General features: G+C 35.6%; 4 protein-coding genes across 8 annotated transcripts in view; 2 read left to right on the top strand and 2 right to left on the bottom strand.

Moving 5' to 3' along the window:
• The window catches only part of LOC128234862 (palmitoyltransferase ZDHHC3-like), a 23,844-nt gene extending 21,369 nt beyond the window's left edge, over positions 1-2,475 (bottom strand). For both annotated transcript variants that reach the window (XR_008261057.1, XM_052949421.1), the window contains exon 1: positions 2,348-2,475. Coding sequence is in view for 1 of the 2 variants with exons in the window: in XM_052949421.1 (XP_052805381.1) it covers positions 2,348-2,466 (119 nt within the window). In the remaining variant the exon portion in view is untranslated. The remainder of the gene's footprint in view (positions 1-2,347) is intronic.
• Positions 2,476-3,740: 1,265 nt separating this feature from the next.
• On the top strand, positions 3,741-73,749 carry LOC128235689 (putative RNA exonuclease pqe-1). The gene is made up of 18 exons (XM_052950491.1): positions 3,741-4,111; positions 13,714-13,765; positions 15,843-15,922; positions 16,316-16,490; positions 23,512-23,681; positions 24,199-24,289; positions 33,337-33,539; positions 35,034-35,134; positions 38,797-38,842; positions 53,902-54,244; positions 56,406-56,492; positions 60,151-60,198; positions 64,812-64,879; positions 67,331-67,417; positions 68,036-68,206; positions 68,835-69,041; positions 69,990-70,127; positions 70,504-73,749. Exons 1-18 carry the CDS (start codon positions 4,043-4,045, stop codon positions 70,660-70,662), a joined length of 2,295 nt encoding a protein of 764 aa, XP_052806451.1. The 5' UTR covers positions 3,741-4,042; the 3' UTR covers positions 70,663-73,749.
• A 4,282-nt stretch (positions 73,750-78,031) lies between these two features.
• On the bottom strand, positions 78,032-98,981 carry LOC128236119 (bifunctional purine biosynthesis protein ATIC-like). 2 transcript variants are annotated; one of them, XM_052950976.1, is made up of 18 exons: positions 98,908-98,981; positions 97,365-97,491; positions 96,905-96,981; positions 96,114-96,180; positions 95,503-95,591; positions 93,517-93,595; positions 93,200-93,272; positions 92,619-92,775; positions 91,689-91,814; positions 91,052-91,159; positions 89,032-89,207; positions 85,062-85,190; positions 82,994-83,086; positions 82,665-82,738; positions 79,924-80,032; positions 79,343-79,402; positions 78,976-79,071; positions 78,032-78,704 (listed from the first exon to the last, which is right to left on the bottom strand). In XM_052950976.1, exons 1-18 carry the CDS (start codon positions 98,927-98,929, stop codon positions 78,585-78,587), a joined length of 1,782 nt encoding a protein of 593 aa, XP_052806936.1. In that variant the 5' UTR covers positions 98,930-98,981; the 3' UTR covers positions 78,032-78,584. The 2 variants fall into 2 exon arrangements, with proteins under 2 accessions (XP_052806936.1, XP_052806937.1); XM_052950977.1 differs by lacking the exons at positions 96,114-96,180; positions 96,905-96,981; positions 97,365-97,491; positions 98,908-98,981 and adding an exon at positions 95,876-95,903.
• A 10,606-nt stretch (positions 98,982-109,587) lies between these two features.
• On the top strand, positions 109,588-124,105 carry LOC128233549 (uncharacterized). Of its 3 annotated transcripts, none has more exons than XM_052947268.1 (9): positions 109,588-109,699; positions 113,606-115,178; positions 115,550-115,703; positions 116,053-116,205; positions 116,812-116,904; positions 117,126-117,174; positions 117,636-117,774; positions 119,299-119,388; positions 122,276-124,105. In XM_052947268.1, exons 2-9 carry the CDS (start codon positions 113,619-113,621, stop codon positions 122,312-122,314), a joined length of 2,277 nt encoding a protein of 758 aa, XP_052803228.1. In that variant the 5' UTR covers positions 109,588-109,699; positions 113,606-113,618; the 3' UTR covers positions 122,315-124,105. The 3 variants fall into 3 exon arrangements, with proteins under 3 accessions (XP_052803228.1, XP_052803229.1, XP_052803230.1); XM_052947269.1 differs by having other exon boundaries at positions 122,315-124,105; XM_052947270.1 differs by having other exon boundaries at positions 115,550-115,697.
• The last annotated feature ends 12,089 nt before the right edge of the window (positions 124,106-136,194 follow it).

A 136,194-nucleotide genomic window follows, 5' to 3' on the forward strand; every position in this document is an offset into this window, starting at 1 on the left:
TGTTGAAGCGTATGGATCTTCCCCATTATGCCACTTTACAGACAGTATATGAGCTGACGCCGGTAGAAGATCTAGAGAAGGTGACAGTTCAAGGCTGTTGTACTTGCTATTGCGATCCGGAAACTTGGCCAACCAATCGGGAGATTAGCGATCTTCCCGAAGAAATGCCAGTTGCTGTAGATTTTCATCCAAGCCATGCAAGGTCCACAATGACTATTATAAAGACTCGCACAAACTACGGTGGCTGAAACATATGGTATCGTTAGATAGAGTTGTTGCGGTAGGTGAGATTGGTATCGATCACAACGTACCAGAAGATCGGTGGCATTTTCAATTGGAGATTTTGCGTTCTAATCTTCCTATTGTACTTGACCGTCACATAGTCATTTTTCATTGTCGAGGAATGGAAGGTGATAACGCTACAGAAGCGTACATGTTGCTTTTACACATGGCTAAGCAATACCTGCCAAAAGACCAACAAGTGTACCTACAGTACACTCAACGAGTTAGACCCACTCTCCTTGCTCACTCCGAGGGATAAAGTCGATGATCGCGGGTTTCCTCTGAGGGTAAAACTGTTGCCCTCGCTAAAATCCCCCCGAGTTCCTCCGAGTGGCTGGCTTACCGCCGAGTTTAATATGAACGATAGCGTTGAGAATCGTCTGATTTTATGATCCTGTGGCGAAACTCCGAGTCTAATCAAATAAGCAAGAAATCATTCTTGTTTAGAAGTTATTTATTTTTACGCTTATGCTCATTGTTAAGCATAAAAGATTCTTACATGTACCAACGTTTAATTTGTATTTATGTCCGTAAACGCCAATTGAATATTGTCTTGAATTATAAACATTGAATCATTAAAGTATATCCACTAAGTTATTGCATCATAAAGCAGCTGACTATTTACCCGATTCTGAACCATGACCTCTGACGTCAAGCGCGTGATCAATACAATGTAGAATATACTATTTATTATTGGTCGTTAAAAATATCTATGACGTTTCATGGAATTTTCCACAGAAAATGAGGCAAGAAGGTCTTCAAAACCATGCGCTGTGAACTTTGAACGCGTGTTTGACCTCCAGATTTTCTGAAAATGTGTAACCTAGAATTTCTTGGAAGAAATGTGTTTTGCTCTAAGAGGACATAGTTGGTCTGCCCCGAACACCATTTATGGGATAGCGGAATGGGTGGCACACCACGGAGGAGTGGAAACTGTGAAAATGTTATTCATAACTTGAGAAAATACTTGCAAATTGTATTTTTAGGTGGGGGATAATGGAGAGAGACGCGAGGTGTATATACTGGGATTTTTACCGTTTATCGTATAAGGATACTTTGGATGAGTTATGAGACTGAGAAACGGCATTTTGTTTGTGAAGACGTTAAAGCGGCATTTTATTATAAAGGGTTTTATGCCTTTACAGGGAGTCTTCAAGTAACAGATAGCTTATGCTATATTTTGCAGGCAGCATATATAAAGACAACTTATGCTGTGTCAGCAAAGGTGTATAAAGTGGCATTTTGTGTTGCCTGTACAGAGATAATAAGTAACAGATTACTTATTTTGTGTTTTATTTTGTTGTGTTATAGGACAACCTCAAAAGACAGCTTATGCTGTATTCGACTTTAAGACAGTTTATGCTGTAATTTTAAAATACAGCTTATGCTGTATTCGTTTTAAAGACAGTTTATGTTGTATTTGTTGCTTATGCTGTACATATTCGTAGGAAGACAGCTTACGCTGTATTCGTTTAAAGACAGCTTACGCTGTATTCTTTCCAAAGATGGCATATTGTGAAGTCTTCTTGAAGAAACTAATCGAGAAAATGTAAGTTTATCATCAAGGTGATTTTTCCAACTTCACCAAAAGCTTATTAAATAATGTTGGGAAAAGTGTTGTGTCGTGAGATACAAAAACAGTTGTCTGCTACTTTCCGTGCGTGCGGGACGTTTTACGGCAAGACAAGGACAGCCATCTTGGAAGAAAGTTTGGGACTGACAGATTAAAACTGTTGAGAGATATTTGCTATTCTGATAGAAGTGCTTGAGTTATATGAGTGTGCTATCAATTGAGTAACATTCATTGTTAATATTGAAACACATTAAGGCGGTGTTCCTATGCACTTGACTCACTTTTCCAACAAATGTTAATAATCAATAATTTACTGTTCGGTATTATATCGTAATCTCCAATATTAATATTTTAAGTTCCGTAGGAACCAACCTGAAGAGAAATTAAACCCCTAATTATTATTTTTGTCCGAAAACTACCTATCCGAAATACAGAAAGTTTGGATTGTCAAGTCATTTTAAGGGTTTTAGTGGCACTAAAATCTGAACTTACGAGTCGGACATGGCAGGTATTATAAGGTGCCGCACGACGACATAGTCTGCGTACAACACCGCCCCGTACGTGATGATAATACAGCAAATTCCACAGGGATCGCTACGGAAAACGACCATTTTGACAGGTGCGCGCTTAACAAGACCGAATTAAAACGTCGTTATAAAATACCACTTTCTCCGTGCTTTCCTGCGTACATGTATAGGATGCAGACAGTAGATGATAAGTTTTGAACTGAGAATTTTTAAATTTCATCTGAATGTTGAATAGTATGTACAGATCATGTTGGGGGAAATGTCCTTAATAACAAGGAGCGATTGGACTAGTGTCTGAGTGTGTAGTCTGCTTTGCACAGTCGATACTGACAAGATAATCTCTCTTTAAATATCTGGGAGCGATTCTATCACCCCAGACATTCTGGTTCTTTGGAGACCGTTCAGAGCACAGCACAGCACGTATTTTATAAATAAATATGCTATTGCTTGAATAGTGATATAATTAATTTTGTAAATCAATATTTAAAAGCGACATGAGGTAGTTTAATTCAAACTAACGTATTTTGGATCAATTGTGAAGAAATATGAAAGCTAATGTAAATCACCATTTTTTCAGTTTCCTGGGTAAAAACTAATACTTTTTGAGAGGCCATGAGCGAACACCCCTGGTGGAGATCGAACGCACAAAATCTTGGGTGATAGGCGGCCACTAGCCCTGAGTTTAGTTAACGCTTAATGTTGCTCACGACAGCTAACATGTGTGATATTTGGTTTCCCGCACTATGATATAAAGGGTAACAAAACATAGCAATTTGCTATAAACGCGGATGACAGTTAGTCTCAACTGGACACAAGGGAGGGCGGGGTTGCTAACCTGTTTTACTTTATTTTATTACAATATAAGGCGCAACTTTGTCTGCATGATAATCAAACGTGGAATATGCTTTTCGTGTTTCTTTTATTTTAAACACAGGTACTTATGTCATGTATAAGGAACTCAAGTATGAATCTGTTTAGCGGTATATTCTCTAGACCGACGGATTAAGGTTGAATTCATTCCGTTGGTGAAATCTTTAAATCCCCAGTCTATCAAATTGTTTTTAAAATAGTTTTTTTTTGTATTCATTTATTCAGCTAGAGCCAAGAGATCATTGTATTTGTTATGCTAATTTGATTTCAATCTGTTTAAATCTTGAGATTTTTTTATGTAAATTCGCGAAATACCAGCGGTTGGTGTATATTTGTAGTGTCCTTAATTGAAAATATTTACGCCTGTAAGTGACATGTTAAATTCGATTGTATTTTCAAAAAAACTAATCGATTCTAAGTGTTTGAAGAAATCAAATTAGTCTTCATCTTCACCGAATACATGATAATGAAATGCAATAAATATGTACAGTTCAAGAATTTAAATAGATTTCAATGATTATTGATTCGTAAACACCTAATACCGTGAACGGTCTATATCAAGTTAATACCTACTGAATTCACCACAAGTTGTCAATAAAGGTTCTTCAATCATCGCTATGGCCTAAGAAATTGTGAAACCGCGTATTTTCATTGTGGTGTATAAGATTTTAATTTCACAAAACTGAAACAAAATGAGGAATGGTTTACAAAACAACACTTTAAAACGATTGAGTACAATTTCGCGATAAAGGGCACGTGTCGTGTGTTTTCCTGCACGTGAAAATTCAAAATGGCGACGACGGATACGGACAGTGTCCACGATCACATGACCAATCTTCGACTGAAGATGGTCCAACAGGTCAGTAACCATGGCAACGATTCATTTTCATAGAAAACAGATTACTGTAGTAGTGATTTCTATATATCATCTTTAATGTAAAAAGTTATACATGAGACCTGCTAACAGGTTTTGATGTTAATGGTTCTCACGCAAGAGCTTAATTTATGTTATATTGTTGCTAAACGAATCTCCTATCCACATCCTACCCCATCATAATTTTACATATGGGTTACTTTTAAGCCCCACATGCTTTATAACAACACCTGACTCATACCAATAACATGAAGTTGTGTTTTGTTTCAAACTGTTTCAGCTACAATTTACTATCTAATTAAGAACAACAATTTAAAGACTAACAAACTTTTAATTCATTCAAGTTCAATTATCGCTTTCATATTTTAAATCAATCATCAGAAAAAGGCATTTTAAATACTCTTTATGAAAATTAAACACTGGTTATTGGAACAGCAATAAAAAGAATACATATATTTCAGCTACGATGCAATATTCGAATGACAACAATAATGTATTCACTCACAAACTTCACTTCAATAATTGTTTTCATAATTACAAATGAAACATCTGAAAACAGAGCATTATTTTGATATTCTTTATACAAATTAAACTCTAGTTATTCAAACAGCACATAAAACAGCCTAAATATATATTTGTAGTAACCAGGAGTTTTGAATAAATCAGTTTCCGTGAGTTGTAGAGAATTTGATCCAAATGTTTGCAAAGTCTTTGTGGAACTTAATGGGATATTTGTCATGTTGATGCCTTGTATTTTAAACCGACTGTTCATTTAACCCCACATCGATTAACTTTTTATAAAGGTATTGTCAGACGTGTTCTCGTTTATGTTTTCTGTACAAGAACTTGCGTGCATATATGTTTTAAATATGACCCAAACCTGCATATAAAGTTAAAGCTGCACGCTCACAGAGTTATAGTTTCGGCAACTTTTTTAGTTTTTGTCTTTGAATGAGCCAATGTTGGCATAAGTATGTGAGAACCAGTGATTAAAGACTCCTGACAAAAGAGCAGAACGCAATTTATCATGTTTACGTTCGAAAATTGATATTTATGGCTAAAACCGTTACATACGCTTTCAAAAAATCTGAACATTATATGGGATCACCAGGCAAACGAACATTATATGGGGTCACCAGGCAAACGAACATTATATGGTCACCAGACAAACGAACATTATATGGTCACCAGGCAAACGAACACTATATGGGGTCACCAGGCAAACGAACATTATATGGGGTCACCAGGCAAACGAACATTATATGGTCACCAGACAAACGAACATAATATGGGGTAACTAGGCAGATGAACATAATATGGGGTCACCAGGCAAACGAACATTTTATATGGTCACACGGCAAACGAACATTATATGGTCACCAGACAAACGAACATAATATTGGGTAACTAGGCAAATGAACATAATATGGGGTAACTAGGCAAACGAACATTTTATATGGTCACACGGCAAACGAACATTATATGGTCACCAGACAAACGAACATAATATGGGGTAACTAGGCAAATGAACATTATATTGGGTCACCAGGCAAACGAACATTTTATATGGTCATACGTCAAACGAACATTATATGGTCACCAGACAAACGAACATAATATGGGGTAACTAGGCAAATGAACATAATATGGGGTCACCAGGCAAACGAACATTTTATATGGTCACACGGCAAACGAACATTATATGGTCACCAGACAAACGAACATAATATGGGGTAACTAGGCAATTGAACATAATATGGGGTAACTAGGCAAACGAACATTTTATATGGTCACACGGCAAACGAACATTATATGGTCACCAGACAAACGAACATAATATGGGGTAACTAGGCAAATGAACATTATATTGGGTCACCAGGCAAACGAACATTTTATATGGTCATACGGCAAACGAACATTATATGGTCACCAGACAAACGAACATAATATGGGGTAACTAGGCAAATGAGCATAATATGGGGTCACCAGGCAAACGAACAGAATAGGGGGTCACCAGGCAAATGAACATAATATGGGGTCACCAGACAAACGCACATAATATGGGGTAACTAGGCAAATGAACATAATATGGGGTAACTAGGCAAACGAACATTATATGGGGTCACCAGGCAAACGAACATTATATGGGGTGACCAGGCAAACGAACATTATATGGGGTGACCAGGCAAACGAACATAATATGGGGTAACCAGGCAAACAAACATTATATGGGACCACCAGGCAAACGAACATTATATGGTCACCAGACAAACGAACATAATATGGGGTAACTAGGCAGATGAACATAATATGGGGTCACCAGGCAAACGAACATTTTATATGGTCACACGGCAAACGAACATTATATGGTCACCAGACAAACGAACATAATATTGGGTAACTCTGCAAATGAACATAATATGGGGTAACTAGGCAAACGAACATTATATGGTCACCAGACAAACGAACATAATATGGGGTAACTAGGCAAATGAACATAATATGGGGTCACCAGGCAAACGAACAGAATATGGGGTCACCAGGCAAATGAACATAATATGGGGCCACCAGGCAAATGAACATAATATGGGGTCACCAGACAAACGAACATTATATGGGGTGACCAGGCAAACGAACATAATATGGGGGTAACTAGGCAAACGAACATTATATGGGGTCACCAGGCAAACGAACATTATATGGGGTGACCAGGCAAACGAACATTATATGGGGTGACCAGGCAAACGAACATAATATGGGGTAACCAGGCAAACAAACATTATATGGGACCACCAGGCAAACGAACATAATATGGGGTAACCAGGCAAACGAACATTATATGGGGTCACCAGGCAAACGAACATAATATGGGGTAACTAGGCAAATGAACATAATATGGGGTCACCAGGTAAACGAACATAATATGGGGTCACCAGGCAAATGAACATAATATGGGGTCACCAGACAAACGAACATAATATGGGGTAACTAGGCAAATGAACATAATATGGGGTCACCAGGCAAACGAACATTATATGGGGTCACCAGGCAAACGAACATTTTATATGGTCACACGGCAAACGAACATTATATGGTCACCAGACAAACGAACATAATATGGGGTAACTAGGCAAATGAACATAATATGGGGTCACCAGGCAAACGAACATAATATGGGGTCACCAGGCAAATAAACATAATATGGGGTCACCAGACAAACGAACATTATATGGGGTGACTAGGCAAACGAACATAATATGGGGTAACTAGGCAAACGAACATTATATGGGGTCACCAGGCAAACGAACATTATATGTGGTCACCAGGCAAACGAACATTATATGGGGTGACCAGGCAAACGAACATAATATGGGGTAACCAGGCAAACGAACATTATATGGGATCACCAGGCAAACGAACATTATATGGTGTCACTAGGCAAACGAACATTTTATATGGTCACACGGCAAACGAACATTATATGGTCACCAGACAAAAGAACATAATATGGGGTAACTAGGCAAATGAACATTATATGGGGTGACCAGGCACACGAACATAATATGGGGTAACTAGGCAAACGGACATTATATGGATCACCAGGCAAACGAACATTATATGTGGTCACCAGGCAAACGAACATTACATGTGGTCACCAGACAAACGAACATTATATGGGGTGACCAGGCAAACGAACATAATATGGGGTAACCAGGCAAACGAACATTATATGGGATCACCAGGCAAACGAACATTATATGGTGTCACTAGGCAAACGAACATTATATGGTCACCAGACAAACGAACATAATATGGGGTAACTAGGCAAATGAACATAATATGGGGTCACCAGGCAACGAACATAATATGGGGTCACCAGGCAAATGAACATAATATGGGGTCACCAGACAAACGAACATAATATGGGGTGACCAGGCAAATGAACATAATATGAAGTCAACAGGCAAACGAACATTATATGGCGTCACCAGGCAAACGAACATTATATATGGTCACGAAGCACCAAAATGATTATACATTAATGCAAATTACTTGATGAAATGACAAACTTATTTGTATTTATTAAAAAGCTGCAGTCTCACAGATATAACATGTTACAACTTATTTATTTTTTGTCTTTGAAAGAGCAATTTTTTTGCGTAAATATCTGCAGACCAATGATCAAAGATCGCTGACAAAAGACAGATCGCAGATTTTCATATTTCCGTTCGAAAATTAATGTTTTATGGCTTAAACCGTTACTAACGGTTAACGAAATATGCTTACATACATTTTGAACTTAAATATAACAATTTGCGATCTAATTTTTGTCAGCAGTCTTATATAACTGGTTTCCATGGATTTTCGCAAAAAATGGCTCGTTCCAAGACAAAAAATAAAGAAGTTGTAAAAATGTTTACTCTGTGAGAGTGCAGCTTAAAATACCTTAAAACAGTATATTGTTGACTATTAAACTCCTATACACGTCAGTGTACGACCCATATCAGATTTCCATTCACTTATCTGATTACATACTTGTCCGTTATGGACATGACTAAAAACAAAAAAAAGGCGAAAGCAATAGTATTGAACAAAATATTTACAATAAAACATTAAATTAATAAGCTTATAATAAAACATAATAATATCAATAACATTAAACATTGATTTTAATGAATGAAAACGAGTGTTTTTGCTTGTTTTGTTTTTTATAATCATTATAGTCAAATACAATTGTATACGAATATATCTATTGTATCCTCGAAAGAATGTGGAAGTATACATTTTTATCACATCAAAGAAAGAAAAAAGTGATTCTGTGCAATGCGCTATATTAAAACATAATCAGTTCTTCCTAATAACTCTTTGATGTCTTCAAGTGAAATATAAAAATGTACACTTATAATCGATCATCTTTTTATGAAGTTTCTCGCTTACAAAGTGATCATACATAAGAGATTTCAATGGGCCCTATTTATCTATTTAAATAAAGAACATTTCAATTTGCCATCATAAAAGGATAGAAACCAGGCATTCATTGAGAGAAATTTAAATGACACACAAACGTGCATCATTTTCAATATGATTTCTTATTTGTTCATGTTAACTTTAAGTTCATGTTACAGTACGTGAATTTGTCAAAAGCTATAAAAAGTAAAAACAACAACAAAAAACATGTATCTATAATAATTATTATCCATAGTATTTCATCATCATCATCATCATCATCATCATCATCATCATCATCATCATCATCATCATCATCATCATCATCATCATCATCATCATCATCATCATCACCACCACCACCACCACCACCACCATCATCATCATCATCATCATCATCATCATCATCATCATCATCATCATCACCACCACCACCACCACCACCACCACCATCATCATCATCATCATCATCATCACCAGCAGCATATTCATATTCATATTCATATCCATCATCCCGTCTTTCCCGTCATCTTTATCCTCATACTTAGCTGCATCAAAGACAGCATCATTATCCGCCTCGAGCATCTTCCTGAGTGTTATAACGGAATAATCGTATTATCGTCATCACTACTATCATCTTAGTCATCCTCATTGTCGTCGTTGTCGACGCCGCTTCCATTCTAAACAATAGTGTAACTCGAAATTCTATTCATACATCAAACAAAAGAAATCCGGGCAAAGTGAGTATTCCCACTTTGAAGGTTGATAAAAACTGAAACAGCAGATGTTTTGAATAATAAATACATGTACACGTCAGTGTTCTCTAAAGAACCATCAGGCCAGCTTCCGAATATAGACGGACATCCAGTCCCCCAATGGAAGACATAAACCTTAACACAACTGGCATCGAGCAACTCTTTCTCAACCTCAACCCATATAAGGCAGCAGGCCCAGACCTCTTACCAACACATAGTTAAGCTGACTGTGGGAGAAATGGCACCCATACTGAGCATCATCTTCCAACAGACCTACAAAACTGACGAAGTCCTACCGATTGGCAACAGGCTAATATAACAGCTGCATATTAGAAACGCGACAAGACCTGCCTAGCTAACTATTGACCAGTTTCATTGACTTGCATAAGTATTATGTTAAAACCATGAAGCACATTGTCTTAAGTTAAATTATGAACCACATAGATCACACGATCATTCTAGTAAGTTTTTAACATGGATTTAAAGCTAAATAACCATGCGAAACCCAGCTAATCATACAGTCGAAAATGTATCCAGACGACTCGATCAAAGGCAGACCACCGTCCTCCTGATACTTGACTTTAGTAAGGCCTTAGACACCGTGCCCCATCGCCGACTTCTATAAAAGTTATTGCACTACGGGATCTCGGGAGAAACGCACAGATGGGTCGAGTCCTGGTTATGTAAACGCCAACAGAGAGTGGTCCTTGATTGCTCTAATTCTACAGAATCACCAATCCTCTCGGGAGTCCCTCAATGAACGGTGGAGGTCCCCTCATGTTTTACTATATATCAACTAAGAGTCAACGATGACGCCGACAATGTCTCGCCACAACTAGGATCAAACTACTAGTATTCGCTGACGACTGTCACGGCTTTTATACAGAGCTATCAACAACGTCATATACCAGATAAAACTCCAACGAGACTTAGATTCACTTGTAGCCTGGTCACACACATGGTAAATGAAATTCAACGCCGCAAAGTGCAACCTCCCCACAATTACAAGAAAAAGAAACTACGTCGATACGCAGTACTCATCAGTAATGCATCATCCATACCTCGAAGTCGAATTAAACCTGGAAATCTCGTATAGGCAACATTACAGGAAAAGCTAAAAAGACTCAACCTACTGAGGAGACACATTTATAACTGTAGCTAGGAAGTAAAAGCATTCAACTCTTTAGTACGACTACATATTGAATACTCCTCGTCGGTATGGGACCCATACGTTAAAGCTGCACTCTCACAGATTTACCGATTTGACAAAAAAAATAAAAAAAAATTGTCTTGGAATGAGCCAATTTTGCGTTAATATCAGCAAACCAGTGATATATGACTGCTGACAAAACATCAGATCGTAGATTTTTATATTTCCGTACGAAAATGAATGTTTTATGTATTAAACCGTTACTAACGGTTTAAAGCTGCACTCTCACAGATTGAACGTTTTGACAACTTTTTTTTTGTCCTGGAGCGAGCCATTTTTTTATAAAATTCATGGAAACCAGTTATATAAGACTGCTGACAAAAATAGATTTAATAACGATCGAACCTCTGATGAATGAGAATGCTTTAAATAGGATATTCAATCTCTTGATAAAGTCCAACGCAAGTGAGTCCGATTCGTCATCGGGAACAACTCGTATGGAGACAGCTTAACATCTATTATATGCTCAACGAATAGAACTGGCAATCTCTTCAACACAGATGTAATAATAAGTGACTATTCCATAAATCAGTAAACTCCTTTTCTCCAGTTAAAATAACGGACTGTGTTACTCCATCACATTACAATGGCACTAGGAGACATAACAAAGCCTATATTTAACTCTGGGCCAACTACGAACAATACAAGAACAACTCCCTGTCTCGTACCATACGAGACTAGAACTCCCTCCAAACCTACATGCAGTGCAGATCACCTCTGTAGACGACTTCAGCACCGCTCTGCAGACATACACAGCCTTAGCAGCACAGATGTTATTTTTAAAATTCTGATTGCAAATATGCCACTTGGTGTGGCTTTTACCGCTTTGATGGGGTCACATGCCTGCAATGCTCGTTGCCCTACGCAGCAACAAAGTAGATGTAGAAAAAGTATATCGCGAAATTTGGTCATGTAAATTGTCTCTTTTACAACTTATAGACTTATAGTCTAATAAATCATTTTCTATGCATTATCATCATCAACATCACATGGCCGTCATCGTCATATTCTTCGTACTCGTCTTCATCTACCAGCTTTGGTTAGCATTTACATATTTAATTGTTAACATAATAAAACTTAAGTTAAATTTCCATTTGGCACGTATACACAATGGCACGCTACTGCCCGGTAAAAATGCACACGAAGTGCGAATATGATACGTAACAGTACGGGCATTAGGAAAAAAAAACCTGATTTGAGGGATTATTTCCCTTCGTTAGGAAACGGCCACTAATTCAGTGACGAACCAAAATGTTGTCAATATCAAAGTGACACTATTGTTTGAAATTGAATGGCACTATCGACAAGAAATGGTGTTGTGAGCATGCTCGAAGTCATTGCTCATCATTCAATCCACAAAATAATCATTAATTATGCAATATAAAGATGTGTACCTGATACTGAAATGCTTTTAGTTGATCAGAAGTCTTAAGTCGGGAATAGCAAGTATTTCTTATTGTTACTCAAATTTTACAGCTAAGCAAACTATTTGTGTTAACTGGTTGATATAACAAACCCAAACTGGACACAAGTCCCGAACACCTGTAAAAACACGCTTCTTTTTACGGTGATCGATAATTCAGTGTTCTAGTTCAAGACATAGGCTTGCCTTCGTGACACTTGCAAATTTTCATCTTGTTTTATTGAGTATTTTTCTTAAAATGCTATTCAATGTTCTAATACGCTTAAAATAATAATGTAGCACATGGGGTCATGACGTCACAGGGTGCATGCGCATCTATTAGTATGAGGCCTCGCATTTATGTAGACTTACATTCGAGATATGTATAAATAAAAATCACACTTAACATTTAAATTGCATGTTTTGATAAACAGTGGAAACAATAAAAAACTTTGCAGCTAAGTGTTTAATAAATATAGCATACTTATTAATCATAATTTTATGACCATGTACTTTCGCGATGTTGACTTTTGGCAGGTTATTACGGTTTTACCAATTAAGTTTTTTATTTTATATTGTTATCAATTTGTCTTGAATCCAATTCAAACTTAAAGTAAGCATCTGCTTCAACATCATTTTGTCAAATTCATCGAAACTTTTTTAGATTGGTGTATCATCTTAGAAAAAACCCGATGCTTTTCAAGTGTTCGGTATTTGTACCCTCCATAGCATAAATTGACCGGTGATTAACTGTCTATAAAATGAACAACTTCCGACATATAATTGATAAGATCTTGAATCTGTACTTTGGCAGATGTTGTCACATTAACCAAAGATGTTTCATACACAATTTTAATTCACTAGAACAAAAACTCTCCAAGATAATTGTAAAAAACCTCTAAAAGTGTTCAGATTTGCGACCTTAGCCAGTAGAACAAATTCTTGGTCTTGCAAGTTGTAGGTTCGAGCTCAGGCTTGGCATTGAGTTGTAAAGAAGCTAACCAGTAAGATTCTGGAAGTCGCTTTTCTTTTCAAGAGATGCATATCAGTATTTCTTCAAAGGACGGTCAATCAAAACATTGAATTTTATTAATTTTAATGACCCCATATCTGATCAAAATTTAATGCTGATAATTTTTCAACAGCTGGTTTGATCAAAACTAATTATAGAAATGTTCTCAGGGTCAATTTTCAACGCTGAGAAATGAAATGTGTTAAGCTAACTAATTTATCTCAATCAATTTAAACTGTATTTTTCCTTTTTTCCTTTCAGAAAATACAAAATGAGAAAGACAGGCTTGCAAACAGACCTCCATCAGAAGAGAGTAAGTGAAAACGTTGTTATAAGTCTGAGCAGAAAAATATAGATATGTCTGCCTGTTGAAATTGTTGTTAGTTTGATGAAAATATTTTTGCAGCCTTTTTCTTGCCATGATACTAGTACACATAACACCCCATTTTCGTATACGTATAACCTCCTTTGTGGTAAGGGTGTAATCAGCCTTTTTGTTTGCGTGTTACCCCCTCTTTTTGAATTTTCATTAATTAATTGGCAATCAGGGTTAAGTTGGTCATGTATTCATTCCCTGTAAAAATACTTAACTTTCGTGCATTAACCGTTTTTATTTAGAACATAGATATATTAATAAAAGTTCATTGATGATTGCTCATAAAATGTTTGCATTAAAACACAAGCAAATAATGAACTGTAAAAAACATATTTGAGAACCATTTCTCCATGGGTTTAAAATAAAATTGACAGCTACATCATCATCTGTCAAAACTTTGCGTGAGAGGTGTCCCACGGATGGGTTCTCATCAGTAAAAAATCTGACAGTCGTAAAATTGTGCACACTTTCTAAAAGATAGTAGATCCTGCTGTTGTGCATACCTAGAAATAATGGAAATATAAAGAGAAAAGGACTGTGAAAGGGGTGAAGAGCAATTTGATTCACTGCTCACATATTTGCACGTCATTGTCATGGCCGTAATACTAAGTAAGGGAAGTAATTCATAATATAAGGATATTGAATAATGAAGAGTGATACCCCTTACATAGACTAGTCAAATATTATTCATAAAATATGAAGCTATCTGTATAAAATTTTTTTTTATTAAACTTCATAATTATTTAGATAGATTTCTACTTTTATTGAATAAATTTCTTTTCAACTTCGCATAAAAGTACATATTGTGATGTAAATATTTGGAAAATAACCAATTGAAATTATGGATATCCTACGGCTTATACGTATCACTTCCATTGAGATTAATTCAGCAAAGTCACTTAATAAACTGTTAATAATCAATGAATGTAAGTAAGAGATATTGAACTAGATTACTGTTCATATAAAAGATGATGACGATTGAAGAAAAATACCGTGAAGCTTTCTGCATCACCCCTAGATACTGGCAAATAAGAATTTCAAAGTGTATTTTTCTCACCAAGGTAGAACTGCCAGAAAATAAAGTTTAAGCTAATCAAACACAGCCGTGTTATTTTGTTAGTAAAAAAATGATAACCTATAGATTATTTAGATTATTGTCTTTCTGCTGTCAATGTAATTAGCTACCTGGGGTTATAAAGCATTAATAAATTGATTTAATTAAAGGATGCCTTGAAGTATTGCTTCATACATGCTTTCACTTTTTATAAACCTTCCAAAAAAATTCTTAATCTGTTTTCAGAGCTTCACGATTGAGTTATTTGTTATGCCCCTCCTGTAGGAAAAATGCAGGGCATAAGTTCCATAATCTTGGCTGCAGCCTGGCTGAGTAACAGCCCTTTGTTAATTTTCATTTTTTTTGTTCAGAAAATAACTTGAAAAGTCTTTGAGGTATTGACTTCATACTTCATATATATATAGGTCCCTTTAGGAGAAGCGCAGTGCGCAAAAACCATTACTCTGGGTTCAGTATTTTTAGAGTAAATTGCCCTTTGTTAATTTTCATGCTTGTTCTTTGTTCGGAGTATAACTTAAATAGTGTCTGAGGTATTGACATCAAACTTCATATAGAGATAGATCTCATGGAGAAGTTCAGTGCACAGGAATCAAAACTCTGGGTGCAGTTCTTCTCTTTTGAGTTTCTGCCATTTTTTAAATTTCATTGTGCTTTTAGCCTGGAGCATAACTGGAAAAGTGTTTGGGGTACAGTATGACTTCAGTCTTTAAATAAAGATTGATTCCATTGGTCAGTACTGAGATTCCATTCTTTATTGCCCATTGCCAGTCTTTACTAATCTACATATTTATCCACTCTTGATGTTCCTCTTAAAGTTTATTACCTGGTTTTTACCTTTCCTTCATTTTTTGTTTAACCTGACAGTCAATTTGTTGACATATTGACTTAATTACATAATTATTTAATGCTTATTTGTTGTCTACATCCATTTGTCTTCAGGTACTAATGATGATCTTGAACGGCAGGCAAGATTACAGCAGGCAATGCTTCGGAGACAGGAACTACTTGACAAGATACGGGTTGGTTGCTTATAGAACAACTAAATTTAAAAAAAAATATGTGCTAATTAAAAGGTTTATATGTCTTGTGATTATTTAATTTTTTATATATTTTTTGGATAATTGGAATGATATTTTTTGTCTCCATGACATCTACTAACATCAACTAAATTTTGTTATTATTGATTTTGAAAATAAAATGGAAATTGATTTTGACTTAAAAACTGTTATAATTTCTTTTGTAGATTTTCCTTTCGACACACTTTTTTTTATTTTCTAGTCCATTACATATAACGTCCAGCTGATAAGCCTTTTTACATTCAATTGACAATATTTGGCAGTCTTTGGATGATAATTGTCAGGCAATGGGAAATAATATTAGCATGTGTTTGAAGTTTGCTCTGTTTTCTCAAGCGTGAACAACTTCTGAACGAAGACGGCAGGAGGCCGGCGTCAGACAGATCCCGACGACGTTACACGCCCTCTCCTCTGCCAGTACCTCCTTCTCGACGCTCACTACCCGACTTTGCCAGATATAACAACTACTATAACTACAATCACCAGCCTGACACCTTTAGATCCAAGCCTGGTAAATATACTTTTAAAGACTCTTAAGGATTTGATAATATATCCTAAACAAAGCAAGGTTTACAAAATTTAATTAAAGGTTGCTGTTAATACAAGACATAAGCCTTATATACCTTGAGATATAATCCAGGTAAATATAGTTATCTTTGGCATGGTATGATAGGTATGAGTAAATGGTCTATTGGTAGATACAGGGCAGATAACACCAAGGTGGAAGTGACTAATAAGTGTGAAGCATGGCAGATCCGTAGAAATACTTTGTCTCAGAGCATCGTTTTCGTTGTAATCACATATATCTGATCAAATAACTACTTGGTGTAGAGTCTTCAAATTTGGTATGCACATTGGTCATTATAGTCAAGTATTGATTTCCGGGTAAAGAGGCCAAAGTCATGACACTTCTGACATTTTGTGCAAACGTGGTTTCAATTTTCTTACATATGACATTAAAACAATGCATGGTTTATACCATATCAGGACATTGGTGTCCTTCAATCTTCATTGGTTCTGAGGTTGAACAGTTTTCGATATGAAGGTACTGGCTGAACATGCTGGATCTAAGTCTTAGTCTACTTGTTGTTTATTTTACTGATATGAAGGTACTGGCTGAACATGCTGGATGTAAGTCTTAGTCTACTTGTTGTTTATTTTACTGATATGAAGGTACTGGCTGAACATGCTGGATGTAAGTCTTAGTCTACTTGTTGTTTATTTTACTGATATGAAGGTACTGGCTGAACATGCTGGATGTAAGTCTTAGTCTACTTGTTGTTTATTTTACTGATATGAAGGTACTGGCTGAACATGCTGGATCTAAGTCTTAGTCTACTTGTTGTTTATTTTACTGATATGAAGGTACTGGCTGAACATGCTGGATGTAAGTCTTAGTCTACTTGTTGTTTATTTTACTGATATGAAGGTACTGGCTGAACATGCTGGATGTAAGTCTTAGTCTACTTGTTGTTTATTTTACTGATATGAAGGTACTGGCTGAACATGCTGGATGTAAGTCTTAGTCTACTTGTTGTTTATTTTACTGATATGAAGGTACTGGCTGAACATGCTGGATGTAAGTCTTAGTCTACTTGTTGTTTATTTTACTGATATGAAGGTACTGGCTGAACATGCTGGATGTAAGTCTTAGTCTACTTGTTGTTTATTTTACTGATATGAAGGTACTGGCTGAACATGCTGGATCTAAGTCTTAGTCTACTTGTTGTTTATTTTACTGATATGAAGGTACTGGCTGAACATGCTGGATCTAAGTCTTAGTCTACTTGTTGTTTATTTTACTGATATGAAGGTACTGGCTGAACATGCTGAATCTAAGTCTTAGTCTACTTGTTGTTTATTTTACTGATATGAAGGTACTGGCTGAACATGCTGGATGTAAGTCTTAGTCTACTTGTTGTTTATTTTACTGATATGAAGGTACTGGCTGAACATGCTGGATGTAAGTCTTAGTCTACTTGTTGTTTATTTTACTGATATGAAGGTACTGGCTGAACATGCTGGATGTAAGTCTTAGTCTACTTGTTGTTTATTTTACTGATATGAAGGTACTGGCTGAACATGCTGGATCTAAGTCTTAGTCTACTTGTTGTTTATTTTACTGATATGAAGGTACTGGCTGAACATGCTGGATCTAAGTCTTAGTCTACTTGTTGTTTATTTTACTTTTTCGCTGCCCTTTTATTTAGTCTTGCTTTATTTCGAGTTCATGAGTGGAACTTCCTTAGGCCAAACAAAAAATAGCTTGGTAGGGGTTACATCCTTTTTCTGAACAGCTAGTGTAGGTAAGCTTTTAATTTTGTTATTAGGCTTTATGATAACATTATTGTCATCACTGGAGAATAGTGTTTAATCGAATGAATAAATATTTTTTGGTTTTAAACTACATATTGAATTATATTAAAATTACTTTTTTTTTTTTTTTTTTTTACCAACTTACTATAAAAAAGATAGGATAGACTTGACGCCTTTTATTTTAGAAACCTGAACCAAATGTATTTACATTTAAGCCTTACCATAATATGGTGTGGGTGGGGGTTGTTTATATAAAATTCACTAAAGAATATATATTAGGAATCTATTTGAAGGTTACTAACCTTCATGTAGGCGTCTGCCTCTTACCTCGCCAGGGGCACGTTTGCTTGGCATGCCGAAAGTCACAGTTTGATTGGGTTCTTCATTTGTAACAGCATGAGCATTATTGATGACAGCTTAGATCTGTCTTCACATTATCACTATCAACTACATGTATTAACCAGGACTTTTCAAGTGATATAAATAAACTTTAAAGGCTTGCTAAACCTCAAAGAAATTAAGCAGTCTTATAGATACTTAAGTAAGTAAATAAGCCCATGAAAATCTGGGGCAACATGCAGTTACTGTATATAAGTCAAGTGGAACTAACTTAAGTGTGTATTTCAAATTATTTAGGGGAATTAAAGTGTGTCCTATAAAGGTGTACAGTATGGGTTGATTGAAACCTTTTTTTTTTGTAATGCGCTATTATGTTTAACTCATTTACTTTAATGATCAAAACAAAACCAAGAATATGATTTGTGTACAGTTAAATATTATCCTTATGAATTTATTTTTTTTAAATTTATTATAAGGTACTTGGCCACTTATACCCCAGTTAAAAAAGCGCCAAAATATTGCCTATATTTTATATTCTGAATAGTACATAAATGATATGTTTTTGTTTTTGTTTTGATCATTAAAATCAAATGAGATAAACACAAATAATGCATTAAAATTGAAAAAACATAATAATTTGGCATCAACCTATAGTGTTCGCCTTTAAAGTCAAATAAGTTCAGCATGATAATACATTTAAAAAATTTATTTTTATTTTACATCAATGCATACATGCCATATTTCTGAGAGGCTTCCCAGGGGATTTTGATATTACACCAGGGGATTTTTACACGAAGAAAATTTGCGCAATATCTGCATTTATAATATAGGAATAAATACAGAAATACACTCAAATTACAATAATTTTTGGACTAAGTCATCATGGTCCTTCATTGAATTTCACACTCATAATATTATTGATGCTTTCCACTGTCAACCTAAAGCAAGTTTTGAAAAAAAAGAATTTTTATACCCCCCAAAACAAAGTTTTTATACCCCCCAAAACAAAGTTTTTATACCCCCCAAAACAAAGTTTTTATACCCCCCAAAACAAAGTTTGGGGGGGTATACTGGAATCGGGTTGTCCGTCTGTCCGTCTGTCTGTCTGTCTGTCTGTCTGTCTGTCTGTCTGTCTGTCTGTCTGTCCGTCTGTCCGTCCGTTTTTTTTGTGTCCGGGATTCATCTTTGTCGTTATTGAACAAATCTTTTTCAAACTTTCAGATATTAATGGCCATGATGTAAACTTGCGCCTCTGTGAAATTGGTACGGGTCACATGACCCTGACCAGAGTTATCTCCCCTTGATGTGTTAAAGTAGGCAAAATAAGCCCTGTCCGGGATTCATCTTTGTTATTATTCAACAAATCTTTATCAAACTTTCAGAAATTAATGGCCATGTTGTAAACTTTCACCTCTGTGAATTTGGTACAGGTCACATGACCCTGACTGGAGTTATCTCCCCTTGATGTGTTAAAGTAGGCAAAATAAGCCCTGTCCGGGATTCATCTTTGTTATTATTCAACAAATCTTTATCAAACTTTCAGAAATTAATGGCCATGTTGTAAACTTTCGCCTCTGTGAATTTGGTACAGGTCACATGACCCTGACTGGAGTTATCTCCCCTTGTAGGCAAAATTAGCTTTGTCCGGCCTAACTCCAGGGCAAACAACCTAGACATGGAGGGGTGGGGGGTATTCGTTAGCCTATGGCTTACAGTTCTAGTTTTGAAATTCCAGGGGATATGGATCCCCCGGCGGGGAACCAGGGGATGGGTCGAAATTCCGGGGGATTTTTCCCCCCGCCGGGGGATATGGCATGTATGTCAATGTACCATATACTTGTCCCCTTTAAAAAAAATGGTTTGAAATTGTATTATCTCCCTTTGATAATATTACTGCAGTATTCTGTTCTGTTCTGTTTTAATTTGTTGGAGAGAATATTCCCATGATTGATATAATTTTTTGGTACAAACATGTATGCCATGTACGCTATGGGTCCAACATGACAAAAGACGTATTCAAACATCTAAAACTTTCATAAAGGATTTGTAAAAATATAACAGCAGTTGAATACAAGATTTTTATGTAAACGAAGAAGGGGGGTTTGTATTTATAACAGCATCCATTGTCCGGGATCAATTGATATCAATATTTATTATTGCTGGCATTATTAAAGCATATTCAATGTGAATATTTACATATCTTATTTTAATGATATCTATTGATCTCTTCTAGCTGTTTTCTATTGACAATTATTTTTGGTTTTCGTATTTTGTTATTTGATCAGGAAAATTGAATGTTTTGTGACATCGTGAAGCATGTTAAATTTCCTACTTAATGTATTTAACTTTGATTAAATACAATTTATACCATATATCAGTTAATCATATTCGAAACTTAGAATGGGTTTAAGGGCTAAGGGTTAGGAAGCGGAGAGAAAAGGGAAAAACTGATTCCATATTGACTTTTAACTACCAACATAACAACAAATACTTACAGAAAAACTGATCAAATCTAGATATATTTTTGGAGTTTCATTTTTAAAACTTTTTTGATTGTATAATTTTGATTCTTTTCATAGTCTGGTGGCCAAAAATAACTAGATATTAAATGCAATTGAACTTAAGTATATTCTTAAGCAGTTAAAGCTTTTTAAAAATGAAAATACAATTTATTTAAACAACTCGATATTGATAAAAATAATAAAATTATGCATTTTTCATTAATCAATCATAAATGAATGTTGAATCTCTTTCACTTTACATGAAGATGGATTTAATTATGACGATTGCGTCGATCTAAAATTTGATATTTATATTGACAATTTTGCTTAATCACTGAACAGTTTGACTGATAATATTGAGATTGATTGATTTACACAGATTTTCTTTCAACTGAATTAAAAGTAAATATTTTCAAGTTTAATTCAGATTCAACTGGCTACGTATATATTGATGAGTCTATTATTTTGCGAGCCATTTTGCCAACATTTTGGCAGTGAAAGGCGTATTTCAGTGAAGCGATAGACCATCAATAAACACATACAAACAAAAACCATTGAGCAATTCTTCTGCCTGACTATGGTCTATTCAGAATGTTGTTTAGAGTTTCTTTCATTGCCAATACATCTCTCTATGAATTCAATTTTTTATTTCATTTACATAGTAACACTATGAATAGGATCCCGCTTTTTCCAAAGACGAAACTATCATCTCAATAGCCATGATATAAAAGGTTAACTTACGTCTATTATCAAAATGCACTATTCAGGCCTAAAGAACATTTTTAATCAGAACGATCTATGCGAGTTTCGGCAATAGAAAATATTGGCAGTATATTTGAAGTGTTTTATTCGAAGGTTTTTTAAGGGAGTGTAAATGAGGGAATGTTGAATGTATTTTCCTGAAGATGAGTCGAAGAATATGATCCCAGATAATTGGCTTAAAGGTGTTGGTGATCGAGTTGTACAAAAATATATCGAAGATGATCAGAATTCTTCCCTCTCAGGTATCTTTAACTGTTATTTTATTCTACTTTTTTTTGTAAATTTTTCGTTAGTTTTTCGATAATTTCAAGTCTTATCGTGTTCTTGTTATTAAATTGATGCTGAATTTGATGTGTCATGGTTGAATGATTTTATGCTTATGGAATGACAATTGCTACAAGTGCAAGAGAATACATGTGTCTGTTTGTTACGATTGATTAATGTCCGTAATTTTAGGTTAGACCTTAGTGAATTTTGGTATTATTATTTTTTCTAAATTTTACCTCAACTTTATTGCATCTTTTGTCATATACTAGCTGTGCATTTTTACCCTAATGTGTGAGAATCAAGTTTTATTGACAGATCTATTATCATGAAAATAACTCATATTGTTTGCTGTCTTTTGGAAATTAAAAAAGGCAACATTAACAGTTAAAGACGTTAATTAACTTGTCAGTTTTTTTCAAAAGAAGTCTGTGATGGCATACTGCCACACAAGATAATGTCAAAACATTTTTTTCCCTTTAAACACATTACAATACCTACAAAATGTAACTAAATCCTGCTGATAAGCAGAGTAAACCAAATTGTTGGGCCATAATAAGAAATTACTCTGATTAATTTTAATGTCTCTGAATGTATGTATTTAATGCGTATGTGTGTTGTTTTGGGTGGACAAAGAAGGCTTTAATTACCAAAAAGGTGTTTTGTTTGCTCAAAAGTGGAAAAAAAGATGAACCATAAAAGGAATTTGATCGCTCTTAAGAAATATAATGTGAGGTTGTATTTTCGGTTCTCCTATTCTGCACTTAATGCTTATATCACGGTTAGGGCGGAACATGATTTGTCTGCATATGTTTCAGTACTCAGCCAAAAAAGTGCCTATTTTTTGTTTGTATAGACGTTACCTTTAAAATGGTGTATAACATGATAAGGATACTTTAAAAAACTAAAAGTTGTAATTATTGTGTACAACACTCGTGATACATTATTAGGGATACAATCTCCCTGGATTAAATAAGTTCTAAATTATTGTAGCTCAGAGTGCCAGGTTCTATTTAAATTTCTTTTTGGTAAGACCCAGACCACATGGATTGAGCAGATACTCCAGCAACTGACTGAATACAAAACTTAACCAATTAGCGGCAATTGTAGAAATGAGACGACAAAGCTGAGCACATGTTTTTTGTGTCACCATTTTGTTTCTGATCAAGACTTTTGAATGACTTGTTGTAGAGTCTATCAACTTGGTATAATGCACATTCATCATGGTCAGTTTATGACCCTTAGTGATTTTGGGGTCAGTAGGTCAAATGTCAAGGTCATGGTGACCTGTGTGCTCCTGACAGACAACACATCCTATTGGCATAATTCTAGTATATTCCTCTGTTTCAGATATGTCCCAAGTGAAACATGTAATAGAACACAAGATAGCCACACCACGAGGAAGACCACAATACCCGTTACCTCCGATAAACCTCCCACCGGGACCCCCACCCCCGCCGATAATCATCCCTGCACCTGCCCCTCAAATCATGCAGCAGCCGGCACCACAGTATATACAGGTACGTAGAATAACCCTTACTTTTTTTTTAAACATGAAGCTGATTGCACCACAGTATGTATATGTATATTATCTGTGTATATTAAGGCAAAGTTTTCATGTAATAGTGTGATGAAGATAAACTTTGATGTGTACGATACAATCTTCAGAAATAGATATTTAATGAAAAAAAAATCAATGTTTTTTTAAAGAGAAGTTTGAGTTAAGGTGAGAGTGGTATTGTGGTATATGTGTCCACCGCTCACCAAAGAGGATGTGAGTTTGATCCTCACTAGGGGTCTAGGGGTACTTTTTCTGGTTTCTTCCCAGGAAACAGGCTCAAGAGTGTTTCTATATGCTATCAGCTTTTGTCACTATCAAGCTAAAATGAATCAGTATAAGCTAAAGGAAAGTTCCTTATCAAACTTTATGATCCAGAACCTTACTCAGAGTTATCCTAACTGGACAATGTTCAACAAGACTTAAACTTAAATAAGTTGAGATTAACCCAACTTACTGAACATTATTGCCTGTTTCAGACTGCACCCCAGCATATCATCCAGCAGGTGCCAAACCCCATAATACAGGACCTGACCCCCCAACAGAACAGGGGCATGTTCAACAAAGCTGGTGAGTTAGTTTGTGATGACCCATGGTTTTATGATTATTGTCAGGTGGCTTAGCCATTGGTTATATTCAGTTATGAAATTATGTGTCCAAGCCATTTTTGCATCCAAAAGCTTTCTTTGATTTTTTTGTTGTTAAAAAAACAATACTTTTTGCAGTAACACAGCAAGAAACACATTTTTAATATTTGGAAAATAATTCACAGCCCATTAAATATTTTGTCAAACATTCAAAGGGCTACATGTAATTGTTATTGAAAGTGTTAAAGGATTGCATTGAATAAGATATTGGCATGAAGGGATATTTATCATTTCTGGGAATTGCTAAATGACAGTTGAGGAAGCTTCCTACATGGATGTTTTGATGGCCCAGAATGCACAGCTTCAGAGGATGGTACTCAAACAGCTAGGGGTGAATATTTTTCACACATGTGCACTTATTAGTCTGGTCTTTGGTGCAGGGAAGGCTTTAGGATGAAAAATGGGCTTTCATTTGACCCTTGTTTCATTAAAATTTTCAGTGCATACTTTATTGTATGTTTTATTCTTAAGGTGGCGGTCATTTCTGTCCAGAGCATCACAATTCTGTGTCGGTCAAAGTGCAGTTTAAATGACAGATTTAATATTTAGAATTCATTATGAGTTACACATAGCTTTGATTATAAATGATGACTTTCAGACTTAGTGGATCTCATGTTACTGCAGAATGCCACGCTTCACCAGTTGGCCCTTCTTGCACTGTTGCCTAGCAACCATTTACATCACCATGGCAACTGGGATACAAAACAAAGGGTGATGAACAGTTGTTAGACTAGGTTGTTGCTATGCCAGTTCGTTTCTATGCCAGTTTTGTGTTTTTTGCCAGTTAACATTGGATATGAGAATTCTTAACTTAAAGTACTGTACAGTATTCTGTTCCTGGAAATTCATCTGACCCCTAATTCACTTATTTTACAAACTCTCTAGCTTAAGAAATGCCATTTATGGTATATGTATCAACAATGATATTCCATAGGAGCATAAGCTAGATATTTCTGCTAGTGCTATTTCCTGAAAAGAATTTCAACCTGTCTGTACTCTAACTTTCCTTTTATGATGGATTCAGATTAATAACTTTCCTACTTTCGGAGTCTGTATTATATCCAGACAACATTTAAATGTTTTGTAACTTTGTTTCATATTATCATTAGTGCAATAATGATTGCAATTTTAATTTTATACATTATCAATTGTGTTTGCAATGTTAATGTTACATGTTATCAGTAGTGTTTGGTAACATTACCATGTTAATGAAACAAGTTATCACTTATGTAAGGTGACATTTCATTGTTAATGTAACACGTTATCCATGGTGAAATGTATAATTGCAATATAACACTTTTTAGTAGTGAAAGGTGGTTTTACAATGTAAATGTAACACAGTATCAGTAGTGAAATGAAACATTGAAAAATAAATGTTTCATGTTATCAGTACATTTCATCAGTAGTGAAAAGGACCATTACAATGTTAATGTTATTTGTTATAAGAAGTGAAAGGTAAAATAGCAATGTTGATGTCTAACATAAGTAGTTTAAAGCGAAATTGCAATGTTACTGTTATGTACTTGATCTAATGGAAGGTGACGTTGCAATGTAACTGTTACATACTTTAACTAGTGGAAGGTGACATTGCAATGTTACTGTTACGTACTTTAACTAGTGGAAGGTGACATTGCAATGTTACTGTTACGTACTTTAACTAGTGGAAGGTGACATTGCAATGTTACTGTTACGTACTTTAACTAGTGGAAGGTGACATTGCAATATTACTGTTACGTACTTTAGCTAGTGGAAGATTACATTGCAATGTTACTGTTACGTACTTTAACTAGTGGAAGGTGACATTGCAATGTTACTGTTATGTACTTTAACTAGTGGAAGGTGACATTGCAATGTTACTGTTACGTACTTTAACTAGTGGAAGGTGACATTGCAATGTTACTGTTACGTACTTTAACTAGTGGAAGGTGACATTGCAATGTTACTGTTACGTACTTTAACTAGTGGAAGGTGACATTGCAATGTTACTGTTACGTACTTTAACTAGTGGAAGGTGACATTGCAATGTTACTGTTACATACTTTAACTAGTGGAAGGTGACATTGCAATGTTACTGTTACATACTTTAACTAGTGGAAGGTGACATTGCAATGTTACTGTTACGTACTTTAACTAGTGGAAGGTGACATTGCAATGTTACTGTTACGTACTTTAGCTAGTGGAAGGTGACATTGCAATGTTACTGTTACGTACTTTAGCTAGTGGAAGGTGACATTGCAATGTTACTGTTACGTACTTTAGCTAGTGGAAGGTGACATTGCAATGTTACTGTTACGTACTTTAGCTAGTGGAAGGTGACATTGCAATGTTACTGTTACGTACTTTAGCTAGTGGAAGGTGACATTGCAATGTTACTGTTACATACTTTAACTAGTGGAAGTTGACATTGCAATGTTACTGTTACGTACTTTAACTAGTGGAAGGTGACATTGCAATGTTACTGTTACGTACTTTAACTAGTGGAAGGTGACATTGCAATGTTACTGTTACGTACTTTAGCTAGTGGAAGGTGACATTGCAATGTTACTGTTACGTACTTTAGCTAGTGGAAGGTGACATTGCAATGTTACTGTTACATACTTTAACTAGTGGAAGGTGACATTGCAATGTTACTGTTACGTACTTTAACTAGTGGAAGGTGACGTTGCAATATTACTGTTACATACTTTAGCTAGTGGAAGGTGACATTGCAATGTTACTGTTACGTACTTTAGCTAGTGGAAGGTGACATTGCAATATTACTGTTACATACTTTAGCTAGTGGAAGGTGACATTGCAATGTTACTGTTACATACTTTAGCTAGTGGAAGGTGACATTGCAATGTTACTGTTACGTACTTTAGCTAGTGGAAGGTGACATTGCAATGTTACTGTTACATACTTTAGCTAGTGGAAGGTGACATTGCAATGTTACTGTTACATACTTTAGCTAGTGGAAGGTGACATTGCAATGTTACTGTTACGTACTTTAGCTAGTGGAAGGTGACATTGCAATGTTACTGTTACGTACTTTAGCTAGTGGAAGGTGACATTGCAATGTTACTGTTACATACTTGTTACATTGCAATATTACTGTTACGTACTTTAATTAGTGGAAGGTTACATTGCAATGTTACTGTTACGTACTTTAACTAGTGGAAGGTGACATTGCAATGTTACTGTTATGTACTTTAATTAGTGGAAGATTACATTGCAATGTTACTGTTACGTACTTTAACTAGTGGAAGGTTACATTGCAATATTACTGTTACGTACTTTAACTAGTGGAAGGTGACATTGCAATATTACTGTTACGTACTTTAGCTAGTGGAAGGTGACATTGCAATGTTACTGTTACGTACTTTAACTAGTGGAAGTTGACATTGCAATGTTACTGTTACGTACTTTAATTAGTGGAAGGTGACATTGCAATGTTACTGTTACGTACTTTAGCTAGTGGAAGGTGACATTGCAATGTTACTGTTACATACTTTAATTAGTGGAAGGTGACATTGCAATGTTACTGTTACGTACTTTAGCTAGTGGAAGGTGACGTTGCAATGTTACTGTTACATACTTTAACTAGTGGAAGGTGACATTGCAATGTTACTGTTACGTACTTTAGCTAGTGGAAGTTGACATTGCAATATTACTGTTACGTACTTTAGCTAGTGGAAGGTTACATTGCAATATTACTGTTACGTACTTTAGCTAGTGGAAGTTGACATTGCAATATTACTGTTACGTACTTTAGCTAGTGGAAGGTTACATTGCAATGTTACTGTTATGTACTTTAACTAGTGGAAGGTGACATTGCAATGTTACTGTTATGTACTTTAACTAGTGGAAAGTGAAATTGCAATGTTACTGTTATGTACTTTAACTAGTGGAAGGTGACATTGCAATATTACTGTTACATACTTTAGCTAGTGGAAGTTGACATTGCAATATTACTGTTACGTACTTTAGCTAGTGGAAGGTTACATTGCAATATTACTGTTACGTACTTTAGCTAGTGGAAGTTGACATTGCAATGTTACTGTTACATACTTTAACTAGTGGAAGGTGACATTGCAATGTTACTGTTACATACTTTAGCTAGTGGAAGTTGACATTGCAATATTACTGTTACGTACTTTAGCTAGTGGAAGGTTACATTGCAATGTTACTGTTACGTACTTTAGCTAGTGGAAGGTGACATTGCAATATTACTGTTACATACTTTAACTAGTGGAAGGTGACATTGCAATGTTACTGTTACATACTTTATTAGTGGAAGTTGACATTGCAATATTACTGTTACGTACTTTAGCTAGTGGAAGGTGACATTGCAATGTTACTGTTACGTACTTTAGCTAGTGGAAGGTGACATTGCAATGTTACTGTTACATACTTTAGCTAGTGGAAGGTGACATTGCAATATTACTGTTACATACTTTAGCTAGTGGTAGGTGACATTGCAATGTTACTGTTACGTACTTTAGCTAGTGAAAGGTGACATTGCAATGTTACTGTTACGTACTTTAGCTAGTGGAAGGTGACATTGCAATATTACTGTTACGTACTTTAGCTAGTGGAAGGTGACATTGCAATATTACTGTTACGTACTTTAGCTAGTGGAAGGTGACATTGCAATATTACTGTTACGTACTTTAGCTAGTGGAAGGTGACATTGCAATATTACTGTTACGTACTTTAGCTAGTGGAAGGTGACATTGCAATATTACTGTTACGTACTTTAGCTAGTGGAAGGTGACATTGCAATATTACTGTTACGTACTTTAACTAGTGGAAGGTGACATTGCAATGTTACTGTTACGTACTTTAACTAGTGGAAGGTGACATTGCAATGTTACTGTTACGTACTTTAACTAGTGGAAGGTGACATTGCAATATTACTGTTACGTACTTTAGCTAGTGGAAGGTGACATTGCAATGTTACTGTTACGTACTTTAGCTAGTGGAAGTTGACATTGCAATGTTACTGTTACGTACTTTAGCTAGTGGAAGTTGACATTGCAATGTTACTGTTACGTACTTTAGCTAGTGGAAGTTGACATTGCAATGTTACTGTTACGTACTTTAGCTAGTGGAAGGTGACATTGCAATATTACTGTTACGTACTTTAGCTAGTGGAAGTTGACATTGCAATGTTACTGTTACGTACTTTAGCTAGTGGAAGTTGACATTGCAATGTTACTGTTACGTACTTTAGCTAGTGAAAGGTGACATTGCAATATTACTGTTACATACTTTAATTAGTGGAAGGTTACATTGCAATATTACTGTTACATACTTTAACTAGTGGAAGTTGACATTGCAATATTACTGTTACGTACTTTAGCTAGTGGAAGTTGACATTACAATGTTACTGTTAGGTACTTTAACTAGTGGAAGGTGACATTACAATGTTACTGTTATGTACTTTAATTAGTGGAAGGTGACATTGCAATGTTACTGTTACATACTTTAATTAGTGGAAGGTGAAATTGCAATGTTACTGTTATGTACTTTAATTAGTGGAAGGTGAAATTGCAATGTTACTGTTATGTACTTTAATTAGTGGAAGGTGACATTGCAATATCACTGTTATGTACCTTAACTAGTGAAAGGTGACATTGCAATGTTACTGTTAGGTACCTTAACTAGTGGAAGGTGACATTGCAATGTAACTGTTATGTCGTACTTTAATTAGTGGAAGTTGACATTGCAATGTTACTGTTATGTACTTTAATTAGTGGAAGGTGAAATTGCAATGTTACTGTTATGTACTTTAATTAGTGGAAGGTGACATTGCAATATCACTGTTATGTACTTTAACTAGTGGAAGGTGACATTGCAATGTTACTGTTAGGTACCTTAACTAGTGGAAGGTTACATTGCAATGTTACTGTTATGTACTTTAATTAGTGGAAGGTGACATTGCAATATCACTGTTATGTACCTTAACTAGTGGAAGGTGACATTGCAATGTTACTGTTATGTACCTTAACTAGTGGAAGGTGACATTGCAATGTTACTGTTATGTACTTTAATAAGTGGAAGGTGACATTGCAATGTTACTGTTATGTACCTTAACTAGTGGAAGGTTACATTGCAATGTTACTGTTATGTACTTTAATAAGTGGAAGGTGACATTGCAATGTTAATGTTACATACCTTAACTAGTGGAAAGTTACATTGCAATGTTACTGTTATGTATTTTAATAAGTGGAAGGTGACATTGCAATGTTACTGTTACATACTTTAAGTTGACTTTTCAATGTTAATCTGACACATAAGAAGTGTGAAGAGACATAATAATGTTACATCATCATATTATCAGTGGTGTAAGGTACCATTGCAAAATTATTGTTACATGTTAATTCAGAAGTGTAAGCTAGGTGACATATATCTGATAATGTTAGTTTTTATTTTCAATCATAATCTGGCCTTTATATGCTAAAGTTTAATGTTAGCGTTTCAAAAAGATAACATTGCTATTATTTTGCCATAAATGGAATGAATAGAATGGGTTAAGTTGAAATAATGTTGTTAATGGTTTTCAGCAGCAGAAAATGGGTTAGGGTTTGATGCAGTGAGTTACAGATTTTCACATTGCAGATTTTCATATAAAGCTTATCATGCAGAACTGAGTAGCATAAGGTGACATTGCAGATTTTGGTGAAATGATGATGATGCAGAATGCCCAAATGCACCAAATGGTGATGCAGAAACTGATGCTAGGCAACATGGGAATGACCCCTCATACCCATGGCAACCACGATTGCCATAGCGACCATGAGTGCCAATCCTGTCACTCTGGATGTTGCTCCCCGCATGGTTATTCACATGACTGGCCAGATCTTGTACGAACTTTGATTTGACTGGATTATTTTTTTTTGTGTTGCCATGTTTCACAGCAAAAATAGTAAAAATTTAGATTCACCTCTTTCTGATTTTTGGAAACTTTATTTTTGTCAGTTGTAGGTCACCAGGATTATGTTAGCTTACATTATTGCTCTTCACATCTATAAATTGCAGGGTTTTCACTTTTCTGGATGTGTGTCATTTGCAGGTTGATGAAATTATATTTTAAGTTCCACATGCCATAAAGGATATTACTTAGCACTGTGCATACATGTTATAATTCTTGAGACCTCCCCAAATGGGTTTTGTTCATAAAACCCGCAGATTATGACATTAGCCCAGGGGATCTCATCATTACCTGCTCCAGCACGGGCATTTTTTAAGGTGTTCTACTTTAAAAATCCACTTAAGCATTTCATTTTGACTCATAAGCACTGCATTGAGTTTATATCTTGTAACAAAATGTATTGTTTAATGCATTTTTTTTCCAATCACAATTATATCTCTTTTAATTTGGTGGGATTTTTTAATTCAGGAGGGTAGTAATCTCCTGCCAGTGAAAACATTGTTGCTTCGAAAATTTCTTGCTTCATATGTTAAGATACTTTTGGTAGGCACGTTACATTTACACTGAAGAACAGATACCGTGCATGGTGTCACATATAGAGTAATAGAGTTCTCACAGTATATTGAATGATGACATCATCAACTCTTTGTAACAACCAACGGCCTGAAATTGCAGACTTCGGGGAAATGATGATGATGCAGAATGCTCAAATGCATCAGATGGTGATGCAGAAGCTGATGATTGGTAACCTCGGTAACCAAGGTCATGGACACGGAGACTGCCATGATTGTCACAACGGCTGCTGCAGTAGCCACAACGTCTATCATGGACACGGTCATGGCTGTTACGACTGCTATCCTGCTGTAGGCGATTCCAGTCATTCACATACTTTTGATCACATAGATTATGTAGGCCCTTTCCGTTACTCGCTTTACGTAGATGTATAGACTTGCATGGTCCATAACCATGCTAGAGTTTGGACACAACTCGCTATGAGATAAAATTAAGACTAGCCCATTTCTTGGCTTGTTTTAGTAAAAGAATCTTGATGGCATCATTTCTTAGATATTGTCTTATCTTGATAAGGTTAATTTAATGGTTGGAAATGTGGGTTAAAAAGCAGACATTAATGAAACACATTCAATTCGTTTGAATGAAACAAATTGAGTGTCAGCAGTTATTTAATGATATCATTTTAGAAGTAGTGTGTCAAATTAACAGTCGTAAATAAGAATACTAGTAAGGCCATTCTCAAAATATTTTTTGTTTGCTGTGATAGAATCGATTCTCTAAAATGCTCCCTGCAGTAGCCAACATATTTTTGCCTTGTCCTTTCCAAGAAAAAAAGTCTAGGTATTGTCATAGCCTTGTTGTTGTTGTTGGTGGTGATGGTGTCGTCGGTGTGCAAAAAGTTCAACCATGACCACAACTCAAAAGGCATTCATTTTATTGAAATGAAACTTGGTACATATTGAAAGAGACAATACACACGTGTATAGCAAGGTGTATAACTTTAATAATATTATGTTTTACCTATTGTTTGACAATAAACAAAGATTGGACGAGCATTAGCAAGCACTCTGGGGCACTCTTGGTTATTATTCAACACTGTTTTTTTGGATAAAATTTCCCCACCTACCCACAAACTGAAAAAGGATTTGGTTGGACCTCTGCATATAATTGTTTTAAGGATGGCCTTGTTTAAAATTTAACTATTTTATTTAGTTAAGTAGACATTTTACTGGTTGATAGGTTATATTTACATATCCTGGTATTTAACCATATGATTAGAGTAGTTAGTGTTATCATTTCTACCACCACAGTTTCTTATTAAGGGTCACATAAAGGTCATCACCAGACGTTCCTTTTGTCCCCTTATTGCAGTGTTGAATGCACAATTGCACAATATACAGTGTGTTCTATCTATAGAAATGACTATATATAGCCTTAACACATACGTAATTATGTACATGTAGCTAAGTGCTAAAATACTATAGCCTAGCATGTGGCTGGTGACATTGACCTTATGACCTTCTAACCCCATGCGCACATTTCAGAAATGGGGGACATGATGATGATGCAGAATGCACAGCTTCACCAGTTGGTCATGCAGAAAATGATGCTTGGTGACCTTACAGGTCACAAAGGCCAAGGTCATGGTCATGGTCAAGGTCACCACCAGTGCCACACCTCTTGCTCTTCCAGCCACAATCACCATGGTTCCCATGGTCATGGCCATGAATGCTGCTCCCCTGCCCCTGTATGTGTGGTGTGCAGCTTTCTAGTAGCTATGGAGACATAGATATATTCTGGGGAGAACTGTGTTCTGTTTTTGAAAAAAATATATATATCAGCTTTCTAGGAATAAGCAATAGAGTTTCGTAACACACTTGACTTGCAGGTTTTTACACAAGGAGTACAAGCTTTGGTTTAAACAGCATGTACTACAAATATTAGCACATCAAACATGAGCTTTGAATGAGATGAGTTATGAAATATAGAAGAAATGTATTCAACTATGAACATGTGCAATCCATCAATATAACATAATTTCACATAATTGAGATGTGACCAAAAATGTTTTTTGCTGAGTCTTTCTACTTGAATTACAAGGGTGGACATTATTATGTATATTAACATGAATGATTTTTAATTATTGGTTTTAATTCAAATAAACGGTAAAATTTAGTGTTTTCCCAGAATATTTCTTGTGGCTCCACATTTATGCTTAGAATAACACGTTTGTTTAATAGAAATGCACATCTGTATAACACTTAATTTCTACAGGAGTGAAAAATCAGCACTTTGTAAATAAATATAGAATGCTGTAATGGCATGTAAACGGTAAACTTGAAGATTTTTTTTCCTTCTTTATAATCTTGAAAACATTGTTTACATAGTTTTTAGTGCTTAAGACATACAATTTCAATTTTCAAAATTGCGTCACTCTTTGCCTTGATAAAATCTATGTGTAGAGTAACTTCTTTGAGAGTCATTGGTAGTAAGCTATGACTATTGTCAGGGGCGGCTTTAGGATTCGATGTAAGAGGGGGCATTAATTAGGGGCTAACTTTTTAACTTGCGCCCATTCCACAGAATAAAAAATCATTTGGTTTTGGCAGGGGTTAGGGGGTATTCCTCAAAGGAAATTGTAAGGTATTTTCTAGTCCAAAATGGTGTATTTTATTACTTGTTTTCTCCTATATTGAAATAAATGGAAAACCTAGATTTTTTTAGGGGTGGGTGTGCATGGGGGTGGGGGTGCCCACTGGATCTGCTAGTGATTATTTAAGGAAATGAGGTTATGATTAAATAACTATGAGGGCCTCAAAGTTATGAATCAGTGATAGGTGAAATACACTTTATCCATGAGATGGTCCTTGTTCGATATGAAACAGGGATATTTGTCTTCAAGCATCGTTTACTCCTATTCTGTATGCTCTGAAGTTTTACTTCTCAGAAAATCTTTTCCTACTAACTTATTTTGTAGTACCATTATTTACTTTTCTGCGGCCTTTCACTGCAACCAAATTTTATTCAGATTTAATAAAGTTGACTTAGTCTTATAGAAAAATGTAAAGGTTATTCAGTTAACAAAAAATAGAATATAAAATAAAAAGATACAACCTAGATAAAAACATTTTGCAAATTCTAAGACTATGAACATGTACAAAGTAAAAATCTATGATCTCCAATAAAATGACATGAAATATTGTTCATGTTTTATACATAATGGAGTTTATTGCATTTTCAGGCACCAAGAGCTAGTGGCAATGTGCACCATCATCACTACACCTCACCACCGCCAAGTCAGCCAGCAGTACACCACTACACTACCATGCCTACCATGGATATGTAAGTACACTTCCTGTACATGTATGATCATGAAACATAACTACATTAGAAGGCCTTGGATATAAAAGTACACTGGCTGTACAAAACTATGTAAGGTCTTCAAACAGGACTACACAACCATCCCTTCCATAGATATGTAAGTACACTGGTTGTACAACAATATGTATGCTCTTGCAACAGGACTACACTACCATCCCTTCCATAGATATGTAAGTACACTGGCTGTACAACAATATGTATGCTCTTGCAACAGGACTACACTACCAGACCCTTCATTGATATGTAAGTACACTGTCTGTACTTTTATATGTATGCTCCTGCAACAGCTGCACTACCATGACCTCCATTAATATGTTGGTACACTGGCTGTACTCTAACATGTATGCTCCTGCAACAGGACTACACTACCAGGCCATCCATTGATATGTAAGTACACTGTCTGTACACTTATATGTATGCTCCTGCAACAGGACTACGCTACCAGGCTGTACACTAATATGTATGCTCTTGCACCAGGACTACACTACCATCCCTTCCATTGATATGTAAGTACACTGTCTGTACACTTATATGTATGCTCCTGCAACAGGACTACACTACCATCCCCTCCATGGATATGTAAGTACAATGGCAGTACACTTATATGTATGCTCTTGCAACAGGACTACACTACCATCCCTTCCATTGATAAGTAAGTACACTGGCTGTACACTTATATGTATGCTCTTTCAACAGGACTACACTACCATCCCTTCCATTGATAAGTAAGTACACTGACTGTACACTTATATGTATGCTCCTGCAACAGGACTACACTACCATCCCTTCCATTGATATGTAAGTACACTGTCTGTACACTTATATGTATGCTCCTGCAACAGGACTACACTACCATCCCCTCCATGGATATGTAAGTACACTGACTGTACACTTATATGTATGCTCTTGCAACAGGACTACACTACCATCCCTTCCATGGATATGTAAGTACACTGGTTGTACAATTATATGAATGTGCTTGCATCACCTCTTCACCATCATGCCTTGCATGGATCTGTTATTGCACTGCTGCACAATACACCATCATGTTGTCATGAACATGTAAGTACACCAGAATGCCTGTCATTCCTAGCTCCATCCTCGGCACCCCAGCGTATCATAACCTATATGATACCCTGGATAAATTGTCTAGGGAAACTTTGTAAATCTAGAATATTCATAAGCATTGTTTGACCAATGAAATAGCTGATAACAAAAAGGAAAGAATCTCCTTAGTGAAGAGCTATCAGCATATTTAACAATATCCTGCCTAAAACAATTTGTTAGCCGTGATCTCATTGGATTATTTCAAAGCGAGCTTACATTCGTAACGTCTCGGCCATTTCCACACCACATAAGGTGTGTCTCATGCGACCAATCAAACAGCTGGATTTCACCTTATTAATAATTGATGAGTACGTGATTTTTACAGCTGATTTGCCCAGGGTATCGTGTAGGTTATGATAAGCTTGGGTGCTGAGGATGGCTTAGCTTTGGCCTATAAGAACACTGTCATATTAACCATTGTATGCAAGTATGAATGATACAAGACCCTGTCTAATATTGTTGTTTAAGTTGCACATGGTCATGTAAACACTAAGCCATCTTAGATATTGGAACAACATTTGAATGAAAGTATCTTTGTTGCAAATGATGGAACACATGTATCTTTCTTCATTGATTTTGTGCCATTTAATAACACTACAACCTTTTGTTTCTTGGCTTGGTTTAGCTTTTCTCATACACTTTGTTTTAATGATCATATCTTGTACACACTGTTTTGAAATGTATGAATGTTATATTTCTGAATACTGTAATATGATCTACTGTAGAATGCCAAGTCAGCCAGCAGTGCAACAGTACACTACCATGCCTGCAATGGATCTGTAAGTACACTGGATTCACATTTATAGGTTTGCTATTACAACAGGACTGTACCACCAGGCCCTTCAAGGAAATGTAAGTACACTGGCTGTACACTAATATGTATGATCTTGCAACAGGACTACACTACCATATCTACCATGGGTCTGTAAGTACACTGGCTGAACACTATTATGTATGCTCTTGCAATGGGACTACACTACCATATCTACCATGGATCTGTAAGTACACTGGCTGTACACTAATATGTTTGCTCTTGCAATGGGACTACACTACCATATCTACCATGGATCTGTAAGTACACTGGCTGTACACTAATATGTTTGCTCTTGCAATGGGACTACACTACCATATCTACCATGGGTCTGTAAGTACACTGGCTGTACACTAATATGTTTGCTCTTGCAATGGGACTACACTACCATATCTACCATGGATCTGTAAGTACACTGGCTGTACACTAATATGTTTGCTCTTGCAATGGGACTACACTACCATATCTACCATGGGTCTGTAAGTACACTGGTTGTACACTAATATGTTTGCTCTTGCAATGGGACTACACTACCATATCTACCATGGGTCTGTAAGTACACTGGTTGTACACTAATATGTTTGCTCTTGCAACGGGACTACACTACCATATCTACCATGGATCTGTAAGTACACTGGCTGTACACTAATATGTTTGCTCTTGCAATGGGACTACACTACCATATCTACCATGGATCTGTAAGTACACTGGCTGTACACTATTATGTATGCTCTTGAAATGGGATTACACTACCATATCTACCATGGATCTGTAAGTACACTGGTTGTACACTATTATGTATGCTCTTGAAATGGGACTACACTACCATTTCTACCATGGATCTGTAAGTACACTGGTTGTACACTATTATGTATGCTCTTGCAATGGGACTACACTACCATATCTACCATGGGTCTGTAAGTTCACTGGCTGTACACTAATATGTTTGCTCTTTCAATGGGACTACACTACCATATCTACCATGGATCTGTAAGTACACTGGTTGTACACTAATATGTTTGCTCTTGCAATGGGACTACACTACCATATCTACCATGGATCTGTAAGTACACTGGCTGTACACTATTATGTATGCTCTTGAAGCGGGACTACACTACCATATCTACCATGGATCTGTAAGTACACTGGCTGTACACTATTATGTGCTCTTGAAGCGGGACAACACTACCATATCTACCATGGATCTGTAAGTACACTGGTTGTACACTATTATGTATGCTCTTGAAATGGGACTACACTACCAGGCCATCCATTGATATGTAAGTACACTGGCTGTATACTAATATGTATGCTCTTGGAACATGACTACACTACCATCCTCTCCATGGATTTGTTAGTACAACAGGATTACACTACTTTGCCCTCAATGGATCTGTAAGTACAATGGTTCTACACTTACCTTTAAGGTCTTGCAAAAGGACTGTTTCATAATGTATATGTGATAATTTCTTTATTTTCTGTATGTTGCTTCAATATTGCAAGGTTTATTTTTTTGTGATTTTTCACAAATTGATCTGGTCTTAAATTACAAACCTGGTAATAGTGAATTATAAATCCCAATGTTTGTTAGTGTTTGGAGTGTTGGTTAGCAAATTTTGAACCTTGCAAAATTGGCAAAAAAAATCAGGGAAGAGAACCTCCCTTATTTGAAACAATTTACAGTATTTTTTTACTCATGTTTCAGACGAGGGGGCTACCCATTACGCGGTGAGTTTGGAGGATACGGCATGGCTGAACCATATTATGAATATTACATTTGATATGGCAATTCCCATCATGCACCACTACGCAATGTGTTTCCTGGTATGAAAGGTCAAAATTTCCAGTGGAGCACTTTTTATTAATCGGGGTAAGGTCAAAATCCTGACACTTAACCAAATTTGCACAGGCAGATAAAATCTCACTAAATGAATTTCATGTGTTCATTATATTTTGGTATATTATTTACTACTAGGTTTGCATTTATTGCATCTACTTCCAAACAACATGACACATTGTATTAATTTATGGAGATTTGTTGAAGCCTAGGCAAAGATTAAAGGATTTTGTCCTAAACCTCCATAAACAAATAATCTTACAACCAGCATAGTTGCAGTTGGAAAAGATGTATTACTGTGGTAGCCTTATGAGTTACTAATGGATGATTCATGAAAGTCTGGTTTAGTCAAATAATCAGTATAAAGCTATCCCAAGATATTCCCATTATTTACTGGTTTATGATTTGATTTCTTCATATTCTTTTAGGTATTAACCTTTTAATGATATGTTAAATTTCTTCTTGAAATATTTTAAATTTCTCTCTTTTCTAAGATGTTCTACTTAGTAGTTGACTTATGAAAATAATGACCTCTTTTCTGAAAGCAGCTAACACAGCTTCTAACAAGTGCCTCCCCAATACATATATTAGTGCCTCAACCCTGTTACCAGCTATACGGCTTTGAACGATAATAATTGTTGTATACCCATCACCCATCGCAAAAATATTACATGCGAATAACTCTTTGAAAGTCAATAGCCATAAGAGTTGTACGCCTTTACTGCTGCAGGGTCTGCTAAAGCTTTATAATGCCTATAAACATGTTTTCAATAAAATCCAATTTACTAAAAATGGTATAGATGCCCTGCGTGCCCACATGGAGCTTCACCAATGGTGACTGCATGTGTGTTTGTCCAAAGAATTTCAGGAGTTTGATATCATTTCATATGATTTATAACTGGAGTTTGCTTTGCAAGATATGAATGGGAAAAGTATTAAAAAGGAGGATTAAAAATAATGATTTCTTTATTATGGAACATTTGAATTTACCTTTTTGACCCACGGGGTAGTTTTGGATGAAGTTTTTACATTGATGTTACGTTCTTATTAGTCATGGTGACTGACTACTTACAGCTCTTTGAAATTGCTAACTCTTCAGTATCATGTGTTAAAAATGGTATTTAATTTAGTTTACACAACATGCCAAAGCATTATGATTGGATTTGCCATATTGATTTAGGATTTTTTTTGTTTAGAGTGAATAACAAAAAATGTTTCAGAGACAACTTTCCTCCTGATGTTAATATAGTGTGTACACTACTTTAGTAGCTTCTTTACAACATAATATATATTACTTAGCTTGCTTTTACTAACAATCTACAAGCATTCTATTGAATTTAAAAGACCCTTAAGTTTTTGTAAGTAACACTGATAGGTAATGATGGGGGATTCGATGAGCTGGGATATTCAGCATCAGTTTAAGCTGGAGATCAAATTGATTATATAGTTAATTGGCAATATTTGAATTTTGAATGGTTTACATTATCTTCATTGTCCGAGCTTGGGACACAGATCCTTTCAATTTGTCAACGTATCAAGTATTCAACAAATTATAAATAGACAAAGATACCAAGTATACTTGGACTACAACTCTTAATTTTAGGCAGTTTGTGGACTTTTTAAAAGATTTCTGATTAATCGAAAATGATCATTCGAAAGGCAATGACTGTTCAATATATTGGATTATTGGCATTCGTTGGCCCATCTGTTCTGATGGAAATGATATATGAAGTTTATATTGCTCTATGGTAATTTTAGTCGGAACTGTCACACATGAGGTGGAATAATTTCAAAATGTAAGGAGAAGAAAATGTTTGTGTTCTAAACACAATCTCTATCAGTTATAAAGTATAGTTCAACATTTAACAATGAAAAGGAACAAACAGTTTGAAATGGTCTACCTTTTTCTAGGTGTTTAGACCTTAGCATTGTCTTTGTTGTCATAGATACAATATAGTTGTTGTACTAGTTTAGATACTGAAATCTATCAGATGTAGATCATGTACATGACCTGTGTGTTGACCAGCATTCTTTAAGCCTTTTCATGAGATTTTGACAAGAAAGATACATCAAATGTTGGGATCTCTGGGTTAACAGATGTTGGTAACTGAGTCAAAACAAAGGCTGGAAATTTGGGGGAGTCAGATAGTGGAAAGTAGGGTAAAATCAGATGTTGGGAAAGGGTAAATCAGATGTTGAAAACTAGGGTGTTGGAAACTAGGGTGAATCAGATGTTGAAAACTAGAGGGAATCAGATGTTGGAAACTGGGTGAATCAGATATTGGAAATATTGGTTAATTAGAATTTGGAAATTTGTTGAATATATTTGGGTGAATCAAATGACTAGGGGAAATCAGATGTTGGAAATTTTGAAAAAAAGGGGGAATCCGATATTGAGACAGGTTGAATCAGATGTTCCCACTAGGGAAAATCTGAAGTTGGCAATTATGGTGAATTATATGTTGGGAACTTAAGGAGAGCAGATATTTGGTTCTAGGGTGAATCAGATGTTTGTGAATAAGAGGGAACATATGTTTGGTTCTAGGGAGAACAGATGTTTAATTGATACTAGGGTAAATCAGATATTAGGAACTAGGGGGGTTCCATGCTGGGAACTAGTTAAATTTAATGTTGAAACTAAGGGGAATAATGGGAACTAGGGGAAATCATATTTTTGTTTCTAGGGGAAACATATGTTTGATACTAGGGTGAATCAGATCTTGGAGCTAGGGGAATCATATGTTTGAAATTATAGGGAGTGTTTGAAATTATGGGGAGTGAGATGTTGGGAACTAAAGAGACTCAGATGTTGGGAACTAGAAGGATGAGATGTTGAGAACTATGGGGAATCAGGAGTTGGGAACAAGGGTGGACACATGTTGGGAACTAGAAGGATGAGATGTTGAGAACTATGGGGAATCAGGAGTTGGGAACAAGGGTGGACACATGTTGGGAACTAGAAGGATGAGATGTTGAGAACTATGGGGAATCAGGAGTTGGGAACAAGGGTGGACACATGTTGGGAACTAGAAGGATGAGATGTTGAGAACTATGGGGAATCAGGAGTTGGGAACAAGGGTGGACACATGTTGGGAACTAAGGAGGATCAAAAGTTTGGAACAAGAGTGAATGATATGTTTGGAACTGGGGGTAATATGTTGCAAACAAGCGAAGATAAGAAGTTGGTAATTACATGAAGATATAGCAGATGTTGGGAAGTAGGGTTGGGAACTGTGGGTAACTAGGGTTGGCAGATGTTGGGAAATAGGGGTGACATGTGTTGGGAATTGAATGAAGGTATAGCAGATGTGGGTAACTAGGGGTGGCAGATGTTGGGAACTACATGAAGGTATAGCAAATGTGGGTAACTGAGGTTGGAAGAAGTGGGTAACTAGGGGTGGCAGATTTTTGGAACTACATGAAGGTATAGCAAATGTGGTTAACTGGGGTTGGAAGAAGTGGGTAACTAGGGGTGGCAGATATTGGGAACTACATGAAGGTATAGCACATGTGGGTAACTGATGTTGGAAGAAGTGGGTAACTAGGGGTGGCAGATTTTTGGAACTAGAGGAAGGTATAGCAAATGTGGTTAACTGATGTTGGAAGAAGTGGGTAACTAGGGGTGGCAGATTTTTGGAACTAGAGGAAGGTATAGCAAATGTGGTTAACTGGGGTTGGAAGAAGTGGGTAACTAGGGGTGGCAGATATTGGGAACTACATGAAGGTATAGCACATGTGGGTAACTGATGTTGGAAGAAGTGGGTAGCTATGGGTGGCAGATTTTTGGAACTAGAGGAAGGTATAGCAAATGAGGTTAACTGCGGTTGGAAGATGTGGGTAACTAGGGGTGGCAGATGTTGGGAACTACATGAAGGTATAGCACATGTGGGTAACTGATGTTGGAAGAAGTGGGTAACTAGGGGTGGCAGATTTTTGGAACTAGAGGAAGGTATAACAAATGTGGTTAACTGCGGTTGGAAGATGTGGGTAACTAGGGGTGGCAGATGTTGGGAACTACATGAAGGTATAGCAGATGTTGGGAATTAGGGGTGGCAGATGCTTGACACTAGAGTAAATCAGATGTTGGAAACAACATGTAGGTAATCAGGTGGTTAGCAACTATTAAATGGGAATCTTTTGTTTTTAAATTAGGGTTGAATGAAATGGATTATTGGAACAAGGGGAAATCAGATGTTGGGAAAAAGAGAAAATAAGATGTTGGAAACTGTATGTAGGTAGATAAGATGCTGGGAATTTGGGGTGTCAGACATTGGGAACTAGGGGTATCAGACGTTGGGAACTAGGGGTGTCAGACATTGGGTACTAGTGTGTACATTTATCAAATGTTTGGATCTACATATATGTTATTGAGATATTTTTGTTTTAGATGTTTGGCCACCCTTTAATAACATGCTTTGATTGCAAATGCATAAAAGATCTTTATCATATAGATTAGCACTAACCAGACCTGTATCACTGATGTATACTCCATGTAGATTTGACTCACTCTATAATTTTACTAACTTTTTATGTATATAAATAATCTTTATCTCGTTCTTCATTTGTAATATTAAACACTTAATAAAGATTTTGTTTCATTAAACCATTTTTAAGAAAAACAAGCAATTTATTTTATCTTTAAAATATGCTTGATTTTTTGTTTAAAAGAAATAATTGTAAATTAATATTGTTTTAAGCGGTCAAAACATACACTCAGGGTTAGGTTTTCTGATGTTTGGATGTTGACTGTTTGTCATTGTTATTATGTATATATTTAAAATTCCATGATTGGTTGGTTAAGATAGAATGTCAACAGCTTTCAGCACTACAAAAAGGTCAGGGCCAGATCATGTTTTTTTTTCAGAAAAGTAGGTCACTAGGTGAAGTCATAGAAAGGATCATGATTAAAAGTGCTGAGAATGATTACCTATCTAGTTTCTACCTAAAGTCTTGGCCATGTTTGAAAATGGACATCATTGGAATAAAAATTATTCATTATTTAAAACCAAAGAAAGATTTTATGAACCACCACATGCTTATTTTGCCATTAGATCAATTTGAAAATAGTGCAACATGTGATACTTTTATGCATACTTGGATATAAGGCATGGTTATGTCAGTAAAAAAACAAATCGAAAACATTTTGCCTGCAGGGAACTAGCTTTGGTAAATTTTCTCTGTTGGTTTTGGTTATGTCTGGTTCAAAATAAGGTCACAATGTGATATCATGGAAATATTATGTAAACACATTGAACATGTTGAAAAAAGATGGCCAATTTGTCACTATTGAAGTTTTATAGGCTTTCATTATAAATGCAACTTGTCCAAGATAACTATTGCATGAAAAGATTGGTCAAATATGATTAAAGATTTTGTTGTATCAAAAACTAGGTCAAATATTTGAAAAATGAGGTCACTAGGTCAAATATTTAAAATAACTGGGTCACTAGGTTAAAAATCTTAATATACTTATGACCTCAATATTAGCATACTTAATTTTGCTGAAAATATATTTTATGTATTTATTTTATCTTCAAAATACCCTTAGAATGTTAGCCTTTACAAACTCTATGTGGCAAAGTACCTTGTGTATGATATTGGCCATGTCAAGTGAAACTCTAGATCTTTGTTACTAGTGCATATTATTGAAGACATTCTGAACACACTTGGATAATCATGTAAATCCATAACGGCCCTTTTGTTATAATGTGCATAACATATGAAAGATTTCTGGGTATTAGTTTTGCATGTTTGACATTTAATGATTTTTTTAATCGTTTTAATTACAAAGTATATTAAAGAACATACCAAGTTACAGTACGAATTAGATGGTTTACATTTGCAGGGTATGCATCAGAATACACGGGTCCTGGTTATGGTTTTGGTGGTTATGACGATGGCAGCAACTATTACACTTACCACTGACCTCTGGTTGCCATGGAAACAATTAAACTTAAATAAAAATGCTATCAGATCATTGTAGTGAAGTGAAGATGGATTGCAAATAAATTGACTTTCTAATACATGTTATAAAATTAACAAACTTGGACTGTGAAAATGGCAGCAACTGGCTGCTATGGAAACCATGATTGTTTTGAGAAAAAAGTGAAAAGTGGATATTGAGGAGAGATTTTATCCTTATCTCTATATATTTAAAGCCATGTTATATTTGTTTCTGCTGGAGAATATCGAAATTGGATTTATTTCTTTCGAGTAGAGTATCCAATTGTTGCCGCTATAGAAACGGGTGTTAATTAGATACAGTAACAAAATACTCATGATGCAAAACCTCTTATGTAGTTTGATGCAGTTCCATACTTCTAGTGCCAAGTTTATTGATATGATGTGATGTTTTTTCACAACTTGAGTATTGACCTTGACCTACATTGTATGGATAAGAAAAACTTTGACCTCAGTTTGTTTCCATGACGATGGCTTGTTGCATGCCCAGGAAACGCATATTGTCTGTGATAATTTTGCATGTTGTGATATCTTATTGATTGTGATATTTTGTTGCGAAATGTGTTGAATTATATTAGGATATATTTTAGAACTGCATTTAAACCCATGTTATTTATATTTTGTAGTTTTTCATTATACAATTAAATTCATGTATTTATGTCAGGTACTGAATGCAAGATGTTTGAAATCATAGTTTATGAGTGATTCCAAGGCGAGAATATTTTATGAAGGATAACATAACATTTTTAAAATGAAGTTGTATTAAAGAAAAATGGCTTGAAACATCAAAGTTATGATATTAAAAAAAATCAGCAGTTTCTTTTACAATGATTTGAGATAGCTTAAGTTAGTTAGGAGAAATAATGAGAATTATAATTTTAAAATGCAGAAATTATTTTTCTCATAAAAAGTGTCTGTTTTCAGGTCATATTTTTTATAGGACACTTTTTAAGTTCTTTGACTTTTTGTTCAACACTACGTCCTTTTGAAAATTTTAATTTGTCTACTCTTCTTGTTAATAGTTATTCTTCCAGGAGGTTTACGTGTTTAATATGCAAATACTTTCTCATTGAGTGCAAACAACTGCATTTAAAGCGCCTTCATTAATATCGATGCATCGTTTTATTTCATTAGGAACCTGATAATACCATTTGATAGGCAATTTAGAATTTTATCCTTTCATGTGTATTGTGAAAGCATTTCAAACATTTTGATATAAAAAGCTTTTAGGATATTTGAAAAAAACCTTCTCCTGCATAAAATTGATTAAAAAAGTTTTTTTTTGTTTTTTTTTTGTTTTTGTTTTTTGCAAACAAGTTTTTTGTTGTTTAAATATTTTAGAACAGATCTCTTTTGTGAAGTATTTGCATGGTTTTTAAATACTTATTGTAAAGATGTAAATGCATCAAAATATATCTTGTTTGAGGAGAATAAAGCTAGTAATCATACCCCTGTAAATAAAGATTGAAAGGAGATTAATTGGAGTCACCATTCAGTGATGCTTAATACATTTTCCTAAACTGGTTTAATATTTATTTTGCATAAAAAAGCAAATCGTATAAGATCCTATTTTTCTATATGATTGAATAATCGTCACATGTCCATATTAAATGAATGGGAAGAAAATACATATTGAATTGTTCACGGCCTCAAACAGGCCAATCAGAGACAAGTTCTTTGTGTGCCGTATTTCATTTACTGCTGTATGTGACTGACTCAATTCATATCATATGATTGTAGAATGAAACATCGCATAGAAAAAAAACATGCCATTTTTGACTAGGTGGACAAATATCCCACAACATTTGAAACGGTGAACAAAACATCCCACATAATATTGGGCTGTGGCTGTTTTATACCAACACCACATTATTTGAAAAAAAAGTGGTGGAGACCAGTTTTATGATGAACGTATTCATTTGAAAAATGTTTGGAAAATGCATCATCTGGTATTGTTTAGAATATGTCATAAATTATAATCATTTACAGTTCATCATGTTAATTATCATTGTTTTATTTAAGAAGTAGGAATTAATATTAAAATACAAATAAAAAAAATCTTGTATTTTGTTTTGTATTGTTTTGGTCATTTCCAAGGTTTTGAAATCAATCGATCGATTAACGATTTCCTAGCTGATACTCCTATTTTTACACATATTTTTTTCTGTAAATGTTCATTGATGCCTATTTCGTGGAAATTTAAAAGGATAAAAATGAACTGGCAACATTTAATATCTGCAATGAACTAAGTGCATCATGGGTAGATGTCGTAAAGTTTGAGGGGTGGGGAAATAGGAGTGAGCTTATCTTTTGGTTGGTTTGTTGTTTTTACGGTGTCAAGACGATACTCATGAAAAGGTCAATGGATATAAAATAGATTTAGTACACATGTTTTACACCATAAAATACAGGTAAAGATTGACTTTGGTTACAAACTACTGATATTTGATGGAATTATGGCACATTTTCATCTTAGAATTTCCCAAAAATAAGTTGTTGGGACAAACAGTCATGAAACAGTTAATAAATTTTGGTACACATGTTTAACACCATAAAATACAGGTCCAGTTCAGCTTTGGTTACAAAGTACCGATTTCTGATGGATTTATGTCCCGTTTTCAACTTAGAATTTGCCGATATTACGGTGTCCACACAATAACTTCTGAAAGGGTCCACAGATTTAAAGTACTCTTGGTATACATCATTAAATATTGGTCAACGGTTACAATTTTTTATGGTTCAATAAATCTAAATGATCTTTGGTACACCAGTTTAACACTCTAAATTACAGATCTAGATCAACTTTGGTACCAGTTTTGATCGAATTATGGCCCTTTTCATATTCTTTTACAAAATCAAATTGCAAAAATAAAAAAATGGTGTTAAATAGGTCAACAGATGAAAATAATGTTTGTGAGAATTTGTTGCTGCTGTTACACCCTTGCCAAGAGAATAGCATAAAAATACTGGTGGGATTTCAATGAAATTGGATATATAAAAAGAAGGCCATATGCACAAGTGCAGTAAACAAAAACCATAATCCTACCTTCAATCATTGCTGAATTATCTCCCTTTCATGTTAAAAGTATGCATTTATCATTAAATGAGGAATGTACTGCTGCCTGTGTCCAGATCATAATTTAAAAAGCAATGGGGTTTATATGAAGCTTGGAATATTGATGCGCAAGAGCTTTTTTCCGAACATCAATGTGTATGGAATTATCTCCTTTTTGCAAAATTGTTTTGCCCATTATCATTTTGTCCTGAGCATAACTACTAAAGGTTTTGTCTTCAAACATCATATACAGATAGATCTTATTGAGAAGAAGTGCAGTGCACAGGAACCATAATATAGAATATAGTTTGTAGTGTCGGGGCTGTAACCTTTGCCATGCAGGGTGGGGTTACTTGGCACATGTATTTTGTTCATATAAAGATGATGTGTCACATGCATAACCCACGTCCCAACCTCAAAGGGGGAGGTCACAACCGAATGTTTTTTTATTATGGAGTGCTGCTTATATGCATATATAAATAGAGAATAGTTGGTCATATCCAGGCTGTAACTTTGCCATGCATGGAGGTATTTTAAAAGAAATTGGCAGATATGTTTGGTACTAAATGGTGATGTGTCACATGTTAAACCAAAGACCCAAACTGTGGAGTTAAGAGTTAAGGTCATTGTTCATTTTCACAGAATCAGAAAATAAAACAATGAAAAGAACTAGACACAATACATTTGGGCATGCACAGTAGTTGGTCTTGGCACATGTGTTGGGTACATGTCACATACAAGACCTAGGTCCCTACCTCTTACTTCATCACTCACATTCCCTTACACTTTAGGTTATCCATTATGTTTGCTCTTTCTCAACCAAGACATATTAGTATTGATGCATAGTACATTGAACTGGATGGCATTTTGGGGGCATTCATCACTTACTGTGACAGCTATTGTTACACTAGTTTTTTTGTATGGGGCATATTTTCAAAAGTCTAGACTTTAAACTTCGTATACCAATAGATCTAATTGAAGAGCACTGCAGCGCATAGGAATCAAAAATTGTTTGCCTTTTGTTTATTTTAATACTTAATATTTGTCAGGAGCATAGCTCGGAGAGTCTTGGAGGTATTTCGTTTGGACTTCATAATTATACAGATATATCTTATTAGGTAGAGGTGCATGCATAGGAAATATAACACTGTGTTTGCCTTTGGTATTTAGTGTTGTTGGTCATACTTCTGTCCACTTTGCCAAACATATAACTGGCATTTAAAATATAAATTGAAAATAAATTGAAAAGTAAGATTTTCCAATTTGCACTTTTAATTCCAAATGTTCAGCCTGTTGGGGAGTATACATCATTCCCAATGGAGTGCCTTGTTAAGGGAGTTTTGGCCCCATTTACCAAAGGAATTGCTGTCTGGAATGACAACAGAAAAAAAGGTCAATAGAACTTTATTTCATTATCACCTTTTTCAACTTACTGTCTAAAACCATGGTTTACTATTCCTGTATTGCACCAGTCAATTGTAACAGTAATTAATATAATAAGTTAAGACTAATAATTAATCTTTCTTAGTGGACCTTGCCAGACAAGTTAAGATCTAATGACACAGATGTCACAGTACTTCAGTTTCATTTTGAACACAAACATCCTTTCTTTTGATTTACCTACCCCCCCCCCCCCCCCAAACACACACTTTGGTTGTGTGTGTGGGGAGGGGGGTGTAGAGATAAATGAGTGTTTGGAAATTGGCTTCACATTATTGATTAATCTTTCTTGTGTTCTCCAATCCTCAAAAATGTAATGACATCAACATCCTATATTAATAATGCACCTATCAATGTTTAGCCCATCAGGGGCTATGTCCATTTTCTGGTTGGTGTTCTCACCAAGCCTGAAAAACAAAATGTCTGGAATCAACAGGTCTCTAAAAACCTTACACATGTGCACCCTTCCCACTTCTGATTGGACTAAACAATCTGTGCATAATAAAGCAGAGGTCTTTTAACAATTTGTGTGGTATTTTATAGAAGAATGCTCTTCAGCCCTATATTATACTGATGCAACATTGACACAAATCTATAAGTATAACTAACCAATAAGTAAAGGGAAGTAATTTTTTAAAAAGGAATGCACTTGTTAGTTCCCTTGCCATCTACATCATGCGTTGTATTTGGAATAGACAGTATTAAATGATTGGAGATAATTCCCTATAAGGAAAAGAATGCCTGCCATAATTGAATTGCGCTAACCCGCCCCCCCCCCCCCCCCCAAAAAAAAAAAGTTTTAAATTTCATTTTACAGTCTAAGGGGAGTAATTAAAAAGAAGTAAATCTCAAGAGAGTTCTTCCCCTTGTTGCCATGACAATGTGACACATGCTTTAGATTTGTCCATCAGTAGATATACAAACCTAATAAACAAGACAAATATTAATATTTGGATCTGCAAAGATCGTTGAGAAAAGTCAATAACCTTTTTGTGAGGCATCTATAAAAATGTTTAGATAGATTTCGCTAGTCATTGCCCGATGAATAGCTTTTTTAAATTGATGGTAAATACGTGTCAAATGAAGTAAATAAAGTATTTGAATCTTTATGGAACTATTGAAGCAAGTTTCCCCATTTTGTAAATAAATATGTGGCTGTTTGAATAAAACATAGACTTTGGAATAGGTTATGAGAACAAATAACACTGCTTATTAAATTAATATATAGTATACTGTTTGGCAGTGGAACATCTTATTAAAATTGGCCTCCTCATGAGTTCAAGACATCATGTTGAAATTAATTGAATGATATATTTTTTAAGCTGCACTCTCACCGATATACAGTTTTTACAACTTTTTTTTTTCTTGGAAAGAGCAAATTTTTGTGTACAATTATCTGTAAATCAATGATAAAAGATTGCTGACAAAAGATATGATTGCAGATTTTCATATTTCCGTTCGAAAATAAAGGTTTTATGGCTAACGGTTAAAGAAAAATGCATAAAACATTTTTGAACTTAAATAAAAAAATCTGCGATCTATTTTTTGTCAGCAATCTCGTATAACTGGTTTCCATGCATTTTCGCAGAAATTGGCTCGTTCCAAGACAAAAGATATAAAGTTGTTAAAGGTTTTAATCTGTGAGAGGGCAGCTTTTAATAAACGACATGCAATTATGAGTACCTGTTGTATGATAGTGGGTTAAGGTAAATAATTGTTAAAACTAATTCATATATATAATGTACTCATTGTGAAATTTGTGATTAATGTATTAGGTTATTGTTTATTTTGGAGGTGAACATTTAATTTTTATAAAGACCTCAAAATAAATCGCAACGTTCTTATTAACAAATTATTTTTGTACACTGACAAAGCATGACTGTTTTCTTCATTGTATATTAAGCATGTTGATATATTATATCATTGAAATTAGGTTTAGATTCATTATCACATTAAAGTTGCACTCTCACAGATTTACTGCTTAGACAACTTTTTTATTTATGGTATTGGAATGAGCCAATTTTTGCATGAATGTCTTGAAACTACTAAAATAAGACTGATGACAAAAGATCAGATCGCAGTTGTCATATTTACATTAAAAAATTTATGTTTTTCTGCTAAAAGTGTTACTAACACTTCAAGAAAAATGAGAATTTTGGCATAAAAAAAATCAATTTTAAACATAAATATGCGATCTGATCTTTTGTCAGCCAGCAGTATTATTTCTTTGGTTTCTAGACATTTACACAAACGTTAACTGTTTCTGAGATAAAAAATAAAGCAGTTGTCAAAACGGTCAATCTGTAATTAAAGAGTGCAGTTCTAAATATTGAGTTAACAAAAAAAACAAAGCATAGCAGCAACAAAGGCATTAATGTCATTTGGAAAAAAAATATTATATTGACCAATATTTAAAAACAGTTCAACAAATCTTAACTTAATACCATATTATCCTTAAGAATTTAATATATGTACATTTTAACATTTAAATGCATTCTTACATTTTATGATGTTTATCTGGTTAAAATATGTGTTAACTAATGTGCTCCTTAACGAATGGAAGAGCGTTGGCACCTGTATACAACACCCTTGCTTATTCTTTGTTGATGATCAGTGGTTTCAATGGATATTATTCAGTCATTTCATAACATAAAGAATTAAGCATTTAATTAAAATATTTTGTGCTCTAAGAAGATCTGCATCATGCATTATGGCAATTACATACTTCTTATAGAACTGTTTTAGAAGTATGACACTTAACGTTAAAAATAAGAACGAGCAATATATATTGGCAATTCAACCAAAAAGATTGCATATAAAACATTAATACTTTAAAAAAAATGCTGCTATCCCATTGGTTAAAAAATTATTTCAACCTTTTTTGCATATAATTTCTTAAAGGGGCTAGACACCAGATGGTCCAAAAATCGGCAAATACAGTATTTCCTCAAAACAAGCTTAGAATTGCGAATGGGAGCTAGTAGGAGGCCAATAATACATTACTATACATGGTTTAAATTATAAACCCAACAATCATGTTGCTGTTTCTGTCTGTGTTTCCCCCGTATAAAATATCGCATAATGTTTCCTCAGTTTGAATCATATCTGTTTATGAGTACAGTTAAATATACCGATGCTATTTTTAAACTTACTGGGATTTACATGGTAGACAATACTAGTAAATTTTGAATTGGAAAAATGCTCAAAAACTGAGAAAGATGCATGTGATACATCAGTATATGCGATTCAATACGTTGTACACAGCATTGTCAATTTTATGCATGTAATTGACAATTTTCTTTTTTTCTTGCCATCATCTGGACCTAATTTCTCGAAACTTCTTAAGTCCCTTATAACAGGATTAAGCTAAGCTCATTATTTTTGTTTTTCTATAATATGCGTTACTTCTTGAAGAGTTTTAGGCGTTTAATAAGAATTATCTTTATAATAATCACATTTAACCATTTCTTATTTATCAAAAATTGATTTTAAGTATGTATTTTGGCTAATTGAAATAAGCTACTTAATCCTGTTGAGCTTAAGAAGTTTCGAGAAATTAGTGCCTGGTGTCTAGTCCCTTTAAGTTAAAAATAATTTTGTCAGAATTTTGCTGAATTAAAAATATGGTCAGTCACCATCTGAGTGCCCTTTTTATTATAAAGAACTTCTTGTTTATATGGATTTTTATTTAATTTTTAGATCGAAATCAGATAGTTTTTACCATGAATAAAAATGTTTGTACATTATATTGGTTTTATGAAGACCTTAAAAGTTGAATATATCTAATAATTTAATCAATATAATATTATCATCATAAATGGCATTCAGAAATGTATGAACAACTTGACCAGAATTATTGAAAAGGAAATTAAATGCCCTTTATGTAATGTTTGAGACCCATAAGATCTAAACATTTGAAAAAGTTCTATTAGCCATATATTGATTGAATGCTAACTAGTCTTAAGTGTGGAAATACATTTTAAAAAACGGCACATAAAGTGGCACTTAATGTTTATAAAAGACGTAGGAATAAAAAGACAGCGTGAATTGTGCTAATTATGACAAGGGGGCTGGTATATGACAAAAGCTTAGCTGGAAAAAGAAAATCTGCTTAAACCAAGATGGTTTGTAAATATAGGTACAAGCAATTCTTTCAATTTAGTAAATCTATTGGAATTGCTTTCGCCATAAAGTTGGTCTATTCACAGAATTAAATAGCTGTTTATCTGAATGAAGAATTTGTTGATGTTGATATTGATCGAAATTTTCATTTGGACTTAAAAGATTCTAAATATTCATGCTTTGAAATTCAATTAAAAAAAGTGAGCTATAAAGCTGAATTATACTCTTAAAATATTGAAACAAAGAAATTATTTGTGATATAAAAAGGAACTCATTTTTGGAATAAAATGTAAAAAAAAAATGAAAATGTGACTTTTTGTCATTTGAATGAGCATTTTATGGATTTATTATAACTTGGTGTTTTCTCTCAGTAGCTAGGTGAATATAAATGCTAGCAAGTGATTATAATGTCCCGCGCTGGTGAGCGCCATCAAGTGCTCACGCCGGCTCTGGAGGGCAGTAAAAGTATCGTACCACAGAACGCACGAATTCCGCTATCATTTTACACCCCTGCACCAGGAAAGAACCGAATGTACGGATCACCGCTCCCTTATTACCCCGCCCTCCCACCTGTTGGTGGGTATGGGGTTCCATATGGTGGGTATGGGTACAGCCCGCAGATGATTCCATCAGATAGGATGGCCATGCCTCGACCACGCCCTTTCTACCAGGGACCCCAGTCTCTTATGCCTTGGTGGGGCGGACACTCAATGCAAGGACAATACTACCCGGGCCCAAGTATGTGGCATTGTTTCTTGGCCATTTGGCTAGGTTATAGTTTATGTGTCATAAATTCAATTGATTTATTTATTCCAAGGGTGCAAAAGGTGATGGTTCCGGCTCTGGTGAGTAGATTACATAGTATGACATGATAGATGATAAGAAAACGTCTCTCAGCCCAGAAACACAAGGTAAGCTAGGGATTATGGATTGCATACATTATATATAGTTCTAGAAGTTTCTCTGCCTGCCCATGCCATGGTTTGGCATACTGTCTGTAAGTTTCGGTAATTGTTCATGAATCACATACATTTTTTCCAAGGGAACAACATTGTGTGTTTTTTTGTAAAACATGAACTACAGTTGAAACCCATTGGCTCTATATCCTATAGCTCGATTTCCTTGATGGTTCAAACTTGATGTAAAGGATTTATTTGTTTTTACTGTATATAAGCATTCCTTCAATTTGGCTCAAAGTATTTTGGCTGGTATGACATCACAGTCAAACATTTTAACTGACACTGTCATCATCAGTACACCATTAATAAAAAAAGAGTGAAAAAAAAAACTTGGCTCAGATAGGACTGTTTCATGCGATGGGACGCAACTATTCTGAATCACTATTCTGACCTGACGGGACAATTGTGAATTGAAGTGTTAATGAAAATTTCTTCCAGGTTTTTAAAAGTCTAGTACATAAACTGTGTTTTGACTGAAACATTTTGTTTCTTAAGGAACACCCATCCTCTTGCCACCCCCCACCCTCTGACACATAGTAATCAACCCTCAATATTTGAAAGTGATGGGTATACATTTCAAATTTTCCAGTATTACCCTGGTATATTGCTGTTTGGGACCTTCTCATGGAATGAATTTAAAACACTGGTGCATGATGGAATTGCAAAATGCCACAGTAAAGATATATACGATTTTTAAAAGTTTTCTTTTGCTTTTAATATATATATATATATATATATATATATATATATATATATAACTTTTTTTTATAGTTGCATTTACAAGTACATTTTATATCCTTGATTAATTACAGTTTTTTGTTGTTTTTATAAAAAAAATTCAATGAGAACACTGTTTTGAATTATGTTTTACTTATTTGTATGTATTCTATAGAAGGGTCAATACAGATGAAGGTCAAACCAGGTAAGCTAGTTGCTAGGTTACCCTCCCTGATTGCTGTTACTATGGTGAAGGTCTTATTTCATAGAGTTATTAATGAACTTTTGAATAGATAAAGAGGGATCTGAAATAGAGTTATTTAGTCCTTAAGTTTTTCGTTGAATAATTTCAAGGCTGGACCAGGTTAGCATACTTTAGAATTGCTAGGTGACCTACGCTGGTTGCTGTTACTATGGTGATAGGTGTTGGAAGTTTGCATCGGCAATAATAAGTTAATGTATGTTATGATAATTGTAAAAAAAAAATTCCTCAGCATAACAGAGAAAAAATATGTATACAAGTATGGCACATGTATTTTACTTTAATGACATTTTCATGTCTTGTGGAAGGTTCAAGGCAGGCAATAGGCAGACAAGGTAAGTTTGTTGCTAGGCTACCTCCTTTGGGTGATGTTTCCATGGTGATGGATTTACCTTATTTCATTGCAGTAATATTCGAACATTATTTATACTTCTGAATTATACTGTATGCATTTGTTTTAATTTCATGTTATTCTTTGAATATAAGGTGATTATTTTACTAGTAAATAATTCAGAAAAATGTCACCTCTTTTACATAATTATTGCATACCATATTCATATTTCTAAGGATCTATTTGTTATAAACTGTATAATTTGAACATTACTGTTTTATGATTATTAAGTCTTGGTGTCATCATGAGGTCATTGGGAGCTGTGCAAAAACTTAAGCTTTTGCCGTAACTCAAAAAATGTTCAAGGTATTCTAATGAAATTTAGTGCACATGTTGATAGATACAATATGCGCATGTAAAGCAAGACCCATAACTCTGGCTTCAATAACTTTTGCATTATGCCCCTTTTTTGACTGACTAACAGAGGAGCATTGGTGATTATTCCACTGTCCTCTTGTTTCATTCTATCAATTTAATTATCTACAACAGACGTTTTCTATACCTCTCACATCTAGCAAATTGTGTGTGCATTTGTTTTGTGCAGTGTGAGGTGACAGAATTCATTTTCAGTGCGTCAAGTTATTCCTGTTCCAATTCGCATCCCGAGAAAAGTACCTCCACCTCAGCCTGTAATAGTCCACCAACCTCCACCACCGCGTAAGGATACATTGGGATGTCTAGTTTAAAGGACTATTTTCATGAGAGGTTTAATTTGAATTTTGGTACCAAGCACAGAACTGAAAATTGATTCAGAACTTTCAGTTACTAAATTGGTAACATCATTATTGTTAACTTTTAAATCTGTATTGCTCTTGAAGTTTCATGGATACACATATGATACGTACTATTACTAACAAGTATTGATACAATTGTTTTAGCTGTCCTAATTTTTCCTTAATATATGAGCATACAGCAAATATTTTGCCTATAAAAGTTAACAACGATGTCGTTAATTATGCTGATTACTTGGACAAGGTTCTGAACATTAGGCCCGATATTTACTTTCATTTTTTATTACCATATTTAATTGATGTGTTCATTAATGTGTGTATAAACTGATTAATTGTGCCAAATTATCAAATTAAACTTCTCACTGACAAGTGAGTTCACAGTAACATTGGCAATTTATACTGATATACTGTGAAATCATTAATGTTCGTGGGGCATTAATGTTCGTGGTTTTCGTGGGTTGGGTGATCCACGAATTCAAGATCCCACGAAATATAAAGCCTTTATTCACTTTTTCAATTGCCTTGTTACGTACATACTCTAGTATATTCTTTACAGAGGTCGCAGTATACAGTGTTAAAACCTGTCTCACTGTATAACTTTCGATCATTATTCTGTTAATATATTATAACTGCCTTTAACAAATAATGAACCAAATCAATTAAATGTGTTTTATGCAGCAAATGACAGTAATAAGCACGTGGTTAAACGTATGCTGTTAATGAAAATCTCCAAGTTTACAAGATGTGCGTGATGAGTGTCCATACTCGATTTTTTTATTTAATGAAATAATTAATCGATTTCTAGTACATTGAAGGTTACTAAGCACCGAACGTGACAATATACGCACCTTTCCGGTGTTTTCACAGTTTGCAAAATTCTTAATTGGCATTCAATAGCTTCCCCTATCTGTATTTATGACCAGGGTACATTTTCTTTTATTACCTTTATTCCCAATTAAATCGATAAGTGACATGGGTATATGCACTAATTGGCATGTTGTACCACATTAGCGAGTGTCATAAACCGAGTGACGTAGAAGACGGAAATCACGGGCCAGCGCGTGGATATTATGCAGAAGATCGCATCTTCGATTTTTTTTTTCAAAATGAAAATCCACGAATCAAGTACCCACGAAATTGTTTTTTTTCGGCAAACCACGAAATTTCATGCCCACGAACATTAATGATTTCACAGTAGTCTGTTCCTATATAAACTCTTTGCTAACTTTCTTTTCTCTTTTCTGTTGTCAAATGGCTTGTTGTGTATTGTAACAGAGACCAAGGCCTATTTTCTATTAAATTGTACAAAACTATGTGGCCATCTTAAGAAGGAACTTAAACACAAATGTTCAGTACAAGTTCAATGTGAAATGAGTGTCACTGATTAAATTGAATGGTTGGTTGTTGTCTGTTTTCTGACTTTCATTGGTAGCATTATTAATGGCCATTATTTTGTGTCACCTGTGAAGCATAACAGTCATATAAGGAACTTGGTCCACCAACTTCCCATGGCAGTCACACTTTTGCTTAATAACTTTTTAATTACTTCTTGTATGCAAATTGGACATGGACATGATTTTCGGGTCAGTTGGTCAAAGTCAAGGTAGTGGTAACCCTTTAGAAAAACAACTCTGAAATGGTAACTTGTGAAGGACTTTGTGTGGAATCTTTGTATGCTCATTAATCATGGTCATCATACTTTGACCTACTGACCCCAAATCAGCATTGGTCCTCTACTGACCATGATCAATGAGTATACAAAGTTTAAGGACTCTACACAAAAGGTTAAGGATAATTTGGAAGGAAAATTATTCATTACGATTTGATTACCTCCATTTGATTTTGAGGTCAGTGGGTTATGTTATATGGTCATGGTGAGGTTTATTTTTAAAAAAGGTTTTTCCCTGAATATATCCAAGACAGGTACCTAATATACAATGGTACAAATGTACTCTAGACTTAGTAGGCTTATTAATCATGATAATAATAAAATCAAAGGGTATGGTTGTGGAGACCTTTACATGAAAACAAAAAATGAGTGGATCACTCAATCTATCTAGAATACTTCACTGTAAAATCTTCAAATTTGACAAATGTTGATCTAGAACTGTAGAAGACCCATATTGATTTTGAGGTCAAAAGGTCAAGGTTGAAGTGACACCTTTTATATCTAAATTAATGTTAAATTGGGTTTGATGATTATAGGCACTGCGGACAGGCGACCCATACAATTCAATGAATTCTAACTTATCCAATCTTTGTCTTTATTGAATAAAGTACAAGATTTATTTCTGGGTAATGTCTTGCCCAAATTTATGTTACCAGGTCTGAATGCTCAAATATTATAAACTGTTGAGGCCACTTTTTGACCCAATTTGATGGAGATTGGTCAGGTTGTGTGTCTGTATGAATTGAGTTAACAGAAGAGCTCAGTAGGAAAAGAATTTGCTATATAAGCCCTATTGTTTTTTTTTGTTGGAACTATTCTCTTTTTTTTGTTATTGAAGTTTTCGAGTAATGTTGAAAGTTTTTAAATATTCTTGTTCCAAATATGTTTGTTGGGTGTCAAGGTCTATTTTCTTGAACTACTGTTTGCAAAATTTTATGAACTTATCAAGCCCTACTTATCAATCAGATAGTAAATTATTGTGTACAATGTCATTTTGCAACAAAAAGAAAGTCAGTTTGTACTGCTTCAAAGCGGTTCGAACAGTAAGTTTTCAGCACTTCAAAGAGGTTTATAACAATGCCACCCTTGTGAGCAAAATGTACATGCAAATGTTCATGTATGCATGCTTTGCCCCTGGGGGAACCTGCCTCTTTAGAAGTTAGTTCATGATGATGCATCCAAGAATATGCCAAATCACTGATGACTGCAGTTGGTTTCTTTTGCTGTGGGAAGTTGATTGACAGGCTTATAGATTTTACTCATTTGACATGCACTTTTCGGATTTGGTTAGACTTAAAACCATGATCATTGAATGTATAAGTGCTTATTAAGTTCACTTGCAAGCAGTATTAAATCAATATGCGGTACATCAAATTTTCACATGTTGGTACTTTCCGAGTCGGGTAATGTTTTCTGAAGATTTTGCTTTTCGATATTTGTTCAAATAAAGTTGGATTTCGATCATTTCATTAGAAAGTGAACATCTAAAAGTATCATATGAATAATTCAAATGTCTCCTTTTTAAGGAAATAAGTTTTGTATATGCAGTCTGACTCCAGCCAACATGCTTTGGGAATGAAGCTTTCTTAAAATAGTCTTTGTTTCTCAGTTGTGAGATGTTTGTATTGTTAATTATTTCAAAGTTTTATATTCTTGAATTCATTGTATGTAAAATCCATTGTGGGTCCCATATAGTAATTGCCCTTTTTGGCTCAAGTTAGTGTTTATTTGAAATAAGATTATTAAAAATAATTATATATCTCTTACAAATAAATAATAAAAATAAATAAATAATATTTTATATGCATTCCTCAAGTTTTCAAAAAAAATATAGCTATTTATTTATAAATGACTTTATACTTTATTGTTGAATGAATTGAGAAATATGAAAACAAATATCAATTGTATATTTCAGCAAAGAAAACGGTAAAGTCTTCCGAGAAAAAACCTTCATCTGGCACTGGTAATTTGCTTTTAAATTACTTAAGTAAATTATTTTGAGCTCAACTGTTTTTCAAAAATAATAACCAGGGTTACTAAGTGCTGTCATAGCCTTGGTGATGTTGTCATTGGGGTGTGCAAAAAACTAACTAAAATTAAAACAACATATTCAAATGAAACTTGCTACACATGTTGATCGATAAAATTCTTCAATGTAAAGCAACGGTATGTCTGGTTTTATAACTGTCGAGTAATGTCCCTTTTTTGACACAGAAACAAGACATTTCTTGATTTTCACTTTGCAGTGTATTAATGTTTATTAATTAAAGCATACATTTTTGTGTGATTGAACGCAAGATTGCATACTGGTATATACTGTTGGTATTGAATTGGTTGACATTACTTCTAGAATAGTTGTTTCCACTGTCTCGACCTTCATCATTTATGGATTCAGCAGCTACCCAGCAAACAATTGACATTGGAAAAACATTGTAACAACGTCAGAAACTGACATTGGATAAACCTTGTATATTGGTTGAAAATGAAAGTTTTTTAGACGTCGAAATCACGACGTTGAAACAGCGTCGGAGTTACGACGTTGAAACAATGTCGTGATAACGACCAAAATCCATAGCATAAATATGCATACCACACAGGTAACAGGTAATTAGGAATTACCGCAGCATTCACCTACATTCATTAGCAAACAACTCAGAGAATGTACAAGTTTTATTTTCACAACAAATCTGTACAGACACTAAAAGTATTGAATGATAAAGGCACATTAAATTATTAAAATGACACGTGGTAAATTTATAAGTTTAGAGATGTATGTTAATTAACTTGTGTAAACAGTTCGTTGTACTCCACCTCCTTGTCTGTCTGGAGCGTACTTCAGACAGGATCCAATTGCCCTATCAACCTAACAATGTTCAGTAGCAGTAAACACAGTGACACTTGCTGCAATACATAACAATCTTGTCAAATAAAATTCTATTTATTAGAAATTGCTGAAAATAAAGTTTTGATATCAAATTCCACACAACAAAATTTCTCCAGTTTTGGAACAAACAATATTTGCTGTATTTATTTCATTATCTTTTAATTGTTTTACTTATTTCAGTTACTAGAATCTGTGATCAAAGCTATCGCGTATGAAATCATTTCCAGTGAATCATTGCTTTGTTTTCCTTGAGCGGGCAATAGTGCTATTTTTATAAGAGGTGAATGCACAAGACTATACCTGGTACTCACTTTAATAATAACATAATTAAATGATTACTGTCAAGAAGCAGATTTGACTTGGCAAGTATTACCTTGAACACCTTGAAACACTGCTTTTGGAAAGTCATTTTCTCCTTTTTCCCTTCACAGTAAAGCTAGGCATAACATCATCCGTCATAAACCTGTCAAAAAGGGGTACATAATACTATGAATTTGATAACAATATATATAATTTTGCTGGATGACATTGAATTTAACAAAAACAATGGTAAATAACAATTAACATTGTTTTCTCATACAAAAAAGTACAAATCGGCGCGATGTCAATTGAGGGCGAATCGGGTTGAATTACATGTATGCTAAAATTTCATTGAAACAACCTTGTAAAACACCAGAAAGTTATTGCTATAAACCGTTAAACATGCATTGTATCAACTTACCTTGTTGTATTATTTAAAATATGAACCGTCGAGTCTCTAGAGGAGTAATTGACTCTTTCTCTCTCGTCAATATTCGTACACCTCATGAGTAATATGGCGGATCGAAATGGGTTCAGAATTGCGTGTGTCTATTTTAAGATAAGGAATTAAACATGCATTTTTTTTCGGAACTATCTAAATGACATGATTAGAAGCTATCGATATAATTATTTCTGCTAATTTTTGTTTAACAAGATGAATTTTAACAACAACAAAAAAAAAAGGAAAGAAAAAAAGTCTATAAACATGCGACACCATGCGGAAATTCCAATTACTGAAACCAAGGGCACAGACAAGGGAAGCAACTTGAATAATATCATGATCAAATTTTAGTATTTATTTCCAGCAGTATCACGATTTTTCGAGCAACTTCTTTTTACATGTGTATATCATGTATTAACTTAAAAAATACAACTTATTACAAACAATAACCAAATCACAACGTCGGTTCGATGTCTAATTGTGACGTCGGACTGAAATCGTGATTTTGACGTTGATACAACGTTGTATTTAAATCGCTGACGTCGCGACCTAAATCCAACCTATATCCGACGTTGATCCAACTTCATGTGTTTGCTGGGTAGGTTTCCAATGTACAATTATGTGAGTTTTTGGATGCCAGGGTGACCCTATAATGGTTTAGTGTGTAGGAAAAGAATGAATATAAAAGCTTAACTGAAAAAAGTGTCATAAACTTGCTGTTTTGGCCTTAAAAGTCCAATTTTATTTGAAATAAAGAACAAAAATACAAAATGCAGTCACTTTCTGTAGAGTATATTCAATCATATAGTTTACATATACAGTTGAATACTATTGAACACTATTCCAAACACTGTTTTTCTGAAATAATCGCTATTTCGAAATTATTTTTCGGTCCCGATTTTTCTCCTTTGATAACTAAATTTTTAATCTTTAATCCAAAATCGCTAGTCCGAAATAATTGCTATTCCGAAGTCAAAATTATGGTCCCGATTTGGTATTTTACACCTATCTATCAATTCTTATTTCAAACTTGATCATGTCATAGTTTTTCACACCATACTTCGAATGCAATCGGGCATCAGTTTGAGGTGACAATGGAGCACTATTAGCGCTTGTTAAAGAATGACATTGAGCATGTGTATGTAACAAACATCGATGTCAGAAAATGAGCGATTCATTTGGGTGATGTTGTGTGTATATAATTACAGAATGTCGTTAGTGCCATCGCCTATGAATGTGTTGATCTGAAACGTGATACACGACAGTACAATGATGAAAACGCGATAGTACGATGGTGAAAACGCGATAGTATGATGATGAAAACATGACAGTATGATGATGAAAACGCGATAGTACGATGATGAAAACACAAGAGTATGATGAAAAAAACACAATAGTACGATGATGAAATCGCGACAGTACTATAGTACAATGATGAAGATGCGAAATCACAATATTACGATGGTGAAAACGTGAAAGATTGATGGTGAAAATATGATAGTTTATCGCATTATCATCATTGTACTGTCGTAGTATCGTGTTATTCGTTATTGTACTATCACATTTTCATCATCGTACTGTCGTGTTTTCACCATCGTAGTTTGGTGGTTTCGCGTTTTCATCATCAGATCAACACATTCATAGGCAATGGCCCTAATGGCATTCCGTATATAATTGCTGGTTAACACAACCTGTATATAATTCGAAAATGTCTATCTCATCATATTCGATTGCCGCATTTGACACGCTACCGAACAATCCGTGCTATGTTCCGGATGCATGAAGAAGTATAATAATGAATTGTTTGTCATTTATTAAAGGATAAATCAATAAATATTTTTGTATACGAAAGATTACTCAAACTGAATGTATCCTATTGGTAACATGTTACCAACATTGCAATCGTCACGACTTAGTATTTTACGTCATCTATAATTTGCGAACGCTGTCATTTTCTGAAAATTGTTAATCCGAAACATCGCTATTCTTAAATTTGTTTGGGTCCCTGCAATTTCTGATTAACGGTGTTCAACTGTATGTAATCCACACAAAAAAAATTATACAATTTTTTAATGGGTCACCCCTTATCAAGCATAGAATTGAACATTATTTCCCATGGCTCTGCAGAGCTTTTTGTACCTCAGACAATTTGATGAGGTATTATAATTATGTCTTAATACTGAACATTCTCTTTTACGTAAATTAAAAATAGCCTGTATTGTGTCTGTATAAAAGATGTCTGTGAGAATTTACTTATAAAGATTTGAAGAGAAAGTTTTGTACAGAACCTTACAGGGTGATTATTCATTTGGAAGCCAAATTTCATTTTTCAGTACAAACAGATCTAATATTTATTTGTTGATCCGGTGTCTTTACAGTGTGTGATATTCTACCAAAATTCATTCTTTATTGACATAACATAAAAGTGTTTTGTGAATTATTGTATTCTTCACAATGGTGCAAAGATATTTCATCAAATTTCATACCTCACCTATGGAATTTTATCAGTCCCTTGTAATTGGCACTATTACATTTCCCATTACTCAATTGTAGGAAGAAAATACAGTTTGAAAGAATGCCTTTGAATAGGAAGAGACTAAATACATACAACTCTACAGAAAGTTACTGCATTTTGTATAATTATTATACACCGATAAAACTGTCAATGGGTGTCTGAGACTAACATCGGTTGGCCTTTATCTGCCACCCATTGTTTAATTGTAAGGGCCTTGACTTCGTAAAAAAAATACAGAAAGAAGAAATATGTACAATCTAAGTTCAATGATTTTGTGCAGTACCTTAAAATATAATATAATTTTTGTTAAGATGGAGGTTGCTGAAGTGGGTGGGGATTTTTTTCCAATTGCTGGATTTGGCCTGACTGAAGAGCAGTTTTAGGAACCTGCTATCATTTCTGTTAATGTAATTCCCGTTTTTTGTCTCATTTCAGTGTGCCGGTCAGGGAGGGGGTTTTGGCACGCGGCAGTAGCAGCTTGGTTTATAGCTCACCTTAGAAAGGTTTTCACCTCTTACTAACAATACTAACATACGAGTTATATTTTGTTTTAAACATCTTCAATATCATGGGCTTACCAAGGCATACTCTGGTACACCAGGGTGTATAAATCGATTATGGTTTACTGAAATGTCAAGCGAAATCTAAGGAATAAAAAGAATATAGGCTTAGGGGTGTAATATAATATACTTGTACCTGTAACTTTTTATTGTTTAAGTTGATCATAATTCCACTGAATGCTAGCATTTAGAATGTTTGAATGTGGTTCTATCATGTCTGTATTCTTCAAAATTTTCTTAAGGCAGTGGACATTCCTCCTGCTCTGAACCCATATAATACACCGAGACCAAACTTTAGACAGGCCTTCAAATATGAAAAGCTCGCTCATGAGTATGTGTGTACAAATCAAAATGCTACAGATACATCACTGCAAATGGAAATGAAAATAAAATTTTGAATGTTTATAAACTAGGCCATTTTTTTCTAAATGTTGAAATAAATAGAGAAATATTTTTAAACACCCAAACAGTCAGATTTTAATTTGGAGATAAAAATAGTTTAATTTTGTATTAGGCTATTGCTCCTAAGTAATTGCTTCTTATTATATATTCTCTAAAGATTTATTTAACAAGAGTTTCAAAATGATTTGATGTTTACATGTGTTTTCCTTACAATGCTTGTGTTTATATCTTATATTGTCTAATGGAATCTTGTTTTCAGATAATTATAATAAAGGGTTAGGGTTTATTTGGTATGCCATCATTCCTTAAGAAATCAGGATTCTGTGATCTGTATTAACATTTCTAATAGTCACTTTGGGCAAATACTGCTTCTAATACTAACATGACTTGCACTAACATAAAAGATCCATTCAGTATTCCCATACATGCATGCACTCTGAGCACTTCATTTTGAAATTTTAGTATATTTAGTGTATCCATGCACTTATTTGTGGATCAATGACAATTGAGTTTACATATATGTTTGGCTGTCCGGTTAGCGCACTTGCTTCTCACCAAGGTGACCACGGTCTTATTCCCGGCCTGGGCACATGTGTGAATTTGGTTAGTGGTCACCAAGCCTGACAATTGGGTTTTCCTGGGCTACTCTGGTTTATCCCACAACACAAAGACCACACTCTCGCGCAACATCGTATAAGCTATCATAGCTTTCTTCACAATTGTTGTAAAATATATAAAGTTTAAACTAAATGTTAGGCTGTTTATATTCCATTGAACACTTTGTTTTTGTAGATTGAATTGACTGAAAATAAAAATTTTGATAATATAAGTAAATATAATTGACAAAGGGTGTTCAGTTACTAAGGGCAAGTGTTTACCTTACGTAAGCGCACTGTTTCGTTTTGTATCCCTGTTTCAACGCAGCACATACACTGCAAGCAGCGAGGAAACAAAACCCCAAATGTTTGCTGCGAACACGTTGAATGAGCACATGGCAAGTGAAATTCAAAACTTCAACTAAAATGTATGTGGGGCTAAAAGTCTGCAGCGCTCCCAGCTGAGCTATTGAGAAACTGTTGAAAAGCTCAGTTAAATGTCTTGTTGAATGACGCCGGAAGCATGCTGTTACACAAAAGTTTGAATAAAACTTAATAACCATTTGTCCACAAATAATTGCATCCACTAAACATGATTATTAGTATATGTTTTATACATTCTATCAAAAGAAACATGGGTCACATTAGGGCTGCAACCTAACTTTGGCTTCTTCAATATTTTGTAGAACGTTAAAAATATTCACTGTAAAATCTATTTTTAAATATAAAGAGTATTTTAGTAGAGTGGTAGTTTTCAAGTAGAGTGGTAGTTTTCATTTTGTCACATACACCACATAATTTTTTTTTTAGCAGCATTAAATTAGTTCCATTTATTGACTGGTTGAGTAGATAGATAATTGTGTTATTATCAAAATAACATACCATAAATAACTGGTAGAAGTGTAACCCAAATTGTGTTATATACTAGCAGAAAAAAAGAAATTGTGTCTTATACAAAATTTGCCTAAAACAAACGTTAACAATTTTGATGATTACATGCTGTGTAACTCATCTATTTGAGACATAAATGTAACTGTGATACAGAGAGGTACTACCTCAAACCTTGTAAAAGAATAGTCATCTTTGAATTGCTATTTCTGGGATACATTTCACAACTGGTATATTAATTCTGCACAGTTTCTAAATATTATTAATCTTAATTGTAGTTCAAAACTTGTCAAAAAATATTCTAAAAGGTTTTTAAGTTGCGATTTATTTTAAAGCAAAAAACAATTATTTGTAATGGTTTATTTAAAAAACAACAACATGATATTTCATTTTTGTGAAATATTTTAACTATGGAAATAGTTATTTTACTTCCTAAATAAAGTATTAAGGCAAGTATGTAAGAACTATATGTTATTTTATATGCATTAAATATTGTGAATGTTTTTAGAACCTGACCAATCGGCCTAGCAGTATGTTCCTGTTCGGAATTATTCTCAAGGAAATTGTAGCGGCTTTGCATAGAATATACCTAAATGTGAGTAGCATGTAACATATGATAATATGATAATGGGTCTTTGTATACTGTTTTCCCCATCGTCAGCAACTCTGGTACCTGATTCCGTTACATTTGTACTGGGGGAATTAACTGGCATGATCTCACTTTTCCTGATATCATGAAGGTAAGGGAGAAAACTCTTCCGATGAAATCTCATGTTCCAATTTAATACTGTTCAGCATAGATTGACCATGACGTCCTACAGGGGCTTTATTACTAATTATAGAAAAGGGGACACATGACATATTTTCATAGGATTTGATTCTGATCAACATCAATAAAACTGCCAAATTAATTATTTATGATTAACAAGATTTTTCTTGGTAAAAATGTGCTGTGTGTATTCAACCATGTGTTTTTCCTTTTATACAAGCGCATGATGTGAGTAACATTTCTTTAAAAACAAATACTCAGTTGTCAAGGACAGTGTTCAATTAGCAGTGTATGAATCAATTATCATCATAAACTCATGCTGGAAATTGCATGGTCATGTTTTCGATTTGTGTAATAGACATTGGTATTTATAAGTATTGCAGTTTCCATACGTGTAGTTAAAAAAAAACACTGGTTAAATTACCTTTGTTTCTTTCTATCCAGCCCAATGGGAATATATACCCGGTGCTCAATGATGTAATAGGCCCAAACTGTTACGACCTTGCGGAGCTGATTCACGGGGGTCGGGGATTGGGCGGGAAGGAGGAGAGTGTGCTTATACAAGAGCTACAGTATGTCCTTGAAAACCTCGTCTACCATATCACAGAAATCATGGTATGTATGGGTGAGATTACGAGGTAATGTGTTTAGTGTAACGAGCTATCAGCTACTGTTACCCCCCTAAAAACCTTGTCTACCACATCACAGCAATCAGGGTATGTATGGGTGAGGTTATAAGGTATATGTTTAGTGTAAGGAGGTAAAATGGGCCAGTGACTTGTGGGAAGGAGGAGAGTGTGCTTATTCAAGAGCTACCTGCATGTGGCCTCGAAAATCTCATCTACCTCATTGCAGAAATCAGGATATGAATAAATGAGATTGTGAGGTATAGGTGTTTTGTGTTACAAGGTATAAGGCCGGGGAAGTGACTGGGTGGGAAAATATTAACCAAGAGCTACTGTAATTCCTTCAAAACCTTGTTTACCACATCACAGAAATCATGGTATGTATTCGGTGAGGTAGTGAGGTGTAGGTGTTTAGTTATTACTAAGAGCAATTTGAAATTGTGAGGTAGAGTAAAAAGTATGAGGTAGGAGAAATTAGTGAGAGTTATGAGGTAAAAGGTGTAAAAGAGTGGTTGTATATATGGAGGGAGATATAATAAATCATTTTATTTGATCATTTTTGAAAAACATAAAATTATAGAAAAAAAAACACACCAAAATCGGTGTTTATTTTCCAGCCTAGTACTGGTGTGTTGGGCACCCATCGGAAATCAGCAGTGTTTGAGCTGATTCGGAGCGGAAAGCGTTTCCCTGATGGCTATTTCTGGCAGGTAGAGATGGATCGACTACAGTTCACAGACCAGGGTCGCACCGTTAATGTCGGGGACACGGAGGGATTCCTGTTAATGCTGGGAATATTTATATCACGCAGTCTTGTCACAACTGTGAGTTGCTACATCAGTGTTTTATTAAATGCATTCAAGGGACTTTCTCACCTTTTTCATGTTCACACAGAATATTTTAGATGTGTTTAAATTGAGTTATTTTGTTAATTACTATGCGCAAAAAGCACGGACCTATAAACCTGAGGTCCGTGTAAACAGTAATTTACAGATAGTTATGTTCACAGAATATTGTAAATTCAAAATTTAAATAGCGCTTTTTGGCTTACAATGTATTTTCAACTTCTATTGGCAATTTACCTTTATTCCGTGTAAATAAAGCAACATAACGTACATAAATGAATTTTTCAATGTTCGACCCTGTGAAATGTAAGAGAGTCCCTTTAAAATTACCTTTCTGTAGTACAGGTGTTACCATTAAGTCTTATGGTCCAATGATGGATATAAATAAGCCAGTTTTAAGAAAATAATTTAAAAAAAATCTGAAAGTAAAGGATTGAAATAAACTTATCAAACTGCATATTAAATCCTCTAACGCCAAGTATTGTGGCCTCTTTCTTCCATTATACCATCGTTTGCGGTGGCCAATCAAAGCTCTCAACACTGATATGAGTGGCAAAATATTTATTCTGCCTTGCAGACAGCATTGTGTCAAAGTAACAGTTTTGTTGATTGTGTGTTTTGTGTTGCCCATACTGAAGGCTGTAAGTGAAAATGAGTTAAGTGCTTCTTCATTTAATGTCATTAAGAACAGTTTCATTTTCACCCTTTGATTCCAATCCTGATGAAACCCATGGACTACAATCCCTCAACCTTGCCCTTGTCACTGTATCTATTTTATTTATGTGTTTTGGTTTTCTATTCCATTTCTCAAACTCACCACTGTCACAGGTTAGGCTAGTTAAATGTCCAAGTACATACACAAAACTGCTCACCCCAGCATTGTGATACTATACTTTAACTACTTTATAAATGTGAGTTTCTTTTCAGATCCTTATGAAACCAATGGACTATGGTCTCTCCAACTCCCCATTGTCAGAAGTAGCGGAGAGGAACCTTCGAGTTGTCGCCACTACACTACTTTACCTGGTCCGCCGCATCTCTATAGCACGGGGACACGGTATCATGGTAAACAGATTTTTATGTTATCATTTTTATCTAGTGTCAGGAATTAGACAAAAACATTATATATATCAATTATCTGTGTAACCCGTCCCACATTTTGAAGGATGGGTAGGTAGGTATTTTTGTGAGTTTTTTTCCTTCCTAACCCATTAAAATATAAAACACCAGAAAGGTTACCAAAACTTTTAATTTATTGTAATTTTGTGAGTTGGCCAATAAGTAACACCAAACAGACTATTTCTTCATTGTAAGCATATTGCAATTTTCATGATTGTTTGCCATTTTTTATGCTATATATTATACTGCTTGTTTGCACTCTCAAACCACTCTGCTATAGTAATACAGTTGTGTGAAAGGGTAATTTTATATGATGTTTCAGCCCGTGCCAACAGAGATAGCGGAATACCTCTACACGGACGAGGAGATGGACTACATTTACAGCAAGTTGGCACGCACCTTCAACTACAGCGAAGGTCTATTGCGGGAATGGGGGACCGAGTATACACGACGTCTTCGTGGAAGCTCTATGCAGACATAGCATAGCTAATTAACGATGTGGGAATATGTTGAGGACAAAAAGCAAAACCCTTCTAAATGACATTCAAAAAGAAGGGGATAAACCCTTTTCACTTCTATCCCTGGATTTTTAACGCATGAAAATAATATGTTTGTCTCAGGTTTTATTTCCCCCAAAATAGGGTTAATAAGTTGAAAAATCTTTAAATTAGGCAAAAACAATAAATTTCATGCTTAAAAAACCCCTATACAATTAGTATTAGCATCACTGGTATCGTTAAAAATCCCAACACACTTCATTTATAAATTTTAAAAGAAAAAAAAAGCAAATGATAAAAATTATTTCTAAAAGCAATAAAAAGATATAGGGTAGAAACAAACATTATTTTTTATGCCTTAAGAGTTCTTGCTATTGCAGTTTTTAAATCGTATGAAGGAATTGAATTTGCAAATAATTATGGTTGTTGATCTGAGTAATAAATGTGTCTAACAGATCTATTAGGTGAATTTGATCCTTGAAAATTGTTACACACGAAAACAACATGACTGCTAATGTCAATAAAAAAACCTAGACTATTGTAAATGCATGCTAGTGCTAGACTTGGTCACATGAAAATCATGTGATCATGGAAAATTTAATAAATAATAAAATTTCCTTTACTAAAAATCTTAATTTTACGATTCGATTTTAAATCGGATTTTAAGAATCGGATCATTTAACAGGTTCCAAAAATTAGTTTTTGCTATTTTCATGTTACAGATTGGCACCAAAAAAAGTTTTTTTCTGTACCGAATCTCAGGACAATTATCTATTAGAATGTGTTACGCTTTGATATCATAATTGTAAAAAAAAGTACCAAAATGTAAAAAAAAAAAAAAATGTGTCGGAAACGGGGTTCATACCTGTGTTGCCAAAATTGTAGTCCAGCGTCGTACTCACTGCTCTACAAAGGCTTGTTCTAATCGGGTGACATAATTAAGCTATACACCTGCCTTGGTAATATCACGTGATAACACCGACTAGCCAATCATGCATAAGGAATGAATTCTACCTGGTAGACATACCCAGTAATCTTTTTTAATGGAAAAATACGAAATAACTGTGAAACTTAAATGAATTGTAAACTATGTGGTACTTCAGTTAGTAAGTTTCAATGCATTGTACACATCGATGCCAAGTTTATGTCAGTTTTCGACAATTTCTTTTTTTTTCGCTATTTTATCATACCTGAGACAGCCCATTTAAAATAATTAGATCTTGGATCTATGACACAAATTTTGTGTACAATTGTAATTATTTATTTTAAAAATAATTATATATCCAACTTGGGTGCCTGAAATGTTTGTGTATGTTCAAAATTGGTGCTTATTTGAGTGTACTTTTTGCTTTTATGAAATAACACTGTATGAAATCATAATTATGGAAAAGATATAGAGAATAACTGTTTGTTAGAGTGTAAGATTGTAATATATTTCACCGAGTGAGCACCAAGTTATATTTCACAAGTGGAACAGCCATGAGTGTAATGTTCACTTTTTGTGTTTACAGGGTGAAATATATTGCAATCTTACACTGAAATAAATATCTTTTTTTTTTATTATATGCATAAAAAGGATATTAAATTACATATTTTCAGAAAAGTGCGCCAAATTGTAAACGAACGTAACATCATTTTTTGAAATGACACTTTAGAATGTGTCCAAGCCCTGTATGCACTGAAATACGATTTGGAACTAAGAACAGCTTAAATTTCAAAATAGTGAAAAAAATATCAAATTGATATTTTTACCATTTAAAACAGTTAAATATCAATTTTATTTCACTGATAAATCTCTGTAAACCACGGAAAGCTTATAAACTATAACAATTTATGATTTCAACTTTTAGTACATGAAAAATATCTGATAGTGTTCATTCTAGTTGTAGATGCATTGTCTACTTTCTATTTAAAAGCTTCCATTTTTGCGATTCCAACTCATTATTTCAGTTATATACATGTATGAGGGGAAGTTGTAAATTTCCCGGGCCAACACCCTGATTTTATTACCGTTTTTTATACAAATATTTGCAGGTACATAAAGGATGGATACACAATTCAACAGAAAGAACTTAAATTTATTTATTTTTTATAATTATATTTTGACAAAGGCTGCAGTCCTGGAACTTAACGACTGACCCTCATATAATAAATCATGGTTTGGATTTTTTTTATTTACTTCAGTGTGATAAAATAGCAGTCTGTGATAAGTGGTTTTATTGAGCTTGTCAATGGTCTAGAACATTTGCATGTATGTAGAATAACAAAGGAAATTGTTTACACTTCTCACATTTGAATTCAGCATTTAAAATAAGCTTTCTATCATTATAGGATGTAAATATGTGCTAGTGCATTTTAGATATTAAAATAGAAATGATTTCTATGTTAATTTATATTGATTATTAACCTATCTAAGATTATTCATATGTATTACATTTTTGATAAACACCATTATGACACGATACATTAAAGGGAGGTAAGGAAAGAAAAATTTACAATGATTATATAGCAATTTTATTTTTTTGTTAATTAAATAATATAATGTGTATTCAGTGAAAATATTATTATTCAAACTTAACATTCTGTAACTTTAAAATGAAACTTTTCTAATAGCATTTTTTTTATTTACTTTTTTACGGCCTATTTGGACATTTTTGAACATTCCATGAGCTAATTTTAAAATAGAAATTTTTGCATGATTTTAAAACAAGATTGTCATTGGCAATTGGTCAGAATTGCTGACCGGCTAGATGCCAAGGAAATGCTTCAGCTATTTACATTCTTACCGTAGAAACATTTAGGTATCACCTCATTATATATCTAGATGTATAGAAGGTCTGTCACGTCATGCCTCGTGATTGAAAAATGTCATGTAGCTCCAAAAGAAGTTCATTGCATTCATAAAACTTGTAACAAATCCTGTGTCAATGGAGCATTGAAGGATATTCATTCCTCAAATCTGTGATAACTCTAGTTTACATGGCTGTGTATGTTGTACAATAAATGTTCATTTTGTGTAGACGTTTCATTTATTTATTATTGCATTCTACATGTATAAAACATTTAACATCTTTGTATCTTTTTTTATTTGCCCAAATGAAATACAGAATGTTAATTAGGAAAATAGCAGGCGAGTGGCCAGTTGGTATTTTCAAAATTGTTCGAAGCAAAGGTGTATAAAACTGGCCAATTCCTTGCATTGGGTCAGTTGAAAGCTGTTGGCAGAGACCGGCCCAAGTACTTTGAGCCCCATGAATAACCATCCAAGCCGGTCAATGCTTACAAAGAGTAAATCGCTATTGGTCTTTACTTTAAGTTTGAGCCAAATATGAAATCAAGTCGAGCGATATCGAGCCAAGGGGTTCCAACTGAAGCTTCAAGATAATCTACAAACAAAAAGCTTTATACACTTAGCTTGTAGGTGTCCTTCAGGCTTATTTGCACATTAAAATGATTTAGTAATGAGCAGTAATGTTTCCAGTCTTAATATAAATATTTACCAAACTTTTTATCTAACTACTGAACTAAAGGATTAAAGTACAAAGTCTCGATAGTTGCACAAAAGAAACATTACAATTCAAATGCATTAAAAACTTATTTGACTTTAAATTACCAAAACCAAAAATGCACAAAAATCCTGGGTTTTTTTTGTTTTTTTTCATTAAAGTGGAATGAGTTGAACATAATAATGCATTAAAATTAATAAGTTTCTTTTGTGCCTTCATCTGGACTTTGTACCATTAAGGTTTTATACCGTATATTGGACCGGTGTGGAATAACAAGGAATATCACCAGATTAACTCCAGAGTTATGATCCTTGATGAGTCTAAAGTTGACCAGATTGTCTTTGTTCCCTCTTGCTAAGTAAATGAGTACTCATTTTTCTAGGTCACCAAACTTTGTAACAATTTTCATGGGCATAATGGGACCATGCATTCTCTTGCTTGAGCTCTCATTATTCTAGGTCACCAAACTTGGGTAACATTGCTCATGGGCAAAATAGGACCATGCATTCTCTTGCTTGAGCTCTCATTATTCTAGGTCACCAAACTTGGGTAACATTGCTCATGGGCAAAATAGGACCATGCATTCTCTTGCTTGAGCTCTCTTTATTCTAGGTCATCAAACTTGGGTAACATTGCTCATGGGCAAAATAGGACCATGCATTCTCTTGCTTGAGCTCTCATTATTCTAGGTCACCAAACTTGGGTAACATTGCTCATGGGAAAAATAGGACCATGCATTCTCTTGCTTGAGCTCTCATTATTCTAGGTCACCAAACTTGGGTAACATTGCTCATGGGCAAAATAGGACCATGCATTCTCTTGCTTGAGCTCTCATTATTCTAGGTCATCAAACTTGGGTAACATTGCTCATGGGAAAAATAGGACCATGCATTCTCTTGCTTGAGCTCTCATTATTCTAGGTCACCAAACTTGGGTAACATTGCTCATGGGCAAATTAGGACCATGCATTCTCTTGCTTGAGCTCTCATTATTCTAGGTCACCAAACTTGGGTAACATTGCTCATGGGCAAAATAGGACCATGCATTCTCTTGCTTGAGCTCTCATTATTCTAGGTCACCAAACTTGGGTAACATTGCTCATGGGCATAATAGGACCATGCATTCTCTTGCTTGAGCTCTCATTATTCTAGGTCACCAAACTTGGGTAACATTGCTCATGGGCAAATTAGGACCATGCATTCTCTTGCTTGAGCTCTCATTATTCTAGGTCACCAAACTTGGGTAACATTGCTCATGGGCAAAATAGGACCATGCATTCTCTTGCTTGAGCTCTCATTATTCTAGGTCATCAAACTTGGGTAACATTGCTCATGGGAAAAATAGGACCATGCATTCTCTTGCTTGAGCTCTCATTATTCTAGGTCACCAAACTTGGGTAACATTGCTCATGGGCAAAATAGGACCATGCATTCTCTTGCTTGAGCTCTCATTATTCTAGGTCACCAAACTTGGGTAACATTGCTCATGGGCAAATTAGGACCATGCATTCTCTTGCTTGAGCTCTCATTATTCTAGGTCACCAAACTTGGGTAACATTGCTCATGGGCAAAATAGGACCATGCATTCTCTTGCTTGAGCTCTCATTATTCTAGGTCACCAAACTTGGGTAACATTGCTCATGGGCATAATAGGACCATGCATTCTCTTGCTTGAGCTCTCATTATTCTAGGTCACCAAACTTGGGTAACATTGCTCATGGGCAAATTAGGACCATGAATTCTCTTGCTTGAGCTCTCATTATTCTAGGTCACCAAACTTGGGTAACATTGCCCATGGGCAAAATAGGACAATGCATTCTCTTGCTTGAGCTCTCTTTATTCTAGGTCACCAAACTTTGTAACAATGTTCATGTGCATAATGGGACCATGCATTACAGCAGTTCTTATAAACAGCTGCAGTCATTTGTATATAAATTTATCCATACACCCATTTTCTATGAAAAGGCAGAAATTGTAATACAATGAGCTGGTAAATGGTTGTACAATTATTATACATAAGTTGGAAAATTTCAAAACATGGAAAGATATGGGCAGGTTTGATTAATTAATTTTACAGTAAATTTCAAGAAATGACATATCAGCACTTAAACAAATATCCAAGATACGTCCCATACAAAATGTATCTTTGATAGATATTAGCTGAAGGGGAGATAACTAAAAAGTAAGCAGGGCAGGAATATGGTTCTTGTGCACTGCACTTACATTCATTGCCATCTATCTATATAATTAGTTCATTTCAATCCCTTTAGTATTATCCAAGTTTCCAAGATATGGCCCAGACAAGCACCATTAGTACTTTTGCCTGGACAACAACCATTAGTAATTTTGCCCGGACAAGATCCATTAGTAGTTTTGCCCGGACAAGAGCCATTAGTAGTTTCGCCCTGACAAGAACCATTAGTAGTTTCGCCTGGACAAGCACTATTAGTAGTTTTGCCCGGACATGAGCCATTAGTAGTTTCGCCTGGACAAGAACCATTAGTAGTTTCGCCTGGACAAGCACTATTAGTAGTTTCGCCTGGACAAGAACCATTAGTAGTTTCGCCTGGACAAGAACCATTAGTAGTTTTGCCTGGACAAGACTCATTAGTAGTTTTGCCTGGACAAGAACCATTAGTAGTTTTGCCTGGACAAGACTCATTAGTAGTTTTGCCTGGACAAGAACCATTAGTAGTTTTGCCTGGACAAGACTCATTAGTAGTTTTGCCTGGACAAGAACCATTAGTAGTTTTGCCTGGACAAGAACCATTAGTAGTTTTGCCTGGACAAGAACCATTAGTAGTTTTGCCTGGACAAGAACCATTAGTAGTTTTGCCTGGACAAGAGCCATTAGTAGTTTTGCCTGGACAAGAACCATTAGTATTTTTGCCTGGACAAGAACCATTAGTAGTTTTGCCTGGACAAGACTCATTAGTAGTTTTGCCTGGACAAGACTCATTAGTAGTTTTGCCTGGACAAGAACCATTAGTAGTTTCGCCTGGACAAGCACTATTAGTAGTTTCGCCTGGACAAGCACTATTAGTAGTTTTGCCCGGACAAGAGCCATTAGTAGTTTCGCCTGGACAAGAACCATTAGTAGTTTCGCCTGGACAAGCACTATTAGTAGTTTCGCCTGGACAAGAACCATTAGTAGTTTTGCCTGGACAAGACTCATTAGTAGTTTTGCCTGGACAAGCACTATTAGTAGTTTTGCCTGGACAAGAACCATAAGTAGTTTGCCTGGAGTAGCTTTAGTAGTTCTAAGGTATTATCTGGATAAGGGTGTGCAAGCAACAATTATTGATAAATTGTCAGCAGGTTATCTTTTGGTTAATTTGCACATTTAAATAAGTCGATATTCACTATAGACCAGTCAATAAACAATTTTGCGAACTTTGACCAAATCAAAGAATTAACCAGTTCAATACAACTGGTTGCACATATGAGCTTAAAAACCAGCAAGGTGATTGTAGTAAATCAAGAGTTATGGCCCTAGCATTGTCAAGCACCAATTTCTCAACAACAAAAAAAAGTAATAAGTATCTTATTTCATTTAGCAATATAACTTACTTAAATATGATTTTATAACACAAAACAGTAATTTATCTTTTTGAAAGAATATTATTTCCTTTAAAAGCCTTAAAACTCTTAAAAAAAGAAGAATATTACACAATTTCTACATAATTAAAAAGTTGTACTAAATCTAGTGTGCCGAGTTTGACCCTGTTTCATGTTATAAGGGACTTGAGATGTTTCAAGAAATTTGGGTCAGCTGACATGCTTCAGCAACCTCAAGTTTAAGAATATTGGCATTTGCAAAAATATCTTCTACCAAACAACAAATAACACCAGCTTTGAATTTTATTCTAAAATATGTAAGAAATTTGTTACAAATTTCATATGGTTTAACCATAATATTATGACATCTACATGATAAGGAGATAATAACTATAAACTTTAAAGACAAACTTGTTCATGTCAAGTCATAAGTAAATATTATAATCAATTATGTTTTGAACACTATGGAAAAGAGATCAATATAACGAAAGAAAAACAAGTTTAACATGGGTAATTTCAATTAACATGAGATCTATATGCACTAAACAGGATATGGCACTGAAAAAATGAACAATTTTTGCAATGAAAAATCCTCGAACAATAACAAATCATATAAAGAAAACATTCAATTATTATGCAAATCTCAACACTGGCCTTTAATGCTGAACAGATGATTATCATGCATATTTAAGGCTAACATTTGTAACAATGAACTAGAAAAACAACTACATGAGTATTATCAATTCTGGTTTTTAAAAAGTCATATATCCAATTCAGCAAGGGAAGTTCCAAGAGATCATGAGCTTTGGTCACCCTGGCATCAAAAATGGACTCTCCCATATTTTAGTGATGGAAGAGTCTGATGTCGGTGTGGATTAGGGAGATTCCATGATCATCACAGGCTTTTGTCACCCCTGCATCGTTAGTGGATCCTCCCGGTGCAGCGATGTACTCTACACCACTCTAGAAATTTGTTGAAAAACAGAGAACTTGTGAAGTTTAATTTAAGTATATTCAATGTCTGTTTTTATACTAGATCCAAAAGAATGTCTCAATTATATGCTACTTAAATCTAACATACACAATAAGCTACAGATTTACACCGTTATAATTGTTTGAGTTCTGAGAGTAGCTCAAAGAAAAAAGAAGAAAGAAATAAATTATGATTATAGAGAGGTAAATATGTTTGGTTCAGTAAGTGAACAGTGCCATCAATGCCTGATGGAGATCATACCTGTACGGCCCTGTCAATGTTGTCACGGAACGGGAAGAACGCATCAGAGCTGAGAGACACACCCTTAAGTCGGGAAACCCACTCAGAACGCTCGGCCTGCAATGGAATACCATTCATTAATTCCATCGCCACTCAAATTATTTCGTGCTAACTGTTTATATTATGATAATGTAAGACGGTCTTTTAGGAAACTTCTGTTGATTGTTTTATTGTCTAGAGAAATGTTCAATTTGTCAATGATAAAATAATGGCATTGGAAATTTTAAAACCTTGACAACTGCCGGAAACAAATAATTCATGAAATAATACATAATAAATGAAGCATTCTACAATATTTGTTAATCAGATCAGAGAAGTGTTTCCTCACTGGAGACAGAGTTGCGGGGACTTCTTCAAACACACTCTCCCAGCTGGCACGGTCCGTATCCTGATAAAGAAAATGGGTTTACAATAATTTTAATTTCACTATGTGTACAGAAATTAATAAGTCAAAAAGTTTGGACACAAGAGTTTGGTATGTAAGGTCATAATGAATTTAGGATCCTCTTCTATTTAAAACAAAAAAATTGCCAATCCTCATAAGCATTTCTTTGTCCAAGATGCATAGCTCAACAAACATTTCTGCCAAATTTACATGTGCATATTGTCATTGTAAACACATGTATTACAAGGTTCATATAAAAAGCTTCAACACTCTTTTCAATGCCAATATTAAAGTTTTTTTGCACAATGACAACACAGCAGCAGCTGCTGACAACAACAAAACCTAAAGCAGTAACAACATCAGTCCTAGGCTTTTTTTCAAGTGAGAAAAATACCAGCTAGCTAGGTCAAATACTATTTTTATCCTGTGGATTTGCAGCACACTGAGGTAAATTTGGTGAATATTTTTGTTTGCGATAGACCTTTTTTTGCATCAAGCCCACAATTTCTGTTTCTTGCACTCACCACTCCCACGGTTCCCAGCACATACTGGTCAATGGCGTTGGCCATCTCTGCTCTCTTGGTTCCTGGCTTGAACTTCATGCTCATAACCTTGGGATGCTGTCTCAGCCACCTGAAACAAAGCATTTCAAGAACATTTGGGTTTAAAGTCAACAGACTTAATTACTAAGAGCAACATTTCAGGATAAACACTCGAGTGGTTGAACCAGTAAAAGGATTTATATACCTTATATCCATGTTCAATTTCTATCATATAATAACAGTTTTATTTATCTTTTTTCATCTAGCAAAATTTATTGGTGATACTTGATATTACTTCATAAGAAGGAGTCTTTTTTTTTTTAAACTATTTCCTTCAAAAGTCTCGCACAATTTCAAATAAAAATACTTAATTTATACAAAAACGAAAGTAGTAAGCTAAGCTCGACTCTGTTGCATAATTAACGAACTTAAGCTCGTTCAACAAATTAGGTCCAAGCTCAAAAAAATTTAAACTAAGGCCAGAGTAACTGTCATGGGTAACATGTGTTTTAAGTAGGGATGCAAACGAATGGAAAAATTGATATTCAAATATTCGGTAATTCTTTCGATTGAATATTCGATTACCAAAATGAATATTTAAGAAATGTAGTAAACTACTATTGTTACTCGCTACATTTATAGCCAGGGCTTTTGCAATAGCGGCACACGCGATGGACCCTGATTTTTCCTTAAATAAGCCTCTGAAATTTCCCATTTACAGAAAATAAATCCAACAAAAAGCAAACAAGAGATGTTTGTCAAACATTATGCCCCCTGAGCGCCAAGTTGCCAGAAATATTTGGACAATTGAATGAAATATGCATGGACTGAAATGACAGCTGATTTGTCATTGGATGCATATGAGGCAGGTCATCTACTGGTCATACCTAATCTTCATGTCAAGTTTGATGACCATAGGTCCGGGAATTGTTGAGTTATCACTCGGACAAGCTTTGGTCTTCCAACAGACCGACCGACATGTGCAAAGCAATTATATAACCCCTCTGCTTCGAAGGGGGGCATAATTAAACTAGATGTTCACTGAAAACTGATACTTCAACTCATGCATTTAGTGACATATAAATTTCTACTGTCTACTATATAAGAAAATAAAATATGGACAATCAGAAAACCTTTTTTCAGCTTACAGTCACACTGACCTTGACCTTTGACCCACTGACCTCAAAATCAATAGGGTTCATCTGCTGGTCATGACCAATAAGCCTACCTAGTATGAGGTCCCTGGGTCAAAGCGTTCTCAAGTTATTGATCGGAAACCGTTTTTCATGTTAAGGTCACACTGACCTTGACCTTTGACCCACTGACCTCAAAATCAATAGGGTTCATCTGCTGGTCATGACCAATACACCTACCAAGTATGAGGTTCCTGGGTCAAAGCGTTCTCAAGTTATTGATCGGAAACCGTTTTTCATGTTAAGGTCACACTGACCTTGACCTTTGACCCACTGACCTCAAAATCAATAGGGTTCATCTGCTGGTGATGACCAATACACATACCAAGTATGAGGTTCCTGGGTCAAAGCGTTCTCAAGTTATTGATCGGAAACCGTTTTTCATGTAAAGGTCACACTGACCTTGACCTTTGACCCACTGACCTCAAAATCAATAGGGTTCATCTGCTGGTGATGACCAATACACATACCAAGTATGAGGTCCCTCGGTCAAAGCGTTCTCAAGTTATTGATCGGAAACCATTTGGTATTCCGACCGACCGACAGACAGACAGACAGACAGACAGACAGACAGACAGACCGACCGACATGTGCAAAACAATATACCCCACTTTTTTCAAAAGGGGGCATAAATATTTTAAACAAATAAAAACCCAAATTAATTTCATTTTATCAGCATTCGTATTTGTAAAAAATGCCATGATCGAAAATTCCCAGTCAAATGTTGTGATCACCAATGGAGGGTCTTTCCGTAGGACGAGCAGCCTCATTCTGGGATTGATCTCTACTAAATACAACAATGGAAAATTCAAACCTATTTTTGAATTAGTTTAATAATAAAACGAAAATAACCCTGAATTTTAACTCAACTATTGTACAACAATATCATAAAACAATATTCTATGCAGTTACATTTCAAATTACGAACGATATTTTGAAACATGGAAAACAGTTAAGAGCACATAACTAGCACATGTCATTCATATCATTACAGCGATTTGAGCTATATTGCACAGCTAAATTGGCAGCCATGACACCACTTTTATTGCTTATTCCGTATATCCTTTATTGGCATGGTCATTAAAGTTTACCGAAAATAATTGAAACTTGTTTGATGTCACTTGTCTAATAGCCAGTTTTTGGGTACTGTTTATAGTCGTCGACGATATGTCCCTTATTAACATGTGACACGTGTATAGTGTCATAGCTTTCATGCCCCTGGCATTAGGGATCAATCATTGTAAAAACAAGACAAAATAATATACACAACAACACAGTTGTAGACAAAAGGTTTACTTTTATATCAAACAAAAAGACATCGAATATTCGAATACCAATTTTAACATTCGAATATCAAACTTTCAATCGAATATTCGTTTGCATCCCTAGTTTTAAGTTACATGTGAATACCTTGAACTGTTTACCAAGTTATGGCTAGGTATGATAATGATAACACTATGGCTTTAGAAATACCTCAACTTTTTAAGGGAAAAACCCCAAAAGACATTCTATAAATACAAGATGACTGACCAGTTGTTGGCCTTGTCCCCTGCCAGTCTGGTGCAGTGGATACGAGACTGCTGCCCTGCTCCAATACCAATCACCTACAAATACATGTTCTTTATACAAATACTGATATTGAAATATGAAAATTGCAAGATGCTGGATGTGAAAACAAATAACCCTTAGGGCCATTTCATCAAGTATCCGCTTAGGAAGGTTTGAGCTTACAGAATTTAGGAGAGATTTACAAGTGAGGTACTACTAATGGAAATCCCTGCTAGGTATGGCAATCCTTCAAAGGATTCTTCAGACATTAAATTCAATGTTGAGACTTTCAACTTGAAGTCAAGACGTACCTGTCCATTCTTGGCGTAGCAGACAGAGTTGGACTGTGTGTATTTGAGGGTGATACTGGCAACGATCAGGTCTCGAACAGCCTTCTCCCCTACCTAATGACAATGGTTTATTAGAATGGCATACATATTTGAGAACTACAGTAACAAGTGAAACATGCAGCGTTTTTTTCTGACTGAAAATGGGACCAGAATTATTCTTTTTTCAACAATAAAAGGCTCAAAATTCCCATCCCCTTCTTTTAACTCTAGTTAACAACTAGTACAGATATGCTTAAAAGCAATCTAAGGCTCTTAAAATGGTTCAAATACAGGAGCTTAAACTAACGAGGGTTTTGCTCCTTGTGACCCCTACCAAAACACTGGTTTAATTCAAAAAATTTGGCATTTTGACTAGAAAGACACTGACCGAATTAACAAAGTAAAAACAAAACAAGAGCTGTCACAGAGACAGCGCTTGAATATTCCGCCGCTTTTCAGTGTAAGGATTGAAAAGTTTTGGCAAAACATGCATGGATCACTGTTAGATTAGATTTCAATGCAATACATGATGTGCGGAGATATTAACATAAATGTGGTTACATGCAAAATTTTAACCAGAATTTTTAAGTTTAATAATAAAGGGCCATTTTTTGCAAAACACAGTTATCTAACTTGATTATTCAATTAGGTTGGGTGGTTGAATACCATTGTATAAGTCTCAATGCAATACATCAAGTAGTTGCTGAGATATTATCATATGCCTGCTAACATGCAAGACCTTAACCAGAATTTCTAAGTCGCATAATAAAGGGGCAAAAATTATATAATATGAAAGATAGAGTTATCTTACTTGATTAAATAAGAAGGTTAAATGGTTGGGCGCCTGTGTGTAAAGTTTCAATGCAATACATGATGTATTTGCTGAAGCATTGACTTAAAAGTGGTTACATGCAAACCTTAACCAGAATTTCTTTGTTGAATAAAAAAGGGGCCATTATTTGAATATAATGCAAACTAGAGTTATCTTACTTGGTTATTTAAGTAGATTGGATTGTTGAGTACCATTTTATAAAGTCTCAATGCAATTCATCCAGTAGTTGCTGAGATATTAACCTATGTGTGCTTACATGCAAAACCTTAACCAGAATTTCTGAGTCGAATAATAAAGGGCAATTATATGCATTAAATGCAAACTAGAGTTATCTAACTTGGTAAATTAAGTAGGTTGGATGGTTGAGTACCATTGTATCAAGTCTCAATGCAATACCTTAAGCAGTTGCTGAGATATTAACCTATGTGTGCTTGCACGCAAACCCTTAACCAGAATTTCTAAGTCAAATAATAAAGGCCTATTATTGGCATTAAATGCAAACTAGAGTTATCTAACTTGATTAATTGAGTAGGTTGGATGGTTGAGTACCATTGTATCAAGTCTCAATGCAATACCCCAAGGAGTTGCTGAGATATTAACCTATGTGTGCTTGCACGCAAAACCTTAACCAGAATTTCTAAGTTAAATAATAAAGGCCTATTATTGGCATTAAATGCAAAGTAGAGTTATCAAACTTGGTTAATTAAGTAGGATGGATGGTTGAGTACCATTGTATAAAGTCTCAATGCAATACTTCAAGTAGTTGCTGAGATATTAACCTATGTGTGCTTGCCGCAAAACCTTAACCAAAATTTCTAAGTCAAATAATAAAAGGCCTATTATTGGCATTAAATGCAAAGTAGAGTTATCAAACTTGATTAATTAAGTAGGTTGGATGGTTGAATACCATTGTATAAGTCTCAATGCAATACATCAAGTAGTTGCTGAGATATTATCATATGTGTGCTTGCACGCAAAACCTTAACCAAGGGGTGACGCCGCCGCCAACGCCGACCCTTGGGTGAGTAGTATAGCTCTCCTTATTCTTCGAATAGTCGAGCTAAAAAACTGGCATAGGATGCAGAAGTTAGTACATGTAATTCCCCAAATCACTTAATGTCTAAAATTTGCAACAAAGGTATTTTGAAACAAAATTTCCAAGATAAGATTATTTTTTATTCATATTTGATAAGCAACAATATTTTCTGCATAACTCACATCAGTGTTTGCAGTCACAACGTTCTTGAAGACGAGCTTGTTGATATTGGCGTTGTTGCGAGTCTGAGACATCTGGAGGCCGAACAAGGTCCTTGTCTCCACCTGTGGGGGCTCGTACTCCGGGTCAATCTAAGAAACAGAAAATGTATACCAACATGTAATAGTTTGTTTCATTCTTCATTTCTAACAGTGCTTTAGTGTTGTTGTGAGGTCAAACACTATCAATTTGAAGGGCAAACAGGGTCTATGTTCCCATCTCCAATGGCTAAAACTTCCAGATCAATTAACATAACAAGCACTATATGTAAAATAAGGGTATCTTACTTGGTTCCTTAAGTAGGTTGGACGGTTCAGTACCATTGTATAAAGTCTAAATGTAATACATCAAGTAGTTGTTGAGATATTAATATATAGATAGACGTGTGCTTACATGCAAAACCTTAACCAGAATTTCCAAGTTCAATAGTAAAGGCCTATAATTTGCATTTTATTCTATATATCTTATTTAATAAAGAAAGTAGGTTAGATAGTTGAGAACACATATCTGTCAAAAATTCAATGCAATCCACGGTGTATTTGCTGTCAGATATAATGACTTAAAGGTGAAAAGCCTTAAGGTGTGATGCCAACGCCTATGCTTGAGTGAGTAGAATAGCTATCCTCATTATTCAAATAGTCGAGGTAGAAATCAATAAGAGCCCCGGTAAGAATGTGCCAATGCCAGTCTGTAAAGGGTCATACAGTACACTCAACGAGTTAGACCCACTTTCCTCGCTCACTCCGAGGGATAAAGTCGGTGATCGCGGGTTTCCTCCGAGGGTAAAACTGTTGCCCTCGCTAAAATTCCCCCGAGTTCCTCCGAGTGGCTGGCTTACCGCCAAGTTTAATATGAATGATAGAGTTGAGAATCGTCCGATTTTATGATCCCGCGGCGTAACTCAGAGTCTACTCAGATAAGCAAGAAATCATTCTTGTTTAAAAGTTATTTATTATTATGCTTATGCACATTGTTAAGCATAAAAGATTCTTACATGTACCAACGTTTAATTTGTATTTGTGTCCGTAAACGCCAATTGAATATTGTCTTGAATTATAAACATTGAATCATTAAAGTATATCCACTAAGTTATTGCATCATAAAGCAGCCGACTATTTACACGATTCTGAACCATGACCTCTGACGTCAAGCGCGTGATCAATACAATGTAGAATATACTATTTATTATTGGTGGTTAAAAATAGCTATGACGTTTCATGGAATTTTCCACAGAAAACGAGGCAAGAAGGCCTTCAAAACCATGCGCTGTGAACTTGGAACGCGTGTTTGACCTTCTGATTTTCCGAAAATGTGTAACCTAGAATTTCTCGGAAGAAATATGGTTATCAGTCATTAGCAAAAACACGTTTATAAGATCAGGGATGATAACAGAGCCAAGTTGCCAATCCTGAAAATGTCTGCGTGGGGTTCAGGGGGCCGCTAAAGGCCCCCGATGGGTCCAGGGCAAAGCCCTGGTGGGGGGACATTCCGTATTTCAGGGATTCTAATACCCTTTTTTGCCTTAGAATAGTGTTCAAGGAGTACATCTTTCGGTCTGGTAGATAAAATTATGTTCAACAGGAGACATCCACAATCAGAACAATTATCAGGAATCTTAGCAGTGAAGTTTAACACAGTTGTCTTCAAACAAAGTTAAATTTACTCTTTTTTTACCTGAAGTCACAGGCATTAGACATGTACCTGACATTTTGGTTCAGTTGTCGACTTCCCATAAAACTCAACTGGCTATGATCAAATGCCTGTGTATGAACAGTATACACTGTGGGATGTTTGATTTATAATAATGAACAACATATCAATTATCATGCTTGCAAATGTTTATTGTAAAAGTATTATTTATTCAATTTTTATGTATCATAAGAGTATTCATTCCATTTTCTGCACATTTGATGAGAATACAATGTTATTAATTATTATATATATTATTACAAGTAATATCCAAACGGGACTTAAATGCTTTGGCAGCGTAGCCGTTGTGGACATGGTGGACTTTGATGTATTCTGGTCCCCAAGCCAGATTTTTTCCCCTCATGGTGTTACATGAGTCCAGTAGCACACAAACTAGATTGTCCCACAGCAGTTCAAGTCTCTCAAACAGGCTTTCAAATTCTATGAAAATTGATTCAGAATTAGCCCTTGTGATTTTTAAGGAGGCCAAATGTCTCAACACTATTTCTTATTCTATGCCAGAAAAATAGCTGCAACAATTTTCTCAGTGTTTGTGTTTGTTGACTTGTCTTAGTTGAAACAAAACCGAGATCCATTAACTCCTCCACATGTTCATCATTGAAATGGCTAGCCACTCCGTAAGTCATCTTGTATGATGCTGTACACCTTTGAATTCTAATTCGCTGAGAGCTTTTTGTATCTTTGGCAAGTGTCTTAAGTAAGACACACTACTGCGTTGCCAGGGAGCATGTTCAGCCATAAATCCAAGTATCATGGCCTCTGGATTGAATTGTCAATCATTGACAGGAACAACTGGATGCACTGGCTGAGGTGTCTGTTCATCCCTGACTTTTGTAACCATACAGGTAAACATACCTGGAAATACAAATTACAACGAATTTAAATCTCACTCAAACTGGGTCCTCAAGAAGTTTTGTTGAACTGTCTCAAATAGAAAATAAAATGACTGCCTCTACGTAATATATATTGCTACTACAAAATATTTTTTTTTTTTTTTTTAAATTTGAACCAAACCAATTTTCATTTGAACCTCCCATTACGGTCAACAGCCACTTCTTATTGAGAACAATGCTTCAAACATTATGAGAATAATAAAAAAAAAAAACGGTTTAAAGCCTAAACTTCAATCGGCCAAATAAAATTTGTAAAATAAAAATCGATTATTATGACACAATCCGAATCGGGATGTCCGAAATAATGCTACATACGCAAAATTCATCCTCAGTTTGATCAATTTCTATTAACTCAAAAAGAAACGTTTCGGGAATTTCTCTTAAAAATAAATGGCAAATATACCCTTAAAATCGACGAATCGATGTTTTTAGAAGTTGGTGGTGGTCTTTTTTTTTCCCAATTTTCCAATAACCCGTTTATTCGTCTTCGTCGTCTGTCATATCCGGATACTGTCTTCTAGTCCCATCGGTAATTTCCGTAATCACCGGATGCTATCTTAACCAATCATATAGCTCGATTGCCAAGACGTAATTAGGTTCGTTAATTTCCGGCTTTACACTTCCGGAAAACTCACCTTTCGTACCCATATTGTTCGAACTGAGCTCGAATCGCTCCCTGTACCCCTCCCCCCCTAGGAAAAACTTAACGGATTTACATTAATCTCAAAATCGATCCGTGAGGCCTTAAATCCGGAAGTCCGGATTAATCCGGAATTTTATCATCCCTGTAAGATGCATGTGTGTGAAATACGACTGCATTCTTGTGGTAAGCTAAATTAATGGAAAACGGGCAGAGGAAAAAGAATAATAGCAATTTACTGGAGCCGTCGTAATTGGTAGAAAATTTTAATAAAATAAATATAACTTTAGCGTAGATTCTTATCTAGTGTCCGCAGAGTTTCGCGGAGTTAACCCCTCCGAGGAACACCGAGTTCGTTATTCTTCGGTCGACTGATCACCCTCCGAGGGCCTTAAATTCAAACTCCGAGGAACGCGGACAGTCGATAAAATCATTTTGTTGTCCGCAATAGCAAAAATCCGCGGAGGGAAACGGAAAGTGGGTCTAACTCGTTGAGTGTACTGTAATTATCAAAGCCTGAATTATGGGCCTTAATATACATGTGCATATCTGGCAACATTCTAACCAAGTTCCATTTCAATATCCTGAATGGTTTTCGAGTTATGGCCAAGTTAAAGTGTTTGCAAGACAACACTGACACCAAGGCTATCACAATACCTGTACCTTGTCTTTTTTTAATTATTTACCAACCTGAAGAACGCAGTAGCCGCCATTTTTCTTCTTCTTGAGGATCTCCAAGGCTTCTGGTTGATATCCAGGGGCAATAACTCCATCCGACACTTCACGGGAGATAATTCTAGCTGTGTCAACATCACATTCATCAGACAAAGAGATGAAATCACCGAAAGAGGACATTCTATCAGCCCCTGCAAAACGAACAGAGAGACATGTCTTATTCTTGGAAAAGTAATACACGGACAAAAAATTGCTTTCAATTGATCATTACCGGTATATATATCTTAATAAATACAAGCAAGAACTAGTATGGCAAGGAATTGCAGTGATTTTTCCAAGATTTCTGGAATGGGGGCTTGACACCTTTTGATATATATAGTGAAAATTGCCCAATTTTGTCCAAACTTTTGCCTAAAGATAAACAAAAATGCTGTTAAAATAAATAAATAACAAGAGATGTTAGTGAAACATTTATGCCCCCTTGGGAGCCAAATTGTTAGTAGGATTTGGACACTTAAATAAAATATGGACAATCAGAAAACCTTTTTTCAGCTTACAGTCACACTGACCTTGACCTTTGACCCACTGACCTCAAAATCAATAGGGTTCATCTGCTGGTCATGACCAATAAGCCTACCTAGTATGAGGTCCCTGGGTCAAAGCGTTCTCAAGTTATTGATCGGAAACCGTTTTTCATGTTAAGGTCACACTGACCTTGACCTTTGACCCACTGACCTCAAAATCAATAGGGTTCATCTGCTGGTCATGACCAATACACCTACCAAGTATGAGGTTCCTGGGTCAAAGCGTTCTCAAGTTATTGATCGGAAACCGTTTTTCATGTAAAGGTCACACTGACCTTGACCTTTGACCCACTGACCTCAAAATCAATAGGGTTCATCTGCTGGTGATGACCAATACACATACCAAGTATGAGGTCCCTCGGTCAAAGCGTTCTCAAGTTATTGATCGGAAACCATTTGGTATTCCGACCGACCGACAGACAGACAGACAGACAGACCGACCGACCGACCGACCGACCGACATGTGCAAAACAATATACCCCACTTTTTTCAAAAGGGGGCATAAAAATCAATGTGATCAAGTTTGTTTACTTAGACAACACCAACTCTACCATTCAAAATGGTTTTGTTGTCTAATCTATTGATGAACTAAAAACAACAACAAAAAAACAATGATATTGGGAGTTTTATTGACACATTTAGAAAAAAAGTATGTTTTGGTATTAGAAATGGGGCATAACTTCAGCCCTAAATTGGTCGGAAAGAAAAACACTGCTTGGGGTTTGTCTTAAATTGTTGTCTTCCTACAGCCAAAAGCCTGCATTATTAATTTTGTAATGTTCGAAAAGCAACATACATTAAACACTTTTTTATGGTAGTCAGAATTAACTTTTGACCCTTATCACAACTTGATTTTTGTATCAATTAAGAATTCAAGTATTCATCCCATCCATCCATGGGCCATCCTACACAACATCGACAGAGATAGAAATGTAAAGAAAGGCAAGATAAACTTCAACTTATGGCAACTCAAATGATTTAAGGTAAACTTTGGTCATAGCATAACACTTGACATCAAGAACACACATCTCAAGCTAAGGCGATGTCCTCTCTGATAAGAAACAAATCTCCAAAGTACTTTAAACCATTATTGTCAAAAGCTTTCACTGATCCGTCAATTTTTTTCTGCACCAAAAACTTCCTGACATTAGAAAGATAACAACACCTACCTCAGTCGTGAGCATGAGCCAGTTAATAGGGAGACAAATCTCCAAGATCATCCACCAAGCACACTTTACAAGCCGACATACAGTAGGCTAACCACCCTACCCAAATGATTGTCCACATCAATGATAAACACTTATCACGTGCGCTGGCATATAAGGCCTCTGCCAAGGAAGACAACTCTCCAAGGTCATCGACAATGCACACTTTAAGACATTAGGCCGGCATTCAGTAGGCTAACCACCTTACATAAATGTTTTCCAACACCAATGATAACAAACACTGACCACGTGCGCGGGCATAGGCCTCTGCCAAGGGAGACAAATCTCCCAGGTCGTCGACCATGCACACTTTACGATCCTCCTCAGACATCCCCTGGCCCCCGACTGCCGCTCCTGGAGTAATAATGAGCAACAGCTGGATGTTAATTAAAATGACAACCTTTAATCTTTTTGTTATAACATACTGATTCATTAAATCATTAAACCATTATTACGTTTAACCCAATTTATTTTTGCTTGATTGACAGTTATAAAGTTGATATGAAACACTTTTTCTTGTATTTCCTTGGTAGAAACCAGTACTATAGTCCTTTTTCAGAAGCCAAGAGATCTTACCCCTGGATGGGATGGAACAAAGACCTTGATTGGGTGAGAGGCGAGCACTTCACCCCTAGACCACTCTAGCCCTCTACATTTTTTTCAAGTTTACGAGTTTGAGTTAACTTATTTATTCAAGAAACAAACATACTGAATGAGAAACACTGTTTGCCATCTCAATAATTGTGGCGAATATTCAATGGTTTTTAGCCCTTTGAAGACAAAACTTGGAATTACCGATACATCAAATGAACCATCAATCTTTTTCTTTTTGAAAGCAATCAGATAGCTAAAATGTAAAACAATCATATAACAGCAACATTACCTGCAGGACTGACATGTTTGAATGAGGTTGCCGCTGGAGACCCACAAGCTGACCTCAGTTCACGCACGAGTTGCCAGCCATTCAGGGCGTCTAGCAGATTTATAAAACCAGGGGACCCATTCAGTACTGTAAAGGAATCCATTACATTTATTGTTGATTTCTCTCAATTACGAGTAGTGCAAAAAATTATTGTACAAGTATAATCTTTAAAGCAAAGTTCTAGCACGTTCAATTCTGCACAGCTAAGGTTTTATATTGCATATCTGGGAAAGTTTCCTCCATGCCATGTTACAGAGGTTTAAAGTGCACTGATATTTAAAATCAATACAAACAAATGTATAACAAACATAATTAACTATTTATTAAATAATGCATTTATGAAACATATTAAATACTGATAACAAGATTGTACCCGTGTATTTAATGACTGAAAACGCAAAAATATTAAATGATTGGCGAGTGCTAAAAGATTTCCAGTACCGAAACCGAGAAATACCAAGTTTTAGGCACCTTTCTTTGAAATTAAGCAAGGTATCCTTCATAAGAAACATTGTTTTCGATATTTATTCATCCTTTTCAGTAAATTAAAACAAATGAATGAATTGTGGTCAATCTTATTTGGGAGTAATAGTACATCTCTAACAGATAACAGCATCAGATGCTGGGTCATCATCAATGCAAACCCCAGATTTAAAGGCAGCTTGAATCATGAAATGAAAATCTTAGCTTTTTTCTGATGGATGTTTATGTTATAAACCCATGCAGGGACAGCTAGTTATCAGAAAATGGTACTATGTACATGCAATATTTCATACAAAACAAACCTTTGACAAAACTGAACTACACAGTTTAGGGAATGTAAAAAAATGTCAAAACTGGGCCATCATCAGATAATGGTATTATGTAACCTTTATGCATCACATTATCTACCTTTTAAAGGCAGCTCAGAGAGTGTAGTGGAAATCTGGGCAGGCTTCTGATGTGGGTTCATGCCATAGCGCAGTGGCATCTGGGATACACCCTGGCTAAACTGACGCCGGAAATAGTCAGATATCATACCATCATACTCAGCAGTGTGGTTGAATGCCTGAAAAATAAAAATTTAACACATTTGAATGCCTGTTTTTTTTTAGATAAATAATTTCACCATAATTATAAAAAAAAAAAATTAATGATCTTTTCCTAATTGCTATCAAAAGTAGCCAGTACCTTTATTAAATTTTATTATGCTGTGGCGGTTCTTTCTCATATTATAGCCAATTTAGATACCTTCAGTTTACTGAAGCAGACAACTAAAGTCCTTTTTGTAGATATCGCAGGTAGTCGCATTTTTCACTGAGAAAATTTGCCTCAACAGTTTAGTTCTTTTCAAAACAATGAAATTGTGATTCAAACAGTGTGGAAATAGGACCAAAATCCAAATATAGCATCTTGGATGAGGCCTATGTATAATTAACCCCACAACTTTAAAGCCCTCGAATATACAGGCATAATAAATTTGAAAGTCCTACTTTGACAGCAAGAGCCTGGCGGGTTTCAAGTGTCGTGTCCTTGTCTTCAGAGGCTGACATCTCAGCAACAACCCTACCAGAAAATCAAACCAAACACCAAGGTTAAACCCAGAGTAGGTCGGAAAGTTGGAGGAATTTTAAGGCATAACAAAAACATGTAATTCGTTAAGCAGTCACAAACAAATTACCATCAGTTGCATAAGTTGAAAAGAAAAGATGAAGAACGATAAGTTTTATTATTGCCTAAATTGCAAAACTGCTGAAAAATGATATTTGATTCTAAAATTGATCTAATAAATTTAACTAGTTTTCTTTACCTTTTATAATCAGCAGGATCACAAAGAACTGTAACTCTGGCATGGTTCTTAGCTGCAGCTCTGAGAAGAGTTACACCCCCTGTGTAATAAAGTTATTGTACTGCATTGCCAACCATTATCAATTTATCATGTCACTAGCCTTTTTCAAAAATAAGCATATGTAAGTCTTAATTCAGCAGCCTAATGCAAAAAAACACATGTTTAAGTCATGCAATTTATTAATTCAGCAGTCATTTGCAAAAAGGAAAACATGTTTACTAATTCTGCAGTTTTCTGCCAAAAGAATAACATGTAAATTATCTTGCAATTTATTATTTAAACCCAGCAGCTCTTGCAATTTTTATTAATTCCAACTGTCTTTTGCATAGTCAAGGGCAAGTAAAATTCAGAACTCTTATAATTCATACATTCTGTACATTCAGCACATGTCAAATTATACAAATTTATATATATATATATATATATATATATATATATATATATATATATATATATATATATATATATATATATATATATATATATATATATATATGTATAACGCAAGTATTAAAACCTTTCAAAATATATTTAATGATTTTTTTAAATATATAAATATTTATAAAGTAAGTGCTAATATCCAATAATTTTAAACAGCTTATTTCATTCAAAGAGTCACCAAAACAGGCCCAGAACAAAAGCAAGCAATGCTGCTGGGTTTTTGCACTTTTATCAAAACTCAACAATTATAATGCCAGTTAAGCCTAAATAAAAAAGTTTTGTTACCTGTAACATTCCAAAAAAATATTGGTCATAACGTAAGTTTTGGTGTGTTTTTATTAAACAATGCATATTTCATAACTGTCAGAGGGCATTTTTCATTGTCATAAGGAATAAGCACAACTTAATGCAATACCGTATTTCCTCAACTATAAGATGGGGAAATTGGGTCCCGATTTTTAACCTTAAAGTAGGGGGCCCATCTTATAGGCGAGTCTATAAGAAATTCAGAAAGAATACAGTCAAAATCAGTACTATTCAACCTATGATATGGTATTCGACTGACTGATTTATTGTCTGCTGATGACAGCCCAATAAAAGTGACAACATCACATCCATCGACCATCTGCTTTGTTTTGCTACGATGAACACTCGATATCTTCTAATTGACAAACGCTTGTTATCGGTCCAAACACATTTTTAATCGCAGGAGACACATTTTACTGCCTTTATAATTAAAATATATACGATACAATTGGAAAAATAATAATCAATATAAAATCCTTGCCTGAGAACCTTCAAATCATGGCCAATATATTTGAGTTTACTACAAATATGAATGAACCTTTGGCTGTATGAAAAGATTAAATAAATCCTTACCCGCGTAACGTTGTTCTATTATTAAACTACCTCCACATTAGAGATCACAGTTGACATTAAATCGACGATTGTTTTCCAAGCAAATAAACAAAATTTAGTTGATAAATGACTTTTTAGCTTGAACATTACCACAGACTTGGAGAAATTCAAGTGCTGGATTTGCTTTAAAAAATTGACCCCGTCTTATAAAAGAGTCTATACAAAAACACCAGATTTCATGGGCAAAGTTAGGGGTCTTCTTATAGTCGAGGAAATACGGTATATTTATTTATATTTATTTTTAAAAATTTTAGCAAAATCTTTCGAGTCAGTGGCAAATCAAGGTCAGTCCGTTACAAGAAACAAAGTCATTTGTTTAAGGCCTTATAAATGGACCTTGTTATACACTTGATGACTGTCTCTGGTAACCCGTGTACACATTGTCATATAACCTGAATGATTTTAGAGTAATGGCCAAAGTTTTTACATGCGGAGAGAATGCTGACAACAACTAAGCTATGGCCATAACTCAACTTTTTACCTTAAACAAAATAAGAAAATATTTTTTTTTTAAACGAGGCTTCAACAAATAGCTATCTAAAGGATTTTTATAGATAAGTTTTCTGCGATAATTGTTTTTGTACAAACCAATGTCAATCTGTTCCACTGCCTCTGGTACAAAGACATCTGGCTTGGCAACCGTCTTGGCAAACGGGTACAAGTTGTTGGCAACAACCCTGTGAAGAGAATATGAAGTGGTAGGTTGTACATCGGCAAAAAGCAAGAACGATTCAAGTTTTTATCATTGCTGAATAGCAAAAAAATATTCTAAAATGCTCAATAGGAATCACCTGTTAACCATTGGGCCATACCAAATTGATTCCATTCAGCATTCCTTCTGGTCAGAGTCTGTAGCTTTAGCAGGAACACCATGCTACTAACCTTAAAATGGTAAATCCCTGGTCAGCAAGGTCCTCTAGTCAGAGTCTGTAGCTCTAGTCAGAAACACCATGCTACTAACCTTATCATGGTAAATCCCTGGTCAGCAAGGTCCTCTGGTTAGAGTCTGTCACTCTAGCCAGAAACACCATGCTACTAACCTTATCATGGTAAATCCCTGGTCAGCAAGGTCCTCTGGTCAGAGTCTATCACTCTAGCCAGAAACACCATGCTACTAACCTTATCATGGTAAACCCCTGGTCAGCAAGGTCCTTCTGGTCAGTGTCTGTAGCTCTCGCCAGAAACACCATGCTACTAACCTTATCATGGTAAATCCCTGGTCAGCAAGGTCCTTCTGGTCAGAGTCTGTAGCTCTAGCCAAGATGCCTGAAACAAGCATATTATCGCAATAGCATATATAATCTTAAAATTCTATAGTTATGGGCATTTTTATTATGCAGTGACTAATACACCAATTCACATACTCCTTATAATTTGACCACCTAATATGGCAGAAGGGGCCAATACTGGACTCCAGTAGGGCAAAAGGGTTCTACCAAAAAAGGACAGGGTGTAGTACTCTTCTATAACTCTTAAGGATCCTAATTAATGTTCACCTAATTTTACTCCTTAACCTTTCCCATTTTTAAGTATCAAGGTCTTTCCTGCCCATTGCACAGGTCAGAATGTGTGACACATTTCTAATGCCAAATATGAAAAGCCTGGCTTCTCAACTATCACTGGAAGTGACTGGACCCTTATAGCAGGCGCAAGGTATTAGTGTCGAAACAGTTTATTTGGTACATTCATTCATTTACAATTATAAATGTATTCATCAGCACATTTTGGTATCATTCATGGTTAAATACACTAATTTCACCGAGATATATTGCCCAAAACGATGATTTTGTTGATGACTTTTATTCTTGAGATCCCCAATTATTACAAGACTCAAAAAATCCCAATTTATTTTGCAAGTTCTTTATCCCAAAACTTACAAAAAAAAGCCAGAAATTTCTTCCCAAAGTGGTAAATTTTTAACTCAAAATGAACAGAAAACGCCCTAGCTTGTGACCTCCCTCTCAACCCCACCCTACAACTCTGTCTTTACCTCCATGTACAGCTGGGTGCAGTGTCTTTACCCTTCCCCCAAGCATCTCTGGTGCTCCTGTGATGTCTGACACATCCCTGAAATTGGTAGATTACAGCTGAAGTAAACTGATGATGATCACGAACATCCATGTTACCATACCAGATTTTTCTAAATGAGATAATAACAAGTAAACTGAATTATAATCATTCACTTCATCTATAGAAACCACTGTATTAACTTAAAAGTCCATTCTAGCAGTCTTTTCTATTGGATCAGAACTTAATGTTTAGAAAAATCAAGATGTTATTAATGTCTATAATCATCAAGGTGTTTGTAGATTTTAAAATGTCAAACAAAACAAAACATCAAATCCACACATACGGTCATGGTCTATTTTTCGATAGTATAATGTCGAAATTTAGTAAAATTACAAACTTGTACAGCAAATTAAAATAAATCTGCATGTTCTGGTTCTTACTTGCAATCCAGTCCTGCATCTCTAAGAGCCTTTGCTGTGCCCCCAGAGGCAACCAGCTCAAAACCAAGGGCAACCAGGTCCCGTCCAAAATCAATCAGACCAGTCTTGTCTGACACACTCAGCAATGCTAACAAAATGGTGTAATTAAATATGTATGATCAGGTAAGTCATTAATTAGTTGGTCTCAGAGAGTGGGTAGGAGCGGGAGGTTAAGTTGTTAAGATTATATTCAAATGACCGGACAAGTTTTAATCATTCTGAGCACCAACATTCAGTGAAATTACATTGACCGTAACAACCTGTATAACTATTTAGTAACCTCTGCCATTTTCATGATTCAATTAAATTTGTTAAAACAAATATGGACCCAAAATGTTTCTCGCTTATTGCAAGGGGTGGTTTGGGGGTGATTCCCTAAAAAAATCTTACAATAAGGGGTATGCAAAGGTGTATTTTAAGAAAATGATATCACTTTTCCCTCATAGTCATATATTGACTAGTCCAAATAATTGTACGTTGACGGATTTTTTTAGATTTTTGATATGGCAAATCCTTCACGTACAAATTGTTTAGTATCAAAAGTGGGTAGTTGTTCCGATCAGGATTCCGGGTTAAAGCATATAGCGTCTATAAAATATCATAAAAACAAGAAATATTACCAGATAATGTTATTTGACATTAGTTCCGTACACAAAAAATAAATATCCAACTTATAATTATGAGTTTGACGGCTTTTCTTCATTTCATTCTGTCAAAACATAACGATATATACATGAAGGGCACCTGCAAGGCTTCAGGGCACAGTTTTAAATCGCTCAGAACATTTCGGCCATGGCCGCGTTGTTACGATTGTGCAACAAGGTCTATCTCGAAGCTTTGTCGGAGGAGGCCGAGTTATTACGATTGTATCGAGTTGTTCCCCTTCGCATAATTGTTTTCTGTGTCAGTCAAGTTTCGTTTTATTGGAAAGGTAAACAACTTGTTTTAATGCATTAAATGCTTGTTTAGTGCAAAATAACATTTCACTTACATGGTAAAATATGAATATAACTCTTTATGATCAATTTCAACCATAAAATACTTCACTTAAAACAATGTCAATATTTTTAAAACACCCCCGTTTTTTGCACATTCCCGTTTAGACGTTAGGGATTGGAAGAATCCCGTATAACACGTCTATTATTTTAGACTATATATTGACATACTTTTTAATTAATTATTTTTTTTTATTTCTTTATCTTTTTTTGGGGGGGGGAGTGAGGGGGGCATTAAAAGGTGTTGCCCGTGTTGTGGCCGTGAAACACTAGAAATCACTTTTATTTGGTATGAACCATAGAATAATTTATATATACATTCAGGAAAAATATTTAGTAGTGTATAACCTTTAAACCATGTGTTTCCAACATAAATATAATTCGGATAAAATATTTCGGATACAACGACATTAATAATCGAATAAGAATTGTATGTGGAACGAATTATTACTTAAAGTAAACCAAATCCTTTCTTTATACAGAAAAAAACAACGCAAAAATATCCTCACCAAGACGTCCTTTCGTTTCCATGTTCGTGTAAGTTAAACAGCCCGCGAAAACTTCGTTGATGAACTACCGGAAGTTTTATCTGCCGGGACCCGGGAACGCCGGCACCCAGGACCCAAAATTTCATTCACGTTGACACTAAACTTGTACTTTATCGATATTATTTGTAGGTTTATAGTTCGGATTAATGTGACACAATTTTACATGTATCTCTTGCTAATAGTCATTCATTTAATGCAATGCAATCGTCATTTCAAGTAATTCAATCAAGTAATTCAGCGCTTTGTGTTAAGATGACAGTTGCTTTGTTTTATAAAAGTGCGTTGAGATTTAACAGAACTTTTATACAGATGCACATCATCTACATAATTTATACATACATTGAAAGTTATACGGAATAAAATCTTCATATAATTATGCCCACCTTCAAAGAAGAGGGGTATATTGCTTTGCACATGTCGGTGGGTCGATCGGTCGGTAGGTAGGTCAGTCGGTAGGTCGATCGGTCGGTCGGTCGGTCCGTCGGTAGACCAAAGCTCGTCCGACTGATAACTTAACAATCCCTGGACGTTTGGTCGCCAAACTTAAAATGAAGGTTGGGCATGACCAGTAGATGACCCCTATTGATTATAGAGGTCATCAGGTCAAAGGTCAAGGTCACAGTTACATTTAATGGTAAAAGGATTTTAAAGCTTGCACGAGTCCAACTTAACAATGCCTGGACCCATGGTCATCAAACTTGACATGGAGGCGGGGCCTCACCAGTAGATGACCCCTATTGATTTTAGGGGTCAACGGGTCAAAGGTCAGGGTCACAATGACCTTGAATGATAATGGGTTGTCCGAGTGATAACTCATAAATGCCTGCACCCATGGCCTTCAATCACGACGTACGTGGTGGTTGGGCCTGACCAAGTAGATGACCCTTTTTGATTTTAGGGGTCATCGGGTCAAAGGTCAAGGTCGCAGTAACCTTTAAGAATAAAGGGTTGTCATATTTATAACTCGATAACGCCTGCACCCACGGCCCACAAATTTGACATGGAGGCTGGGCCACCAGTAGACGACCCCTATTGATTTAAGAGGTCATCGGGTCAAAGGACAAGGTCACAGTGACCTTGAATGATAAAATATTGTCTTAGAGTGATAACTCGACAATGCCTGCACCCATGGCCCTCAAACTTGACTTGGAGGTTGGGTCTGACCAGAAGATGACCCTACCGATTTTGGGGGTCATCGGGCCAAAGTTCAAGGTCACAGTGACCTTGGAAAATAAAAGGTTGTCTTAGTGATAACTCGACAATGGCCCTCAAACTTGACTTGGAGGTTTGGCCTGACCAGTAGATGACCCCTATTGATTTAAGAGGTCATCGGGTCAAAGGTCAAGGTCACAGTGACCTTGAAGGCAAATTGAACAATATATTGACCTATGGTCATCATACTTGTCATGAAGGTTGACCCTGACTAGTATATGACCCCTATTGATTTTGGGGGTCACCGGGCCAAAGTTCAAGGTCACGTTGACCTTTACGCAAAAAAGTTAACAAAGCTTCTCCCAGTGATATCTCAACAATGCCTGAACCTTTGATCATCAAACTTGACTTTGAGGCTGGGCCAGGGCAGTAGATGACTCCTATTGATTTTAAAAGTCATTGGGTCAAAGGTCAAGGTCACAGTTACCTTGAATGCGAAAATATTCTTCGAGTGATAACTCGACAATGCCTTCACCCATAGCCCTCAAACGTGACTTGGGGGTTGAGCCTGACCTGTAGATGACCCCTTTTGATTTTAGGGGTAATTGGGTCAAAGGTCACAGTGACCTTGAACACAAAAAGCTTGTCTGTTTGATAACTTGACAATGCCTGCACCCATGACCCTCAAACTTGACATTTAGGTTTTTGATGACCACTTTTGGCCACTTTTTGGGTGATAACTTTGAGGTCAAAGGTCATGGTCATAACTCATATTCGTTTTTAAAATGTTGCCATATTTACTTATTCCTTGCTGTGAAGAAGATACATTTTTATCTGCAAATATCAGTCATCATCTGAACATGATTAAAAACTGTAGCTAATATCCTCACACTTTGAATGGTCATAATCTTAAAACTGCCTCAAAGGCATCCAATGTCAAGACAAATCAGCTGTCATTTCGGTCCATGCATATTTCATTCAATTGTCCAAATAATCCTGACAACATTGCCATCAGGGGGGCATAATGTTTGACAAACATCTCCTGTTATAAACTAGGTACACACATAAAACAACTGTTTTGTTTTGAATAATCTTAGCTCATACATTTAGGAAAAGTGTAAATGTCACTTGACCAGGTATGCTTATACTGAACTTGCAAAGTCAATTTTACTTTACTTATAAACATATTTACATTTGTTATCGATTGAGAGAGCCAAACCTAGATTATTTAATACACATTCCACCTTAACAATTTATGGGCAACTGTAGACATTATTGATATGCAAATTATACATAAGTTTATATACATGTAGGACAGGACAATGTTTATCTGCTTTGCAAGAGACTAACGAAATAGTTGAGCATTCTTCCCCTAACTTTAAGATAAATAGGGTAAACACCAAGTTCAACAAGAACCATAACAGTTGGAGTTGATTGATTTAATTTAAGTATCATTTTATAGAATTTGAGTAGAAATTAAGTTATAATAGAATCATTATTCAAAGCCCCATACCTCGCTTCCATATAACAAAATAGGAGTTACCAATTATCAAATACCTGTATTTTAATATCTATAGGAAGAAAACAAAATCTAATTTGAATCATTACTGAACACATTGCTTTTCTTGCTTGATTACAAACATGTGTTTTGGTCACATTGAACTTACCATTATAATTAAATTTAACACCAAGATAAATAAAATCATCCACAACATCAAGTTTAACATTATGATAATAAACAGTAGGTTTGTTGTTATACCTCTTGAAAACAATACAATTTGCGTTTTAGCAGAATTTACAGTAAAGTGCCATTTCTGACGATACTCAAACATGGTATTAAGAGCTATTTGCAATTCATTTTCACTTTCAGCGAAAATAACTGTACCGCATCAAGAAAAAGATATAACCTCATATAAACATCCAAATCAGTTGTGTAAAAAATATGTATACATTTTAGATGTTTAAAGAGAAATACCTTCACATCTAACAGAAATAAACTAAACTAGACCATTATTAAGAAATAGTGAAAAAAGTATTGGCGAAATATGAGTACTACTGAACGTATTGGACAGTTCCCCATTAACTTTTAAACAAGATTTGGCCTTCTGATATATATTGAATATTCTTTTTCAAAATTTTCCCAGCAATATTATTATTCAGTAACTTCATCCATAAAGCAGTTCTGTCAACACAGTCGAACGCCTTACGGTAGTCAATAAATGAACAGTAAAATCGTTTGTTTTTGATAAGTAAGATTCTACAAATATTTTGAGAGTAAACATATGATCAACAGTACCATACTTTGCACGAAAACCTGCTTGTTCTTCAATTAGCAAGTTTTCAAATCTTTTTAAAAGCCATTGATTCTATCATTTATGACTGAAGTAAACAGTTTCCCCAACAACTTAATATTGTTATCCCTCTATAATTGTCTGAATCACCAGGATTACCCGCGAACCCACTTTGACCATTTAGGGTAGAAATCTCCACTTGTGTACTTAACATTAAACAACGTTAGAAAAAAGTGACATTTCTTATAAGAAAAAATAAAATACGTTGAACGTAACCGCTGTGTTTTAGGTGAAATGACAATATCTGGTGTACACGGACAAACATTGCGGTAAAAATGTAAACAATAAAAAGTAGATCAAGTCGATCCAGCATGTTCAGCCTGTTTTTGAAATAATAAACTATTCAGCTTCAAACCCTATAAATAACAAGGGTAGCCAATGGTCCGAGATGGTATAACCATGCTTTGGATTCACTGCCATGTGTCAATTAAAAGAAATAAGGCATGTAAAAATGAGTAGGTACTTCCGATAAGGTGCAAAAAGGGAGTAATTATTGAGTCCGCCTTCAAACATATGGTCTGGCTGTGTATAGATGTTGTGTTTTCTTGAAAAAAGCAAACAATTATGCATACACAACAAAACGCACTAACCTGATAATGATGATATTACTTTATATGCATTTTTAAATTGGGAACATAACAGTAAATTCTTAGTGGATTTGACTTCTCAACAATAGGATTTCACTTCGAATTCCATTCATTTTTTCGAAATATTTCTATTACTTTCTTACATTTTTGACCAATTCCAATAAGATAAATTCTTTATTAAGCATCGTCCAATGTATGTTCAATAAAAATGATTTTGTTTTTTATCAAATAAATGGGTAATGAGTGAATTTTAATTATTCAAACGTGGTTTTCACTTAAATTTTCGATCGTTTTTTTAAATAATGCTGTAATTCTTTTTTGACCAATTTCAATAAAAAAACAAAACAAATATAAATCCTTAAAGCAGCATATTGCATTATATCTATATTATTGGTCCCAGATTTTATGTTCAATAAAATAATATTTGTTTAAAAAAGAGTTCTGATTGAATTTTACTTCTCCAAAACTGAATTTCCAATTGGTATGACTAGTCCACATTTTTATTAAATTGCACTTAATTTTTTATAATTATGTTTGAATTTCCAATCAATTTTTGAAAAATTGCTTTAACTTTTTCATTTTTGATCAATTTCTTTAAAAATTAAAATATAAACACTTCATTAAGCAAACTGTATTCCAATATGTTTGATATAGTTTTTATTAATTGTTAAAAATAAATCAGTTTTAAGTGGATTTCACTTTCGAGGGGATTTCACGTGAATTCCATTTGTTCCTGTATCACCACGCACTCGTTATATGCCCTTTACTATATATTAGCAAATGTCAAACAACAATAGAGACTTTCACAAGACGAGGTATACAATACCCTCGAATGAGCATACCAACTGGACGAATTTGTGCCAATCGTAACAACTCGGCCATCTCCGGCAAGCTTCGAGATAGGCCATATCTTGATACTAGCCGAGGAGTTCCGATTGGGATTTGTGCATCAAAAAGATTTATATCCATCACTAGTTGTGATTTTAGGATTAAAAGAAACTATAGCCGACTTGATAGATATTGACAGATAGTTTTTCGCATAAATATTGCATGACTTTTTAAATGCGAAAACAAACGAAACTTTGCTTTTATCAATAGACACAACCTTCGAATGTGATATTTTTTATTTCTCCGATTGTTTACAAACATAGTTCATTTAAATCAGAGCCAACCATCCAGCATTAAATTTTATGATACGCGAGAAAAAGACAAACAATTCACGAAATACTTATTATTGAAAATCTGGCTAAGAAAAATATTTGTTTTGTTGCTGATAGATGGGTAGGACTAACTAAAGCTATCGAAAGTAAACTGCCAAATGCCAAAAATGTTCATTGCTGGGATCACTTAAAACGAGACGTTAGGGAATGGCGCCAACGAAAGACCCCTACTCAGGACATCGAGGTATATTCTACAAAATCTTAATACGTTACTGAGATCAGAGAGTGCGGAAAATTTCGAGGAATCATTCAACAATCTAAGTGGTTACTGGAGTGAAGCTTACTTTTCTTATTTTGAAGGACATATCAAACCTGACATTCAAAAAACTATGGGAGGTGGTTATTGGAGTCTGAAGGGATATACAGTGTTTGTTCGGGGATAACCTGTCTGAAAGTTTTAACTTGATTAAATGGGTCAATACAGACAATATGCTCTTAAGTCTTTTCTATTTGCAGTATTCAATTCACTGTGAAGTGTTAAGAGGGTGGGCAAGATTATGAAATTATTCATTAAAATACTGTTTTACCCATTTTCAAATAGCACTAGAAGATACAAAGTTAATTCTGCAGATGATTTTTTTTTAAAACAGTACGGAATGAGATTCAAAATTTCTCTTCAAATCAAAGTGTTGTTAAAACAACGGATACGCCAGAAAACAAATCCGACAACGACTTACCAACACATAAACACTCACAATTAACTCATTTATGGTACGCGGTGTGTGTGAAAGAAAATTTACTGTAACTTTATTTCCTAAGGAAAATACGTGAATGTATTTCAACAATAACATGTTATCATATAATCACTGCTAAAGCATAGGTATTTGCTCGGACCACGAACGAAGGCAACGCAAACTGATTAGTCTAATGCGGTATTTAAAAAACGACCAAAAAAAACCCCTTAAAACGTCTAGGGCAAAAAAAGCCAAAAACACACAGACTTCGAAAAATGTCATTCCGGCTCCCGATTCAAAAATCGCGAAGGAAATTAAAATGCCAGAGATGACACAAAATAAAATAGAAGCTTGTAATTTTCAATCGTTACCAGATTTACCAAAAATACCGCCAACGTCAGAGATCTTTACCCGCTAATGGGTGTCTTCCTGAAACCTCCACTTTTCAAATTTTGATAAAAAAGTGGGTGTTTCAGGAATTTTGCTTTTTCCAATTAACACCTTCCTACGGCCTTAGGTCAAATTATAGCTATAGTCTGTTTCTTAGGATGATTTAATAAAACAAGACAAGTTTTTTTATACATTTATATCATCTTTTTTTGGATAATTTAATGGATTTTATTTAATATTATAATGTTAACTTATAAAAATCTTCTTTTTTTACATTAAAACAGGCAATATTATAATTGAACATTAATAAAATAATCATAGTTTTCTTTTTTCAGGGTTTCAGGACTATGAAAATTAGAAAGTTTTTTTAATATTTTACATTTATATATATTTTCTATTGTCACAAATATATACACACGTATGAACGCATGTTCAAGTCATGAATGTTCAAAACCGTACTCCTCACATTTCTGTTTTAGTTGGCTGAAACATTTCACGTAGACGTCAGTTGATTTTCCTGGGAGAAACGCGAATACTAGCGGATACATTTCACCGTCAATAAATCCATGTAACGTAAACAACTGGTAAAATAAACTTGGGCACGTGTAAAATGTTCCGTCGGCGTAAATAGTGTTGGCTGCACACAGATGTTGTAGTTCAGTTCTAGTTGCGAAGACGAGCATTTTGTTGTTTTCGTCGATGTTGATTTGAAGGAATTCGCCGCCTGCTGTTGTCTGTGTCCATTCTCCTTCTAACTGGATGTTAGCAGTTGACGTTGGAAGTACGGGACGAAGTTTACTCCGCTCTTTGTACAGTGCAGTCTTACACGTTTGGAACGTTGGTATATGTCTTGCCATTTGTTCTGTCTCTTCATCCCAATCTTTTCCGCGGATGTTGGCAATTTCTTCCTCGTAGATTGTTGGAATAGGGGTAAGTTCATCCCGACAACGTTTGCGAATATCTCCCATGATGTTTCTAATGTAATTGTCTACGTTATTGGGCGGGTGTGTGTGGTTGTCAGTATGTTTGGTTAATCTACCATCAACTGTTGTTGCCCTTGTTCCGCATCCTTGTTGACAACATGACCAATAAATACGATCAGGTTTACGTGATTTCATCTGAAGGGAAAAGTTTGTATACAGACAGAGGAAGGACACATATCATATTGACAGACGGACAAACATCATATTGACAGACGGACAAACATCATACCGTGTTAAGACAGACAGACGGACAGACATTATATTATGTAAATACAGACAGACAGACGTACATACATTATATTATTTAAATACAGACAGACAGACGGATGGACAGACTCACAACACATTATGTACAGACGGACGGACAAACATCATATTGTGTTAAGACAGACAGACCGACAGACAGACAGACGAACTAATATATTTTAAAAACAGATCAAAGAAACCTAATTAATCTTAATTAAACAGACTATAGGCAACTGCCCAGTAGCGTCTATAAACTATAGTCCGTAACCATGGGTTACATAAATTAAAAGTGGGTGTTACAGGAATTTGAAAATTAAAAAGTGGGGGTTTCAGGAATATGAAAATTAGAAAGTGGGTGTTTCAGGAATAAACCCCGCTAATGTTATCTTCAATAGACGATAAAAACCTGGTCATTTCATAATGAGATTAGTCATCTGATAACATCCCGGTAGCATTTAATCCGGTATCGACAAGTGGTACCGGGTACCGGACGAAATCTGATAACACGGAAAAAGCAAACATTCTGAATAACCAATTTCAATCGGTATTTTCAAAAACATCCCCTCTATCTTTAAAACAAGCTTGTTTGCAGAAATTGAGATCCCTTGTACCACAAAACTATTGCAGTTACCCCCAGATGAGTGATATAAGCATTCACAGAAATGGCATACTGAAACTTCTTGCCAATTTAAAACCCAACAAAGCTGCAGGGCCAGACCGTATAAGCCCTCTTGTCCTTAAAGAGTTAAAAAACGAGATTGCTGATATTATAACAGTCCTCTTTCAAAAGTCACTAACCACAAACTCTATCCCTGTTGCCTGGACGAAGGCTTTTGTATGCCCACTATTTAAAAAGGGTGATTCCAGCAACGCAGCAAACTATCAACCTATCTCACTTACATGTATTTTATGTAAATCATTAGAACACATTATTGCCTCAAATCTCTCTGCACATCTGACCGAACACAATATTCTCTATGACCTACAACATGGCTGTCGAGAAAAGCGTTCATGCGAAACTCAACTTATTGAGCTGACCGACGATCTTGTAAGAATCACTTCATCAGGTAATCAAACTGACTTAATTCTTTTTGACTTCAGCAAAGCTTTTGATAAGGTAAATCATCTCAAACTTCTATTCAAACTACAGGATTATGGTGTTTGTCCACAGGTTCTCAAGTGGTCTGAGGCATTTCTCCTTCATAGAAGTCAGACAGTAGTCTTGGATGGCGATCATTCTGAAGAAGTACCCGTAACATCTGGTGTACCTCAGGGCTCTGTACTGGGTCCATTGTTTTTCTTGATTTACATAAATAACCTCCCTTCTAGTATCAAATCACAAGTTCGACTTTTTGCAGATGATACTGCTGTTTACCTTACCATCAATTCTCCCTCTGACTGTGCCATCCTTCAAAATGATCTCAAACAACTGGAATTATGGGAAAATGATTGGGATATGGAGTTTAATCCCTCCAAGTGTCAAGTTTTGCACATACCAAATAATAAGCATATCATCAGAAATCGTTACATTCTCCATGGCCAGATCTTAGAGCCAGTCAGAAGTGCTAAATATCTTGGTGTTGACATATCAGCAGACCTCACCTGGAACACTCATATCTCGAGAATTACCACCAATGAAAATAATACTCTCAACTTCATTAAAAGAAATATAAAAACAAAAACAGAAGTGTCAGGACTTTAGCTTACAAAACCCTTGTCCGTCCACAGTTAGAATATGCAAGCACAATTTGGCACCCACACACAAAATCAAACACCAATAAAATTGAAATGGTTCAACGTCGGGCTATCCGTTGGGTTAAACATGACTTCTCTCCTCTCTCCAGTGTTACAAACATGCAGGAAAGTCTTGGTTGGCGCTCACTTGAACAACGTAGACTAGATTCCCGACTTGTAATGTTTTACAACATATACCATCATCATGTTGCTATTACGCTGCCATCTTATATTCAAACACCAATAAGATTTACCAGACTAATGCACCCAAGTATGTTTCAGACAAATTCAAGTAAAAACTGACTATCACAAATTTTCATTCTATCCTCACTCGGTTGTACTTTGGAACAGTTTGCCAAATCATATTGTTACTATCCCCACCCCTGACACATTCAAGGTGGCTGTGGCAACCATTAAGCATTAGATAAGCGAGCAGTGTTTTTATCCTTTTACCAGTTCACCAATCACTTTTTATCATGTTACCTAAATTGTGTTCTCTTTTATACCCTAGTTCTCACTTTTCTGATGTGATTTGCCTCATCAGTGTTTTATTTTTTCACTAACAAGCCGGCGCGCACCGTTCATGTCAGTAACACTCGGAAGAGGAGTTGACATTACTTTTAGGTGAAGACATAAAATTACTCAAGTACAATATTCAAATACAAATAACACAAATGTATAAAAGTAACAAATAGCTAATGAAGATCCGCGAGTTCAACAACGACCAAATGTACATGACTGTGGTGTCTTTGCAATTGCTATTGCTGTTGAATTTTGTTTAAAGAATGGCTATGTAAATACAAATGTCAAGTTCGTTGTAAGTGAAATGAGGGAACATCTAGTCGGCCGTCTAGAAAATCAAAAAATATCTGTTTTCCTAAAAAAATGAAAAGTCGCGTTTTCTGGTATACCAAAATAAAAAAAATTCTGTTCATTTGATGCCAGAAAATAAATAATAAAAATAGACGATCATTCAGATGGCATAAATACATGAGACAAAAAAAGTTAAATTTTATGATTTTATGGTTTTTTATCTTTGCCTTAATTTATTATTTGTTTTATTAATATGAAATAATTATCATCAAATATCTAATATTTGTTTTCTTAACAACGTTATTCAACTGTAATCTTTTGCAATCCTATTACCCCCCGCGGTCACTCACACCTTCACGATCACGCCCGATACCTACTATAAAATTTTGAAAACAGAGACCGGATGAGACCGGGACCGGGAAATAGTATCGCCCGAGATAGATAGATAGATAAACCGGGTACCCGCTTTTAGCACCACCCATTGCTTTGATGGGGAATAGCCGAGGTCTTCGGATTGTGGCAAAACATGCCAAATTTACAGATTTGTCTTTTGCTTTCACACATTCTGCAAAGCCGCGATCTAATTTTCTAAAGTGTATGCGGGTAAGGCATTACTCAACGTTCTGTACCACTGTCGTATGTAATTTTACTCTTTTCATCGTGAAAATGTCATTATCATATATTTTCGCGATGCATGTTTGACAAGTGGGAGAAAAATCTAATTTTAATTGCATGAAGTCAATTTAATTAACCCATTTTTTCATTCTGCTTATGACGATAAATTCATGGTGATGATGAGTCATGCTTTTGCTTTTGTTCAACCGATTTTCACTACAACATTATATCATTGTTAATATGACAGATAGATTCGGCCACAGGTGATCGTCACATAGCTTCGTCACTTCAGTCTTTTTATATTGTTTAAAAATATATTTTTTTTAAATGTGGCTCTTCAGTCAGATGATATTGTTTAAAAATTAACCAAAAATAATTAAAATTGATAAAATCACATTTCAAGGAATTTCTTAGAGTGTAACGTGAAAAAATATTATTATTACATATATATAAAATAGGCAAGGTTCCCATGTCCAGAAATCCCCTACAGTTGCCCTGAACAATGTCAAATATTGTCTAAAATATTTGACAAAACGCTATAATTTTTACACAGCCAGCAAGGTAAAAGATTAAGCTTCAAGAAAAATGTAACTTTTATGCCAGTTCTTGATACAGTTCTAACATAATCATAATGCGCAGATACAACACTGAAAATGCCAATTAAGAAACAATGAAGAGGTTCAATAACTACGAAAATTTTCCACCTAAAACACGTTTAATACAGACTGACATGCAAACCTTGCACATGCATTATAAGAGAAACTTGAAATATCATCTCTTCAGGGATCGAATTTAACGGTCGCTAACTCCCAAAATGCGAGTAAGAATAAAAAAATGCTAGTAGAAAATCCTGGCACTCCAATATTTTTGTGACCGCAAATAAAATCGACAAATTCCCTCAAACTGTCCTTTGCGCTTTAAAAACTCCTTTTCGCAAATTTACTGTGTAATAGATAATCACGTGACCGTTTATGGACGCTTGTCGCTATACGCAAATGTTATAATCAAATATTTAAGTAAGCGCCTCAAAGAAAAACTGTTTTAGATAATCACGTGACAGTGTATGGACGCTTGTTGTTATACTCAAATGTTATTATCGGATATTTAACAGAGCGCCTAGAAGATAACTGATTGTGATTCGTCACTGGCAAAAATGGAGAAGAAAATAACCACTTTTTGTTACGCGAAATTAAGGCCTGCAAAAGGTGAAAAGGCTGATGGTGACGCGGGGATTTACCCAAATGCCCCCCCCCCCCCCACTGAACCTAGCGAAAATGCATCAATCCTCGGTACTTCGTCGCAACCCAAAAGTCTGGGTGCGATTCTACGGCATCTGTCAGAACTGTCCAAAAAAGGAAATGGAGCTGAACACCAAACTTTTGTATGAAACAAAAGAGAATGATGTTTGTAAAAAATTCGCCAGCGATAAAACATCAACTGTAGGCATTACAGTATTTTATTTTGTATTTAGTAAGCAACAGTTTGCACCCTGCAAAAAATTGCTAGTGGCAAAAAAAGTTAAATTCGATCCCTGCTCTTCCGTTGTGAACTTGTTGATTAATGTAACCATGTATATGATGTGTGTATAGGGGCACTTATACTGTCTCACTATACAGCTAGCTTTTATAGTGACGCGGTAGAGTGTCCGCCTGCAGACCAAGACATTTTTATCCAAATCGAACGTTTTGTGTTGTGGTATTTGTACTTTCACATTGCACAACCAGGGCTCATCCTACCAGGCGACTTAGGCGATTAAGTCGCCTTGCCCGCGGCAACTTCGCTATTTTCTAAGATCAAAGCGAAGTCAACTTCGCCAACTTTTTCAAAGATCAAAAAGTCGATATCGCTAAGAACTAACGCTTGTCAAAACAGAGCGACTCCGCCTTCCGCCTGTCAGTTCAGTTGACAAACAGCCAATCGTGTTAAACCTAGTAAATATGCTCCATTGACTTTGGCCAATCAGAACGCTTGTTTTATTCAATCGAGGCACGTGTTTGCACCATTGACTTTGTGTACATGCACTACGTCATCGATGTAATAACATTGTAAGGGATTAATATTTACACTTGCCGATGTTTGTAAATGTCAATTTGTGCCAATTAGGATTTATACTTTATGACAATAGCGGTTTAAATGATGTGCACTGATGACAAATGAACTTAATTGGGTGTGATTACTGCGAAGTTAGCGAGAAGGGCAAGTGCGAATCACAGTTCCAGGTTTGTTGTTTTTTATTTCAGAAATGCTTCCATTATTTTTTCTTCGAACGGTTCACATCAATATTCTATATATGAGATATTTTGCGTTCTGTTTAATAGTAATCATGCTTTCTATGTGGCTTATGCGGGATTCTCCAGGCCTGAAACGTAAAGCTGACGATGTTGATAGTGATGACATGATCGACAGTTCAAATAAGAAATCATTCAAAAAGTTAAATTATCAAAATAATTTCAGTTAGGTCAAACAAGATGCAGATAAAAAATGGCACTGCGAAGTTTGTAGATGTGCTAAGTTGGACAACGCCTACGTCCTTGGACATGACCAACCAGCAAAAACAACCAATCATCAGAGACATGGCTTGTGTAAGTATTTATTAAAACAATAGAAGCATTGCTTAGTCCGCAGATAAATCAATTCAAAGTGGTATTAATTTTAACTTTTTAAGGTGTCTGGTTTTATATATTTTAAAACATGTTGTAATATATGCCCAAATTATTTTAAATGACAGCTGAAAATGATGAGATACTGTGAAATATTTTTAAAGAAATATGTGTATTTTCAGCAAAATATTTTTCAGCAAATCAGCACAAGGCCGCCTTGGAGAGACAGCTCTGCGTTCCCAGGAACCCATGAGGAAAATCGTACTGGCCAAACTGTCCAAGGATGACGAGCTTGACCCCAAGCTCCTTAAGACTGCCTACCACCTGGCTAAGCGGGAGCTCCCCAAGGAGGAATTTCAGTACCACCTCCGGCTTACCGGGGCCATAGGTGCTGATCTTGGCCATCTCATGAATGGGCCCTCACCCTCTTACACATCAAACAAGAGTGTAACTGAGTTACAAGATGCCATCATGTATCATGTATTTAAATTCTGATGTATATGTATGTGTGCATGATAGGGTAACCGTTTGCATGTAATAAAATGTTTGAAACTTGACTTTTTTTTAAAGGTATATACAACACATTAATTCCAACTAAAAACAACCAGTATGACTATTTTAAAAACAATTTAAACACCTATTTAAATGCATAGAAAAGTTGTCCAGGACACACCAGAACCCACCATTTGACATTTAAAATCTCAAAATTTTCCGACTTACAGGAAGGGGAACCCTCCTCCCGCACCCTCCCCCGTTCTCACTTCTCCCGAAAATTTCTGTCTAGGATGAGCCCTGCACAACATTCCAATGCTTTTCCAATTGGGTCATTAAAACCAGGAAAGTCCATGATAGCCATTTAATAAAAAAGCTTAGTGCATTTAAGACATAGCCAAGTGTGCGGTCAAGGTCAAAATAGCAAGAGGGTGATTCAAAGTGAAAGTAGAAATACCGAGCTGAAATTTGGTAGCCTGCAGATATCGGGCTACTGCCAAATTCGAATATATAATACAAACTAATTTATCAATTTGTCTGAGTAATTTATTATCATTTATCATTATTGATTAAATTGTCAACAGTGAACTTTCACCAAAGAATATTTACTAAATCAGAGGTGACCCTTATAAAATTCTACATAAGTGCATATATTTTAAAACCTACATAAATTTATATTATGAATAAATTTAAGTCAAGAAATAAGAATATGGTCTTTGAATATTCATGAAATGCTCCTTTTTTTCTCACATCCATGAACATGTTACTGTATTCATCAAGTATTTGCATCTTTTTTTTCCAGAAAAATCCCTATAATGGCCTTCATCAGCAGGAGACTGAAACTATATGGACAGTCCCCGAAATGGTTACGTTGGAATCTCATTCTCGATGACTATAAGCTACAACAATGGACAAGAAATCCTTCCATTCCATTTATGTATGATTCAAAAGGTACTAAAGAGGCCGGACCTGAACAATTGTACCTGAAGAGAATTCAAAGATTAAGACAAGGGTGGCCAGTTTTGAAATATGCTTCTTATCATGGAGAAAATCTTACCAATGCCCAAGAGTTCCATGTGGATGACAGAAAGCTGAACATTTATTTTTTAAGGTATTTACTTGAGGGCCATGATGTGGTGACGTCAGATGGCTTATTGCATTACCACCATGTTACTTATGGTCTATTAAGACTGTTGTCAGTTGGTGTTCTCGCTGGAGAAACTGTTCTGAAAAACTACCAGTCAGTAGCACCAATCTTGGATGATCTGTTTCGATTGACTCTGGAACTTGATACACAAAAATTTGAAGAAAAGCTTATACCTGGGTTTACTGAAGTGTCGGTTGAAGCAGAAGTAACTGCTGAAGTGTCAGAGATAGTACTGCTATGTTTGCTGTACAGAAATGTACCAACATTCATACTCTCGTGGGCTTTGCGGAGATTTTGTCTATGCCTGCAACAACATCCCTGTTCTAATGAATTCCTTCTGTCCCTGGCTTCAAGAATTAAAAACATAACACCTACTGGAAATGCAACAAATGAAAAGGAACAAATGCTGGAATTTATTTCAGCAAAAGTTCTGGAGCAAAGAGAGACTATTGCTGCATCGTGTGTTATAAAAGTATTTGAGTCATTTCCAGGCCACAACAGCGTGTATTTAGGCAAATTCGAAAGCCTTGTCTTTGACAATATTAATCATCTTAGTTTTCTTGATATTTACAAAATCGGGAAAATTGTGGAATCATATGGTGGAAATACAGACTTTTTGGAGAAATGGAATAAGAAATTGAGAAATACTTCGAGATCATTGTCATTAGATGCAGACATTAAAAATCTCCTTTCTTATTTCATTTCCGAGAACTATCAGAACAAATGTTTACTGAAATTGTTTGAGGTCTGGACACACCAGGACAGCTTAAGTTACATTCAAACATTTGATTTGGACACACTCTGTCACATTATAAACTACATGTATTTATGTAAGCAAAACTGTACTCCCTCTTATGTAGAGGCTGCTATAACACTCATGTTGAAAAGTGATTACAAGATCATAACAGTCTTTCAACTTCACACCATACTTAAGGCGTGGAAAATTGGATATGAACATGTATTTGTCAATAAGCCTATAGCTGCACGTCTTTTAAAGACACACATGCAGTTTCTGAAAGGTGTTCCATTACAGCAGTTTGTAAGTGATTACAAGAGTGTGAAATTCATTGAAATTTTAGATCGGCAGTCACAGAATCTTGAATATGACCAAGTCACTATCATTCACCCTATACAGGCACGTCTCTTTAAGACGCACACACAACGTCTGGGTGGAACTTCCTGGCATTGTTCAATGGAAGAAACGGAATTGGCAAGATTTATAAAACTGGTAAAACTTTTTGTATTTTTGTCAGGAAATTTTCATTTCTTTGTCCTGAGATTTATTTTTTTATTTTATTTTATTCAAGTATGATACATATATAACATAAGTCATGTATTAATAGTCTTAAATCATGGAAGTGGTTGTCACAACAATGCATTATTAATTATTCAGAACACATAAAAACACATTTAGTCTACATTGCAGTCTTATTTGTATGTAGATTTTTTTTAAACATGTTGTTGTCTTTCCTTTTTTTCACAAGAATACTAGACTAGTATGTAATAAGTTTCTCTGTAACTCTGTTCTTGGCAATGTATCCATACAAGAATTCAACCTGCGAAAATCCTAAACATAATATAAACTCCTTTCCCTCTTAGGTAGAGGAATATTTGCATGAGAATTTTTACCGGATGGATGTTTGTCAACTCCTAGAAATAGCGGCTAGCCTGATCATCAACAATGGCTATGTTCCAGTTAATCTACAGCCATACATCTTGTCGCCACTGTTTCTGGACATGGTCAATGGTACATGTACATTATTGTATTTTTAATTTTCTGAATATTGTGAATGGCATGCTATTTTTTCTCTCAATGTGTTGAATGTTAAAAAAAATATGATAGAAATGTTCTATTCAATGTGATAAGTGCCCGATCCGAAAAGTCATTTCCTCAAAATTTCAGTGAAAATTATTGGCGCTACAGTAGATGAAACGCACAATTATATACAGGCTCTATATCGCTTGCATGTGCTAGGCTTAAAAAAATGCATAATAATGCTTAATCCGCCCATTCCTAATCATTACGGTCTTACTTCAGGTCATCTTACTATTTCCTAACTATTTCACGTTGGAATTTAATCCATTATCTATCATACTTTCAGACCAGGATGTAGAAACCAGGGAACACTGCAAGCAGCTATTGTATGTGATCCAGCAGGCGTTTGCAGAATTGGGCTGTGTCCTGCAATGTAAAGTCGACTTTCAGCCAGATAAATTTGTGTCAAAATTCATCAAAGACAATCCTACGGTTGCAGGTAAGTCCATATGGTATTTGATATGACACTAAAATTGGGTTACGAGCACACTCAGTAATTACCAAGCTATGGTCCAGGATCAAGTAAATTGAATACTTGATTCTTTGGAAATTGACATGATTGTGAGTCACTCTAGTTTGAATAATTAACATCAATACTTCAAAGAAAAGGTGTAAAAGACCATGCAGGTAAAAATGGTCCAGTGTCTGATTTTGTATTATTATTCAGAGATCCAGAAAGGTGAAACTGAGGCCCTAACTACCCTGTATGTGGAGACTCGGAGCTATAGGATCCAGCGTCTGATCTCTAATAATTATTTCAGAGATCTAGAAAGGAGTAACTGAGGCCCTAACTAGCCTGTATGGGGAGAGCTACAGGATCCAGCGCCTGATCTCTAATAATTATTTCAGAGATCTAGGAAGGTGTAACTAGCCTGTATGGGGAGACTCAGAGCTACAGGCTCCAGTGTCTGATCTTTAATAATTATTTCATTTATTAATTTCAGAGATCAAGAAAGGAGTCATTTAGGCCCTAACTAACATGTTTGTGAAGAGCTACAGCTTCCAGTGTCTGATCTCTTATAATTATTTTATTTTATATTTTCAGAGATCAAGAAAGGAGTCACTGACGCCCTAACTAACATGTATGGGGAGAGCTACAAGGTCGAGTGTCTTCCCACTGCCAGTCTGAACTCTGTGTGTAAGCATATGTTTGTGATTTTTGCCAAGGCATTTGAAATCGATTGTTGATGGCAATTTCGAATTAAACAAAAAATCAGTTTGAATTAGTTTCTCAAATACAGAATAGAAGGCTGATCAATACAAAATAGAATTCATTAGGTGTGTCTTACTTGGCATGAACCAGGGGTTTGACTGATCGACTCCCTAGTCCTCAAACTTTTATGTTTTTGCTGATTTCAGACTATTCAGTTGAAAGGATAGATGGCCAAGAGGAGACGATAAATACCAGGTAAACTCAATAAAAGTTATGTCTATCTTATGAAATGTTTGATTGAAGTTTGCATGTTGCTTTGCCAAAACTTTGGTATCAAAAATCATTCAAGATATTCAAATGAAACTTGAGTACACATGTTGCTAGAGACCATACACCCATGTGTATGAAGTCCAACAACTCCAGTTGTAATCATGGTTTAGTTATACCATTTTTCCTCTAGAAAGAAAACACTAACAGCGGTATCTGTGAACAATGCTTTATTTTTCCATGACTGGCTTAATTTTAATACATACGTACATTTGTATATACGCGTAACTATAGCAAAATTACTAAGTATGACATTCAGATAATGAACTCTGAAAATTATGCTGAGCAGGAAGATTATTTTTTGAATGACCTTGATTTGTGGCATACCTTTGCAGATAAAAAAATAAAAGAGAGAACTAGCTTGATTTCATCTTGTTGCATTTGAACAGGCTGGCGCTACTGGTGTTGCCCTATAGTGCCTGTCAGCTCAACTCAAGTCTTACTTTACGCCGATCTTTTAGACATTATCTCTTACCTGCAGAGATCTACAACATCAGCCAGCTGATTGACACTCATAACATTGTTCAGGTAAGTTGGTTATGCTGTTTGGCTCCATCTTATTCTATACCTCCAACCCCATCTGACTAGACCAAAATCATCTCGGGCCAGTTTTGGGGAAGGGAATATGGTTTGGGCTGTGTCTGTCACAATTTTTCTGTCTGGATCCATATCTTGGTAGCGATTAGTCAGATAATGATCAAGTTTGGTCAATATGTTCTATTTGTTGAAATCTCGACCGCATGTTAAAGTGGGTCACATAGATTAGAAAAATAGGTCACTACGTCAAATCTTTGGAATTATTGAATACTGGTCAATCTCTGCCATAAAAGCATATACAGTACACCAATCGGACTAGAACGTAGTCAGAAATTGTCACTCATTTCTGTAAATATGGCGTATATTTGGTGCTCTATGACTGCTACTGTAGATCACGTGAACTGGCTGCGCATTGTAGAATTACCTGAATAACTTTGTCCTTTATTTACGACATACTGCAAACTGGTAGCAAATTGTAAACATGGAGGAAAACTGTCAACAATGCTCAACTGGGCCTTGAGAATAATAAAACTTAAAAAGATAAATGATAAAGTTTCTATCCATAGGGTACAATACTAAAGAGCATGAACAGCTTGAGAAAATCAATGGAGATGGCAGTGCCGCTAGTAGAAGTACAGCAGATTCATAAAGTTCAAATTGGACCCTATTTTAATGTCACACATTGGAACAAACAGAGGCAATAAAAACACTTCATTTTTTATGAAACCTTAACAGCATATATATGCCTCCATGAAATCTTGGATTTCTTTGACACAAGGTCACATGGGGTCAAAAACTAGGTCATTAGGTTAGAAAAACCTCATGGAACACTTAAGAACCTATATTTTTTGCAATATTTCTGGTCTGGACAATCTTCATGAAACTTATTCAGAATGTTTTCCTTGATGAAATCATTTATTAGTATGAAATTTCATAATTTTGGGTCAAAAACTAGAATACTAGGTCAAATCTTGATGCTACACTACCGGTATTTACAATGATCTTTTATTTCAAACAATTCCATACAAACTCATACCTCATATCCAGCGTTCACATGAGTCCATCACACTACAGTGGTATTGCAGGTTTTGGTTGGAATATTTCACCAACTTTTTCTTTCCATTCCATCTATTTAGCCTTTAGAATCAGCAGGGGAATCAATTAAATTTTATATTGTCCATTGACTATATATCAATTGAATATAACATGAATATGATAGCAAAAAACATGGGACAATGTTTTTGTTCTCATCAGACCTTTTTTTTCAGTCACTGAATGAATAAATTTAATTACGTTTAATCTTTATACCTCAACCAAACCCTAACCCTCCAAGGATCAACAAATATTTGGTTAAGAAGTAAAACCACTACAAAAACACAATCTATAGCTCTACTATTTAATGCATGTTTCGCCAAAACTTTTCAATCTTTACACTGAAAATCAGTGGAATAGTCAAGCGCGCTGTCTCTGTGACAGCTCTTGTTAGGATGGCTTTAATATAGAATTACTTTCTAGGTGAAAGAAAGTAAGGTGCTGGGTGCAATAAGATCAGGCTACTGTCAGAAGCTCCTGGAAGCTATAATCCTTGAAAACTTGCAGATTAAGGTAAGGTTTGTAGCATTTACGAGAGTAATAATATTATATAACAGTGTGTGTATACCATGTACCAGATTAGTTTGAACACTATATATTTACAACAATTGTGAAAGCTATGATAAATTATACTAAGTCACTCTCGTTGGCACAATGCTGCGAAAGAGAGTGGTGTTGTGTTGTGGGGGAAACCAGAGTACCCAGATAAAACTTACTTGTCCGGCTTGGTGCCCACTAATAAACTCACATGTGCCCAGGCCGGGAATCGAACCTGGGTCGCCTTGAATTAACAACCAGAATAACAGGCCTATTTAAAGTAGCTTATTTCAATAAGCCAAAATACATACTTTAATATTGTTTTGAATAATGGTAAATTTTAATTATTATGCCCCCCTTCGAAGAAGAGGGGTATATTGCTTTGCACAGGCATGTAGGTATGTCGGTCGGTCGGTCGGTCGGTCGGTCGGTCGGTCGGTAGACCAAAGCTTGTCCGAGTGATAACTCAACAATTCCTGGACGTATGGTCATCAAACTTGACATGAAGGTTGGGCCTGACCAGTAGATGACCCCTATTGATTTTAGGGCTCATTGGGTCAAAGGTCATGGTCACAGTGACCTTTAATGGTAAAATAATTTTAAAGCTTGTCCGAGTGATAACTCAACAATGCCTAGACCTATGGTCATCAAACTTGATATGGAAGTTGGGCCTGACCATTAGATGACCCCTATTGTTTTTGGGGGTCATTGGGTCAAAGATCAAGGTCATAGTGACATTGAATGGTAAAAGGTTGTCCGAGTGATAACTCAACAATGCCTGCACCCATGGCCCTCATAATTGACTTGGAGGTTGGGCCTGACCAGTAGATGAACACTATTGTTTTTGGGGGTCATCGGGCCAAAGGTCAAGGTCACAGTGACCTTGAATGGTAAAAGGTTGTCCATGCGATAACTCGACAATGCCTACACCCATGGCCCTCAAACTTGACTTGGAGGTTGGGCCTGACCAGTAGATGACCCCTATTGATTTTGGGGGTCATCGGGCCAAAGGTCAAGGTCACAGTGACCTTGAATGTTAAAAGGTTGTCCCTGTCATTACTCGACAATGCCTGCACCTATGGCCCTCAAACTTGACTTGGAGGTTGGGCCTGACCAGTAAATGACCCCTATTGTTTTTGGGGGTCATCGGGCCAAAGGTCAAGGTCACAGTGACCTTGAATGGTAAAAGGTTGTCTGAGTGATAACTCGACAATGCCTGCACCCACGGCCATCAAACTTGAATTGGAGGTTGGGCCTGACCAGTAGATGGCCCCTATTGATTTTAGGGGTCATTGGGCCAAAGGTCAAGGTTACAGTGACTTTGAATGATAAAAGGTTGCCCGAGTGATAACTCAACAATGCATGCGCCCATGGCCCTCAAACTTGACTTGGAGGTTGGGCCTGACCAGTAAATGACCCCGATTGATTTAAGGGGTCAGAGGTCAAGGTCACAGTAACCTTGAAAGCAAACTTGACAATTCCTGGACCTATGGTCATCAAACTTGACATGAAGGTTGGGCCTGACCAGTAGATGACCCCTCTTGACTTTGGGGGTCATCAGGCCAAGGTCAAGGTCACAGTAACCTTTAACGCAAAAAAGTTAACAAATCTTCTCCCAGTGATATCTCAATGCCAGAATCTATGATCATCAAACTTGACATGTAGTTGGGCCTGACCAGGAGATGACCCTTATTGATTTTAGGAGTCATTGGGTCAAAGGTCAGGTTCACAGTGACCTTGAATGCGAAAAATGTTTCAAGTGATAATTGGACATTGCCTGCACCCATGGCCCTCAAACTTGACTTGGAGTTGTGTCTTACCTGTAGATGACCCCTTATGATTTAAGGGGTCATTGGAACAAAGGTCAAGGTTACAGTGACTTTGAACGAAAAATGCTTGTCTGTGTGATAACTTGTCAATGCCTGCACCCATGGCCCTCAAACTTAACATTTAGATTTTTGATGACCAGCTGCTGACTACTATGGATTTTGAGGTCATAGAGTCAAAGGTCATGGTCATAACACACTCTATCCTCAAACTTTGAATGGTCATAATCTTAAAACTGCCTCAACGGCATACAATGTTAGCGACAAATCAGCTGTCATTTCGGTCCATGCATATTTCAATCAATTGTCCATATAATCCTGACAACATGGCGCTCAGGGGGGGGGGGGGGCATAATGTTTGAAAAACATCTCTTGTTTTAAAGATAATTTCTATTTAAAGTCTTAGATTTTCTTTCATACAAAACAATTAAAATTCACACAACATTTAACTGATGATTTTTTTTTACCCCACCCACGTTTGGTCAGGTATCCTGTTTATTTTAAGAGTGATGTGTTTTTTTGGAACAAAGATGCATAAATAAAAGCTCATTGATTATTGTTCTATTGTTCATAAAATGTTTACACTAAAAAACAAGTCAATAATAAACTATAAAAAAAATATCGGAGAACTTTTTATCCACGAACCGGTAAAGGATAATTGACAGCTACGTCATCAGCTATAATTTTGTATGAGGGGCATCTCACTGGTCATTGCGTAGAAAACACTCTTTACCAAAAAAGTCGGTATTTAGAAAAAATAAAGTAAAATACTCATAAAACTCTGAAAATAAGCATGAACGAAATGGAAAATTTATTGATTTCAGTGTAAGATCGTGTTTCAATTTACTTGAGGTCATAGAAAAACTATATTTTCTATGACACTTGTAAATAAAATAGATCTTAAACTGAATTCAACAAATATCCTCAATATCACCAACAACATTGCTTATACACTGTGTGAGAACACCACTTAATTTATTTTGTTCTTTAATGTTACTAGTTCTGTATTTATTGTTTAGTAATATGAAAATTTTCAGCATGTGATGTTCAAGAATCCTATATACGAAATTTCCTAGGAGATGACCAAGGTGCAGCTGGCAGATGGAAGTTCCTAGGAGATGACTAGGGTCCAGCTGGCTGATGCAAATTCCCAGGAGTGGGCAATGGTTCAGCTGTCAGTTGGACGTTCCTAGGAGTGGGCAATGGTTTAGCTGTCAGATTGACATTCCTAGGAGTGGGCAAAGGGTCAGCTGTCAGATGCACGTTCCTAGGAGGGGGCCAAGGGTCAGCTGTCAGATTGATGATCCTAGGAGTGGGCCAAGGGTCAGCTGTCAGATGGACGTTCCTAGGAGGGGGCCAAGGGTCAGCTGTCAGATTGATGATCCTAGGAGTGGGCAAAGGGTCAGCTGTCAGATGGACGTTCCTAGGAGGGGGCCAAGGGTCAGCTGTCAGATTGATGATCCTAGGAGTGGGCCAAGGGTCAGCTGTCAGATGGACGTTCCTAGGAGTGGGCCAAGGGTCAGCTGTCAGATGGATGTTCCTAGGAGTGGGCAAAGGATCACCTGTTCCTGAGAGAGGGCCAAGGTTCAGCCAACAGATTGACGATTTCTAGTCCACAAAATAACACTGTTGAATCAAGGAACTCAAATTCTTCTATGTTCATGGGTGATAAAATGTAATATTAGTAAATATCAGTATTTTTCATTTCTTCCATTTTCCAAATAGTCAGATTTGTTTGCATTTGATCAAGAAATATATTCATCACTTCTTGTTAATGTTCATAAACATGTTTTCTTTTGGCATTCATCAAAACATTCAAAACATCATCATAGAGATAAATAAAGACTTAGTCATTTTCTCTTAGTAACTGGGGGATGGAACAAAATTCCGTGCATTATGGCATGTATGCAGTTCTTGTAGAAGGAATAGAAATAAAAGACATCAGTTGTCTGGTTAGCACAGTGGTTAGTACACTCGCTTCTCACCTATGTGACCCAGGTTCGATTTCCAGACCATCAACTGAACTCACATGTGTAGGACCTTTATACGCCTTCTCTTTAAGAATTATTTATACATATGTTATGTCACAATACTAGCATACCAATGAATTTCTATTTTATTTTTTGGGAAATCATTACTGATTGGATTTCCAATATCATCTAGAAAGTTTATTTCTTTAAAAAAACACCATCTCTTTCATACAATTTCTTCATTAAAAATAGTGGGGGGGTTTCAAAGCAAAAAATGGGAATTTTATTTTTACAATTGGGTAGAAAGTGCATAGTTAAGTGTCAGGGAACTGGGTAGATTTTCGGCAGTGAAATTTGTGTAAAATATAAAATTGCCGTTGTTGCAAGTGGGAAATGAAATAAATAAATAATTAAAAAAAGACCAGATCCTACATTAACGTATGTAAATGCCATTTAAAACCACAATAGAAACTAGTAAAGTCATGAGCGCTTCAATAAATACAAATTCATCTTGTTTTATTTCTTTATTTCCATAAAGATTTGTATAAAAAATTTCAAATTTAACAACAAGCTAAAAATGCAGGTGTGGCGAATGGCCCATTGACATGGAAGTGAAGACAGGGATGTACATTTGTCTCCTTAGAAATGTAACATTTATACATTATAATAGCTGTAAAGGAAAATACTAATAGTATTTGGTATAGATTTAGACTTAAATTGTTAAAATATTTCACTTCTACTAATGGACTGTTAGTTATGCTATATGTTCACATTGTAGTATTATTCTTTTTGGTAATATTACCTGTAGAAGCGTTATTTGAAACATGTTTGCTCATAAATTGTTTGTATGCTGTAGACAGGATTGATTGCCTGAACGCATTAAAAGTTGTTCTTGTTGTTGTTCTTGTTGTTGTTGTGAAAAATACACAATACATCTCCAAAAATGATCTTCTAGTAGATCGTCATTAGTTACATTTGGATTTAACAATAACATATCGCTAACATATTTAAAATGCTAGATAGTTGGTTATTTACTGCAAACATTTAATGGCACAACTCCATATTTCCTTAATTTGTGTGTGAGTACTCTTTAGTGGGAGGTAAATTTGTTGACTGCTCTTCAATATTGGAGGTAGGGAATGTCGTCTGTTTCCGTGTCGAAAGCGCCGTCGTCCCAAACGTTGTAACCGTAGTCTATTCTGCCGAAAATAAAACATAACGTCATTCATATGCAAACTGAACAATTTTTTATCTTATTTTAAAGTCTAAATTGTTCGTGTACCGAGAGAGTCAAATATATGAATATTTTTCGCGATTGAATTATACATTGTCAAGCAACAATAGTATTACGCTGCGCTGTGCGGGCTATGCGTTGCCGTGACAATTAATTATGGGTTCCCTCACATTCCGTAGTAATCACGATTTATCTTCGAACGCTTCATCAGTATATCCTTGATTGATTCCCCTTTTTTTACAACGAAGTACATTTATTACTTTACATTAATGAATAAACTTTGAGTTCAGTTGAAGAAGTTGAATCTTTATTTTTAAATCGTCCCTGGTATTATACCTTCATACTACACTAACTACCCCTTTTGCAACACACAATTCGAGGGGTGAATGCGAAAAGGTTCTAAGTGACATTTAATAAAGAAGCAGATGGAATCATTTCGCTTTCACCCTTGAATTGATGTCTACTACAGTGCCTGGTATGGTAACACATCCCTTGTATGTCCGGACGTGGGCGCAACTCGAGGGGTGAATGCGAAAAGGTTCTAAGTGACATTAAATAAAGAAGCAGATAGAACCTTTTCGCTTTCACCCCTCGAACTATTTATCAAGCATCAACTATAAGATACCCATACAGCGCTTCCTTGATGAACGCATTTATTTGTAATTACATTCATGTTTATCGATATTCGCAACATATTCGAAAAACATCCGACAGCGCGAAAATGACGCTTGAGTCTGTACAAATTACGTATTTCAAAATATTTGTGACGTAGCTAAAAAAAAGACGCGCCGTTGAAGCTGCTGTTTAAACAGCTGATTTTAATTTCTCGAATCGCTATATTCAACATTGTACGTGCTAAATTTGGATTACCACAGAGACACTTAAATAATTATTGTGAATAGAAACATTGATTATAACCTACAATTCAAGTAACGAGATCGCGGATCCGCCGGGAGTAAGTTCCACGTTTAATATTTAAGCTCGATACTTTTTAAAGGCCGGCATGTCTGATTTGTGGTCACCTCCACAGCACAAGACCAAACTGTCGCGTAACATCGTGATTAATTTAATAACTCATCTCACAATCGTTTAAACTAAGGTCGACAGGCGATTTCATTAGCTAAAAATGAACGTGATAATCTAAAATGCGGAACAGTTGGATATGAAAACATTTCTAAAGTGCTTGGATAATCGTGAAAACAATCGTACTTTACTATCGTGCATTAAACAAACGTTTTTGACAGTACTAAATTATTAAATAATTTAATATAGAGTATTAAACACACTTTCAGCAAAACAAAATAATAGAAATTATTGTTTTCTGTTTAATAAACACAGTAATAAATCCCCGCTTGCAATTCTGTAACACGTGGCATTTCGCGCTAGGTGTGACGTTAGTCCGTGCATTTAAACACGCCTAGATGTTTCGCCTACATGCGTGTACGTATTACTTGAATACGTATGTATTTCTTAACTGTAGTATTCAGATGTCAAAGGAGACGATTGGAAGTGTCACCAACATTGGTTACCATTCCCATGATGTCTTTATATAGTAACTATGCCTGTTACACGGGTTGAGGTGACAGCTAAATGTGATATAATACAGTTACACGAGGCAGCATGTGATACCACGTGGCTGTTAATAACTTCACATAGTGTAACCTTTGACAATCCGTCAGTTTAAACCTGTATGGACACCATGAGCACATCATGCCCGTTTTCGATAAAAGTTTGATTTTAAGGATAATGCAACCTGGGTTTTAGGTGTATTTTAAAATAAAGATATAACCAAATGGGTTCATTAATATTAAATTCAACATATTTTACATTGACTAATATTTGGCGTATTTTTCGAATTACCATCTTACATCATCATAAAACGTTACCATCTTAAGATAAAAACAGTTGTTTTACTTGAGCTAAATTATCATATGACGAATAGCCTTGCCCACCTCATGTATATTCATTAACTGTCCGAAAATTAAAAATTCTTCATTTATTGGAGGATTAAAACAACATTTTATTTTGGGCTCATACATGTAGCAAAGGAGGCTTGCAGTTTCCTTTGGGTTTTTATATCCACACCCTACTTTAAGGCGAATGACGTCTGGTAAGTCAGATTATGATACCACGATGGTTTAAATGTAGCTTAGTCGTATTATGATGCCACGATGGTTTGAATGTAGCTTAGTCGTATTATGATGCCACGATGGTTTAAATGTAGCTTAGTCGTATTATGATGCCACGATGGTTTGAATGTAGCTTAGTCGTATTATGATGCCACGATGGTTTAAATGTAGCTTAGTCGTATTATGATGCCATGATGGTTTAAATGTAGCTTAGTCGTATTATGATGCCATGATGGTTTGAATGTAGCTTAGTCGTATTATGATGCCATGATGGTTTAAATGTAGCTTAGTCGTATTATGATGCCACGATGGTTTGAATGTAGCTTAGTCGTATTATGATGCCACGATGGTTTAAATGTAGCTTAGACGTATTATGATGCCACGATGGTTTAAATGTAGCTTAGACGTATTATGATGCCACGATGGTTTGAATGTAGCTTAGTCGTATTATGATGCCATGATGGTTTGAATGTAGCTTAGTCGTATTATGATGCCATGATGGTTTGAATGTAGCTTAGTCGTATTATGATGCCATGATGGTTTAAATGTAGCTTAGTCGTATTATGATGCCACGATGGTTTGAATGTAGCTTAGTCGTATTATGATGCCATGATGGTTTAAATGTAGCTTAGTCGTATTATGATGCCATGATGGTTTAAATGTAGCTTAGTCGTATTATGATGCCATGATGGTTTAAATGTAGCTTAGTCGTATTATGATGCCACGATGGTTTAAATGTAGCTTAGTCGTATTATGATGCCACGATGGTTTAAATGTAGCTTAGTCGTATTATGATGCCACGATGGTTTGAATGTAGCTTAGTCGTATTATGATGCCATGATGGTTTAAATGTAGCTTAGTCGTATTATGATGCCACGATGGTTTGAATGTAGCTTAGTCGTATTATGATGCCATGATGGTTTAAATGTAGCTTAGTCGTATTATGATGCCACGATGGTTTAAATGTAGCTTAGTCGTATTATGATGCCATGATGGTTTAAATGTAGCTTAGTCGTATTATGATGCCATGATGGTTTAAATGTAGCTTAGTCGTATTATGATGCCATGATGGTTTAAATGTAGCTTAGTCGTATTATGATGCCATGATGGTTTAAATGTAGCTTAGTCGTATTATGATGCCATGATGGTTTGAATGTAGCTTAGTCGTATTATGATGCCACGATGGTTTAAATGTAGCTTAGTCGTATAAAATTACAGCCCATTTGTCGCCAATGAGGGCTTGCCCTTTAAAAAAAAAGATGAAAATTTCAAAAAAAAGCAAATATTCAATTTAGAAACAATAACTGGATAGAAACCAAGAACTGTACCCACCACTTGTCAGAGAGTCCTGGTCGTATGATTCTGCGGGCTGTTTGTTTGCACTGCGTCCAAATCTGAAAATAAATAATATAATAAATAATCGGTCCGCTATTGCGCGTCGCTCGCCTTTTTTCTTTGTGTTTTAAAGGTCGGTAACCGCCAGCCGTTGCCGTTTAGTACAAGGCTTTGTGTAGGTGGTGACGTCATAGACTAGTAAATAAAGGTCATATATATTCTTAAGTTTGCAAGCACGCGAAAAGTAGGTGATTTCTGGTTGCGCACCAACACCATAATTATATGGATTGTATCCATTACAAAAAGGACACGTTTCTGGTTAGAAAAATAAATTTTGTTTAACGTAACCACTGTATTTGATTAAGTTGCCCAATACCACATAGAAACATAGCTAATAAAAAGTAGATCCATTTTTTTAAAACCTCAAATTTCAAAACCTTCAAAGATGCATTCGGAACTTCTCGGTCAATTGCCATCGAAAACGACCTCGTATGTATGCTGGTATATCAGTATTAGTAGTTCGTAAAATTTGAAATAACAGAATTGATGCATTGTTTTGTTTTAAAGCGTATTTTGTATTTATAAGTTCAAATTGATTGTCAGTGAAGTGGATTATGCATAAATTATTAAGATTCTTATGTGGAAAGTTATTAAAATTAACTGCTAAATTAAAATTATTTTGCGATCTACTTGCAACGTAGTTAAATGTAAAGATTTCTGACATTGTAAACCGTCCACATACATCCAAGTTTGTTTTTCGATGGAAAATGGCGCAGTTGTTCCGAATGACAAAGAGGGCAAGAAGCCAATGGTCTGATTGGTTATAACCATGCACCGACTCGCTGTCACGTATTAATAAAAATTAATAAAAAACACACCAGGCACTCCGAATTTTTGTTATTTGTCCTTCAGCATATAACTCTTGATTTAGCTATTAGAGAGGTGAGGAACCCCTATTTGTACGTGTACTTACGTGCTACTGTTTGTACGCTAAGTGATCCCTGTATCAATACTTAAAACCTACTTAAGAAATAACCTTACATACATAGTTGATTTAAAGATGTATGCGTTCTTCAAAGAAAAAACCCCACACCATTTTGGTAAATTTGTAAATGGATAATAGGATTTTAAGCGCAATGATAAGTATTTCATAGAGCAGCAGTCATATACAGTTAAACACTTAAATAGGCTTTGCCTTTAAATTGTCTTTACTGGCAAAATATTGAGAATAAATCACGGTAAAAAGTGCATTTAAGTACGTGTTTATCATAATCATTGGATCCTATAACGATTTTAAAGAAGAACATAAAACAATTGGATTACTTGTTAACCTAATTAAAACCACGTGTTAACAACATTCCCGGCACTTCAGGCATACCTTGGTCGTCCTACAATGGCGTAGTAGTCGTTGAGGGCTTTGAGGTATCTGCGCAGCTGGTTTGGGGTCCGGAACTCCACGGGGCGGCCTGGGGGCGCCAACATGGCATCCGGCATGCACGTGACGACCACGAGCATCAGTGATACCGCCAACACAAGACACGTCAATCGGTTGTTCATCCTGGCACTGCATGGTTGAACAACGAGTATAATATAACACAAAATACATAAAATGTGATCATGTGTTACTCGAAATATTATTTGCAAAAGTTTTAACCACCACCAGATACCCCATACATCCAAACCGTTGCAGGCCCCATTCCATTTGATGGTCACTGTACAATGTTAATTAAAATACTTGACACATGTAAAGAGACTCGTTCAGGTTCTATTGGTTCAGAAAATCGGATGAAATGGGAGTAAAATACTTGTTTTAAAGATGAAAATAGTTGCAAGTTCCATTTTGAGCTCAGTTTTTAACATGTATCGAACAATTGCACCAAAAGGCTCTATTATGCCGAAAGCGATAGTAACGCTATTACAAATTGAATGATTTGAGACTAGAATTACAGATTGCGTTCAATGAGATTCTGCCAGTTATTCATTAAGGCAAGCAAAGTAACCCATTCACTCTAAGCCTATGGATGAGTGCCTTCAATAGAATCAGCAGAATTTAAAACGTGTGTATATCTAATGCGAAATATTTCAGTGTAAGAGTAGCAATGGTAAGGCGTACGGACTGAGATCTGTTATTCATAGATATTGAACTTGAATATGACAGAAAGGTTTATGTTGCCGTTGCAATTAATTGTACATTAAGTGACCAAAATGAAAGCTTCAGTCTTATAGAGTTCCTACAGCCTAGACAAACATTCTGTGTTTGCTGCCCGAACCATTGTCCCCTTCCTTCCAGCAAAATACAGTTAACCTTTTGCCGAAAAGTATTATTTATGAAGGTAATATTACATACGCAGGTTTACGTCTAATAATTTTGAAATTATGTTTTTGCAAACAAGAAAACTGCGAGTTGGAACATTTCCTTCCACGGGAGCCGACGTGGTGACGATTTTTTACGTGGTTTAAATATGCTCCTTTATATTCAAGTCTACATTGAGTGAGATGCACTCAGTTGTATTTTATTTATTTTATTTTTTACTATTCATCAATGCCGGGGATCTGTTACAAGAAGTCGCGGCAAAACTAGCTTTCACAAACAAAACTATTTTTTTCCAATCTTATAAACTTTTAACTCCTTATTCTCTGCTTCTATCACCCAAAAGATAACCAAATATGTTTTGCCTGCTACAATCACATCTTTTACTAACGGTAAAAGTATCAACAATATATTACAACAACTACCATCAGTTGTTAATTGTAAAAATATTTTCATAGAAATTATTTTTTTATTATTCAGTTAGACATTTGTTTTAAGAAAGTTATTCAAATTTGTTACAGTAAACAGTAGTAGAAAACAGTAATACATACCTAGTTTGAAGTTTATCCCGAATGGCACAGGAAGTTCGTTTGGAGATTCTCTGATTTCTTTCATAACCGCCTGTCCCTTTATATAGCCGCCCGATCCCCTGTCACGGACAGGCTTCCGCCGTCCGCGCGCGGCGTAGCATCAGTTATGTCGCCATATAGTCTGGCTTCCCCTCTGCGGTTTATGATTAAAGTACGGTAGTATTTTATAATTTATTTTTTGAATGAATGGTTTTGAAATTCTGAAACTGCTAAATTTATTTATTATGTTTTGGTCTTTGCGAACGGGAAACATGAAATTGAAATCATGCTGTACTTTTATGAAAATAATCAAAGATATATACAGTATTTCAATTCAAAATCGCAGAAATCAGTCACAATTTATATGTGTGTGCATGTGAAACAACGAATGTCAGATTCATGGACATTAAAGAAAAAAACAAAACGATTACATCAATCCATTGTAGTATGGATTCTTCATGTAGAATACGGGTTTTTGGTATTGGAAATATCCCTTTTCGGGAAATGTTTCAGTGTTCAAATTCATTTTAAGCAAAATGCGATTTTTTAACCATCTTCTAAACAACTTGATTCGACTGTCCGTGCATGTTCAATTTTGTGTACTAATTGACGTCCTTTTCTTAAGATCTTTCTGTAAAGAAACACGCGAGAGTAACCATGAGCCAGTCTAGCAGGCAAAAGCCACCTCGATCCGAACATGGCTCCCCATGGCCTCCTCGCCGCTTCGTCCATTCGGGCAAATTGGGAGACATGACTTCAATTCAACCTGTCATGGACATACTCCCCTAGCCGTGGAGGGTGCGCCTGGCGCTGAGCGGTTAATTATGGTTGTCCCCTGCTGGTTTTCTTATTACAGCAAGGAAAACACTTGCCAACATAAATGTGAACTGATTTCCAAATTATTTTCGTTTTGAGAAAACACGTCTATTGTTAACTATTGTTCTCCATTGTTCACCGACAGTCGTTCTAGGGAGCGGAAATAACAGATAAATGGGTGCTTAGTTAGGTAAGAAAACACTTAATGAGTCAAAGGCCTTTTAAAGGGACTTTTAGACAACATATAACTCGTTTACACTTATTTATTTTACAATAAGTTTTAACAACAAAACATTAAATTTATGTTCTATTGTTTCCGGTATAATGACCATTCTGGTTTCACTATGTATCTGCTGTATGGAAATAATAACAACACGTCACGTGTTTTAATTGAAATAAGGGCATTTATTATAGAGTGCCGTTTTTAAGTTATATTTTCATATCTGGGCAGCTAATAAATCGCCCTGCATGAATACAAGATTTAAGAACAAAAACAAAAGGAATGATAAATTATTATAAAAACGCGATGTGAGGCAATGCCTTATGTAATAAGAGACAGGGGCGGGTACAGGGTTCTACGGGGGGGGGGTACCTTAGGGGCGTACCCTTTTTACTTGCGCCCTCCCTCAGAAATAAAATTAATTTGTTTTAAATTGTTGTCAGGAGTTGGATTTCCAAATTTTTATTTATTTCTGACGTCATTGATCTAAATATTCATCTGAATAATAGCAAACAAAGACAGAACTACTTTTATATGCTTATAAAATTAATTCATGTTCTGTTGTTTCCGGTGTAATGTTCAACCTGGTTTCACTATGTATGGAAATAATAACGATACGTGTTTGAATTGAAATAAGGATATTTATTTTTATAATATAATTTCGTTTTTAAGTTATATTTTCATATCTGGGCAGCTAATAAACCGCCCCAAGGAACGAGGGCCAGATATTAATCACTCTCGTTAGCACGACATTACGCGAGAGTGTGATCTTCTGTTCTGTGGAAATTCTGTTCCGGAAGTATCGGAGGTAACCCATTTGTGACCAAAAACCAAACACATATGCTCCTAGGTCAACAATGTCCCCGACAGACAGTGTGAATCACGTTTTGATGTGTGGGACACCTCCGATGGACTTCGGGATTTTGAGAAAGCTCTATCTATGGAGTCTATGGGTATGTGTGCCTAGCCCACACCCACCTCTTGTGGAATTATAACATGACTTGTGTCGTGCGAACTAACATCGGTATGTTTGATGCTCGTTATATAGGTTATATACATCGACTCGAGCTAACTTACAGAACATTATGGCACTGTAGAATCCTTGGCTACATAGCAAATTACCTCAATTAACTTCAATTAACTTCAATTTGGAAGTGACTTCTCAGTGTTGCATGTGTTTTTCTTCTTTTTATTTTTCGAGCACATGACAGTGAATCAAAACATGATGGTAATACCACCACAAATCAGGCTTATTTCCATCTTAAAAGGTTTTAGATCTCAACGGTTTGTGGTTTAAAGATGTTGCTGAATATAATGTGTCTACTTGATGTACTGTTTTTTGTGTGTACATTTTTACCGCATTGTTTGTTCTCCTACGCCGGATATGGTTACTTTATCGAATACATATTGGTTACGTTCAAGTAGTTTTATTTCCCTTATTACTTTTTCATTGTTGGTTAATGGTTAGTACACAAGAGGAACTATCTTTCCATATATGGTGTTGGGGTTGTGAAACACAAGAAATGAGTGTTATTCCATGTACTAATTGGTTTATTTACAATAGAACATATAGGACACCAGGTGTTACCTAAAGCTTCCCTTAAAATATGTTGTTTTACTTTTGTTGCCTTTCGGCAATGGAGTTATGACAATTTAAACCATGCCCAGCATTTAAATATGAAAATTATGCAGATTTTGAAACTTTCGATAAAAACCATGGAATTGAGGTGGCGGGGAGGGTACGATTACGATTTTGACTGGGTCGGCTGTTTACTTTCGAAGAGCTCTAAACTCTTCAATGTTTGGAATAGAAATTAAAATCAAATTTTATTTGACCTGGAAATGATATACATGTAAGCAAGTTTATAAAGATGTTTCATAAAAATAAAGAGCCATCGTGTAGTAGCGACCTCCTCGTGATGAAATAAACAATCGAAGGGCTTTCAGAGGTATCTGAATAATTTCGCTGAGGTCGTTATAGGGTTCCTAAGCGGTCCACTGATTTCCACTGTGCAGCGCCCCGTCAAGACAAGAATTTCGACCAATCAGAGCTCTTCGGCCATTCTACCTCGGATGTATGCCGGGACATCAGTAGAAGTAGTCCGTAAATTATGTAAATTATATATATATACGACCATTGCTATTCCATACACATAGTGAACATGTATAACATGCGCGACGACTATTGCTATTCCATATACATAGCGAACAAGTATAACATGCGCGACGACCATAGCTAGTCCAAGCACAAAGCGAACAAGTATAACATGCGCGACGGCCATTGCTTTTCCATCTACCTAGCGAACAAGTATAACATGCGCGGCGACCATAGCTAGTCCATACACATAGCGAACAAGTATAACATGCGCAACGACCATTGCTACTCCATACGCATAGCGAACAAGTATAATATGCGCGACGACCGTTGTTATTCCATCTACATAGCGAACAAGTATAACATGCGCGACGACAGTTGCTATTCCATACACATAGCGAACAAGTATAACCTGCGCGACGACAATTGCTATTCCATACACATAGCGAACAAGTATAACATGCGCGACGACCATTGCTATTCCATACGCATAGCGAACAAGTATAACATGCGCAACGACCATTGCTATTCCATACACAAAGCGAACAAGTATAATATGCGCGACGACCGTTGTTATTCCATCTACATAGCGAACAAGTATAACATGCGCGACGACAGTTGCTATTCCATACACAAAGCGAACAAGTATAACATGCGCGACGACAATTGCTATTCCATACACATAGCGAACAAGTATAACATGCACGACGACCATTGCTATTCCATACGCAAAGCGAACAAGTATAACATGCGTGGCGACCATAGCTATTCCATACACATAGCGAACAAGTATAACAAGCGTGACGACCATAGCTATTCCATACGCATAGCGAACAAGTATAACATGCGCGACGACTATTGCTATTCCATCTACAAAGCGAACAAGTATAACATGCGCGACGACCATTGCTATTCCATACACATAGCGAACAAGTTGAACGTGCGCGACGACCATAGCTATCCATACACATAGCGAACAAGTATAACATGCGCGACGACTATTGCTATTCCATCTACATAGCGAACAAGTATAACATGCGCAACGACCATAGCTATTCCATACACATAGCGAACAAGTATAACATGCGCGACAACTATTGCTATTCCAAACACATAGCGAACAAGTATAACATGCGCGACGACCATAGCTAGTCTAAACACAAAACGAACAAGTATAACATGCGCGACGACCATAGCTATTCCATACACAGAGCGAACAAGTATAGCATGCGCAACGACCATTGCTACTCCATACGCATAGCGAACAAGTATAATATGCGCGATGACCGTTGTTATTGCATCTACCTAGCGAACAAGTTGAACATGCGCGACGACCATTGCTATTCCATACGCATAGCGAACAAGTATAGCATGCGCGGCGATCATAGCTATTCCATACACATAGCGAACAAGTATAACATGCGCAACGACCATAGCTATTCCATACGCATAGCGAACAAGTATAACATGCGCGACGACCGTTGTTATTCCATCTACCTAGCGAACAAGTTGAACATGCGCGACGACCATAGCTATTCCATACACATAGCGAACAAGTATAACATGCGCGACGACCGTTGTTATTCCATCTAGCTAGCGAACGGGTTGAACATGCGCGACGACTATAGCTATTCCATACACATAGCGAACAAGTATAACATGCGCACCGACCATTGCTATTCCATACGCATAGCGAACAAGCATAATATACACGACGACCGTTGTTATTCCATCTAGCTAGCGAACAAGTTGAACATGCGCGAAGACCATAGCTATTCCATACACATAGCGAACAAGTATAACATGCGCAATGACCATTGCTATTCCATGCACATAGCGAACAAGTATAACATGCGCGACGACCATTGTTATTCCATCTACATAGCGAACAAGTATAACATGCGCGACGACTATTGCTATTCCATCTACATAGCGAACAAGTATAACATGCGCAACGACCATAGCTATTCCATACACATAGCGAACAAGTATAACATGCGCGACGACCATAGCTATTCCATACACATAGCGAACAAGTATAACATGCGCGACGACCATAGCTAGTCTAAACACAAAACGAACAAGTATAACATGCGCGACGACCATAGCTATTCCATACACAGAGCGAACAAGTATAGCATGCGCAACGACCATTGCTACTCCATACGCATAGCGAACAAGTATAATATGCGCGATGACCGTTGTTATTGCATCTACCTAGCGAACAAGTTGAACATGCGCGACGACCATTGCTATTCCATACGCATAGCGAACAAG

The sequence above is a fragment of the Mya arenaria genome, chromosome 5, assembly GCF_026914265.1.
Source record: "Mya arenaria isolate MELC-2E11 chromosome 5, ASM2691426v1".
NCBI classification, from domain to species: Eukaryota; Metazoa; Mollusca; class Bivalvia; order Myida; family Myidae; genus Mya; species Mya arenaria.

What these genes read in the sequence shown, in the direction of transcription:
- LOC128235689 (XM_052950491.1), top strand. Translation starts at nt 4,043, where the DNA reads ATGGCGACGACGGATACGGACAGTGTCCACGATCACATGACCAATCTT. An exon ending in AGTTTGGAGGATACGGCATG is followed by an intron (nt 38,843 to 53,901) that starts GCTGAACCATAT and finishes TATAAATGCTAG; the next exon opens with CAAGTGATTATAATGTCCCG. An exon ending in TGCATAGAATATACCTAAAT is followed by an intron (nt 67,418 to 68,035) that starts GTGAGTAGCATG and finishes CTTTCTATCCAG; the next exon opens with CCCAATGGGAATATATACCC.
- LOC128236119 (XM_052950976.1), bottom strand. Translation starts at nt 98,929, where the DNA reads ATGGAAACGAAAGGACGTCTTG. An exon ending in GCCAGGCTCTTGCTGTCAAA is followed by an intron (nt 92,776 to 93,199) that starts GTAGGACTTTCA and finishes TTTATTTTTCAG; the next exon opens with GCATTCAACCACACTGCTGA. An exon ending in ACATTGACAGGGCCGTACAG is followed by an intron (nt 78,705 to 78,975) that starts GTATGATCTCCA and finishes ACAAATTTCTAG; the next exon opens with AGTGGTGTAGAGTACATCGC.
- LOC128233549 (XM_052947268.1), top strand. Translation starts at nt 113,619, where the DNA reads ATGGCCTTCATCAGCAGGAGACTGAAACTATATGGACAGTCCCCGAAA. An exon ending in GGACATGGTCAATGGTACAT is followed by an intron (nt 115,704 to 116,052) that starts GTACATTATTGT and finishes TCATACTTTCAG; the next exon opens with ACCAGGATGTAGAAACCAGG. An exon ending in GAGGAGACGATAAATACCAG is followed by an intron (nt 117,175 to 117,635) that starts GTAAACTCAATA and finishes GCATTTGAACAG; the next exon opens with GCTGGCGCTACTGGTGTTGC.